The 144,179-nt window shown below is 41.4% G+C and overlaps 1 protein-coding gene and 1 long non-coding RNA gene across 4 annotated transcripts; one reads left to right on the plus strand and one right to left on the minus strand.

Annotated features, from left to right (window-relative positions):
• Positions 1-15,396: 15,396 nt before the first annotated feature.
• Positions 15,397-30,496, minus strand: LOC142057093 (uncharacterized). Of its 3 annotated transcripts, none has more exons than XR_012660535.1 (3): positions 30,432-30,496; positions 23,063-23,220; positions 15,397-15,883 (listed from the first exon to the last, which is right to left on the minus strand). It is a non-coding gene; the product is annotated as an uncharacterized LOC142057093 (long non-coding RNA). The 3 variants fall into 3 exon arrangements; XR_012660534.1 differs by lacking the exon at positions 15,397-15,883 and adding an exon at positions 15,885-19,043; XR_012660533.1 differs by lacking the exon at positions 15,397-15,883 and adding an exon at positions 15,885-19,083.
• A 1,987-nt stretch (positions 30,497-32,483) lies between these two features.
• UBE2E3 (ubiquitin conjugating enzyme E2 E3) lies at positions 32,484-89,864 on the plus strand. Its single transcript, XM_075093644.1, has 6 exons — positions 32,484-32,649; positions 33,861-34,063; positions 36,222-36,272; positions 85,651-85,783; positions 87,984-88,131; positions 89,227-89,864. The coding sequence occupies exons 2-6, from the start codon at positions 33,870-33,872 to the stop codon at positions 89,322-89,324; spliced, it is 624 nt and encodes a 207-aa protein (XP_074949745.1). The 5' UTR covers positions 32,484-32,649; positions 33,861-33,869; the 3' UTR covers positions 89,325-89,864.
• Positions 89,865-144,179: the final 54,315 nt, after the last annotated feature.

Genomic DNA, 144,179 nt, shown 5'->3' on the forward strand with positions numbered 1-144,179 from the left:
AAGCCAGATTTCTTGTACTTTTAGTGAGTGCTGAATATCACTCTTTCTGTGGTCCTTGTTGTCAAACAGCAGTGTGGTTAAAAGACCATTACAAAATGCAGTTATGTATCCCCATTGTATTTGCACTACTACCACCTACCTACCCTTCCAGTTAAGCTTAGGAACTTGTTTACAGAATAAACCTAATAAAAAAATGCCATAAGTTGTATTCTAATAAAAGATTAAAACTTTGTTGTTGTTGTAAATAAAATACAGCATCTGAAAGGATATTTCTCTGAGTGACTGCTGAAAATCCATTTTCTGTAATGTGTGCAGCAGAAATTACACATTTATGCTCATCATGGCATTAGGGGCCTGAGAAGAATCTATTCAGTTCAGTGACCTATTATCCATGCTATTTGATTAGATGCAGCCAACGCTTTTTTATTTGGGTTAAACACAGCTTAAAACATTTTTAAAATTTCTTTATCCTTTTAAGGAAAATATGAAAGATATATTGCACCACAGTTGTTTATCATCCTAAAATGGCATAGTGTGAATCATTCAAGCTGAATTGAAAAAAAAAAATCTGTTCACTATACATGAGGAGAATCAGTACTTAAGAATTAGAATTGTGAAATAATGGAACTTGCAAAGTACTTTAACACCTGAAACGGAAACTTTAAGGGCCACAGTTTTGAGACATAGCGGCACCTGAAGATACAGAAAGGCATATTGTGGAATTTCAAAAGTCCCCATGCATGCATTCAACCCACATTTCTGTCAGTATGGATGTTGTCTTGGACACATCTGTCTGCATCTTTGCATTTTGGCCCCCTATTCCTTTTTTTCTGACATAATATATCTGCATAGAAATAGCCAATATAGAAAACAGGGATACTTTTTACAGCCTCTTACTCTGCAGCTTCTGCAGCCTTTCTTCATGAAGCCAGTGGTTTGCCTGGATCTGAGCAGGCTCAGCCATGGGCTGCTTTGGAGGCGCAGAGGGCCAGCGGTGCAAAGCACTCTCGGTTTGGCAGTGTTATTTGCTCAGTTGTGTACAGCAGCAGCTCATACCCTGACAGCTACCAGCTCTGCAGGTTTTGTTGACTGTGGCTGCAGGGAGAAAAATCACCTCAAACAGTGGATGTTTTGGCTGCAGTCATACTGGAAGGAGCCCATTTAGTTCTCTGCTCTCTCCCACTGAGACTGGTAACGTGCACCTTAGGAAGGTACTGTCCCTACACAATGGATGTGGGCTTATTAGTATTTATTATGCTGAATGCAGAATAAAATTTTGTTGGCAGTGTGCTGTATCGGATATGGATGAACTGCAGTGTAAGCAGTGAAATTGCCTTTGCTGCTGACTGCTTTCCATCGCGTAAGATAAGACTATTCACAGTTTAAAGCTGTTTCTTCAGCTGTCTTTGGGGGCCAGAATTATGGAGGCACTTATGCACCTACTAAAACCAAATGAGAATTACGCCTAAAATTTTTTCACAGTTGGGCTATTAATGACTCCAGTGCTCACATATTTTATTTTTAGTGCTTTATGTCAGTACATAACAATGAGATAAGGTTTGCACCCTCCACTTAGACTTTCAGTTTTTTAAGGCACAGTCCTCGGACCATACACCCCACAGATAAATTTGCCAGTGCTGGGAGCGTACTCAAGGAGAGATTAATAGGGGAAGAGGGAAAAACAGGTTGCAAAGGGATTCAAGGGAGGACAATTTCAACAGGGATACAGAACCATAGACACTTTTAAAATGTTAATAAAGGATATTAAGTACAGAAGTGCTCTAAGGAAGCAAGGCAGACACAAATACTAAGAACAAAGTAGCAGCTAACCTTCAAGTTTTGGATTAACACGTTACAATTCAACAAAGCCTGTGAAAGCACATCGACTCCAATCTCTGTTCTTTGCCTTTCTCCAGGTCCACATAGCATAGGACAATTTAATACTCAGGCTAAGAGGCTTAAGTATTGGCTTTTACACAATGTTACTGCTTTTCTGTCATCAGGGCTACAGCTATGACTATTCCTACTGCTGGTGAACGAATACAAGTTCAGATTTTGCTGAGCGCTTTGAAGTACTTAGGCAGACAATGCAGACAATTAAACAAAAAAATAATCATCAGTTTCTCCCAGGAAATATAACAGAAAGATTCTAATAAAATTCAGCAAAGGGCAACATTTTATAAACAGATTAACTAAGATTTGGTGGATATGACAGAAGAACAGACTGATAAAGTGGAAAGTGAGAAATGAGAACTATAGGATATCTTTGTTCAGTTAAAAAACAACTTCTGATGGGAACATAGGCAGTACAGTACTGGAATGGAATTATACTTATTTTTCCCCAAAGAGAAGAATAAACATTTTTCATGAAAGGTAAGTTCAAGCAAGAAAATAGCAAAATAATTGTTTTTACTGATGGAATTGGATGTTTTTTGTAACTAATTTTCAAAGCACTGTTTAGAGAGAGCTCATCACTATCATCTTCATTTTATAGACATGGAAATTGAGATAACATGATCAGAACAAGTAGATTACAAGAAAAAGTGTATCCAAGAAATTGCCAACACTGAAGAACAGATTGTGGAACCAGCAGGCAAATGGATATAAAGAAGAGAGATCATGCACATGTAAGCCATACTAAGCAGCCCACGTGGTTGCTATTCATCTATTATCCTCTGTACATGTAATGAACTCTCTCAGAGTGAAAAGTTAGCCATACAAATCTGTATCTGTTTCTCATATTGCACATAATTCTTTTCCTTTATTTGATAAAACAGATTTAAATTACTGCTGCATTGTCAGGTTATGCTTCTCTGGCCTATTTTATCAATTGCATTGGCTAAATCTGTGTCAAGCGACAATTTTGCCTGCTTGGATTTAATGTAACTGTCAGACATATAGGCCATTTCACCAGTGCATTCGTAAGTATGCAACACCATTTCAAATTCCCAAATAGCTGTCAAGTGCACAAAAGATATATTTTCAGTTCAGCAAACTCGCTACCATCACTTCTGCTTTTTGTTTATTATGCAAACCCAACAGCATTCAGTATTTTTGTACAGTTGATAATTGCTAATTATGGAAGGAAAAGTTAACTGATTGTCAACCATGGAATCAAATGAATTGAAAATATTCCATCAAGCATTTAACTAAAGTGTAGGAAAAAGACCAACTAAAAATAACAATGAACATGTTCTTTGCATTGAAAGATCATTGGCAGAAGTAAATCGCACAAAATTCAGATCCTTATTGTTCAATCATCTCACATTTCATTAGCCACAGCTGCCAATTGTCTTGTGCAATGTGAATTGCTTTTCATAACAAAAAAAACCCCAAAACCCCCAAAACAAAACAACAACAAAAAAAGAAATAAAGAGAAAGAAAAAAAAAGAAAAAATGTTTCTTAGGCTGGAAATCCTTTTCATTAAGATGCAGTGTTGGAATGCAAATATTCATTTCTGAATTAATTCATGACAGAGGGCTTGGCCAACCTGAGCTAATCACACCCTTGGGGTCCTCTAATCCTCTAAAGCTGATTATCTCATGATTGTCACACCCACTGGGAGTTCCCTTTGTCATTAGCAAATTCAAACTGTAGTTTAAAAAAAAATAAGATACTTGTTTTGATGCTAAGGTTGGGTAGTGAATAGCAGCTTCAGCTCTAATCCTTTGGCTGGCTGACAGGAGGAAATGCACTCTAGTATGTCTCATTGCTCCCTCAGAATTATTAGGATTCAGAGAGAACCAACAGCTAGCAAGTCAGGTGGCAAGAATCTATACCGATAAGACAGCTTTGTCCCTCCAAACTTAAAGCATTAATGCCATTAATAAATATATGCACTTCTCTTTATTCTTTGTTTAGTGTGTCTGTTTTGATGGCAAACCATCATCAAGTCATGAAGAAATCTGTGCAACATAAACTGCAAGTATGTTCTACAACACATGGTTCGTGATGTCCTCTTCAAAATCTGTCTTCTGCGAAGACTGTAGAAGCTGCAGGGGAAGCAAACAAGTTCACAGTGACACCCATCTCCAGCAGGTATTTCTTAATGCTATTTACTAGATTGTATCAATAGAGAACTAAAGTCAAAGTTTAAAGCCCACTGATGGGGCTATTACACATGCAAGCCCTGCAAAACACAGTTTGCACGTTCAGCCGCCTTGTGTAGAAATTCTCCATGTGAAATAATTTTAATTTATTGAATATAAGTTTTGTATGCTGTGAAACTTGTGTTGTACAGACACTATAAAATTTGAATTTGTGTCAAGCTGGAAAATTTTGCGGAAAAGCTTGCACTGAGGGTATGCTTTCAATTATTCATCACAGTTGTTGTTGAATTTTCATTGTTTGTTTGTTACAGGCATTTCCAAGCTGCTGGAATTTGCTTGATATGTTAGCTGTCTAACCACTGTATTTAAGTGTACCCTAGTGTCTTTCCACTTCCTAATCCAAACATGACTTGTCTGTCACGTGACCTGCTTAGATTTCCAATAATGACTCTGTATTTGTGGGAATTTTTTTTTTCTCTCTTTTTTTTGTTTTAAATCAATAAAATAATTGCAGGTAGGCAGGTGTGTGTGTGTGAGCGCATGCAGATATACGATGTGCAAGAATGTAAAATCTATTAACTTTTGCAGATAGTGTATGAGAAAATTGCTGGTACTTGTTTAATGTTCTTAGAAATACTAGTATGGCATGGTCTCATGTCATTTATTTTGAATGCATCCATACATGTAAGGTTTTGCTCAGCTGTAGAGTGTCCAATCTGTATTACAATATGCACCTTGTCTTGCTCAGTGAAATTCGTACTAATCCTCTGAAGTTTGTATTACGAGATCTAACACTTGTTCCACGTGAAAGCTTTTAAGATGCAATATAATGCGTATTTTGTGAAAACGGGTAATGTGATGTGGAATGTACATAACCTAGCTCATAATGTTCCAGTAATATAAAGAAGTGCAAGATCAGCTGTAAAAGTTTAATCATGTGTGGTTTGCAATTAATTTTGCATGAAACATGAAACTTACGCTACTAAATTTGTGTTCTTTCTTGAATGGGCTGAGACATTTTTATCAGGCAAGTTAAAATATATTACACTTTGCGTACTGAAAATCTGTTCTCTGTCTCTTGTGAAGCTGGTACTGCATGTGTGCTGCTATTCATGTGAATATTTGCATTTCCCTTAGGTGTGCTGTAGGGACTGTATTAAATGCTCCAAATCATATATGCATGCTGAGAAATCCAAGCTACGCAATGAGAAATTTGCACTGAGTTTACCATGAGCGTACCACTTAATCTCTCCCACAAGATATTAATAACGTGTATTCTATGAATACACGTTATTAACGTGTATATAGAATATATACATACAATAGAATATTCAGCAAACAAAGGTAGCGCTATAGCAAAATCATGTGCTCAGTACACAAACGCATACACACAGATGCACACACAGACAGTATAATCTTGAAGATATTGCAGACTTTACCAAAACTAACTACCAACAATAGTAGCAAGATTTTTTGACAAATCTTCATATGATTCTGCGTGAAATTCCATCTGGAAATGTAGTTTCACAGAAAAGGTTTTACACACTTTCTATGAGAAAATTTTTCTGGGCTTAAGAATCAAAACAAAAGATTTATAAATCAAGCTCATGCTGGAAATTTGTACTATGTGCATGCATGGTAAAAATTATAATCTCAAACCCAGTGCTGCCAATCCTCAACACTCACGAGTCTTAATATACATGGTATTTTCATACAGCCCCAGCTCCCTATAGCAAACACTCATGGATGACTTTAAACTTCTATTTAAACAAATTACTCATGTTAAAATTACAAAACAAGAATTAAAAATGCAAGGCTTTATGCACATGGACCAAATAAAAATCAGCCACCACTACAGAAAACTAATTTCTTTAAATCGCTTGACAATGACAGTAAAGCTTCTACACTCGAAATGATGGAGAAATCTGAAATAGTAAAGCCATGAGTTAACAGTCCTCTCCCTCAAGCAAGTTATCTGGCTATTCAAAATAATGATTTTAAGAGGCTGCTTTTCCCATTGAATTTAAAAGGTAGGTTAAGTTAAGCAGGAAAACCTAAACGTCTAGGATCATGTAAGAAATTGGTATCAGAGTGTATGAATAATAAGAATTAGAAACAATGTACATTTTACTTTAAGAAGCAGTCTGCTGGTTTTATTTGTTAAAAGTTACACATGCAAAGCAAATTATTTCTTATCGTATCCGTTAATACACTGTGAAAGTCCCATGGGGAACAATAACATCTAACCTAGTGTCCTTGTCCTGGTTTCAGCTGGGATAGAGTAAAATTTCTTCATAGTAGCTAGTATGAGACTATGTTTTGGATTTTTGCTGGAAACAGCGGTGATAACATGGAGATGTTTTAGTTGTTGCTAAGTAGTGCTTACACTGGTCAAGGACTATTTCAGCTCCCCGTGCTCTGCCAGGTGCACAAGGAGCGGGGAGGGGGCACAGCCGGGACAGCTGACCCCAGCTGACCAAAGGGATATTCCACACCATAGGACATCACGCTCAGTATATAAAGCGGGGGAAGAAGAAGGAAGGGGGGACGTTTGGAGTGACGGCGTTTGTCTTCCCAAGTAACCATTATGCCTGACAGAGCCCTGCTTTCCTGGAGGTGGCTGAGCACCTGCCTGCCCATGGGAAGCAGTGAGTTAATTCCTTGTTTCGCTTTGCTTCCACGTGCAGCTTTTGCTTTACCTATTCAACCGTCTTTATCTCAAACCATGAGTTGCCTCACTTTTACTCTTCCAATTCTCTCCCCCGTCCCACCAGGGGGGAGTGAGCGAGCGGCTGCGTGGTGCTTGGTTGCTAACTGGGGCTAAACCATGACAGTCCTACAACAGCAAAAACAACTGAGCTGGAGGAACTGAATTTACAATTGTATTGGTGAACCCACGTCTTACTGTGTACTTGCCAGTGTTCTAAGTCTTCAACTTTTATTGCCCAAATTGTTATTTCCCTGATTGCTTTAGAATCTAAATCTTCAAACTGTTTTGATCACTAAAGCTTGTAAATCACTTAAGAACTTTTAAAAACGTTATGATGCAAGCTTAATGTTCTGGAGTATAGATGCGCGTGTGTGCGTGCGCGTGTGTGCGAACATATTCTCCTCAGCGCATCACCAACAAAACGAACTGTTTGTCTTATGAAGTGTGACTGAGTTTGTGCCAATGTAACTACGGAGTAGAAAAGAAAAATGGGATTTTAAAATCCCTCTCACTTCTTTTGAAAAGTATGCATAAACCAATGATTTAGCATGGGGGAAGTAAATAATTTTGATGGATACAACAGATTTGGGCAAAACACGTTTTTTTTACAGATCTCTTGGAAAAACTTTGCTCAGCAACATTGTAGCGCACAGCAACACCTGTTTTGTATCCAAAACTACTGACCTGGAATCATCTCCAACCGTTCATGGGTGAGCATGAAGAGATGGATATGATGTTCAGCCACGACATGTCACATTTCCTCACAACACGCCTCATGTAGGGAAAAGTCATGTGATGAAACTGAAACATGTCAAAACTGTGGCAGACTGCATGATTCAAATGGAAATCAGGTTGTAAAAATGTCTTCTAAACCTGGGAATGTGCTAGTCATATTTACTTCTATTTATCATGGTAAAAGAGGCCTTACCAAAAATCAGGCTCGCTCTGTGTAAGGAACACGCTTTTTGACACCAAAGGAGAAGAAGAGCTTGATAGCTTATATTGCATATTCTATAGACAGTTATGTGGACCCTATTGGCTTCTGTAATATTTTGAAAATGCATTCACAATAATACTCTATTTCCACGCTAGTAATGTCAGTGGGAGTCCTGGTAGTATGCTATTTAGGCACATTGAGAAAATAATAGGATTTACAATAGCTGGCAATTTGTTTTCTACTGCCACAATGTCTGCTTTTGTTACAGTCTTCGTAGCTGTTAGAAATTTCTTTCTGGCTATTCTGTTCATCTTTTCCACAGAAACATTTCTTCAGTGTGAATCACTTCAGTATGAATCGGAGTGTTTTTGCTGCCATAAGTTTTCATTATTAGACCTAATATAAATAGTGCAAATGTTTTTCCAGGAATAGTCATTCACATTTTTAACATTTACTAGTTCTGTTTGTGGGCCTGATGGATGGTCTTACCAGAAGTACTAGCATACTATTTCAGAAGGCAGGGAATATTGCCAAATGCTGGTGGGAAGTTGTTGGGGTTTTTTAAATCTAAAAAAAAAAAATTAGATCTAAAGATCAGATTTTTTTCCTTTTTGGAGTAACGCTATCTGCGCTAGAATGTTTGTTCTGTGAAGTATGCTTATTCAGTCAGGGCAAGTGATCATGCAAGGAAGTTTGAGCCTTATCAAAACTAACCACCAAAAGTTCATATCAAGCACTGGCAATCACAAGTCAGTTGACTGCATCATTTGCAGAATTCAGTGAAAAAACATGTGCCAATAATGAAGATATTAAAGACACCTAACAAAACCTGACGTGTTAAAGACCTAGAAAATGTTGTCATCCAGTAAAATTGTTTATTCAAATTCAGTGTGACACCCCTGAGAAGGACAGCCTGGAGATCTGGGTTTGTCCGTCCAGTGTTTGTTGCACAGTTGTATGTTGTAAGCTGCGAAGAAGTAGATTTCCCTGCTGTTGTCAAGTTTGCCCATCATCACATAAGTATTCATGATTACTCTAAATGTTAAACTCACTTCAGATGCTCCAAACTCCAGTGTAAATACCATCAAGTCTGGGAAAATAATATGCTATGTGATACTGTAAGAATCCATAATAGAAAACCTGTGATTTTGCTGCACAGATGAAGTAGTCCGCATCCAATTTTGAAAAGAGAGATACAGACAAATAATTTAAAGCTGTTAATTCGGTGTGCAACACAGTTCTTAACTTTTCTACTTCAGACTTCTGATACTTAGACAGTAATGTCCCAGTGCAGTGTAATTATCTCATTCATATATAGCTATATGCTTGTGTTTATAATAAGTTAGTTAGGAATTGGTTATTATTTTTTTAAAACTTGACAAGAAGAGCATTGTCTAATGTTTGCTGTGTACCTGTGATCTAGTTCTTCCACCTGCTTCACACTGTTTTTCTGACAGGATTGTCACCTGCTGCATTGCCCCAGACATGTAAATACATGAAAATAAGAAGAACTTCACCAGTTAAGCTGCAATTTTGCTACTTTAACTTATCCAGTAAACATCTGGCAGATACAGAATGGCGATGGCTGTCTTTTCTTCCATATTCACTTCCAACTATGGGTGGGAGCCTAGCCTCCAGGTCTTCCTTCACCTGTTGCCAGACCATTTTGGGGATCTTTGTTTTTTGTATGTGTGATAAAAGATGGAGAGAGGGGACGGAAGAAATGGTATTCGTTTGTCACATATTAAATGGAGAATTATAGTCATAAACTTCTTTTTGAAAGCCCAAATCCCATAGCAAATTGAGTGTTGCTCTGGTCACCTACCACACAAGGATAATAGCAATTAACTGTTAATTGCTAACCTCTTTCTTCAGGTTACTCAGCTGGACATGTGTTCCCATACACGTACCCAGCAGAACTTAATCCAATGCTTGGATCCACAGACCTAGTCTCAAACTCAGATCTATCAATCTCCATCTACTGACCAAAAGACTCTTGCAGCTAGTGCCTGACTCACCAGCCCATTTTCCAGCTGGGTAGGGATGAATCTAGAAAAAGCCAAACAGCTAAGTGTAAGGCTAGATTCAGGGACAGTCTAGTTAGATGAAGTTTAGAAGCCACCTAACTGAGCTAGCACCCTGGGACACAGCATTCGGTTCCCCCAAGGCTGGGCTCCAGACAGTGGTCCCAAAGGCACAGTCTCAGTAGTACCCTCTGTGGACTAGGGTTAATGCACTTAAATATTCTGCCTTTCTATGTTCAAATCAGAAGATACAAACACACTTAGTAAAAAAATTATTATCAGAGGTTAATTCGCTGTAATTTTTTCTGCTAAATTACCAATTAATGTAGCTGGAAAGAAATATTTTACAGATCTATAATCAAGCCCAGAAAGAAATTGGAGCTTCAATTGGAGCCTCTAACTATTAATGTATTAAATTATCCTGATATATCTTCAGCTGATTATATCAAGCACTCTTCCAGAATTTGAGAAAGTAGTAATAAATTAAATGATAAATGACTATTGATTATTTTTAACTTGTTATCCTCCTCTAGATTTTGATATGGATATTGCCAACTGATGCTGAGACATGGTGAACACAGGCAGTGGTTTCAAACAAACACTTAACATCCGCATAATAATTGTGTATCAGGGTTGCATTTTTTCTCTATGCTGTATCACTAGGTAATGATGCACTAGGACTGTTCTCCTTAGGCATGTATGTATGCTTATGTACATCATAGCAAGTTCCCTTCAGATGCAGAAAGACTGCTAACTGAAATGGTTTTGTTCTTCTTTTAAGGATGTTCAGTGGGAGGTACGGAGGAGGAGGAGAAGGAGGAGGAGAAGGACGAGTACAAACTCACAGCTTTTCATGTCTCATTGCCACACCATGCCCCTTTTGAGCACCAGACCCTATGTAGCTATTGCCAGAGAAACCCTTTTAATTTTTGAAGATAATTAATGCTTAAATTAAAATTCTAAAAAAGGCACCATTTCTTACCTTCTCTTCCCTCCTCCTTGCCTTCTGACACCCACAGAAAAAGTAAGTCTAAGAGGCAGCAAGTATGTTCTTTCCCTTAGGTGGGAAGCACTTGCTTCAAATGTAGTTTCTAGGTCTGCCAGCTTCATTTAAAAAAAAAAAACAAAACAGCCGCATAGAATAAACATCGTGCTTGATCAACATACATGTTAAACAGAGCATGCCTGAGTACACAGTTATATAAGCACCACAGAACAACTGCAAGGACCGTTTTTGTCAACATTTATAGACCTGGAAGTCAGAAATGCCATTGCCAACACCTCTTGTAAAGTGTGATTGCAAAACAGTCCTGAAAATGCTACGGTTGGCATACAAGTCGTGGTGGTAATGTTATCCTACACAAAGAAATACTGTTCTAATCAGCAATTTTCTAGGTGCCAAGTACTTTTGGTTTCAAAAGCTTTTTGTTTATCTATGCAAAACTGCTACTGACAGTAGGTTTTCTTTAATGCAAAAAAATTACTACGATAGAGAATACCTTCTGTGATACCTAAAAAGTAATATTCATATTAGTATAGTAATTTTAATAAATATATAATTTCTTAATAATTTGTGGCACAATAAATTCAGCCATTTTACAGCATATAAGAGTGTTTTACTGGCCATTACAAAATTCCATTTCCTTCCAGATAGCTCTCTGCAGCTTTGTCTCCCAATTACAGAAATATCCTTGAATGTGTTTGTTTTTAGAGAGTCACAGGCCAAACTACATAAAAAGACAGCTGCAGACAGCTACCTGATTAAGTTTTCCTTAGCAAATTTGGCCTGGAAATGCAATCACAAACTGACGTCCGACAGGTTGGTGGAAAAATATCTTCACATCTTACTTGTCCCAGGCCGTCCACATAATCAACTTTTAACAGGGAGGGAGAAGCAGATGCAGAACTTTGCTCTCCCTTGAGAGATCTACATGGGTCCAGGTGGCCATGTGACATCAGAACACTTGTGCTGCAGTGGAGAGCAACTACAGTTGTCACACCAACAGCAAACAGATCCAGAGCCCTCCTACACAGACTGTACACTATTCTGCTGCCCTCAGCGCAGTCCAAGCGCACAGTTTTGGCTGCATTAACTCCTTGTATATAATCAGCTGGAGGATGTAGATGTGTTATGACTAGAAATGAAAATGCAGAGGATTCTGAAATAAAAGTGAATTAGTTAACTATATTAAAGGATAGGAATTACACATAGTGTGAGTGAAGAACAGGTAGGATGCAGCTGGACGAGCGGTCATTCAGTTAAAAGGGAAACAGTTTATGAAGGTTGAGCTCTAAAACAAAATCCATTTTGCTGTCTTTACAGGAAGCTGGAATGTTAAGTCTGACAATAGGGCTAAGCAATATCAACTGAAATTTGACCTCATGTATATTGGGTCAAATTACACGTTGCAAATAAGATTTACTATAGGTTTAGTGTTCATTAATCATTGCGAACAGATTTTCTTTATTCGTAGGCGTTCACCAAATTGCTTCTATGTAAGCATGCCACAATCTTCTGCATTGTTTGCGAACTGCTCGTATTGACTATTCATAGCATGTAATTGATCACTTAGCTTACAAGCCAAAATTTCCATTCTCGAGCGATGACATAGAATGTCCAAATAAAACAGATGAGATGACAAAGAAAAATACACTTTGGATATGTTCGTCCAGATGAATACTTTTATCTTTGGAAATTTGTGAAATTTTAGTAAATATTCAGAAACTGTGCAAATATAATGACTGGACAAAAAGTGAAAGTGGATACACTAGTGTTCAGTTCATGGGTTAAGTCAATAATTAAGGACTGGTTTTTAGCTCTAATTCTAAGAATTTCACAGAAAAATCATGTAGAAGTATTAAAACTTACCCAAAGGAAGGAAAAATATAGCATTGAATATAATGAGTAGCCTTTGGATTAAAAAATAATTGAAATATTACTTAATTCAATGGAGAAAACAGCATAATAAAAAAAGCTTCAGGAAAAAAAATTGAAAATACACAAGGCAGCAGAATGCAACTTTGAAAAACTTAGGCAAATCAAGAGAAAATTACGTCACCGCAAGCTAAAATAATTTAGGCTCATACTTCATAGAAATGAAGCTGTAATCTGCATCTTTTATGAAAAAGGCCAGCCTACTACAGAAAAACTACTATTCGAGAAAGAGGTTGCAGAAAAACAACTGAACAATGATCTAAGAAAACCTGAAAGCAATTCCCTGAGCACAAGGAACTTTATCTGAACCAGAATCTACTGATAATCTGGGAATGTTTGATTTGGAGAAAGGTTTTATGGCAAATCTAATGAATAAGTGTCAAAAATTACCATAAAAGAAGCTTAGTTTTTGCCAGATGGAAATCCTTCTTTCTTCCCCTTATCAGTCCTTAACTTGAAAGCCATGAAAATGGACACAATTATTCTACATACCAGCACAGGTTTTTTGGTAACGTGAAAATGTTCTGACCAGAAGAGGAAAAACATTAAGCTAAATGAAAAATGATTAAATAAAAACATTCAGAAAAGTTGTGGAGTGATTTTACTATAAAATTAAAAGAATGACAGTGTTTAAGAAGTCTGATCAGTTGGGCATTCCTGAAAAGGTGTCCTATTCTACATAAGTGATTTACATATCTTCTGGTTAATGTGTAAAATCTTGTGAGACCAAATTAAAAACATTTATCTTATTCAGTACTTGTTAACTTTTAAAAAAATAATTGGATTCAATACGACTATTATCAACACTGTATTCTGACTGCCTGTTTTCAGTACAGAAAAAGAAAAATATATTTCGCTTTACCAGAGAGCTTTATGAATTTGGATAAATCAGTGAGTCATGACACCAGTTCTGGTCATTTCTTCCTATTTTTTCATGTTTGCTTTACTCTCTTACTGGTGAAACACTGAGTATGAATCAAGGAAGTAATGAAAATCATGAAAAAGTAGCGTGGCTCACAAAATATTATATTCTAATGTTCACAACAGCAAAATTCAAGATTGCAATAGCTCCTGCGAGTAACAGCCTTGTGGATGATGGAGTTAACTCTTTCTAAGGGCTCTGGACAAACTGTTTTTCTGGTCACAGTGGCCTTTTTCCTTCCTAAAGGACATGACCTCAAAGCAGTGGTAGACATTCAAAAGGTTTTTGTGAAGAGCATGAAAAATGTATTAACTTGCCATACAGTGTGACATCTTGCCTGCTGTTATTCATTATTATATTCAGTAACAGGAATAGGAAATGCTACAGAAAAAAAACCCTGAATAGATCCTTCAGCCAAAGTTAGTGGAATACTGTTGTGTTCGATGGTTTGGTTTAATTCAATTCCAGGGATTTATATAGCCGCTAACACACTGGGAGGGATAAGAATCAAAAGAAGAAAAAAATGGCACTCGGCATAAAGGTAACAGACCATTTTGCAGTTGACTTTCTAACGGGGGGATGACATAGCCAGGCACCATTTAAAGCAACAAAACTATTTAGGGAACCCTGTTCACAGAAGAGGATGTACAGAGCTGGGAACGTAGCTGATACATGTAAATAGGAACTGAAGGTAGAAACAGCCTTTTCTGATACTTACAAAACTTAGATAACCATTTTGCTTAGATAAAGCAAAACAGTTAGATAAAACCTGGATGCTCCATCTTGGCTTAAGGCAGCCCAAAACAAAGGGCCTACTGTGTTCAGAGTCCTAAGCTTGTTACCAGCACTGACATTAAAAATTATTGCATAAATTTGCACAGGTTTTTAAGGCATATTTAGGTAGTTCTCTATTAATATGGCACTATTATAACATTGCTATAGCAACTCTAGAGTTATGGTTGAAAAGACATTTTCTAAGTCTTTCTACCCAGGTGCTTCTAACTTTTAAAGCTTTTGAAAATGCTTTAAAATGGTCACCGGTTCAGCTTAAATATTTCAAGTCTATTGTTAACTTAATAGCAAACACTTCAGAAAAGTTTTTTTTGGATAGGAAATGTCATGCTTGACAAATCAGCGCATATAAATATTATACTTCTTGCATTAAGAAGTATGTTCAGAAGATGAGGCAGCATTCAATGAAAATGAAATGAAAGGCAGAAGATGTTGATATGATGAGTATGGCTGTAAGTTTACAAAAACTTAAGTCAGTAAATTAAAAATTATATCCCCAACACCTGTAATGCTGCCCTGAGCAGAGAGATCAACATACTAAGCAGTGCACACATTAAACAATCAGAGTAAGCAGCATACACAGCAATACCAAGCACCATGTAAGCACAAATTAAGGTTATTTTGGGAAACAATTTCTCCACTTGTGAGTACAAAACCTTATGCTAACATAAGACTAGATCTACTCTTTGGCAGAATTGCAGCAGGGATGAGAAGAAAGCCCATTTCAGCTTGTTCCCGCTGAAAAGTAACAACAATTTTCTCCTACAGACCTATATGCAGGGCTATGGAGCAGCTCTGTAGCTCTTCTTGGCCACCAAGTGAAGCAGGTCTACTTTGGCTCTCTACCATTCAAGACCTGGACTGCTCTTGGAGGAAGCTAGACCTGTGCGGGGATTTCTTCTATTCCTCCAACTACGAAAGGAGCCTCTAGGCAAGGTGAAGTACTCTAGGAATCCCAGTATTTTTCCTTTCTGTAAGTGTCGCCTGAAGGCTGTGAGACAAATTAGACATTCTCTCAGCTGACATGTTTTTATTTCTGGTTAAAAGAAGAAAATAAAATTTTCTCACAGAAGGCAAATGCTTAATTTTTTTCATTTTTTGAGCCAATGCTAAATCATGCTGTTCTGGTCACAATGACACAATCATGACTGGAATCACAGGAATATACCTCCCTATTCCAGAACAGGATTAAGCTATTTCTGATGGAGATTTCCCTCTAACACCTTCTTAGAAATCCTCAGTGATTCCACAGTCTCACAAGACAACCTCCCCTATTTTTGAACCACACTTAGAGCTAGGAAGTTTTTCTTAATGTCTAACATAAATTTCTTTTCCTGCAGTTATGTTGAATTTATCTCTTGACAATAAAGCACTATGCTCAGCAGGAGATGATGTGTGAATGATGATGCGGTGACTTGTGAAGCTACATCATCACTCCTCAATGTGCTATTCTTACAGGGCAGGTGGCTTACGTTTTCACTAGAGGTCACTTAGTTGAAAGAGACACATTCACCTGGGGGAAATAAAAAGGTCCAAATTTTAATGAAATCTAATTTGCTACTACTAATTTTTTTCAGTTTTACACAGGATACAAGACACAATATTGTATACAATACAATACAAATATACAATCTCGTGAAGGGTTTTTGCATGGGTTGTTTTGTTTTTGCATATAGTATAAATTAGATCTTGATGGAAAATTTGAAACACTTTTTTATTTTTGCATTTCAAAACTTTTTTTCCATAAGTGCTGAACAGCCTACAGAAAAAGTCCCTTATAGGTAGTATATACATACTAATAGACACTGAAGACCAGAACATTTTCAAATGTCTGAAAAATTCACGTGCCACAAGTTCCTTGATTCCTGCAGAACACACCTAGCACAGACACTGCTTTCACAGCATTTGTTGACAGAAAATTATGGTTTCCTGTTTTAGGTAAGTTAGAGATTTTACATTTCCTAAGGTACAGGTTCCTAAACACAGCTGTTTCTGGCATAATCAGAGAAAAAATACATATAGAAAAGACACCAACTGAAAGATTATGCTTCTTCCCTGCTAATTGAGTAGATTATCAAAATATCTGATTTTTTGTCTTCAGGAAGAGATGACAACATTTAATTGGTCAAATGCTTTTTGTACAGCTCTTACTTGCTGTATTTTATACCTCTGGATACTCATTAAACATGACAAAGAATGGATGAGAAATGTAGGGAAGAATATACAGGCCAGCACTGCTCACTGGTGGACCAGAAAAGATTTTAAACTTAAAGGACAGAAGGGGACTCAGACTGAAGTAAGTCTTTACATCAGAAAGAGTGAATTCAATTTGCACATCAGTCCTCAAAGTAAAGAATAACGTAGGTTTGGCTGGGATACAGAGGATGTGATCAAAAACATCAACGTAGGCTGAATGTAGGACGTAGTGATCACAATCTCATTTTTAATAAGGGTATTGAGGTTGCTGTTGTTGAAGGTCTAAATTCATTCATGGTCTCAGCAGACCAAAGGAATGATAACAGCATGCAACACTGTTAATACAGTTAAGAAAAATAAAGAAGCTGCAACATCCCAGAAACAGCTACATCTCTGCATTGTGGCAAACTGGCAATTCAGTGACACCAAAAGCTGATGAAGCAGGACAGGCAGCTCACACACACACTGCCACAGAGAACCCTTGGCAGTACAACTGCTCCTGGCAGGGAACTTGTACCCAGACCCAGACCTGCTACAGTTGGTCTAAGTGCTATCAACAGCACGTCAAGATGACAGGTAGTTACAGCCACTTTGGGATTCTTAACAGTTCTGTGTTGCTCATGGAGGTGCTGAATTGGTGACAGCATCATCATTACTTTTGTTTCCTGGTTAAAATGAAAAGTGCTAGGGATTCAGCTCTCACTGTAGTCTACCAGGAACTCCATAAAACAGTAACATACTGTTATGTAACATTAGATTAACATTGTAGTGTTACAATAACCCATATTAAAATATGGGTTAATTTTCCACATGGAACATTTCACACAGCTCAAAGGAAAAGCAATCTATGGACTGAAGATGGGGGCTGACAATGTGGTGGGTGTGCACAGACAAACTGCTTATATTTGTAAACATCTATATTAACCACTCAGTTAACACTGATTCAGAATACATTGTGCTTTCCCCCTCTTAGGATCTAGTCAGGCCTTTTTCCCTGCAAAATTGTCCATGAAATTCTATGGTGTCCAAGAATGTTGCAAAGTCAGACAATAGTTAGCAATCAAATTTGATAACTAGTCACTTATTGTGAAGAAGGTTATATAGAAATATGTTTGCTGTCAAAAGTGCTCATTTATCACTTATATGCCACCTAAGGGACATAAGTATGCTGAAGCGTGAAAACTGTGCTGGAGTTAAAACATTTTTGTTTCTTCCTCTTCACACCTTAAAGTAAGATATATGATGTTGCTATTGAAAACCTATTCATACTTGAAACCAAGTCAGGTCTGAAACATGTTTAACATATTCTAGGTGGGGGTAAAGATAATAAGTACATAAGGAAAGCCATTTATATACCAACCCCCTGCAGCTACTGTATTATTTATCCCAATGCAAAATGTTACCAAATAAGAATTGTGACATTCCATACAGGTGTAAATGATTAATTACACACAGGACAGAGTGTACAGCAGACTGCACAGGATGCAAAAATTTTCCCATTTTTACTCAGATTCATTTTTAACTGTCACTAAATCCACCTAAGTAGACTTTTCAATTTTTTTCACGTCTTTGGTTTTGGTTTCTTTTTTGTGTGTGTGTGTGAAAATATCTCTCTGTTCTCATTAGTCTTATGTAATTCAGGATAATATAGGGTGAGCTACACAGGTACACCAAGACTCCTCCAAGAATAATTGCATAAAAATAACTTTACAAAAAACAGATTTTTTTCATGTTTTCTGATGTTGTCTGATTAGGTATTTCTGGCCAGGAGATATCCCCTGCCATTTTTGTAGGACCTGGGCTTGCTTACTGCAACTTGAGTTCATTCCGCTGTAGACCACAGTCACTTCTCATTATATGCTGCACAGCTACTTTACTGTAATTCATCTCTTTTCAAATGATTTAGCTATTTTCTGCTTTGATTTCAACTGGGATGCTATTACTTATCTTTGCTCATTATTTCTTACAACATGTTTCACACTTGTAAGTTCTGTATTTCTGAGAAACGCCTGTATTAAGAATTCCATAGTACCAAGTTAAGACTGAAATATTCCAAGCATGTGATAAGGCAGCTTCAACTTAGCACTGTCAAAAGGCAGCGCAACTGAAAGCTGTGTTTTCTTTAATCTTCCTAAAACATACTTAATATATAGACATGTTTAAAAACTATGGGAACCATTTTTCTAACTATACCATTGCTTACTATTCCAATGCAATACAGTGGTTAAAAAATCAGGTATTATCCCTATCCCAAATATTTATGATCTAAAAAATACACATACTATAGATTAAGAAAAAGGTATCAGAAAATAGTAGTTCTGTGAATACCAGAATCCATGAGGTCTTCTTTCCATCGGAGTTGTACCTCGTGATCAACAGGTTTTAGTTACTGAATAATATTAATGATATACCGTGAGTTCCCTTGTTATTGGACAGCAAAGAATACACACAGGAGAGAAATAATTTGCTGGCTGCAGCTGTGGGAAAAGCCAAAATCAGAGTTTGCATCTGGAGAGTCTACAGAGGAGAGAAACCCAGACTGAAGCTCTAGCAATATAATCTCTAATAACGTTAATACCTAATACAATGAGAATCCCACAGTCCTCTCTGTGGTTTTCTATTATCTGGTAAGAAGGAGCTCAAACTGCATTCTTTCTTTTCAGAGGAACACAAATTTTTTCTTCTGCGTGGCCATCTTCTTTGACAAAACTTTAGTGTTTTAAAGACACTTTAAATCCCTCTATTCCTTTTCCAAGTTTTGCCAAAGGCTTAATACTTTATTCACAGTAAAGGGCAAGTATATGCATTTATACAGTATAATCAGAGAAATTTTTTTTCCTCAAGAAACTAGGCCTAAAACCTGCACTAACAAGGAGCAGTTATTTCATTACGGTGACAGGTGACAATGCTGGACAAGCAGGCATTCAAATGATCTAGAATGAAAGGTCAAGTGAGGCAGTGAGGTGGGTGGCCAACCTGCCAAATGTGAATTTAAGGGGACGAAAACAGAGAAATGCAAGGAGAGAGAAAGATGAGAGAGAAAATCAGAGAAGAGAGGGAAGAATAAATGGAGGGGAACAGGAGAATGGATGAGAATATGGAGAGTAAAAACTGGCTTGTTGGGGAGAAAAGATTGACACTGCTAAACAACTAGCCCCTCTGGAGGACATAGTTTCAGATTATTTGTGAGCACAGATTAATTCATCTTCATGCAAATTATGCAGGGAAAAAGAGGAGGGCATCTCAGACGAGATGATATCTACTCAGTCCTTCTACTTCTCTGAGGAAACAGCTTCTGCTCACCCCTTCCAAGGCAAGGCATTGAAAACTAGCTTCATGTAACAGCTGCAGATGTAGACTGCCAAGAAGTCAAAGTAGTTCATGGCTCTTTCGAAAGTCTAAAAATTCACAGCTCCTGTGATCCACTGGAAGCTTGTTGGGAGCTGTAACAAACAGTTTGAAGAACTCTCCTGTGGAGAGTATCAGTTCTGGGAGCACAGAGGAATGATGCAAGCAATGCAACATCTGTGTATTTCAGGTGACATAAGAGATGGGAATGATCAGAGGCTGTGGATGTCATTGAAATGCTCCAAGATGGAGCAGAGGGAGCAAAAAAAAGAATGTTGCATACTGCAACTACAAGAATGAGAAGCTGTTCAGCATAGGTATTTGAATGATGTTTGAAAATAAACTTCAGTAAAATAAGGCTCATGCTCCAGGATTACCGTGGGAAAGAGGTCACGGTGAGAGAAGTTAGAGAGCTCTGTGACAGCTAATGAGCAACTAATAATGAGTAACTGTAAGTAGCCGCTGACTCTCTAACTGGTTTGGAAATGTTATAAAAATGGGAATAATTTTAAAGATTAAAATTAACCTGATTTGAGGATGAAAAGGTCTTCGGTTTTATTTAGCAATTTATTGTGGGCTTAATGTTAATTTAAAATGTAGAAATGCAACTGGATTATTTTAATCCTTTCTTGACATTGGCTTAATGAGGGCCAGACCACCTCATCAGTTCTGGTCCTCTCCTTGCTAATAGCAGCACCATGGTGGGTAGTGCTGAAGATGATGTAAAAAGGCAACCCCCTCCATAACTGCCCATGCCCACCATGCTCTTCAGAACCACGACACTGCTGCAAATCATCTCCTGCAATAATATGAACAGGCAGACATCAAGAGTGGAGCACAAGGGCTACAGTTTTGTTTGCATCACCTACCCCTACAGAGGTGAGGCCTCTCCACTTCTCCATTGCTCCTTCTCCAGAAAAACAAATGCCATGGTTTGACCTTCCTTATGACAGCAGCTGTTGAACAGTCCTCTTTTTTTGGTGGCAAGAAAAGTACATGGTATGGAGGGAAGAGGCAAGGTTGGCATTTTATTTTCAGCTCTTGTAAAGAAATTATCTCTTGCCTTCAAAAGAAAACATCAATTTTGTTTCCAGAGAATGGTTCCATGAGGAGCCTAAGCAGTCTCCAAGACTTCACTGTGCTTGATGGGAATGGGGAGATGGGGACAAGCACCAGAGCAGACAGGAGAGTGCCTTAGCAACGCTCCTCTGCTTTAAAATTAGACATGTATTTCACAACAACCCTTCCTTCTTCCCATTTTTAAAGTGGATTATTTTCCAGTAAACTTTGAACTGATAGCACCTGTTTTTTAAATTAATTTGGCTAGGATATAGAGGGATGGAAAAGACAGCCCGGAAGACATAGGTTATTCTGGTGGTCTCAATGAGCCTTAATAATAAGCACCTATTAATGCTTCTGATGACCCTGAAATGCAAGCAAGAACAATTCTCATTTTACAGATGAAGAAACTCAGACACAGAACAGTTCTGTGACTGCTGGGGTCAGAGGGTAGCAATGCTATCTATCTCATCTATCAATCTCTGCTGCCCTTTCCCACAGTATATGATCTTCTTGAGAGAATTAATAACCAATATTACAACAGGCCAAAAGCCTAAACTCGCCCCTTTCGTTTCCCCAGGCAGGGTTTATCTAACTTATTTCCTCTTCTCACTCTCCATTCTGACCTTTTCTGCTTTCCTCTTTTCTTCATTGCTGCTTTAAGCTGTGTACATGGTGGGGACAGCAGGGCTAAAATAACATGTTATACTTTACCCTGAAGACTGTGAAAGTTGTGATCATTCTCATCTGTTTCAGCAAGGGGTTTGAAAGTCTCCTATGTCTTCTACTGTCATGAGACTTACCCTTGAGGTTAGGAGAAACGCTGTTCCTAAAGTAAAGTAGATGGCAGGAGAGAACATTATCTGAAAATAAGATGCTCTAGGTAGTACTTGGAAAACAAAGCTTTTAAATTTAATAATGATATTCTGAAACTGACCCAAATTCTGCAGAGGGCCAGACTACAGGGGGAAGCAAACCTCTTAGATTCCAGGCAGCAGAGTAGCTATTAGTGAACAGGTACACCTGAAGACAGAATAGAAATCTCCCTTTTCCAGTGGTTGGCAGAAAAAGACTATTTGTTAGTATGAAGTTCTGTTGTATGTGGAAATGACAGGAAAAGTGGTCTAACTTGAGCACAGTGCTGAACAAGGTACATGTTTGCTTCTTCAGATAGGATCTTGACAATCTTGCAGCTCCTTTGCCAGGTGCTGAAGCATCCTGCAACAAGGGTAGAGAGGCACCACCCAAAATCACAAGTAGGCTCACTGTACGTTTCTAGGGAGCGCCCTTTCCCAGAGACCTGCCAGCATCTTTGCACGGTATTAAGTCCTGTGCCTGCTGCGTGATTACTGACCACCAAAGAAGGTTGACCTGTTTTGGTAAGTATGCTCACGTCTCCTTACAGTGCAGTCCTTCCACAGTTCACTGTGTTCAGTCCAGTGTGAGAAATTAATCCACAGCCTCAAGACACTACAGAAAGCAGAATTTCAGACTCTGGAAACCTCAGTGACAGAGTTTACCTGCAAGTTTATCTGAAAGTATTACAGGACCTACAAACTATATCACAAATAGAATTTGCTTTACTCCTGTTATATCTGACAACACTGTTAAGAAAATGAAGCAAGAGACAGGAAGAAAAGTGAAATATTTTTACAAGTGGTGTTCACCTGCAGGAGGCCCACATTCTCCAAGAAAAATGGATTATTTTTTTCTTTAGTGGATGCTTTAAAGTACCTGAGCTGAAAGATTTTCAGTCTGAGGGCAGACGCACCAGGGTAGGTAAGCAACTTTAATTTTCAGGACACACCTATGTTTGTAATTGAATTTGTGATATGACCAACATGTGCCAAGATGGCTACCTGAATGACAATCACGTGACTGATGGGAGAGATGATTTGGGAATGTCTGAGTACAGTGCGTGCAAATACGAAAGTGCCTTAGGAACTGAGCTTCACCAGCATGTAAAACCTACAAGCATCAATCTTGGGAAGACTCTCTTGTGGGGAGATCTGAGAGCTGGCTTGAAGATAAATATATTCAAATGATACTACAACCATTTTAGCATTTGTGGCTGAACAATACAGCATACCTTCTCTCCTTGCTGTTTTGAACAGCCCGGTGGACTGACTTTGGCTAGTTGGCACCATCTGATCTGGTTTTGTTAATGAAGGTCAGGGTGGAGCTATGGATCAGCTCTGAGGTCGAAACTGGACCGTTCTGGATCTTGCACTTGACAGCATGAGTATTCTGTTAATAAAGTACAAAACCAAACAGACATAATCAATTCACCTATAATTATTCAAGAGAATGGTGCATTTATTCTCCTCTTTAGGGTGGGGTTTTTTTGCATCGATGTGTAGTAAAGGACTATGATAATGGAGATCTCTATATCTGAAAAACGTGGAGTGGTAGATAGGTGCTTTCTCCCACTTGTTTCTCATTTTCCTTTTTTTTCTAGGAGCAGAACCACAGCGTATCACCTGTAAGCCCCGAGCCTCAGCACAAAAACTCTCCCTATTCTGCTGGACATCACTATGTATGAACTGAGCATTTTGATAGTTCAGAATGACACCATCAATAGCATATTAACTGCTAAGAATTCATGCAAGGAAAATAAGTTGATTTGCACTTTCAGAACTCTTTTTTCATGTACACTTCTACTTCTTATGTAGGATTCTGTAATTTGGGAACATAAAGGCTAACTTCGCTGCTTCCTTGCAACAAAAAAAAACCAACAAAAAATAATGTATCATTAAAATGATTTTTGTTTCCTTCAGGATTTCACACATTCTGATTCACTTATCAACGACACCAAAGTTTAATAGCTATTAATTTGACAAAATTAATGTCACTGTATTTCTTCATTGAAAGAGATATCAAACAAGTGTTTCACCCAGAATTATATAAGCACCATACTTTTCAAAGTTAAGCTTGAGAAAGATAATTAAATAGGAAAAATGGACTCTGGAGACTTAAAATGCACACTGCAAAATGTCCGTTATTAAACGGATATGCTTTAACCAATTCCAATTAATGGAACCATTTGGCTCTACATCTTCTTTATCCTTGGTTTGATGCTGAGACAGGAAAGTACAACACCAGCATGTCAGATATCTATACTGGATATTAGAAGATATCATATGTAAAATATTGATAGGAGTTACTAGCTTTTTTCCAAACAATCTGGGCCACCTGTTTATGTGCTGGCATTTAAACACAACTTTAAAAACCTGTATCCCAGTTCAGCACTGAATTAGGTGAATTTGATTCCATTGACCAAGACATTCTCTAGCTTAAAAATTCCATTAGTAGGATTAATACAACCTACTAGCAAGAACATTACTATTTAAAATCATGATCAGCCTGACAGCAAAGGCCAAAAGTTCATACCCACACACAGTTGAAACAGGGACAAAAATAAGCAGACCTCAGGAATTATGATCTCCATTTAGCAAATTAATTAAAACAACGTAAGGTAACTTAGGAATAAGAATACCCCTGAGAGATTTTTTTCATAGCTTTCAAGATCATGGATACAGTACAAAGTAAAGTAATCTTTTGATGTTAGATGAGTGGAAGCAGCCTCACTGGCATATTTTTTCTGCTGTTTTGAAGTTAGCACCATGTTCTTATTTGTTCTGGCATAGTAGAGTCTCCTTTATTTTTATTTAACCAAAAAGCGCTCTTAAAAACATTGGATGTTAATATGCACATTAAATATTAGTGAGAACATAGTAAAGCAGTAGTAAAAGATAACTGTTAGAAATTCAAGTATAAATAGGCAATGCTACAGTTAAGACCGATCCAAGCAGAGCTGGCATGAATTAAGCTTGCCTTTCCTAGTCTTCCTCACCAGTGTTGTGCAGAACACAGGAGCATCATTTCAGCTTAACTCCAGTTGGAAACACTAAAACACTTCAAACTTAGGCTTTAACTGACACTTTCATTGTGCTAGTTATATTTCAAACTTCCACCTCAAGCTCCTGCCCCTCCACACTGTGCCATCCTCATGAACAGCATATTCAGCAATATACAAGCGCAGTCATACAACTCCCCTACCTGAAGAGATAGAGCAGATTAATTAACATATTTATTAACCATTGTAAGTAGAAGCATGCACTGCAGTGCCACATTGCATGGTGAAAGAAGGCTCCAGCAGCAGCTGGGATTACTGCACTGGAAAACACGCAACAGCCAGTCTGTTGACGTACATGTGAATAAAGGTAGGGAAATGACACAATGGGTATTTAAGACAAAAGCAACTTGAGGGATAACTGCACTCAGCAGTGCAGCTGTGCTCTGCAGGGGCACAGAGAACATCCTTGATCTCTCATTGTCTGCTGGGAGTGCTGTAGGGACAGCACACGTGGCTGGCCAGGAAGGACGCTCATCCATCAGCTGCTACCCAGCCAGCCTAGTGGTAATGAGGGACTCCAGAGGGAGCCAGGCTCAGTTCTCACTTGGAAGGAGGATGTTGCTCAAAAGTGTAAAATGGAAATGCTCATTATAAAAAGAATCAAAAGCTGAAAGGAGAGTTTATTGTGAAACCATGGGACAAGACTAAAATCAGACTGGTTTCACACCTGCTAATCATAACTTCTTTCCTGTGCAAAGATTTCAGGCTGGTGATACTAAAAGAGCTACCTGAAGACAGTCACATCTTGACATCACACAGATGGGGCTGATAAAAATGACTGTAAAACACTAAGAGCAGTTCATTTTTAAGTCTGCACCACTTCACCAGTCAAATACTTCAGAGAAACCTTTCAACAAGCTCAATGACAAACATAAACCCTCCACCTTCCCTGCAGGATTCAATCCATTCTTGCCCTTGAGTTTTCCCGCTGTATCTCCAGGGCCTGACTTTCCATCTCAGATGGCTTTATCTACAGTTCTTTAAGGCAGCACCACCCACGCTCTCCACCTGGATGTGACTGCTCCGGCAGGGGAGCTAACAGAGCAAATACGTGGAAGCTCTTCAGCCAGGGCTGTCCTTCCCTCTCAGCCTTCACCACCACTGTGGAGACCCATTCCTGATACACGTTTGCTCCTGCTGCAGCTGCTATGGGAACAAATCCCACTGAGCAGGGTACAAGAGAGACTGCTGAGAGTTGCAACACCTACTTCTATTGCAAAGACTGCCCAGCAAGCTCAGGAGTCCAGGCTGTAGGAAATCAGCCCTGCCTGGTTATTTGCAGTGGTGATTTATCACAATCAGGCCCTGACCCGTCTTTCTTGTCTCTTTGTGGGAGGTTAGGGCTCCTACAGCAGGATGGGAGTGGATAAATACAGACAGTAACATTCCTGGTCAAAAAGCAAGATGCCACAAAGCTAATCCACAGGAGTCTTTGGTAATCCTGATCTTTATAGGCTAAAAAAAAGGTATTACTTCTTTATTGTAGGACAGGTGATCAGCCAAGCTGGCCTTTTATCCAGTGCAGACATGATAATGGGAAACGTGTATGGGCCTTACCCTATAATTAGGGTGCATTCAGAAGTGTCAGAGGCTTTCCAGGCAGGCAAATGTAAAGCACCGTGACTCATCACTAAAGGGTGCGACTGCTCTCAGGGATTTGTAAGATTTTCTCTAAATGCTGGTCAGTTCCTCCCTCTTCTGTGGGATGTCAGAAACCAGAATTTGACACATTGGAGGCCAATGTGTCAAACTGCTGATACACCAGACAAGGCTGTTTGTGCCAATTGTTGCCAGCCCTAAGGGTGATGAAGGAAATCTTTTACCCACCTTACCCCAGGGAAATAGGTCAGCCAGACTGAAGCAGTAAGGAGACGTCCAGGATCCTTTCTTTTTAATAACACCCCCAGGATGGGCCAATTTAGTAATGTAAATTTATTTTTTCTTTAAAACATCATTCAGCTTATGAATAATGCCTGCCCCATGTGTACGTTTCTTTCTGACCTCAACTCGGTCAAGCGAGTTTGACTTTATAATTATCTTGCCGCCTTCTGGCTGGCATGAATGAGGGTATTAGCTCTATTAGTACCATCCTATTAACTTTTTGCTTTCCCTCAAACTTTGGTCTTTTGGCGCCAAAGGTTTCCAGACTAAGCAGTCTGTAGATAGCACTAGGATATATGTTTGCATATATACCTACAGATAATTTAATCTGAGATGGTTCAGAGGTGGAATATCTCTATTTGTAACAGACAAATGAGAAGCTTACTAGGCCTTCAACATTATTCACTACAACAGCTACTACCTTCATAGTAGAATATCGCACACTGAGAATGAGAGTGTTATTTTACTACACCCTGTGTGCAGAAAAGGGGCAGATTATCACACTGAAATATTTCTGAGAATTCTGGTCTGCCAGGGTTGTATCTGTAAAGCCAAGTTCTCCCTAACATATGATTTACACACTACAGCGTCGAATATACACCACAAAATTGTCTTACAGAGTTTACGAAGTTTATTATAGACCTATTGTTCTCACACTTTGCTACAGGCAAAAGTCTGCCAATATTTGCATTTTACTCTACTGTAGTCAAACATTCATGATACTGTACTGAAAATTAAGCCTGTGTTAAAGCAAGCTGAAACTACCTATATATATACACATCAAGGATATTTTTTCAAATAAAATTTTGAGAAAAAAAAATTTCTCTTTATGACATTGCTTGCAGATGGGTACTCACTGAAATAATGCTCATTTATAGAGGGAAATACCCTTACAAAGTACAAATTACTACTGTCCAGTAGACAGACCAATCCCACATGAATTTTCTCTATTTAATTTTTCTCACTTTTCTTACAGCTTTCCAAGGAAAATGAAAATTATAGAGGTTAAAACTGGCTAATACAAGCTGCTTTCAACAAAAAAGTATGGATTTTTTTAAAGGACTAATACTCGTTTGACATGCAGAGAACCTGGATTCACCTGAATGACTATAGGAACTCCAAAGGAGCCGTTATGGTTTTTTTTTCTTGCATCAATAATCCACACACAAGGAAAGAACTTACACAATAGAATTGAAGGAGTCCATGAGAATACTGAAATAAAAATATTTCCACATGACTTTGTGCTTCAAAACCGTGGATTTACCTGTTATGTTTTTTAAGTGCTTAATGCTAATCTGCTCATTAAAAACTAGTACCCAACTGACCATTTAGTCTTTTAGTGTGTAAAAAACCGTCAAATACAATGTAAACCATACAGTAGAAGTTACTATCTACTTCATAAGATTACAATGAAGATTAAATAATATCTGTAGTGCTTTAATGTTTGTTAAGTATTTTTCTATGGATTTAGATACAGCAGTGTTCAACACTATAAAGAACCCTGGCTAACTAGCTAACTCCTGTGTTAAAATACAGTTGGTAAAAATCTCCTTCTGGCTTTATTCAAGCACATAAGGATCCAGAGAAAGTAAAGATATCCTGAAAACTCCTCTAAGCATCCCAAGTTCCCAGCCTCATGACAGTCTGCGTTAGAGCAAACTCAGGACTATTGCTGAGTTACAACAAACAGCCTCCAAAAAGTCATTCTTCAAACAGGAATAACTGAAGCACAGCAGTGTTCTGGCTCTTGTCTTCACCTCTTTCCCCCACCCCCCTCTCCCCTTTCTCCACCATATTCCCGTGCCAGGATTTGTAAGGTGGCAATACAAAACCAACAGATGGGCTAAACACTAGCTGACAAAGGGACCGAGAAGTGGTTTCCTAATGGCTGGTTCCTGCCCACTGAAACACTTACTTCACTTCTCGGTTTGAGGACAAAACATTTACCTCTGCTTTTCTTGTAAATTCTTGAGGATAAAAATTAATTGAAACATAGTAGGATCGTTGTTCTTTACGGGCTTATTTTTCATTCATAAACCCAAATGAACCTATAGCATCACAATGTAAAAATAATCCTGCTTATGGTAGTGATTGTAAGTTCCAGGCACAACAGGATGAGCTGCAATTACTGACTCTGTAGCAGGCTTCCTGCACTCACTTCTGTAAGTCACTACATCTCTTCCTGGCCCAAGGTTTTTGCCTAATCTACTTTCCTAGCTCTCTCTGTTAAAGTTGTTAATTATCTTGGAAAAAGAGAGGTTGGATATTTGTACAGGGTCTACCTTAAAAGGAGCACTAGCTGCTGCTACACTAATTACTAATAAAAACACAATCTGAATTTTACCCCTTCTAGTTTAAAAACAATTATTTTGTTCATTTCCTGGTTCTGCAGTTTGTGCCCATCCAGCTGTGGCATTGTAGCAGAGCTCCAACAGGTGCTTCAACAACACAGCCTGGTATGGGAACACACAGAGAACAGAAAGAAGCATTGCTAGGTGGAGATGTATTTACTGTCAGGAAACAATGATTTTGTGATAAAGAAGATGGAGTACATGACTGTAAACGTTAAGTAGTATTTTCAATTGAGCTGCTCTTAATCATGAAAAATGTATACTGGCCTTATTTTGCCATCTGTACAACCTTAAAATGGTAGGGGCAAGGAGATCAAGCAATGATTTTTTCCATCCCTTGTAGTTTTCTCGTGAGAAGCGGAAAATGCCTTTCACCCTGGTTCTGGTGCCAGGCATTGGGTTGTTTGCTACCACAGAATTTCATGTCAGATGGAGGAGACTGAACTGTGAATTCCTAATCCTAGAAAAATATTTTCAGATGTGTGTGCAGCCCAAAGCAGCTGTTAAACCTCCACATGCTGACAGTAACTTCATACCTGTGCTCTGACAGAACAGGGATGGAGATGTACCCAAAAAGATATTGGGCTTCTGAAAAAACATCAACCACCTTTGCGAGTAGGGCTTGTAAAACAAAACAGAACAAAACGAAACAACAAAAACCCAACAAAACATAAACAACAAAGGCAGCTGATTGGGGAAAAAATGCAGGCCTCACACACTCCTGAGTGTCCAGGACCGTTCAGACAAGTCTGAACGTCCCTTAGGAAGGCTCTGCACTTCACAGTACCAGCTGCACTTTCACAGTTCAAGTACCCAACAAACCGGCAGAGAAAAAGCATTCATGATGGGTGCATCAGTTAAAATTGCACTGATGTCAAATCACAAGGGACATGAAAAGACAGAGAGATCGTGATACGTAGCTTTGTAACAACAGCTACTAAAATCAGCATTTCTCCCTCTCCTTCAAACTGTACCGTACCTCTCAGTGCAGTACTTCTTCTATGGTTGACAACATAACAAGCATGCCCAAGCAAAATACAATCTTGTAAGAAGAAAGTGTCATCCTTTGAGACCTCATGTCAAATGAATGAATATTCATTCAAATAAACATCTGTTATATCCACATATTGCTGTAGTAAATCTGTTTTAATACAGTACAAAAGGCTGGGAAAAAAAAAATCTAGGCTGGCTTTTCAATTAGTCTCTGTTAAATGGGCTTGCTTTATTTTCACTTTGTATCCTGAAAGCCACAGAAGCCACACAACATGTAGTAGCTGATGTGGTGTGCAACCCTTGGCCAACCTACTTACTTTCATTCTGTAGATGCACGCTCTTCTAGTACCTTTTTTTGGACAACTGTGTTAATTTTGACCTGAAAAAAAAAAAAAATTTAAACAGTTAATCCTGACTTTCGAAGCTCCAGCAAGCCTCATCTTACGCATCATTAAGAGAAGGGGGGGGGGGGGGGAAGGCTCTCAGTGCTGACTGATAGATTTTTGATATTGCCATGTTTCCCTTTTACTAATTATGCCCCAACTGCTCATCATGCCAGATACTGTTTATGCTAGGAATTTTCTACAGCATACCTCAGGGGCAAATTGCCTGTAGTGGTGATCTGGGAATTCTCTATAGCCTACTTTAACAAACAAACCTCCAGTATTCCTCCACATCACATCATTCAACTCTCTCGCCAAATCTTCAGCATACTTTTCAACTGAGCTAACCTCAGCTACCCGGAGAAGGGTATTCCCTGACACACCGATTGTTTATTCCCTCTGGAGCACAATATACGCTCTCTGACCCCTTGATCCTGCACAAGCTAAGAAAACACAGTAGTTTTAAGTCATTAGGCTGTTGATAATGAAAGCCCTTGAGGTAAAAGCCATCGAAGCGAAAGCCCTTGTGCTGGACAGCAACGTTAGCCTGAGATTTCATGTAAATTGCACAAACATTTACAGTAATTGTTAATTCTTCTCTGCTGAAGCCAGTTATCCACAACCGCATCTACTTTACACAGACAGAATAAATCTTCTTTTACAAGTGGATTTTATTACCAGTATGATCAGGCTCCAAGTTTGGAATATTTACTTCATTTCATTTGGCGGATTGCTTTTACCACACGGCGTACTCTAGGCGTACGGTGTGAAAAGCTGTTCAAGCACACACCAGAACAGCACATTCATGACAGGCCAGAAAAGAAACTAAATCTCCATCAGTACCATCTTCCTGTGACACCTACTGCAACTGCTATCAATTATCCCCTCTCCTCTTTAAAACATTCAGGATTTGGCATGCTGGCCGCTCACAGAACAACTCCTAATTCTGCTTTTAATCCTGAATACTCCGATTAGGAGGGGCGAGGCTGCAGAGTGGCACTCCTGCTGTGGCGGGGCTGCAGTACTGTGCTGGCGAGGCCGGCTCCCCTGGCACGTTGGGTCTCCTCAGCCCCGCACAGGGCTCAGCTGGCAGGACAGGGCCGCCGCTGTGCCGCTCAGGCTCCTGCGGAGACACCGTGCCAGGCACCGGAGCTTCTCTGGTTGCCTTGGGTGAAGGTGTGCCAAGAGTGGCAAATTTTTTGGAGGATAATGCGTGAGGGAGGTAATGGCGGGGTGAGAAACCCACCAGTGGTCCCACTCCTGCCCCGGCGGCCAGCCTCTGCCCCGGCCCTGGCCCCTGCTCTGACAGCAGGTGCGAGGCACGAGGCGAGGTGTGAAGCCAGGGCGGAGAAGGAGGAGGCCGCAGAGGACGGGGGTCGCGAAGGCCCCCACGAGGGAGCAGCCGTCGGTGGGCACCGGCCTGGCGAAGCCCGCGGTGGTGCCCCACAGCTGCCAGCGGGCTAGAGGCGGGAGCCCATCGGGGCCGAGCTCAGCCGGCAGTGGAAGGGAGGGAGGAGAAGGCGGCGGCGAGTCGAGCCCAGCCGAGCCGAGCCGGCCCGGGCCGCCGTCGAGGGCCGTCCCCCCTCCCCAAGCGCGCCGCCGCTTTGTCCTTGCCTGGCCCGGAGCACGCGCACCCTCGGCCGCGGCGGGAGAGCGCCTGCGCGCACCCCGGCCCGGAGGGGGGCGCGCTCCGCTCGGCTCCGCTCCGGCGGCTGCAGGCGGGAGCGAGCGCCCCCTCTCCGCTCCCCTCCCCCCGCTCGCCGGGAGCTCCGCCGGCGGCGGCCGCGGGCGGGGGCGGGCGGCCGGAGGCGGCCGGAGGAGGAGGCCGGCGCCCCGTCCTCCGTCCCCCGCCCCCCCCGCCGGCGCGCTCCCGCCCGCCGCCCCCCGCCCCGGCCCCCCGGCCCGCCGCGGGAGCCCGCGCCGCAGAGCGGGGCCCGCCAGCGCCACCCGCCGGCCGTGGGGCCGCACCGCGCCTCCCCCCGTCCCCCCCTGCTCCGGCTCTCAATGTTCCACACTGCCCGGCCACAGAGCCGCCGCCGCCGCCGTATAGCCCCCCGGCCGCCTCCGTCCCCTCCTCGGGCGCCGCGGGCCCGGCCCGGCCCCCCGCCATCCCGCCCCTCCGACCCAGCAGCGGGACAGGACGCCGGCGAAGGTAAGGGAGAGGCGGGCGAGGCGGCTGCCGCGGCGGCTGGGCGAGCGCGGTGGGGGGAGGCGGGGAGGAGGCGGGGGGGCTGGTAGAGGAGCTTTGTTCTTGTTTTCGGCGCTCGCTGCCTGGCGGCGGCCGGGGGCGCGGAGCCGGCCCGAGTTCACGCCTCACTTGGTGCACACGCACGGTGCGGTGCGGTGCGGGGCCGGGCGAGCCGCCGCCGCCCGCCGCGCCGAGCCGAGCCCAGCCGAGCCGAGCCCAGCCGCGCCGCGCCGGGCTCTCCCCACAAAGCGCGGCCGGGCGGCCGCCTCCAGCCCTGCCGCAGCTCCCCGCCGCGCTCCTCCTCGGCCCCCCCCGGCCGCCGGGGCAGCCCCCTCCTCCCCCCGCCCCGGTCGGCGGAAAAATGTCGGTCTGCCTGGTGGAGCTGCGCGGGGAGCGGCGGCGGGGAGAGCCGTGCAGAAGGTGCAGTTTGAATTATGCTTCTTCCCCCTCCGGCAGCTCGGTGGTGGCCGAATGCAGTTCTCGCTGCTGGCCATGTAAATAACCGGGGCTGCTGCTGCTGCCCCAGTTGCTTTAAATGCATCTTGGGGTTTTTCCCTTTTTTTAAAAAAAAAAAAGACCAATACAAAAAAACCCCAACAACAAGAAGAAGCCCCTCGTTCCCCCCTCCCTCCCCAGCCCAGCCCTTTAAATGCGCAGAGCAAGTGTACGTTTCCATCTGAAATCAACCCAAGTGTTATTGGCAATATATTTTCTCAGAGAGAGGGGGAGAGGGGGGATCTGGCGTTTGGACCCAATAAACTGCTCTGCTCCAGTGTAAATATTTACAGGGCATTAGTGACTTTTTAAAAAACATTTTCAGTGAGGTCTGTTATTTACAATGTGTCATAAGTTATTAATGTTCATTGCCTAAGTACCCTGCTAAATGTGTCTCATGCCTTAGAACGAAGTCGACAATTGGCATATTGTTTAAAGTATGAAAAAAATGCAAGTGGGTTTAAAAATTGGAAATACCTGTATTTTCAGAAGTGTAAATATTGCTTCGCAGCTGTCAAACTGCAGCCCTTGTGGATGAGGCAAAGAAGTATATTTTGGTTAATTTTATGGTGAAACAGAGTTGTCACCAATTCAGGCATTCTCTGGAACTTGGGGAATGGCAAGAGAGAGTCCTGCCTGTTGTATTAACTCTGCTTCTTTCCTTCTCCTTCCCCAAAAAGTTCCCCACGATGTCCAGTGATAGGCAGAGGTCAGACGATGAAAGTCCAAGTACCAGCAGCGGTAGTTCAGATGCCGATCAGAGGGATCCACCTGCACCTGAACCCGAAGAGCAAGAAGAGCGAAAACCCTCTGCCACGCAGCAGAAGAAGAACACCAAACTATCCAGCAAAACTACTGCTAAGCTATCTACGAGTGCTAAAAGGTAAAGGGATCAGTGAAGCATTCTGTAGTATTTTTGCAGGGTGTTTTGAGTCGTGGTGCTTGCATTGCACTTTTCAAGGCAGAGGGGTTCTTCTTGTAAAGCTATATGGAAAAGAGTGAGGTACCGGCTTCTGTAGTACAGGAGCCTGCCAGGTGGTATCTTCGTTAATCCAAGTTTTATTGGGCTAATAATTACACAGACTTGTCATATGTCTTTTGAAGAGTTGTTTGAGAACTCGGTAACTTCAGGGGGGCGGGGGGTGGGGTGGGGGCACCTAAACACATTTCGTATTTGTAAAAATGCGAGAGAGAATGTCAGCTTCGGCTATCTTTTTCAGTTAGGTTTCCATGCCTGATTGGTAGAGGGTGGAGTCCTCCTGGTGTATTTTATTGTGGTCTGTAGGCTGATGACAAGCCATGCTCTTTAATTTAAGAAGTGCAAAACCCCAGTGGCTTCTGTGGGCCTTATGACTACCTCTCCATGTCAGTGCACGGGAGAGCCTTACGCACCTTGAAGTAATGGGTTCATTCTGTGGTTCTTTCAGGAGAAACTTAGGCAAGTTTTCTCCCTTAGGATCTGCAGATTCAAACCATGGGGTTCTACAGGTAGCCTTTACTTTCCAATATCAAAATCTTCAGAAACTTTGTTTAGTTATCTTTTGCATTTTTATTTGCACATAAGGTTACTGGCAGTCCATATCTTGAGACACGCACTCTGATAATTTTCTGTAAGTTCAGCTGAGTGAAATAAGCTTTAAATCCCTTGATTCCAGTGGTCTTGGGAGAAGAAACATAACTTTCCAGTCCTTCCCCTGGAGTTGCTTTTCTTTACAAATGTTTACAAATATCCTGTAGCAAGAAAAGCTGTAGAGTAGCTGTAGTAGCTTCAAGTTCCGCCTATTCAGCATGAATACTCTAGTTCTAACTTTTAGGAATGGTTTAGTGATTTTGTGTTGGACTCAAATTCAGTATATACTTTTTGAAATGTATTAAAATTGCTGCAGAATATGACTGGGTGGCTTTGATGACTTCTGAGCTTGTTAAAGAAACCCTTTGAAATAAGGCTGGCTAAAGAAAGAAAAGTTCTAGAACTACTATGTAGGCTTTGTCATTTGTTATTACCTACCTTTTTTGGAAAGCCTGAGATGCAGGCTTTCGAGTCTGAGTTGTCCCCTCTTGCCTTCACTTAATTGTTGCAAGTCTAATTCCATACATCTCAAATAGTTCAGCAGTCTGGCTGAACTTATTGGTACTAGTGCAAGGGCGTGCAGACAGTTTCTGTTAGCTCCTATTTTAACACTTGCTATTTACATGAAATTCATGATCTTGCTTGCATCAGTCCTTTTCTGAAGAGAAGCCTTACTTGATATTTTTAAGAGGAATTTACCATGCATCTTTTGAAATTACACCTCTTATGTGCCTGAATAAACTACTAAATTGACAAAAAGTTTTTGGTGTTCCCCTTCTGGATCTTAACACCTTGGGAATGGTTGTAATAGTGTAAAGCTAAGCACAGATTATTTCAAGTTATTATATCACTTTTTATCACGGAAATACAGCTACTGTATAAGGCTGGGGGAGGAAAGGCAGCAGAAGGTATAGAGAGAAGCAAAGTTGATCCAGAGAGATTATTCCAGTGACAGAGTCAGCCTGGCAGATCTGCAAATCCACTTCTTAAACACACTGCAAAGTAGTAGGTAAAATATTGTGAAAAGAGTGTGTCTGCTGCCAGCACCGTTCACTTCTTCAGCCTCAGTCACAGGTCTGGAGCGCTGGTTTAAAGTCATTGTCAAATTTGCCTGTGCAGCCCCCCCCCTTGCCTCATTTGCATATTAGCTTGAAAAGAAAATCTCCCTGGTAAAAAGTGCTCAGATGTGAAAAAGAGTTACTTTTCTGAATACTTGTGGGAAATTTCTACCCAGCTCAGCTGTAAGTGTTCTGTTTACACGCAGCGTGGAGCAGGAAAAAAGCTGCAAAGTTTCTCAGCTGTGGGATTTGGGTTATGCCTCTGAGAACAAAGAGGAAGCAGCCATGTTAGCATTACTGAAGGCAAAGCCAATCTTGCATTTAACTGCATGGTGGTAGAGGGCAGTGTAATTCCCTGATTTATTCTATAGACTATCTCAAATGCTTTGTGTCTGTTCTCATTTCACCAACAGAATCCAGAAGGAGCTAGCTGAAATAACCCTTGATCCTCCTCCTAACTGCAGGTATGTAACGGCTTCTTAAATTGTGGACGGTGGTAGGAGATTAATGTGCTCAGACTAACAAACGGGAAACTTAGTGTTTATGACCGGTGACTGCTAGACAAAAATTGCATACAGCAGATTGAACAAGCACAGGGAATGTTTGATATTGAAGTTTGCTATTTTGTCTGCATGTTGGAGGCGTAGTCAGGGTGATTGATGTACATAGTAAAGCATATTCAGTTTGTTTTTCGTAGCTGGTCACTGCCTTTGTGAAACGTTGATTATATGAACTTCAAAATACTCCGAAGCTTTCAACTTCATGTCTGCATGTAGTTTGAACTGGCTTTTTGAGTGCCAGGTTTATAGAGTTATCACTTCATTCTGAAGTAAAAGTAAAAAACCATATGTGATTTTTTATATGCTTTCTCTTAGTGTGTTTCTTAACAGTTAGATAAGCTGAAGCATTGCCTCTAAATTTCTGTGTCTGTTGGTCAAAGTTATAGTCTCTCGATAGAGAATATTTTTAAGGAAGTTCCCAACTTGGGAGACACTTCTGTTAGGTTTTAGAAAATGAAATTGTAAGCTTGGAAGATTGAGTGATTTAGTCTGAGATAAAGTGATGTTAACTGGAGAATTTGATCTGTAGGGAAGTTAAATAGTAGCATAGCTAGCTAATTTCTTTAGATCTTTTGCATGTTTTCCTTTTGTTTAAAGGATGCATAAAAATTCTCATTAGCTGTGAGCATCCAGTGTTCAGATTTGCAGTAAAGCTACATTTAAATAATGTTGCTTTCATTTGATGCATCTCAGTAAGATTTCTGACTGCAAGGTATCTTCAGATTAATAGCTCATGTGTAACAGCGAGCCTTGTACGTGTTTAAAATAATGCTGTAAGTGCTTTCTGATTTTATGTTGGAATTGTTTGGCTTTCTGAATAGTTGGAAAGGTTTGGTGCAGGTCTTGTGAATTCAGCAGAATGTGAGTTGTTCCCACAGTCTGACCAGTCTGTGAGAGCAGGGACGGACCAGAGCTGCATTTTACTGAATTTGTGGTGAAGGTGTCTTACCCTGTGGACTGTGCTGTCGATTGCCTGTGGCAGTCTGATGTGTTTGCATGCGGGGTCGGTGGCTGTCCCTCTTTGATAGAGACACGTTCTGTCAAGAGAGCAAATGTCTGTTGGGTTTGGGCTTGGTTTTTTCTTTTTTTTTTTTTCTTTTGTGGGAGTGGGTGGTGTTTTAATTTTGTTTTGCTTTTAAATAAGTGTTTTAAAGAACTTTTAATAAATCACTGGGATCTAGTTGTGTGTTGGTCACGCACTTTATACTTGGACCCTCAAAGGGGGCATGGTAGGAGAGAAAGAATTGAAATGAAATGGAACACCGACACTTTGCCTTATAGTTTCTAAAAAGATAATTGCAGCTGTTTTGGCTACAGCAAGTTACAGCTTGGCTTTTACAAAGAGAAGCCTTCTGCCTTGCAGTCTCCAATACCCTCTGATACTTAGCTCCTTGGGAAAGCATGTTCCTCTCTTATTAGCACAAGAGTAATGCAGAGGGTTTTTCTTGTGGCTGGTGCTACCAGATGCCCAGGAATGCTGTTGAGAACGATGAAAACCTTCAATGTGCCTAAAATTATTCAAGTTTCTCTCCTACAGAGCGTAGGGGAAAAGATTATTTTTTTTGCAAGTGAGGAAGTCAGTGCTTCTGTTCCCATAAGTATTTTTTAAGTGGAATTTAACCCTTTTACTCAACTGCAACTGTATGATGAGTGCATTTTTACTTTTTACAAAATAAAAAATATTCACAAGAGATGTTGTTTTCTGTAACAGAAATTCTGAGTTTTCAGGATGAACAGTTTGAACAGAGTTTCAGTGCCCAATGGGTTACTGTTACATTGGAACTGACTTGTTAGGAGGAGCCTTTCTGGTACCAGGAGGTGAATGCAGCTGTGTGTTAGGCGCAGGGCAGTTGAAGCTTTTAACATGCTTTCTCATAGGGTGTAGTAGCACAGATTAGGAAACAGACTGACGCAGCAGGCATATGACACCTCTTCATTGCTCGTCACACAACAAGCTATGTATTACATTCCTTGTAAAACAGAAAGAATTTGTAAAAAAATTTAAAAGCCTGTATAACTTGGGCTTATTCTCATGTGCTTTAAAAACAAAAACCCTTGTATCATAAGTTCTCCCAAGGAGATTTCTTCATGCAGAGTTGTTTCACCTCCAGTTTTAGAGCACACCCTTATCATTTGCAATCCACACGTTGCAGGCTTCACAAGAATACAACTCCCAACCGATGCTCTTGGGCATTGATGGTCCTCCTGGCTACTCAGCTACATAAGTGATAAAAAACTTAGCAGTTTTTTAAATATGGTAATGGCACATATAAAACATTAAATGTTTCTTTAACAGGATACAGTACAAATATTGAAGAGTAGGTTGAACTCTCCTGTATCGTGTTAAACACTGATGGCTGCTGCCACTTCTCACCTGCTGGTGTAACTGCACGTGGAATCTCTCCGTTGGAGTGCTCTGAGGCTGATTTAGCTACTTTAAAATGACGCCGACTGGTTGCACTGTGATTCTCATGCAAAAGAGGTGTTGATTTCCTCAGCAGTTGAATCTCCCACAGTCACATCTATTGCTATAACATCTGTTTTATAAAAATGCCAGAGCCCCAGGAGAGCCCCGTTCCTTGGTGTGCTGAGCAGGCCTGGGCTGCACATTAACTTCTATTTTAGGCACAGGGATAACAGAATGGCAGGCACAGTAAAAATATCTAAATAGCAATTTTTTGCTTGCTTGTCTCAACATTAGAGATTGATTTCTGATTCTGCTAATTGACAACGAACTGTTAGAAAAATCGTGTTGTCATGTTTGTGAGCAGTGAACGTGAACTGCATCCTGGGGGTACCAAGTGTAAAATGTAGTATCTTTATGCAGATAGCTTTCCTCTTTAACATAAAATAATACTCTAAATTCTAGTGATTTTGATGTGATTTCCAAGAGAGTTAGAACATTAAAAACAATAAAATAAGATTTAGTCTTAAGCCACTGAAAGAGGTTGGAGGGAAATTAAGTACTGCTTTCTCCTCATGTTTTCTCCTGTCCAACAGAAGAGCCTGAAACAAGTCAGTTACTGTCCAACACGCACCGTAGCACTAGAACAGATAGGTAAACTGAGGACACAGGTATCTGGTCCTGTTTTTTCTTGCTTTTGCTAGCTTAACTCAAAGCTGTGCTACTTGGTGCAGTGTGCTGTATTTAATTTCTTTTGTGCTTTTAATAGCATAAAGCAAAGCTAAAAAGGTCTTGGCCCTTTTGCTCCTAGGCAGCTCAATTTCAAACCACGGCCAGGCGCTTATCCATACTTCAAGGTATGGAAGTGTGCCAAACCCCACCATTATACATTCTCAGGAAAATGCTGCAAAGAACTTGCACATAATGCATGGTAAACCTGGGCTGCAGAGATGCTCTTAAGTAGGTTTGACATATCTGGAATAACTATTTTCAGTTCATGGCATAAAACTGTTTAGATCAGAGGTCACTGCTCTGTAGTTAAGGTTATATCTGAGGCTGCTGTCCTGACCTGCCCAAGTTGGAGGCTGCAGCTCAGGTGGAGCCGGGCTCATTGTACTTCCTGGATTTTAGGGCTGGCACAAGTGAGGCCGTTCCCAGGGGTGCTGTGATTTATAGCAGCTTCCTTTAGCTGTTCCTGCCTGCCCTGCTGATCCACAATAGAAAAATATGTACTGCCTGTCTTCTCTCCTCACTCCTCCTCATTTCCATTCCAGAATTAATCATTGTTCATCTTCATGGGAAAGTTTTTGAAGTTCGACTCAGTATTAAGTAAATTTAGTAACCCCCGTGCCAGCTTAGTTTATAGTTTACAACCCATTTTACAACAAAACCAGTTTGGTATAAACTTTGTAGGAAATGAAAGCAAACACCAAAATCAGTGTATCCACTCAGAGCTTAATTCATACGGTTTAAAAAGAGGTGAGTTACGATACTGCATCTTTCCCATGCAAGTGGGAGAATTTAATGGGAGAATTTAAGCATTTTATAGTCTGTTCTGTCAGTTGGCTTTCATCTCTTCTCTTTGTTCAATTAAAGATCAGACATCTGAAAGCAAGTGGGGAAAAAAAAAAAAAAGGCCAGACAAAACACGTGCCTTAGAGCACTGGTCAGAGAGACAACTTTCCTCTTTTGTGGCTGCTGGGAAATGGGAATTCTTACCAAGGGAGAGCTGCTTGGATCGTCCCAAAGGCACCCTGCTCCATCTCATCCTCTAGCTAGTGAATGCCTGACCTGATAGGTCTGTTGAAAAGATTTTCCTTAATAGAGATTACTATCTTGATTACTGTTTGTTTCCAGGCCTTGTGTGCTAATATACACCGATGTGATTTCTTGAGCAATACTACAAAAGGTAGCAGTTGATGATTTTGCTGTTTGTAGCCTCTCCTAGGCTTGCAAGTAGGTTGATAATTTATGTGTAGGTCATTTTAAAATTACTTATTTTAAAATAACAATCCAAAGTATGTGTACTGAGCACAATGGGAGCAAGACATGTAGGGGTTTTGTTTTAATACAGGATTCTTCGGCTTCCGAAGGACTGCATTTGTCCCTTTCATTACTGCCACATCTTGGGCTAATTCTATGCTGCAGAGCTCTGCCAACCCAACCCCACAGTCTGGAGTCTGACACAAAGAAAAATGCCTGCAAAAGCCTGGCAGACGAATGCTATTACTTGTTTAGTTATGGACCCATGAATCCAGATGTTGGTAACTGTCTCACTGTGGTTATTACCCCATCAGTGGGGAAGCATTGCAGTATGTATTTAAAGAAATATTGTGAAGGTATTCTTCAGACCAGCAATTTAAGCTCTTTCAATTGAGCTGTCTGAATGAGGAGCAATGAACAATTGTGCTGGTGGTGCAGGCTCTTCCACGTGCAGAGGTAGTGCTGGATTTGAGCTAACGCAACCTTGTGTTAGCGAGGAAGGTGCCACAGCTAAGCTGGTAGAAGCCTTCCTTTTGTTAACGTACTCTATCTACAGTAAGGTTATAGGCAAATGTTTACTCTGCAAACAGTTGTGCCTGTTGAAGATGTTACTGCACAGCTGTGGTTTGCTCCAGTTCTGCCATGGAGGTGACTGCTCCAGTCAGTAAGTGAAGCACATTCATGTGATTGCTCCATAGTGCTCCCCAGGGAGGGGGGGGGAAAAAGTCATCCAAGTTTGCTTAAACGGTTTAAATAGGTGATTCAAACTAACTCTGCTGGATTTTTCCTCCCTCCCTTCAGAGTAGGCATTGTTCACACACAGCATTTTGTCAGACACACCAGGATATGAATAAGTCAATCCATTCCTTTGTCTCTCAAATGTAATAAGTTTCCATCTTTCCTTTGTCAAAGCCAGGCGTTAGTTCTGTTGCTTTTTTGAAATCAGTATGAGGAAGAATATTTTGAATGCAGACAAATATCGGGCCCCTATACAGTAGCACAAATGTGTGCCCAAGTCTTCACTTACTCTTTTTTTTCTCCCAGTCAAGCTGTGGACTTTTCAGATTAATGGCAGTCCCCCAGTTTTGTGTTTGTTCTGTTAATTTCTTATTGGGCAAAGGTCTTCATATTGCTAAATATTGAGTCTCACTGAGGAAAAAAAGATGTCAGTTTTGCTTGTTGTCACCTCTACAGTGAAACCCCCAGCTGTGAACACTAAACAGTTCCTTACTGAAGGAGGAGTTGATTAAGGTATGTAAGAGACAGTATATTAGAAGTATGTGCAGAAATGCCTGTGCTGAAGCCGAGTGAGCAAAGTTTAAAAAACATCATCCAAACTCTACTTGATAATGTGTCTTCTGATAGTTACATTATACTTTTTATTGCTTCGCCCTGCCCAGCACTTTCTCACCACCAGGTACAATAAATGCCTGCTGCAAGAAAAGAAAGCTGAAGTTTGCAGGACAGTTCTGAGAACATAAACCCACATGATTATTTCTAACACTTCCTTCCCTTTACAGAAGTTTGCAGTTGCAGTTACAAAAATACAGTGAAGAGGGTTCACAACTCCTGTAAGCACATATTTAAAGTAGCTCTCGAATATTGAAATAGTACTTCTTAGTGTTGTCCAGCTCTGAACATAGTCCTGCAGTTCCTTCTGACACAGTTCCTTCCTTGTTAGTTGCTGGACGTAAACCAGTGGCTCGCCGTGATTTAAAGGTACGTTTATCTAGTGATAGCCTTGATTTATCTAGAGTTATTTCTACTAAGTGTTTTCTTCTATTCTCTTTCTTCCCTCCCTCTTTCTTACCAGAAGAGTATCGCCTACGTCAGAATAGGAAGGAGTGGTATAATTTAGCACAGCAATCAGAAGTCTGGTATTTTTGTATTTCTGTCCATTTGTAGTAACAGTCTGATTCTGCCATCTTTACATGTGCAGAGTGGCTTTTACCTTATTTGCCAGTAGTCAGTGAAAGTGCTTAAGGAGTAGGGATGAAACAAATTTAGAAAGGCATTTCAGTAAAACATTTAAGTGTTAAGTAGAGCTCGAGTGCACTGTTATTTAACATGCTTTTATTAAAAAATGCAACAGTGGAAGACTGTAACTCCTGAATGTTTTGAATTGTGAGAATATTTAAATTACTTTCTTTTCAGTTGAGAGTAGGTGACAGATCCACTAACTCAAAATGCCTCAAGTTTTTTTTTTTTCCGCTGTGCTAGTATTGACCTCTTGCAAGCTATAAACCAAGGTTTTTTACCAACCCCCCCCAGTGCATTTCTCATGCAAGTAATCTCAGTGGCATAATTAAGACAGGGTTATGCAACACAAATCAACATCTACTCACGGGAGTAAGTTTTCTTGCCTACAGATTTGCAGGCTAGGCACTTGTGTAAGCAGTGTCCACAGTGCTGTCGTACATGCTCTTAAATGTCTGTGTGTTAGTCAAAAGGTCCTATAAATCTTTTACCAGTTTTCATTAGCATTACTGTCAAAATGAAAAAAAAAAAAAAAACATGGCTGCCTACCTACTCTAGAGTTGTAGAAATAATTCGAACACTTTTCACTCAGCAGCTGGTGTTAGAGAACTGACCCTCATAATGTCCAAGTTTTATCTGGGAACAATAGAAGAGCTTAACCCAGACCAGTGTTTTAAACAATTCTTTAAGCTTTGTTGTGTAAAAATTTGTAAAAACCACAAAGTGATGTGTTCTTAGACTTAAGGACAAATCTGCTCTCCAAATATCTATTTGTATAACTGTACAAAAGCCCTTCAGGCTCTGATTAAAATATGCCATGTAGATATATGTATCTCTATTTCTTTTTACACTCAAACTGTGCCTTGCTCACCACTGCCAGCCTGTCATATTTAGTTTGTGATAAATGGTATGTATGGCAAGGTCCTGGCACGCTGAATGCTTCCCCATCAGACTGATTTGTCTGTATGTATCAGTTGCTCTTCTTTGATTTGATCTATACTTTTACAGGCTTGGGACACCTAATTTTAATTCAAATTAACAAAGTGCAAATAAAAGAGAATCGGCTAAACTACATTGTCTTTCATTTAAAATGAGTTGACTGCTTCATATAAAACTGATATGTGGAGATTTCCTGGAGCTGGTGTAGCTAGGATTTGCATAGATGTGGAACATTTCGAAACAGGTAATACAGACATCATGAAAAACACCTTGAGCATGTTTTCTGAGTTCAGGGCTAAGTAGGCAGGAGCAAAGATATCCAGCTGCCATCTAGGACAGGAGCATGCATACCATTAAGCTAGCCAGGAACTATGCTGTAACTTTAAATCGATGCCTGCCTTTGAGCCAGTAACTGCTAGGGATAAACGAATCCTAGCGTGCTTGCATTAATTTGGATTAATTTTCCCTGTGCAGAGAGTGCACTACACTCAGCTAGTTCAGAATTTTTATAGCATTTACTGTAAAACAGACTGGCCAGATCTTTTAGGAACTCTGATACAGATTTAGTTGACAAGTGTGGAAACTACTGTTTAAACATTACCTTCAGAAACAAATGAGGGAAGAGATCAAACACCAGGGTGACCTGTAGTTACCAGTGAGTCACTTTCAGGTTGGAAGGATTTGTAAAGAGGGTCTGTAGAGGACCATCCTGCGGTCATTAGTAATTGATGTTTTCATTATTGAGGTAGGCACTGGACTAGAGCATATAAATATTGCATTTGCAGGTAACAGCAGGGAGGAAAGGGTTGTAGGCACATTGGAGGATGGGACTAGAATGCAAAGTGATGTGGGCAAGTATAGGAAGTGACCTTAAAAATAGCATGTAATTTAATAATGAGAACTGCAAGGCACAGCACTTTAGTAGGCTTAATCAGCTGCACAAATCCATGGGGAAAAAAAGACTGGATGAGGAGCCGTTCTTCAGAAATGATGTAGCCATTCTGAGCATCATGTGCTTTTCAGGAATCAACAATATGAGGCCACAGCAAGATAAATAAATAGAACAGCAGTCACAATAGGGGGATGTATCTAAAAAAAGAAAAAAAAAGTGTTGGAGATGTGGCATATAAAGCCATCCCATTCAGTTCAGCACTAGTACGGGCCAGCTGGAGAAGTACCTTATCCAGTTTGAAGCACAACGCTGCAAAGTGCTGTGGGCTAGCTGGAAATAATACAAGATAGAGGAAAGAAAGAATGAATAATCTGTGGATATAGAAGAAAGTTGCTGCAAAGGAAATACGGCAGTTGTTGCTAGTCCTGTCTGGTGGTTATGGAGAGCAACTTAAATTGCCATAATGAAGACCTAATTTAGATGTGAGCAGTGCCTAGCTATGAAGACAGTATGCGTAAGGAGGTGGTGGGTCTGCATCACCAGAGGTTTTTAAGAACAAAGTTGAGACAAATGACCAGCAGGAGCAGTTTAGATACAGTTGATTCTATCTTAAACCAGGAAATGGACTAAGGGACCTCTTGAGACCAGTTTGACCAAGCTCATCTGTGACATCGGATTTAAATGACAATGTTAAATGAAAGCTCATCAGGAAGTGATTTTCCCCTTGGTTAAAAACTGTATTTTAATCAGGGTTTTTTAGTATAATCATCCTGGAAAATATACAGGTTCTGTGATTTCAAGCGGCAACAGCAGTTATTAAAAAAGTCACTGGAAGTGCACAGTTTTTGTCCTTGTTGTCAATAAAAAAAGCAAATGTCTAGTGATTTTTCTACTGGTTTATTTTTTTTCCCCTCCTATTTTGGCTTCGTTTTAATTTTGGGTCCAATCCTACTTTCCTTGCACAAAGTTGTCATGCTCTGCTAACTAGAAATAACCTAGGTGCATGTCATAAATTCTCTAAAGGTCTATCACCTCTGTGAGAAACTACTAGAACTGATTGTGCAGTACATCTTGATTTTTGATACTTTATGTGTTCTGTGCTTTGATTCTCTGCCTTTGTTCTCAGGCACATAAGTACCTCTAACACTGACATAAAAAAAAACCAAGGGACAGTTTTTTCCCTGCTTCATAGAGGCTGTTTGCAGTAGATATGCAAGCCCTAATGTATCTGTGCACAACGGCCCAAATGGATCCAAGCACATCAGACAACAGTTGTATAGCGTACTGCCCCTGACCACGGATCCTATCTCTAAGCACCCTCTGGAGTCAGGGCTCAGAAGATTGTAGTGAAAATGTAGGCAGCCTGGCAGGTTTCCCGCTGATGAGTTAATGCTGCTATAAACTTCAGTAGTTCCTCTCTGAGGCATGTAGAAGGGTGCAGGCGCTGGGAAGGTAGCCAATGAAGGCAAAGAGCAGACGGCAAAGCTAAAGGCCAGCCTCAAGGGTTCACAACGCAATTGTCTTTGAGTTGGGTTCCTCCCCTGCCAGAAACCCTTCATGTAGCTTCAGTGGCAGGGCTGGAAATCAGTAGGCAAATTAAGGTAGCATTCAGTGCAAAGCCAGCCTGGCTTGTGGATGCTTGATTAGCATAGCTTGAGCAAAGGGAGCTCTGCCCAGCACTCGAGCCACACCATGACTGGATTAGCAGTATAAGGTGCTGCAGAAAGCTGGGGGTTCTCAATCATGCCGGGTCAGTTCATTGAGCTTGAAGCTGCGGTGAGGCAGTTTAGGTTTGACCTCAGGTTATCACTTCACTCTGAAGCCTAGACATGGAAGTCATCAAGATATTGAAGGCAGAGTAAATCAGGAGAGCATCAGCAGGTCAGATTCCATGGGACGAATGGAAAACAAATGGCAAAGAGAAACATTGGTGTTTTCCTTTCTGTAAGGGAAGATTAGCAGCAGAAAGCTGTTTTTGTCTGCAATTTAAGTAAAGCATTTAGACTGTAAATGCATTGAGCAGAGTGAGTTTGGGGGACAAAAAAGGGGTTTCAATAGATTAGTATGCAATAAGAGATATGTTCAGCTGATAGCGATTCATGCTGTGAAGCCACAGCTATTGTAGCAGACAACGGACAGCCAGATTCCTCCCCGCACGCAGGCACCTTTTCTAACAAAGGACTTGTCTCCTGTGCAGTCACTGCCTGAGGTATGCTTGTACTTCAGCTTCTTTCCTTCCCCCTGGTATCTCAACAACAGAGACCTCATCCAGGCTGGAGGATCCACGGGACAAGCGAAGTGGTACTGGGATGGTTAGTTGACATTGAGCTCTGTGTTATCATTGTACATCGGTACTCATCCTAACTTGTTCATAAATACCCAGGGCACATCTGTATCTACTTCATTAATATCGATGGCAGAAGCTGTAGTGGGACATTACAGCTGTAATAGGATATTACAGATTTGGAGCCACCTACCTCAACAGACACCTTAAGGGCCCAGTGAACCAAACCCATTATGCCAAAGACCAGTTTTGCGTTTAGAGTTTCGGACTTCAATATCTTGGGGGAAAAAAAAAAGGGTTTAGTTTTAATTTCTAGCCTATAAAGGTAAAGCAAAGAGAACCTTAAGAGACTAAAATCAACTTGTAATGAGCGCTGTAACAAACACTATATTCCTGTGATTTAAGTTACACAGCACAAACCGCTGCATATTAAGCATAGTCTGAGTGATTAAACAAACTTCTTATGCAAAAGTTAGAAATACTGTACAACCTGAAATTCTACAGGCATGATTAACCAGTAATTAAATCTGAGAAGGGTGATCTTCATATGATAAACTATTTGAAGCACTGTCTATGGCCGCAAAAGTGTTTTCTTGTCTGGAGCAGATATTTTGTATGATACCCATATAAATTTTATACAGCCAGGTAGTGCCTAGCTCCACGTTCCTCCACAGAGTTCTGGGATTGCTGGGGTAGTGTGAAGAGTTGAAATAACAACCTGGCTACCTCATTTTCTGAGTTTGGTTTGCCTTTTTTTTTTATATATATATTAAAGTAACTGAAAGCCAGAATTACAGCTGGTGTGCTTATTTATACCAGAGCAAACACACCATAACTCATTTGCTTTAAAAAAGAAACAAGGTACTAAAGTAAAAGGGACATCACCAAAATAGAGCAGTAACAGAGCAGTGATTTGTTTAATAATATACAGCACCAAACTTTAATAGATCAATACATGGAGAAATCAATTACTTTCTAGATTCTCTGAGAACAAATACGGTGAAAGCATTTTCTTTAAAGTATTTTGGTTGACTGTTTATTTTCTATGGTAATACTGCAGGCTAGCATTATTTCAAGTCTTTGTTTTTTGTTTAGCCTGCTTGGGTTTTTTGTCTTAGGCATAGAAGAAACAACATAATTTCTGATCGGTTAGACAGCAAGCTAACAGTAGCGGTTGTCGATACTAAAACAGCTATTGTAGGCTGAGCACTGTGTGGTTCTAGATATAAAGGGCATTCTGGGCAAAGTTCCTGTACAACGACAAGTGTGCCTTACTAGAAATTAGTGATGGTGGGGTCAGGGATAGAGGAAGTAGAGGGATGTGAGCTGTACTAGTCAGATTAATGGTTTGTTATCACTTTTATTTTCTTTCTGTACAGAAAGCAAGCTCTGTAAGAATGTGCCTTCAGTTAGTCTTCAGTAATTCTGATCTGGGGAGAAGGGACTGGGAGCTGTTGTTTCCTGTGATTGCACTTGTTTGTCTTCTGTGTGATTCTTCTATGCTTTACATACAATGTGTAAATAAAGCTCGAAAAAATTATTTGCTAAAGGTCTAATAAATTTTATTTGGCCTGGCATTGTGCAACAGTGATCCTTACTGTTCTCTGTAGCATTTTAATGGAGGTGAAAAGGAGGAGCGGGTTCTGCAAGTTGATGCCAGGGTATAGAAGCACCTGTGAGATGTTTTGAGCTTTTTCTGTGGAAACATGAGTTTATAGCACTGAAGCTGTAGCTACCAAATACATAAGCTGTTTTCAGTAATAGATTCTTTGAAATGGTATTAGAATGTTGAGGGGGAAAAAAACCCAAAGCTTGGGTTTTTTTCCTTTGTAACAGTTAAAAGCGTTGCTACTTTAGGCACTATCCATTGGGGAATTGTTGGCTGGAGAGATGGAGAAGGTTTCTTCTGCTTTGGCTAACCTTCTTCACCTTTAGTCTTCTGCCCCTTCAGACACAACCAGTGAGAAATCACATTACTTTTGGCTTGCCAATGCAGTTATCAGGTGTTTTCATATTCTTCTCGAAGTTCCTTTCTATACCTTTCCTAAGGGGAATTGGTGGTCACAACAAACTATCTCTTTTTTGGGTTCTGAAGGGTTTCTGGCTCAGTGCTTTGTTTCAGGCAGTGGGTGCAAGAGGCCCTGCAAAGCATATCGGTGCTGGGCCCTGCACCAGCCACGTCCCAGTCTCTGTGGCCAGGAGTGTCACTGTGCTCCAGCCTAATTCAAATGCTGGAGAAGCTGATGCAGAATTTTATATATTTTTAAAAAATCTGCACAGTAGCACCTTCTGCTTCACTTGGGGTGAGGTTAATTTTGTACCTTGTATGCTCATATCTGGATTGGCCCTTGATGAGAAAAGTTGAAGCATGTGAAGGATTGAGATAGGCGGGGCGGGGGGTCATGTAGAATGGGTCAAGCATGTTTGCTGGCTGCTTCTGTTAGGTGATGACTAGTAAAACAGTTACTTGCTGACATTTTATTAGAAAATTTCAAATTCCCCAGCTCCTTATCCCATTTAAGCATGAGGGAGAATTCTGTAGTCTGAGGCAGACAAAGCTTTGCTAGCCTAGAGATCGTAAGCCAAAATTAAACTGTCCTTGCAAATACCTAGGCTGTACGTATCATTGGAAGAATAAATCTTTGAACTTGGGACCCAGCTTTCTGGATTTCTTGCCTGCCTGGTTCACGTGGCAGTGGGCACATCGCATCATTGAGCACCCTGGTACAGCGCTGCTGACTGAAGTAGCCTGAGTCCTGGCAGGGTGGTGGGGCTGTGTGCTGGCAGGGCGATCCTCTCTAACGCATACTTGTACCTTCCGCTGCCTGCTCAAATACAGGATTGTGCCATTCAGTGAATGAATGTGACTCCTCATCCTGCTGGATGCTGTTTAGGCCATTTGCATCGCCTCTGAATTGCTCTGTGTGCTGCTCTGCAGTGTTAGCTGAGGAGCAGGCCGTGCTTGATATTTGTGCTGTAAATGGCTACTGCCTACTTTTCGCTTGGCCAGGACTGTAAGACTCAGCTGTGCTTGCATTCTTTTTGTTTTTGAACATGGGAGTAAGGAGACAGGGGTGACAGCGTACCTCTTCCTACACCTGATATAAGCTGGATACCTCACTTCTAAAATCCTCCATCCAGGCTGGGCAACTTTCCAGTAAAGGTGATGCGCGCCCACCAATGTGATAGCAGCAGTTTCAGGCAGAAGTGTCCCAGATTTGTTAACTTTGAAAGACCCATTGACTTTTGAAGTCTGAAGGAAAAAAATGGCAGCACTGGATTGTGCGGTAAGCAGTTCATGCAGTGCGCTGAATGTTATTTCTGAAAGTAATTCTGTTGATCTTTTTCTGAAGTTGGTTGCTGATCACAAAACAGAGGGGTCAGTTCTGGGTAGTTTTGCAGTAGCAGTCATTAGCAATGAATGCTTGACGAGCAGCGCCTGTGAGATGCTGTGCTCCAGGTGCTTGTGCTTTCCATATGCATCATCTCTGTTCGGTACAAAGTCAGCTGGCAGAGTGCAAAGCACCATGAGTCATTCTGGCACTGCTGGAGTGTATAACTACAGTCTCTAAGCTCGGTGCAAGCCAAACCCTGGCTTTTATCCGGTCTGTATGCAGAACAGGAGAGAGAAACACACCTTTGCGCTCTCCTGTCCTAGAGCGGGTATATAAACTGCAGTATCTTGGGTGCTGTTTGAAACTGCACCAGCTGCATGTGGTCCCAAGAGGCTGAAACCTCCCGTTCAGAGCAAACATATTTCTGGGGTGCCCCAGCTCTGCTCCAGAGCCAGCAGCATGGCGCCAGCCAAGGCAACCTCTCTTTCCCAGCAAGGAACAGCGTTGGCCCAGTGTGCTAATGGTGTAGATATGCTCTGCTTGTAGCGTGACTCAAAATGACTGTGCTAATGGGTATTGTGCCTCTCAATCTTGTCAGGTAGTAGTTTCTCTGATTTTTTTTTTTTCTGGCCTCTAAAGTTTTAGTGTTGGAGCCTGGATCACCACTGGAATATGAATTTGGGGAAAAAACTCTTCCTAAGTGAAGTTTGAAAGACAGAGGCTTTACTATGAAACCTTTCTGTTCTACTTTTTGGTATCTGCAATAATTTGTTCCCGGTATTATTAATTCTTCCGGCAGGTGGAGTTAATTTATTTGTGTATTAGTCTTCATGCTTCTGGATGAATTATAGATTTAATTATGGTCCAGGTGCTCAGAGCTTTGCTGTTCTTCTAAATGTGAAATATAAAGAAAAAATAAGTCTGAGTAATTTTTTGGCTTGTTGAACAAATGTAAACATCAGGAAACTGTGCCAGGGTATAAATAAGGAGAAGATTTACTTTGCAGAGAATGTTATTATCTACTCCAGAGTATTCTACTTGGTGGGGAGGATTAGTGCTCTGCATTATACTGGGACACACCTTTTTACAGCTACTACTCTATGCAGCAGAAGATTAAAAACTTTTACCTATAATTCCTTGTATTTTCAGACGAAGTTTCTTTTGCAATTACAACTAATTATTAGTGGCCAAAGGTTGAATGGAGTTAACATAGTTGTAACAAGAAACACTCCCTGATTCCCTGTTAGGTGTAAATAAACTACCTACTACTTGTAGTATTCCTCTTCATCTGTGTCAGTCAGTTTTTTCTTTTCTGCCTGGCACAGTTATTTTCACAGTCCTCGAATGTTCTCGTACTGCAAAGGTACATACTTGTGTTCGTTTGTTTCTTGTCCTAAAACAGTTTTCCATCCCTTAATTCCCTTAATTTCTATGAAAATTTACTTTTTGGATCACATTTAATTCCATGATTATTTAAAAATTAAATAGTAATGAAAATTACAATTTCCTCTTTTCATAACTGGCTGCGCACAGTCAGGCCGGAATACAAAATCCGTGAAAAAATCTTTTTAAACTGAGATGTCATAGGATATTTGGGCAAGGGGCAAGTGTATGAGTTATCTTAATTAGCTGGGAATTACTTCTTTTCACTCCTTTTGTTTCTACCTTTTTAACGACTGCCTTTCTGATTTGTGGCCCTGAGTCAGAAAAAGCACACCATACCTAACTCGTGTGTGCGTGTGTGCGCACAATAGTACGAAATTTTCAGATGAAGATCCACTGATTTATTCTTGCAGTTGTCCTCCTATGCTCTTTTTCAATTGGGGGTCAGAAAAATTTCTATCGTGATTTCATTTTTCTTTTTGGGGCTGCATAGCAGCTACCTTGAGGAGTCCGCTGTTCCTCAGACATAACAGATTTGATGCATCTACTGAGGAAGCAGCCAAATGTCCATGTTCTGACCTCATCCTTAAGCTTTTTAATTTCCTTTACTGACACTTAATGAAGTTACTATCACAGCCATTATAGACAATTTTCTAAAAGTAGATTATGTAATTATTACAGTTTCTTGTACTGTTTTTAGTACGAAGTCAGGTATTGGTGCTGATTCTTCATTTTGGCCAAGTACGGCAATGCCAGTTTGCTCTGGTTGTTAGATATTAATTGTGTGTTGGGCATTTGAGATGAGATGGGTGAGGAGTTTGTTTTGGGGAAATCCGTGTGTTTTAGAACACCTTGATATTTTTATTTGAGGTAAGAAGTAAGGTTAACTTGAACGGACCCTTTCTTAATATCTCTGTATTTTCCCCTTTTTCTTTGATGCTCAGTGCAGGCGATCATTTCCAGAAGTTTTGCTGGCATCACTGGGCTCTATTCTGGGTCATTGGTATTGATGTTATGAAGAGGTGCACAACTGTCTTCTTGATATCACTGGTGCTAGTGGACCTAAAAGTGGATTCTTAACATTTTTTTAAGCTCTCTTGATTCCCTGCAACTTTCGGTTATGGAAGGTACACATGCAATTTCTTTATTTCAATACATCTTTAATGTGGTTAAGTTTATAAAAGGATGAGGAAGTAAATTCTTCATAGGGATTTTCCTACTACAAAGCCTAAATTTAGCTTCTCTTTTATATAAGTGTAATTTTAGATCATGAACTACCTACACTTTGTGGGATGTTAGTGAATGAATGGACTGGGGGATGACAATGTATAGGCTTTCAAGTCCTTTACTTGAGAAGGAAATGCAATTGATGTCAGCGTGTTAATTTGATGGAGTGCATTTATAGGAGGCTTTACATAGCTGTTGGGTGTTAACTTAAAACCGTGTCTTCATTTGGTACATTTGTTCGTTTGCTGTGTCCTCAGGTTATTTAATAAAACATGCAGTGAAAGACTAGAAAAGTTCCTGGACTTTCTCTTCCAAACGGCTATTGCTGTCAGTGTTAAGGTTCTTCATGCCTTAAACAACACAGTCATTCTTCTTTACAGTAATAGTGTGATTCTGAAGAGTGAGTTACTCTTCATGTTGTACTATGTCTTATTTTAAAACTGAATTATATAGATCGGGGCTTTTCCCAGTTTTGGAAGTCAAATCAAGTGCACTGTAATTTCCGGAGATAAGAATGCTACTGTATAAAATCCTTATTAGTATAAAAAATTATGCAGAGAAACAATTCAAGACAGTGCCACACACTACTCAGATTCCCATTGTTTCTAATACCAACAGCCTTTGTGGGCTTCACATGTGTATTTTTGTGTCTGGTTGTATATAACTGCTTACAGTGGTGCAGTGCATTAAACAAGGTTGGCTTTGCACCACTGAATTGTAATCAGTCCGATCTCAGTAATACTCCTAAATCTTGGTTCGCTGTAAGCATGCTGTAGATGCTTCCTGTTTAGCGCTCAGGAACTCTTTCCTTGGAAATTGTGTGCCTTTTTAAATGTGTCATGGCTCAATTATCACATTCGGTTTGGGCTGCCAAAATAACCATATATATATTGTCTAGCAAGTGACAGCCTGGGCCTTTATCTCCTCCTGGCTGTTTGCCAGCTGTTTAATTGCAGCCCTGTGTTTGCTGTGTGTCACATCTTATGGTGGTCTATTATACCCAGCTAAAACAATATTTTGAAAATGTTTCAAATGTAAACTAATTCTGTGAGACTTCACGTCCTGTTATTTACATGATCTGCTGAGGATGTAATAGTAGGTCATTTTTCCCCCTACAAATATGAACATTTGTACCTCTGATCATCTCTAGAATTTCCAGGACAGAGAGAAGACAAGATGGGGACACAAAAATGCTATCTCGTCCCCTTGAAAGATGTAATTAAAGCTGTACACCTTTCATTTAATTTTTCAGCTTTAGTTTCTGAGGCATTTTAAAAGCCAAATATTCTCTTTGTTCTGCCCTTTAGAAAAGAGCAAGCATACAGAAACTGAGCTGAGATCTCAACAGGAGTAGCAAAGCCTATGGGCCATATTTCTGCTCAAACAACTACTTTGGGTGAAGACAACATTGGGCTTTAAGTGAATGGTGTCTTAGAGAGGCAGAGCATGATGCAGGTGCTGTACGCCACACATTCAGTTTGGCAGCTGCCTGCTTTCCATCAGGAAAGGCTTAAGGGCTCATGTTACTCATGGCAGAGCTGAACTACTGATTTGTGTCCTACAGCCCCACACTGCCTGGGGGATGGAGCCATGCAGTGTCAAACCAGGATATCAGAGGGCTAAGCACTCCACAGTGCTTAAGTGTGCGGGGAATCCTTGGACTAAGTATGAATCCAGTTTTCCCTGCTCCTCTCTGTACAGCTGTTAATCTCTTGCTCGCCCTCTCTCTGAAGAGCATATGTCTTGGAGAGTTTCAGCTCCTGTGCGAGATTCCTATCTGGTGCAAACTGCTTCAGCATTGAAAGCAATGAATGTACATTAGCTAACATTCTTGGCTATGTAGATTTCTTGGCAGAAACTTTGCTTTTCCACTGCTTAAAGAAGAAAACAGGATTTGCTCTATTGCTTGTTTAATAAGAAGAATGAAGAATAACTGTTTAACAAGACAGACATGATAAAAGTCTTGGGAAACAGCTTTGCAATTTTAGGTCAGAGGAATGCAGAGCAGAAGAGAGCTTAAGAAAGATCCCATTTTTGTGCAAAATACCAGATTTATAATTAAGTAGTAAGTGTTGGCTTTTTAAAAAGGAAAGAAAAAGATAGCCTGTAGGCAGGATTAGATCTACAGAATTTTTTCTTCTTAATTGGAGGGGAAAAGATCCCATGTAACTAAAGCCTTCTAGCACACTGGAAGAGGTTTCATATTAAAATGGGCTTTTTTAAAAGGAAGTAAAGTTGTTAGTGTGCTCTTAAACCTGCTCTCTGAAAAGTGTAATATTGTGTGTAATATACTAGAGTGTGTGCGCGCATGGTTTTTCTGGTTAATCTGCTAGGAGAGTTCTGGTAAATAACCCTCCCCCACAGCTTTTTCAGAAGCTGACCTGTTTAAGTACTGTTACAAAGCGAGTATTAAAAGATATTTAGCAGAGAGTTGTGCATATATGGGGCAGCTGGAGTGTGAGTGTTTGTGGCAGTTCTGCTGTGCTGTCACTGCGTGTCTTTTCAGGAAATGCATCAAAACAGACCCTAGCATCACTTTGTTGTACCAGGATCTACATAATTCCTGTAGTTTACAATGTAACCAGTCGAAATCTAGTGTCAAAAAAAAGGCCATGCTTGAGTTTCTGCTTGACTAAACTCTTCCCTGTTCCATTAAGCTTTTGTGTAAGTGCTGTATTTAGTGTATTTTGCATGTGAGTATATATCCCGAATCCCATTACTTTCTAGTGAGTCTGAAGGCATCATCAACCAAGTTTTGTCGTATACAGATAAAGGGGGTGCTGAGAGGTAGCCTGACAGAAATCCTTACTGTCTACATGCCGCCTGGTTTGATAAGGTGGGTGTGCATGTGTGCCATCGACATGGAGACTTCAGGCAGCCCCTGACGTAGATTTTTACATGATTTGTTAAGAAGTTGTTATCACCCAGTAATAGATACCATCTCATTGAAAACAATTGCTTACTTGTTAGACATGTTCACTGCAAATTAATGGTGGCCTTGGGGAAGTGTTTCTTTACCGTTCTAGGTCTTCAGGTAGCCCCGTGGTTAGATACAAGGAAGTTATATCCCAGCAAGACTTACACAAAGCCCAGAGCTGGCAAAGCAATGCCGCCACTTACTCGTCACAGATGAATGTTCCATATCTGCTTGACAAAGTTTATATGAAGGAGTACAAGGTCAGGACAGGTCACAACAATGCACAGCCCACATGCCACTACAGGCTAATGGAGCCCTGCATGTTGAAATAATGAAGTATTGATCAAACGCAGAAAACTGGGGGAATGCAGGATGTGCAGCAGAGCAGGGTGAGAGCAGGGTCCTGTGCAGCAGTTGCTGTGGTATGGTTGAAAGGTGCGGTATGGTGCAGCCAAAATACAGAACTGTCATGAGCCCATGGCCTTTGGAGTGGGTGTGAACTGGCTGTAGTACTGGTGTTGAGGGGTTTGCTTGGCTTCCTATGCACCAGGCTCTGCTTTCTATTGCAAGTCCTGTTACATGTGCTGCCTTTATTCTCAGTTTCTGACTTTTCGCATCTTGTCCCTCCCTCTCCCACCTTCACAGCTGTGAAGTGAAAATAATTGGGGCTGAACACTGGCTTTTTCGGAGGAATATTTGTTGTATATCTGTAGTTACTTTCTACGGGATTTCAAAAAAATGAAAATCCTCCAGGAACATGCAGCGTGTTCAGGGTTAAAGCAGGCCATGAAAAGGGACACTTCCCTTTCTTGTCAAATTGGCTTTGGTTTCTTAGATCCATCACGCTGGAATGCAGCCCTGAAATGCCAATTTTCTTGTAAGGAGGAAGCAGAGCCAATTGATTTAAACTTCTAGTTGCGTCTGCTGGCAATTTCCACCAGAAGCTAATTACAGCTAGCAGCTATCGCCAGCAGATGACTGAGTGGTTTCACCTCTTGAAGAAGAGACTTTAAACCTGCACAGGGTTTCTTTTCCCTTGATCCTGTAAGGCTGGGGTAAAATCTTTCAAGCAGATATTTTACACACACCAAGAGAAATCTTAAAAAATTAGGTAAATTATTTTATCACAGAAACATTATCTGTAGCTATTCCCAAAACTGGAAGGTAATTTATTGGGCTTTGCACTGTATTGCTGTATCATTTCAAGACAACATGGCGTGCTTGTTTAAATTCTGATGTGATTCACCCAGCTCGCTTTACGTGTTGTCCGTTCTGTAAATTACTTCAGAGTAAATAAACTGGTTCAGACCTTTCTGCTAAATTAACACTGTAGGTTTGAAAATGCTTTTAGGTACTGAAAATTTTGCACCTCTTGAAACTGTAGTTCCACTAAAAAGGATTTTGCAAGAGTGAACCTTTTTAATAAAGGATGTAGCATGATTTTTTTCAACTAGCATCACTAGATGGCATTGCCTAGTAGTCTAACAGTTGAGCGTTAGTTTGAAAATAGCTGAAATTGGTGTAAATTGATAGAGTAATGAAAAAATATTTAAATCTTCCAGTGCGTATGTCTTAGGGTTTTCTGCTTTTGAATCATGCTTCTAATTGTTCAAGAGAGGGCGTCTCATTTAAGTGTTACTTTTGCATGTAGAGCTCTTAGGCAAGCAGTCTGCTATAGTTTCTACTGTGGTTCTGCTTTCTTCCTTGGCTTGCTTGAAAACTTCTTGAAGTCACTTGCTGAGGGACTGAGGCTCAGCCAGACCCCATGCTGCTGTTTCGTGCATGGTTCTCGCTATACGCAATTAGCCTCTTCTAATTGTATGCTGAAATATTAGCGGAAGGACTGTTGGGAGGATGCTACATCAGACACAACACAACAACAAAAAGCCACGCCAGTACTACTTTATGGAAAGCTCCTGGAATGGCATATTTTTCTAAAGTATGGTGCCCATTGTTATTACAGGGAATGTGAAATCAACAAAAGTGTTGTTTGGGGGTTTTATTCTGTTTGTTTATTCTGTGTTTTAGACACCATGCCTTTTTCTTCTGGCCAGTTTCCTCTGTTTTGTTAGTGGTCAGTCATGATCCTGGCTGCAGCACTGGCTGCTTGTGCTTTTTCCCAGGCAAGGCAAGAGGAAGTCTGCCTTTCATGTCAGCAGCACATTTAGCTGAAAGCAGAAAGACATTGGGTAGGTGGGTTTATCCAGGCAGGATGGTATGGAGAAATTATGAACCCAAGCAGCTTTTGTCCAGTGCTTTCAGTTCAACTCCATCATCTGCCTCTTTTAAATCTAAGTGCAAAATTTGGCATAACCTACTCCCTTTTCTTGGTTCACCAGCACTTTTAATTTAAAAGATCTCCTGCTTAAATTTATAGTTATTTTAAAATTCTTTCTTAACGCATTGCAGATGTCTGTATCAGTCTACTAGAAACTAAAGAACTGTCATTGGCAGGAATTGATATAACTTACTTATTTGGTTTCTTAGTTTAAATAATGGTTCTTGTTAATGTAAATTAATTTGCCTGAAATTCTACATTTAGATGTAGAGAGTGTGGACGCCTCTTTTTGCTGTAACACTTGTATTTACAAAACAGTATTTTAAAGTTTTTATAGTAGAGTTTTAGTTGTAGGATAGTGTTGCTAATTTACATTAACAGCTTAGACACCTATAAAGCAGTATCAGATTTCACAAAAGAATGAGAAGTATAAAAGCCAAATTAAAGAAACCAAGTAAGCATGTACCAGAATGTATTTTGATAACAGTAGGTCACCAAAGCTACCGTTTACTTAAGAGATTTGCAGCTACGTGCTAGACCTTATTTGAACAATTTTCTGGACATCACAGCAGTGTATTTCTGTAGGTTAATGTAGTTTTTTGTGAAGCCTCACTTTAGAGAAATGGCAAATAAGAATCAGGGGGAGAGCAAGGTTGTTTGGCAACTGCAACATGATGCTTAAGCCTCCTCTTGTGTGCCAGGGAGTGGTATAAGAATACCGTGACAGAAAATCCCTTAATCTTCTTTTTCATGTCCATATGATTTTAAGTCAGAATAAATGGGAGTAGCTATGAAGTAATCAAATCACTTATGGTCTAATCTTTCATCACTTTATACAGGGTAATTGATAATAAAGCTACACAATTTGGTACAGAAGAGCACTGGTGGGAGAGGTCTACATTCATTTAAACACCCCAGTCAGTAAAGTATGTGCTTATCTCCTGTTGAAGTCAGTGGGTTTTAATGACATGCAGAAACACTTTCCTGAGCTGAATCTGAGGGAGGGGAGTCAGTTAAGTGGGGCCAAACACAGAAGGAAGAGGGGAAAGTAGTGTGGTGATTGCGAGTCAGAAATAGCTATTGCGTTCAATATTTTACAGGAGGAAGCTCTACCTGTAGCCATGCAATGCACGGCTGAGGTTTTTAAAAGATCTCAAAGCCTCATCTTCAAAGATCTGTAACCCACCAGTGGCTCTTCATGGGGTTTAGCCCAGTGTCAGGTCAGTGCGTTTGGAAAGCTTAGCCTTTTGTGCCTGACCAGGGTGAGGAGAGAGAAAGCGGGGGAAGTGGGACATGCCTACTGTCCCCTTGCCTTTGTCAGCTTTCTTGTGGCAGTTTCAGGAATATGCCATTCAAAGGAATAATATTTCTGCCACACCTCTGTCCTAGTGTGATGTCTACAAGCAGCACGAGGTGGAAATGTGAGGCCAGTAGTTGTGAGGAACTGCTCACTACGTTGCTTTTAGGAAGCACTCTGTTTCATGAGCATAAAATCAAAGTACACATTCAGTGCCAGGGTTTTTTTGCCTAATTTTTACATGAGGGCTGAATGCTCATCTAATCCTGTTTATTTGGGGGCATTCAGCACATAATACTAAATGTGCTTGATTTTTTTTTATTTGCAGGTCACCTTTTAATGGAGCTGTAAAAGTAAGTGTAAACTGCACCTTCTTTTGTCATCAGTAAGTGCTGAAGGGAGTAATGCTCAGGGCAGGAGTGTCTCTGGGCTCACATGTGGGAGAAGGGTGGGCAACCCCTAGTGTTATCCAGTAAGTAAAGAGGGTTGAAAGGTAACATGGGCTCTTGTTCATTTGCACTGTCTGTTTGTACAGGCCTCCTCAACACCGCAAATACCTCCTTTTCTTTTTTTCTTGGGATGCTTCTCAGGGGACCCTGTTGTATTAATTCTAACAAACATGTTCAGGAGGACAATTTTTTCTCTGAAGAGTCTATCTGCTGTAGTTAATTGTTCTCCTGCATAGTTGAAAAAGAGGACTGGATGGCTTGTCTTGGTGACCTCCAGGTCAGACATGATTAGGAAACAGAGCTCAGGCTGTTACCTCACATAGGAAGGTAGCACTTACCCCTTTCAGAGTGTCTCACAGAGGATCTTGGTCCTCGGTAGAAGTTGAATAAGTACATTTCCCACACAATGTGGGCAATTCATGTGGTCCCTATCTACAGAGAAGAAAGTGTGATCTGGATGCACTTTGCACATATGCCAGAAATGCAGGTGTAAGCCAGATGAAGCAGTATAGATCTCAAAACTCATTTTCCCCTGCCTGATTGAATTCATGTTGAATTCATTGGCAGTGTACATAACTGGGCACTGACCCAAATAGGGGGGAGCAGCACCCTGCAAAGGCTTTGGGCTGTAATCTGGGTGGGTGGTGGGATAAAGAGTCAGATCAGGAGTCCGAGTGTATTTCTGAGCTGTCCTCTTCTGTCACAAGAGCAGTTTATAATCCCTAGCAACTGCTGCTGCAGATCCTCCTCATTCACTCCCTTCCTTGGAAGCTCCTGTCTGAATAGGCGATGTCTGCATATGATTATCCTCGGTGATATTGCATATCTTTGGTGACGGGAGGAGATGCGTCTTAGGGCACTTCACCACAGAAAATCAGTCCCTTTCAGGCACCAGGCAGGAACGGGCAGCATCCACAGGTGGCTGCCCAGCTGCCAGTGCTCCGTGTGTCTGTCTGCCTGTCCATGGCTGAGATGCCTGGCTTGGTTGCTGAGCAGTGCTATTCCTTTAGCTGTTGTGGAATTGGGATTAAGTTCTCATTTTCAAAAGAAACTTTCTGTGTTTATTTTAAGTCACAACTTTTTGGAAAAAAAACCAGCTGTTTAACCGTGGCGTTTCCAGGAGGGTAGGAAAAATGCCAAATGGTAGCAAGTGCAGTTTTTAGTGGTTGTGAGAAGCAGGTTTGAAGATCTGTGTTAGAAGTGGCTGCCATCACTGCAGTAGTTGTCTTCCTCTATGCAGAGCAGAGCTGCCCAGTGTAATGTCCGCATTGCAGGAGATCATCTGAAGCAGATCTGATGTCCTACCTCAGTGCCACGCTTGTGAATTTCTCTGTTTGTTTTGAGTCAGTTGCAATTAAAAAAAAAAAAAAAATTGGCTTGCCCTCAGCAACTGAAACACACCTTTATGAGATTGCAGGTAATTTCATCCCACTGCTGCTGTTTTGGAGCAAAACAGCTTGGATGATATATGTTGGGTCTGTTCTGTGAACGTGGAAGAAAGTCGTGCAAAGTGCCAGAAGCTGTGAGCTCAGCAAGGCCTCAGCTGTTTTGCAGGCAGGACTGTGGTGTGGGGCACCGTAGTGTCAGCGAGCTCTTATGTGGAGTTGTGTGCGTATTTGAAAAGTGCAGACCAGGCTTGTGGGCAGCTGCCAGAGGGTCTGTCTTGATTTGCTGTCTCCTCTGAGAGCTGCTCCCTCTGTGAACTGGGGTGTGTGGCTGCCTGCATTAGGAAACGCAGAGGTGGTGGCAGTGGCGCGCTCCCCTTCCTGTGCTGCTGGGAGGATGATGAAGAGCGTGAAGTGCAGGTGGGCTGCCAGGTCTGACAATACATGCTGCAGAGACTGCCAACAGGCAGAGCTTCACAGAGGGATGAATACTGTAAGGGAAAACCAGCTGGACCAACTTCATCTCAAAGGCTGCCTGCTCAGTACAGAAACATCACCGGATGCTGCGAGGAGCTGTATTCACACACCAGAGACCAACGCAACCAAGCAAGTCAGCCCTTGAGAGAGACTCTCGCCATGTCCTGCACTTGTGTGGAGAAGACAACAGGAGCAGCCTGGAGTGGGAAGACTAGCAGAGCATTTCTCAGGAGAATCTCTTCCCTTGCCTTGTATTTTTTAGTGCTCCAGGAAAACAGTGACACTGAAGTAAAAATAAACTTTTTTTTTTTCCCCAGAAAAACCAAGTGTTAGAAAAACAGAAGGTTTGACTGAATCTTGCTGGGAAGAAACACTCATGATCGATGTAGGGACAGAGTGGTTGGTGTGGGACTTTTTTGTGTAGGGCTGTGTAATGAGGCTTGTATGAGAGGCTCTCCTCTGCCTGTCCCCCAGCTCAGAGGCATGGTGGCGTAGCTTTATTTTTTTCAGACACTGTGTGAATCAACTCAGGAGCAGGAGGTTGAGGCAGCAAGACAGCTGTTATCCTCTCCTTGGAGACTAGGAAGTATCAACATGCCACCAGACCTGCTTATATTACATGTACTAAACACACTTGGTTCCTTTCTTCTGCCTGTTTTTCATCAAAAGGTTAGAGGACAGGCTAAAAGAGGAGGGACTTTGAAGAGCAGGGCCCCCTGCCTAATTATGCATTAGGCACCTTATAATAAACAAATGAGCTGGAGACTCTCCTAAGTGGTCTAATTCCTGTTGTACAAACCCACAAAGGGAGTAGAGGTGTTCAGTTCCTGCTTTCTCTTGATGTTCCTGAGTGCCTTCTCTACCTGGAAGCCTGTTCTCTGGCCAGGGAGATACTGTCTTACCCTGTTGGATGTGAGAGGAGGGGGAGGATTGCTGTTTCCAGGGAAAGTACATCTCCTTGGCAGTGAGTGTGTACCTGGGGGAGCCAGGAACAAGCTTGAGTGCCTGCCAGTCCATTCCAGAGCTGTGATTTGGCAAACACGGGGCAGTACGAAGGAGGGCACCCAGCAATGTGGAGAAGCACACCTAAAATTCCCTGGGAGTACCTTGGGCTAGCTGGGGCCCAAGCACTTCTTTTCACCTGCTAATGATGCTATAAGAGCAGCAGTCTACTGAGAAGGGAAGAGCAGATTTGCAGCCTTCTCCCTGTTTGGTCCTTGGCAAGATGTGTGCTTTCAGGAGTGAGCCTGGAGAAATGCTTCCTTAGCAGTAGGCTTGACAGCTATTTCAATGGCCGATCAGGACCAAATGAGCCTGCTTTCACTTCCAGCTTGGTATGGTGAAAGGCAGCCCACCTCTCCAACAGTCTCATCTTCTACACATGCTTTCTGGCAGCTTCCACCATGGTACCTCTTTGTCTTGAAATGAATCTTGCAATGCGGCTTTTGGCCAGGCGGCGGTAAAAGCAGGCTGGTGTGGGCAGCATGGCTCTGCTCTGTGGTTAGCTGCGATTGCTGGCCGTGTCCGAGAATGGCCTGTGCTTCAACTCGTTTCCTGACCCATTCTCCAGACAGTTCACTTTTCTGCATCATCCCAGCGTTTCTGGGATCTCTCTTATAACCCCTGGCTTTTAGCTGGAGGCTTCAGAATTATTTTTTCTTTTATAGCTTTCCAAATTGTCTAGAGGTACTGCTGGCATTCTTGCCTGGCTTCCAGGTCAGGCATGAAAATGAGCTGAAATCTCCACTCTCTTCCTTTTGCTGCTGGACAATCAGATTGTTGCCTGCCTGAAACTCACTTCCCCAGAGAGACCCAGGGGATGCAGGGAAAGGGCCAAGCAAGGGCCTCTGTGTAAGTAGAACAGGAGATGGAAGCGTCCACCCAGCTGATAGTGGTGACAAACGTTGCAGGAGAAGCACCGTCTCTGTGTGTTTGAATACAAAGGACAAGGAGGCATTTACAGAGAGAGAAAAGAAAGCACAGTTTAACCGTATTTAATATGTATTTGAGTTTAAAAGCACATAAATGTTTACAATCAAATAGAATTCAAGCTTACTAAAGTATAACTTCAACAACAAAATGTTGCAAGCTAAGGGGTTTGTGATTGCTTTGTTGATGGAGGATGGACTTCGGTGAGGCTATTACAGTATTGACTTGAAGAGGATGGATTTGCTAACAGGGTGGGTGATCCTGTCTAGTCTCAGTCAAGGAAAAAAACAAAAATGAGGGAAGTTTAAGAAACTAGTGCCAGCTTGTGGCATTGGATGAGTAATCACAAACAGTTGTACTGATCTTGTAGCTTTAAAGTTATATAAATATATGAGGGTGAAAAGGAGGATTTCATTCAGTAGACAGGATAGTGGCAGCCAAGAGAATTAGTTTACATTTTTATTAGGCATTCTCATTAAGGGAATGGGAGAGCAGGATTTATACTCTTCCTGTCTCATAGGCTTATATGGGACGTTTCAGTACTGGAATGCTTCAGCATCTCAAACTAATGAAAAGATCATTTCAGGGCTCTTGAACTGCTTTATAGCTTGTGATAACAGAAAAGACATGTTTATTTCGGGAATGATTGTTTAACTGGTAGAGAAATGTGTGCTTGAGCCCTGCTAGAGCAATATGCCAGCGGTTGGCACATGCATATGGAACACAGTAGCTGCATCTGTGGATCTAATCTGTTCACCTAGAAACCCAAATAGTAAGGTTGTGGTTTTTGCCTTTGCTGAACAGTGAAATAACCTGAAGAGACTTTGTATCTTATGCTAAGAGATAGTATCTTATTCTGAGAGATTTTGTATCTTATTTGGAGACATTGTAGGGGTTCTGAGAGATTTTCCCCACTCACTGCAGGGGGGTTGGACTAGATGACCTCGAAAGAACCCTTGCGACCTAAACCATTCCATGATTCTATGATTTTTCTGTAAAACAAATATTAAATTTGAGGAAATTACAAATCAATTTTTATCTAAAGCACTGGAGGTCTGTTTCATTTTCTGTTTTATTGCCTCTTTTTATGCTGTTTATTTATTCATTAGCTATACTAATTCATTAGCTATACATTATTAATTTTCATTATTGTTAATTGTTAAATGTTAATTATTAATGTTAACTCATTAGCTATACATTAAAGTGTTCTTTTTACTTTTACTGTACATTTATAGGTAAAAGCACAAGTTGCTGTCTTTTTATCAATTTGGATTAAGCTAATTAACTCTTACTAGTGTTTCTTAGTGTCTAAGATACAATATTGTGTTGGTATAAAGCAACTCCATTAACCTGAGTGACATTAGTCAAGCCTCAGACGAGGCTAACCGAGAACAGCATCCGGTCAAAGGGACTGAATACATGTAGTCGTTGTAATAATGCTCTGCATAGCTAATGCCAGCAAAATATTTCTATGCCAACTAAATATACTAACCAGCATATACCCTGCATATGTCCTGTGAAAACCTACAGATTAAAACAGCTTGGCTGAAATCTTTTCTACCTCTTCCATTAAATTTGGGGAAACATCTATCCAGAAAGCATTTAAACAGAAAAATGTCCAGAGTTTGGTGTTTTCATTGGTCTTTGTTGCCTCACTCTCTCCTGACGTGTTGCACATTTCTTGGATTTGCAGCTAAAAGCCATTAAGAGCTCAGGAGCTAAGCCTGCTCATCAGTCCAACAAAGGCAGTGGCTAGTTGTGAGAAGCCAACTTGACCCACGAGATTCCCCGCTCCCAGTTCCCTGAGAGCTAGTCGAGGTCCCTGGTAAATCTTTAGGAAAGGGGAAAATAGAAAATCCTCCTGTAGTATGTCCTGCATGGGATGTTTCTAAAATTATTCCAGCCAACGTAAACTCTATCTCTGTAAGAATAGAAGGTAACACTGTGTATTACGCTGATCTCATTTATCATTTTAAGGCTCCTTTTAGTTGACCCCTCGCTGCTGACATATGTAACATTTCCCAGATAATAAAACTAAGCTGCTGTCTGACTTTCCATAACCACTGGGAAAGTGGTCCTCTCTTCTCCACTGACCCACGGCTGACAGCTCCCCAGCAGTCATATGAATTCCCTCTCCAAGTTTGGACCTGAGAACGCGGCTTTTAGTTCATTTTTGGACATGCTTTTGAACACTGCTCTCCTAAGTAAGAATCAAGATTACATCCAGCTGCTCCAGACTATTTAAATTTTTCTGAATATGTGTTTGTTCTGGAACAGCCCCACTGAAACGAACAGAGGAGTGGGACGTGCCAAGTGTATCCTTGGCGGCTCTGAACAAATCCCTGCCTGATAACATGTTTCGGTTTGTTGTTCAACAGTGGAGTGAGTTTATTGAAATTTCAATGATCATAATTAGGCTTCAAAAGTTAACGTTGCGTCAGCATGCAGAAGTTGAATGTTGTCTTGGAGTCAAATTTCAGACTTGGTATCACTTGTTGCTGTGTGCACAGTACTTCTGCCAGCACAAAGACATCTGTAATGCCTCCTCCGACAGGTATTCCACTCTAAGACCACTAACAGGTCTAGTATAGGGCACCTTCTCTGCCCTTTTGGTGCAGGACATATGGGGGCAGGCCCCCAGGGCTGAGGGAACCGTTCCAACCCCTTTCCAGCTAGATTTCTCTTTCTTAAAAATCCTATGCATGCACTTTCATTTGGTTACAATTCCTTGGGATGCAGTGCATCTGCTGCTGACATAGTCTGGTTTACTTCATCAAATAAGCAAATTACTCCCTACCTCAGCAGAGTTTATTTTTGGTGTTTCTGAGGAAACCAACCACACAGAGGTTGGGGGTTTAGTTTTTGGGGGTTGGGTATTTCTGGTTTGGTGTTGTTGGGTTTTTGTAGTTACAGCACCTGTGGGATCCATTGAAGTCTGGAGGTGGTGTTTGACTTTGAAAACTCCTCTCAGTTAGGGAGTATGGGACAGCCCAGGCACTGTCTAGCTGGTAGAGGCCTCAATCAATAAACACCATGTAGATAGCTTTAATTTCTCCTCAGCATTACCTGTCTTACACCAGGCGGGGAAATGGATTGATGCTGCACTCAGATGCGAGCTGGCTTGTTTCCAGACTTCATTCGTGGAGTCATCACAGGCATGACCAGCTCGTGCCTCCCTCAGCCTCTGGCATGGCATATATTCTCAGAGCAGAGCAGCTTGGTGGCACTGAGGTGAGTTTTGGGAAAAGCAACCTTAATATTCATCCATATTATTTATGTGCACCACGCGCTGGTAGAGCTTTTCTGCTGCCCTTGCTTCTTACGAGTTGCTTGTTTCTACTGCTGGAGCCTGATCGTTCCTTAAGGATTAGGTCATGATTCAGTAGCTGTGCAGAAACCCCTGAGAAGCTTTTATAGGTTTTAAATGGGTTTTGGGTGCTTTTGCCAATGTGTCCTCTGTGGGTGTTTCTGTGCTGCGAGACTGGGATATCCAGCCTCAGGCTGATGAACTTTCTTTGTCCATCAGGGAGAGACGGTTTAGGATTAGACTTGCTGCTGCTAGCATCATTTTTTGTCTTCTTCAGTAATACAGATACATTTTGAATCTGGGTCCTCAGCGAAAGTAAAAATAAAGTGTTTGAGAAAACTAAATCCAAAGAAAGTTTATGTTGTTTATGTGTTCCAAATGAAAAATGAAAAAAACAAAGGACAGTTTTATTTATTGAGATAGAGGGAAGATGAGATGGTTTCTTTACAGATGAAAGTCATTCTCACTCCTGGGGTCTGCAGAATAAATTATTCCATCCTACCTCTTTTTTGTGGATATTTGAGTATTTACATGTATTGTCTCAAGCTCTGATTCACCTACAAGTTGCAGAAAAGTAACAGCAGTATCATGTAGCTAAAAGAAAGGAGGAGGCAGGAAAAGAGTCTTGTGCTTGACAAGTGTATAAAGTGCCATGGTCAGGGGACGGAGAGTGAGCGAGCAAGCAAACTCTCAGAGTGCTTGGCTGAGAATTTACTGTGAAGAAGTCAGAAGGGTTTTTTATGCCTTACCATTTTTCAGCTTTCTTACAAAAACCAAGGATTCAGAGTGCAAAGCTCAGAAGGAATGCAGCTGCTGCTGCTGCTTGGATAACTTTACAAATGCCCAAGTGCAACACAATTGCAAATCTGAATGTTTATACGTACGCATTTTTCATGTTAAGCAGATTTCTTGCAGTATCTCTAAAATTGTACATACAACTGTCCTATACTGTACAGTCACTTTAAATTACTGTTGGTTTCTCAAATTAATGGTGCTGGTTTTGCCTACATTTTCATACACGCTTGATACATCCTGTAATATTTCCTTTCCTGTATATTTGCATCATTCTTATGTTATAACACTGGCATTAGTTTGATATCTTTTCTAGAGGAAAACCACTATTCTCCAAGATTTTTTTTTTCCTATAAAGGTTAATAATCATATAACATAATTCACTTTAGCACTGGAACTCTCTTCCAGGTGGTTGTTTCAGGAGATGCATTGGTGAACTTGGCTCAGCATATGAGCCATAGGCGTTCTCTGGAATTTTGGTATTTTTGACTGGCAGGAAGCTGGGTATAGTCAATTTGCTCTATAGGTTATAGATACAAAATATTTGCCTTACTAAAAGGTGTTGTCTCTAAAGTTGTGTAAAATTATTTAAGATTAAGTGTATAGTGGGGTGGTTAAAGCGAACTTCAGGAACTTGTAGGAGAGTTTAGAATTAAGGCCGCCATGTGTAACTTCACATTTAGGATTTCCTAGTTTATGAATATTTAATCAATCTCCTCTAATATTTCCTTGTCATTTTCCTTTTCTATTTCTGTTCTTCACTATTGAAATATTTCTAGACTGAAAAGAAAGATTTTTAAGGAGAAATAAATGCTGACAGTAGAAATATAAGCACTGTTAACAGATCAAAGTATTTCAGGTAACTACAGCAGATTTGCATTGATATAGTTGTTTGAGATTAACACGCAAACAGCTACAGGCAGTGTATCATCCTCTTTAGTTTATAGTAAAAACATGATAGATTGTTACTATGTTGTTATGCAACAGGCATAAAACAATTAAGAAGTATTTTAGCATGTACAAAGAGGATCATTGCATTCATTTGACTAGCAATCCAGAAAGAAAAAATACTTCTGTTTTCAGTAGTTTCTGGTTGTTATGTGGTTATCTCAGGCAAGCTCAGAGTAAAAGTTTTATAAACAAGACTTCTTCAGTTTGAATATGAGTCTAAGGTGAATAATTCAACCTGTGTTGGAATCAGTGATGGTGCTAGGTATTGCTGTCTGTCTGTCTGATGAATATTTTCAGTAGATATGAAGCAGATAAATACGCCATTTATAGTTAGTATTTCTTCCTTGAGTCTGTTAGGTTGTCAAAGAAAAGGAATTTTGTCTTCATGAGATGCAGATTGTCTTCATTGTAAGAAGAGTAACAGTTTGAAGGAGTACTAGGGGAGTATTCAAGGGAAGAGGAAGATCTCTGAGACTGGATGGGAGGCGTTCAGCTGAGCCAGATGGAAGGAGAGAGGTAGAGCGAATGTAGGCACATTCTGGCAGAACCATGGTCGATCTCTGCGGGCTGAGATTTTAGCAGAAGACATGTACTTGCCTTGTATTTCTGAAGGGAGGTTGAGGAGGATGTGAATGGAGTGGGAAGGTGTAGAAGAGCTTGAAAATTTGCACTATGAGGAGGCTGGAAATGTACAGTCTGCAAAAGTAGTACATTCATTTTCTGGACCTAACTTGTAAAAATTAATCAAAGAGAAAGTAGATAAAGGTGGGGGGACTTCAGGGTTTGAAAGTTGGGATTTATTTTTCTGCTGGATGCTATCTGATGCCAAATAGACAGCTATGGGCTTGGCATATTGAATGTACCATGTTGTTTTGAATGCGGCCCTTATCTGTACCTGCTTCACTTTGTGCCTTGACTCCATGACACACTGCTTGGAGCTGTGCCTAGAGACCATTCAGAAGCTAAAATCCAGCCTGTGCCTGTTTGTTAGGCAGCACTTTGTTGGGAGTGCCAACAAAATTGCCTCCTGGCTTTTAGATGGATTTGCGGCGGAGCCTGACCTTCAGAGCATTAAAGGTTTTCAAGGCCCAAGTATTTGAGAGGTGGCTCTTCTCTGCTCCATACCTGCTGTCTGGGGGAGGATGCTCGGGTTTCTGAGGTGCATCCCAATGGCTCCTGCTCCCCAGAGCCCAGTGAGTTCACCCTTTTCTGTGCTCCACAAAGTTCTCCCCCCATCAGACTGCAGGTCTGGTCAGGGTTTGTAACCGCAATATAATTTAGCTGAGTGGATTAGTTTATGAGTGTGTAGGCAATTGATGTTTAAGTGACTAATGTAATTCTTGTTTGTAGGAAGGCTTGGCATAGCCACTTAGTTGATCCGAGAAGCACAGAAATGCCAATCTGCAGAGTATATATAAAGCTTTAAAAATGGAAAGAAGAAGACTAAGAAGCATCATCAAGAATATATCATCATGATATGCTCCACTTCATATTGCTAATCACTGTCTTTATACCTTCAATGGTTTAGTGCCTTGTATTAAAGGTGGATTGCTGCTTCTTCCGCGGCTCAGATGAGTCAGTGGTTAATGAGGTCATGCCAGGTCCTGGAGGTCTCTCCAGGGCAGATCTTTAAAGGGAGGTGCCTGCTCTGAAGTGTTTGAGAGGTGCCTGGAAGTGTTGTAGATTGACTGTTTCAGAGCATGTTAGGAGATTTATCTTTTCACAAAGCCATGCTCGTAAAACTGCAGTAATAATGACTGAAATTTGTTAACGTTTAAATAAAAGAAGCGTTCATAAGTGTTTAAGGCATTCAGGATAGCATGAGGAGCAAAGTGCCGTGGAGGAAATCAGTGTAAATCTTTTTTTTTTATCTTTAATACACAAAAACTTAGGGTGGGATCCTTAAAACTGGCAAGAGTGACCATTCCCACTGAGTGAAAGCAAAGCATATGGAAAAGGTCAGATAGAAATTACTGGTGTCGTCACTTCGGCATCGACTCTCAGCAGAACAGTACCAGATTTTGCAGTACTTCCCTTCCTAGAATATATTTTAAACAGTTTATTGCTTTTAGCCTGATTGGAAAAAGCCACTGTTGCTGTCTTAGCATTATGCTTTTGGCTCCCATATGGCATACCCACGTGGGCCTCTGGTTCATCACGGTCATCTAGTTCAGGAGCAGCACTGCAGTTCAGGTACTGCAGTTGCACTTCTGTAAATGGAGGTAGCTTTTTTACCCTGTTGTCCTGAATTCTTCTTCTGAATGAGTCCTCTTGCTTCCTTTCTTCTGAAAGCACAAGGGGCGTAACGTTTGGTAGAAGGGTCTGGTTCTCTCTCATGGAGTTTTGCTGCTTGAGAGCTGCGGCTGTATCGGTGATGGAGGGATTATGTCATTCTGCACCTGCCAAAGCAGGAGCTTTGTGTAACCATATCCTCCTGGATAGTTGTCCACTTTTGAACACAGCCACTAATTCTATGTTTGCAGCTTTTTCTTTTTAGCAACAGAGGCTTTGTACTTAGTAATAGTGTTTGCTTGCAACAGCAGCTCAAATGAAGATTGTGATTTTAGTGTCACTTGGTCTGGGGCATAGCTGCTCCTTCTGTAGTGGCAGTTCCTATAAACGTGATGTTTCCTGAGTGCTTTTGTGAAAATAAGCTGCTGAGAACAATGTGTTAGGTACTTAAGTTAGTATTTTTGCAGGGATGGAGGGGGGAAGATGCTACTTGTAGCAGATGATCTTCAGCTACCAAGAAGTACAGTGTCTTTTAGGCTTAATAAGCCTAAATGGTCCAAATAATAATAAGCCTAAGATCCAAAATGCATGTGTCTAAATATATTTAATACTGAGTGCTGAAAAGGGTTATTTATTTTTATACCACATAATCTGCAGCATCCACAGGGTAGATTTTGTACAAAATAAAAGCAAAGGCACTGCTTCCAGTTTTAGTCACGACAGAGTCTTTCCAGAGCAGGTGGCATCCAGCAGCCTGGGTGTTTTGCCCGAGGTGAAAGTTCTTACTTTGTTTCTTTCTGCCAAAGAGGTTTAAATAATGCAACTTTGGTGTTAGACAGGGCACTCCCACTCTACAGCTAGCCAAACGCTTTATGTCACCCATTCCTCTTGGCTCTGGGCATAGGACCCATTTCCTTGGTAGTTCAGAGTCCTCTTCCCTCCCATAGCACAGTCAGAACATGGTCAGGCATTCGTTTTGCCATCAGCTGCACCTACGGAGATGTTACCAGCCTTCTGTGGTGGTTCAAACCCCTCCCAACTCCTCCAGCTGGAGGATTCATGTGAGTGGGGGACTATATTCCTGCTTCATACTAAATCCATACACTGAAATAGGTTAGGGAGAACTGACAGTCTCCTGTGTCAGCAGTACTGCAGGAGCAGAAATACTCAACCAGCTAACTCTTCCCTCTTCATCTTTTTCACTATATCCCCCAAGAGGACGCAATCGAAAATCATTTCCATTCATGTAAATTGTAGGCTCAGCGCTCTGGAGAATACCTCTGCATCACCACTAGCAGTTTTTTGGAGTAAAATTTTGCAGACAGAACAGTTGCATCTGAGCAAACGTCTGACTTGGTCCAGTTCTCTTTTAGCCCCCTTTAAGATTTTCATTTAGGTTGTCCTCAATGAGCGCAGCATTTGAGTGGCCATCTGTTTGGCAAAGCGCATAAATAATTTACAACCATGGTTTATATTCATTTTTGTAGTTCTAAGGTTATTTTAAAGAAACAGCCCAAAGCACTTTTTCCAAAATTAATAAATTTTCATGTAAATCTGGAAATGCCTGTACTTCTACTCAGATCTCCAGAAAAGTGCATTTAGTTCATTAGTTTCATGCTGAACTGTTAACATTTTAGGTTGTTTTATTAGGAGAGAACAAAGAACTCCTGGCTTGTTGAAAATTTGTTTTACAAAAATAAGGATGAAAAGGTTCCAAAAGAGCTGATGTTAAGCACTGCAAACTGGATGAAGTTGTGCAGATTGGAAAGATTTACAAGACATCTGGTAATTAGCTTCCAGCTCCGATGGAGTCCTGCCCTGTGAAAGCTGCTGCTGCTTGCACTGGAGGGGGAGCAGGAGGGAGATGAAGCATAACCCTGAAAAGCTGGATCTTTGTGTTCACAAATTATCAGCGGGCTATTGAAGAGTCTCCGGACACCTCTTTGGAAAACAACCTCCTACAAAAGACATGCCCAGCATCCCTTCCTTTGCAGGATTGTCTCCTCTGCTGGCATTTGCTCGGTGCAGTGGGGGAGTGGGAACAAGCTATCAAAGAGCTGTTTATGACTTTCCCTGCCTGAGCCAATCTGCTAGTCTACCCCACACCAGCTTGCTGCGCTCCCCGGGGACTGCGCGGCAGCTGGGAATTACTGGAGTGCGGCTGGCTGAAGTTACCTCTCTCTGCCCAGCCCAAAATGCCGGTGATGCTTGGGACTGCTGCTAGAGCTGGGCACCTGGTGAGTAACCTTCTCCAGGGAGGTACGGCAGCACACTCGGGTGCAAGGGACCCAGAGCCAGGCCGCAGAGTTTGATCCTTTCATTTATTATTATTATCATTATTGTTGTTATAATTATTACTGTTACTACTACTACCGCTGCTGTTATTTTCCAGGACTATTTTTAAAATTTCATTAAGTAAGATTTAAACAAAAAAGAAAACTTTCCATTTGGATTTGTTTTGTAAGTTGTCTCTTGGGAGCACTTACCCTCACCCTGGTTATAGGATAAGGTGTGTTTGTCTGGTTTCTGAAGTTCAGGCTTATATTGAATGGGAATCGCTGAGATGTGGTGCTTTGGTTACTTGTCAGAGACTTGGGAGACTTTGCTTCTGTATCCTGTTCTGTCCCTTACCTGTACAGTCACTTTTAGCAAGTCATTGCCCTGTCATGTTTGTTAGTCTCTCTGTAAAACAGAATGTTGATCTTGCCTAAGACACCTGCTGTAAAAAAGATTAAGAACAAAATTATATATTTACTATTAATATTTTTTTTGTTACAAATATTTAATCATATAAAAATGGGTAATCAATCCCAGCAGGCTAACTGCTAGTAAAAAAGTTTATCCTCTCAGCTCTGAATCTGTTAAGTACAATAAGCAGGCAGCCTGTCTTAAGTTAATTTTTCTAGCAGTGCTGTGTTTCAAAATTAGACATTTGCAGCAAAGAAAGAGCTTTATTGATATTAGTTATCAGAAAGAACATTATTTTTCCTAGATTGCAAATGTAAGCAAATGTGTGGTTAATGATGTTCACTAAATTATAACTGACTGAGAAAATGAAGGAAGTCGAGTTATGTATCAATATATAGTATTAGGGCATGTTGGAAGAGATTATACTTAATTTGTATATAACCCGATGAATTTTGCTACTGTAGTCATTAAGCATATTCTTTCCACTGATAAATCATGCTTATAGAATCAAATAAAAACCATACACAGTCTGAGCCTTTTCTTCTTGAGATTACAGCCATTCTGAGTCCATGTTGTAGCGGTATGTAATTCTTGAATGCAGTGCAACTGGTGCTGCAACCTGATCTGTTGGAAAGAAGGGTCTAGCACCCAGGAGGACATTGGTGCTGTCCATGTGCTTTTGCTTTGCCCAAGGTCTGAGTTGCTGTATCCTACTGCAGGCAGTAAACTGCCACTTTCCTAACAGCTGCCTTGAATCTGGGCTGTGGGGGAAATTAAATTTCTTTTGAATCATAGTTCTGAACAGATGTTTAAAAAGGTGGAATGAAGCTGCAGCGTATCTTAGTCCACTGGTACCAGTGGTCCAAGCTCTACAGCAAAGCTCTGTGTGGGTCACAAATTTCTTAGCTCATCCTTTAGTGGTGGCAGCTGTCTTAGAGGAGGGGGACAAAGCCCTGTTCCCAAGGCTAACCCAAACAAGTTGTGCTCCATACGCTACAGCTGTCTCCACAGAGAGTGTTCATTCGGAAGAGTTACTCATTAAATTAACATCGTTAGAGGGAGCAATAGTTGGGCTGGAGCTGGCTTTTCAATAAACAGATTTTACTGAGTGAGACTTGTTTTGCTTAGATGTTTATTGACTTTTTTTTCCCCTGGAATGATTATTATTTTCACATTTTTCTTCAGTGTAGTATACTTTTGTGGAGTGAAATGAACTCATATCAGACATTGATTTCTGTCTATTTGTATGCATGATGCTTTCTCCATTCCTTTGAATTGCTGTGTTTTTGGAACTAAAGCTGGTATTCACACGGTTTTTTAATGCTTTTAATACACAAGCTACATTTATATCTACTCTGTACCAAGTGTTGCTTCAGCTGTCTCCAGTTCTGCATTATAGAAAACAGATTCCTACCCTCAGTTGCTTTTGTTTTGAAGCTCTCCAAATATACATATTCGGCCAGTGAAGTGTACATTGTTGGGCTAATGTTTTAGCACCTGAATCAGGTCTGCCTTATGCTCGGTGCAGGTCTGTTACTGCTCATAATGTTGGGTCACTCTGTAGCTTATATACTGGCTGGACAGAGTGGAATGGTGAAGAGAGATGATCCTGAGCCTATATGGTGATAAATAGGACACTGCAGATCCAGAATTGCATATGCAGAGTGTAATTCCAGCATGTTTTAAGCCAATTTGGGTTGAGCTGCTGCAGCCCCCCACTTCTGCCCTTGTGCCGGTCTGCAGCCAGCTGCTGCTTCCAGGAGCCCAGGCGGCCTGACAGCAATCCTCCATTACTTCTCAATCCACTCAGCACCACAGAGCAATTCAGTACGTGATTTCACAAGCACCACTACAGGTGTCAAGGGAGGGGAAGGAGGAAGAGGAGGCACGGAGCTGGTTTTGCTGGGATTAATTGGTTGTGGGACAGCACCGGCTACCTTGCACTCAGTTCTACTGGAATGTGTTATACCCCAGAGGTTTGGTTTATGTATTCAGGTTGGCAAAAGCTTATTTGCAGAATTGTTTAGTTAAAAGTACAAAGGTAAAAAATCTAATATCAAGTAATAGATTAACTATATCAAATTTGTCAATAAGGGTAAACTCATGCCCTGCGTTGAATGTGAAGCTTGTCATCATTTTGCTTTAAGCAGAGTTAAAGCCCATAGCCAGAGCTCCAATGATCATTTCAGACCATGAATCTTGTGAAGAAGTGAAATTTTGTTAACCAGTGTGGGAACAGGACTGAAGACCCACGTTCTAAACATTAGACCATTGTGTTGAACAGGGTTCTTGGGTTTTGGCTCACCAGACTCATGCCCCTTCCAAACAGCTAACTTGTTTCAATTCAGATGAAGTAGCTAGTGACAAAAGCCACGTAGTGACCCAGCCATGTTCAGAAAGCAGCCGGACTTGAGAAGTCATCCTTACTGTGCTGAAGGTGGGGAAGGTCTTTGTGTATGAACTGGGAAGGGTCGATTTTATTTTTGAGAAATACAGCCTTTTACTAGTTACAGTGATTTCCACTAGACTTTTATGGCTTCGAGTTAGGCATCTGGCACAGGGAGCTGTGGCATGGCATTTTCTGTTTTGTTAGGCTGTACAGCATGATGTGGAAATGGATGGAGACAAGAGGGAGAAAGCGTTTAAAAGTAATAATAGAATTACGTTTGGAAGAAAGCCTATGCTAGAAGGTTAGGAAGACTGAATCAAGAACTGTATTAGATGATGACAATACAGACTTCTTGTGAGAGAAAATATTCAGTGCTTGCTACAGGGCAACATTCAGGAAGTTTGTATGAAACAACTGAAAGTATGAAACTAATATGCATGTATTAAAGATCATTAAATCCCTAAGTAGGTGCTTCTTATTCAGAGTGTTAATGTGTTTTAATGGAAGCGGCTATCTGAGAGTGGTTTTGTCTTTTCTCCACCTCTGTGTGGGCAAGCTGTAACTTTGCTGCTGAAGTTGAAAGCTGATTTTTTAGATGGGGGTGGGGAAAGGTAACCTCTAGTTATATTGCTATGAAGTGGTGGAGGAGCCCAATGCTGGATAACCTGGAGGAAGAGGTTCCACTGGGGTAGCACCAGGCACGTTGGGTGTTCATCTTCTTGACTGGTGGATACACCTGCATTTCAGTGAAGGTGACTTCCCAACAATTCTTTCTTTCTTCGTCCTGGATGAAGTCCCTGAATAAACCATGTTCACTAAATTCCACGGTCGCCTTTTACGATATTAGAAGAAAGTTTTTCCAGAAAATTAACACCATTCACAAGTTTAATTATGGAGTCTGCCTCTAGGCTTGAATTGTCAGGCTGTGGTGATTCTCTAATTCACTGATGTGCTTTCTGCCTTGAAAAGCACTGTTCATAGGTAAGAGTTCCTTTCAATTTTTGGCTGAAGATATGTTCCTTAAAACATAAAACAAAACCCACAGAGCAGTGGAAGATTTTATAAAACGTCAGTCAGTATTTGAAATTGCCTAATGTTAAGTTATTTTGGGTGTATTGATAGCTGGGGACTTCACTGGAACAGCTCTAGTTGACTTGCAGGCTCAGTCTGTTGAAAATTGCCCAGTAATTGTTCCTAGGCATGAAACTTTCTAAGTTTACTACAGTTAAAGCCTGTTGTATTTTTAGATTAATTAGATCCTGTAGTGAAATTAATTGTTTTAACCATTCTCTCTTCCTCCATCTGAAGTGTGTAACGGATGCTGAGAATAATAGATTTTCTTTGTTGACTTTAAGAGAGTCATTGAAAATATTGGTGGAAAATCCTAACCTGGATTTCTCAGTGACACTTAGCTTTTTGACATGAAGATTTTGCAGTGAATGATGGAGCTGACTGATGTCTAAAACACGTGGATGCCACAGAACTATTGAATGAGCTACTAATAGTGTAATCTCAGTCCAGTGGGTAAAGTGATGGCCTGGAATTTGGGAGATTTACATTGCAGTCATACTCCACAGCACGCATTTTCTGGATGAGATTAGGGGAATGATCCTGTGTGTGAGTGCCTCCATTTTGTATATTTGTGGGCAGACACCTTAAACAAGTCTGCACGATTTCTTAGGTACAATGTGATTCTTTCAGTATGGATTTCTAGCATCAGTATGGAGGCTATAACATACCAAAGAATAAAATACACGTGTATGCCAAATGAGTTTTGTTTGTGTTAGGAGGTTGAGAAGGATCCTCTTTCATGAGAGAAAAGCAAAATTTGCCATGTTTGCTAAGTACAGGTTCATCAGTGATTTTGAGAGGAAGGAAAATGGGAACTGTATATGTGGTAGACAAATTTCTTTGACAAAGTGATTTGCCTTGATACAAGTTATGCTTTATACCAACAGCAAGAAAATAGCACATGTTTTGCCACTGGTACTACTAGTGTTTCAACACTGATGACAGGGAGCTGGTCTTTTATTTTATGCTAAATTACAGCTTTGTTATTATGAACACATGATGAAGTAGCAGGAAATGTTCCCTTTTACTGACTGTCCTCTCTGTGTTTTAATAGGGAGTATGGATAATTTCTCTAGTGTAGGCATGTGAGAGGGGCCTCTATGCAGATTTCAAGGTACTTAAGATAAACCAAATGTTCAGCACAGACTTTCTTCATGCCTGTGAATCCTGTGATTTCTCTGTTTTCAGAAACAACTCATGTTTGGTTCAGCTTTTATGTATTGCCTGGGTAGTATGTATTTACAACTCCTCTGTCAAGACATAGGCAGAAACAATCTGATATGTTTTATTACCTGGTTTAAATTCATTATTTCTTTTGTAATTTAGCTAACTACATTCTGGGGTTAGTTATTTTTCAGAAGAAAAATTACAGGAATTCTGCCTCCATAATTGGCTACAGTTGTTCTGGAAGATGGAGAGAACCTGATCAGACTTCTAACAGCCGCAAGAAAGGTCCTAGGAACTAGCAGGAATACAAAGAGGAAAGTAAAGTTGAGCTATTGTAGCAGTGAACTAATTTAATGGGGCTTTTGGCAGTGGAAAAACTATCAGCTTTCCAAAATACATTACTTGGGTTATCTACATGTTACAGCTTTGATGGGATTATCAAATGATTTGTTACTCAGCGTCATTCAGTAACAACAGTGTGTATTCTTCTCCTAATAGCAAGTTTAGAGCTGGAGGTTTTAATCGTCTAAAACACTACAGTCTGGTACCTTTCTCTTTAGGGTGATTAATAGCAGATCTGCACTCAGTTAGATTCCCCTGATGGTACAACTTGACGTGAACCAAATAGGGCCACATGATTACATTTCTAAGCCGGACCGTGCACTCTAAAGTTTATGCCCTCTTTATGCTGGCTGCAGGAGGACAAATGATACCTGATTAAGCATAAAGCCTGGCGTTACAAAGCTAATCCGTTGACATTTTTGGAATGGATACGGTTTGGCCAAGCTAGTGTACGTTGGATCAGCACTTTGCTTTGAGTAGCCACGCTGCTTTTGATCTGGTAGGAGGAGCTCTCAAGTTGGATTTACTGTCACATCAAACCATGGCCTCAGGCACAAGTCCTGCACTGCTTTACAACCAGCTGAATTAGCAGGCGATCCATGAGTTAAAAATAGACTACTTTTTTTTTTTCAGCAGCAATTTCTACATTTCAGTCTTAAGGGCATGATAGATTTTAAGGAAGTGACAGAAACAAAGCTTTGTACAGTGAACTAGACTCCATGTATCCTCAGTTACACAGAGCCTCTGTGGATCTGCTAGAAGCAATAAATAACCTTTTTCAGCAAACAGATGTAGCAGATAGTTCAGTGGCAGGTAAAATAAGAACAGTTGTAGCTATATAAAGAACACAATAGACTGAAACTTTTTCTTTGTAAGAATTGCACACAACCTGGAAACCTTAGTAAAAGTTGAGTACCTTATCAAAAAGCATTTTCAACACAGATGTGATATATTGCTCTAGACAGCCCACATGTGTCCAACCCCAGAAGAATGCTGTAATCCAAAAATTAGGGCTATACGTGAGACTCTTGCCAGTGAAACCACTATGCTTTCTGTGTATAGAAGATGTACTAACCAGGGTCTGTAAGTAGAGGTGCTTAGGCACTGGTGCTGATAATGTGAATGCTGAGAATAAGTAGTCCAGAAAGCCCTGTAAACAAGGCAGTGAAAAATAAAGAAAATGGAAATTGCTGTCCATGCTTGTTAGTTTTTAAAGGTTACATGACTGAAATCTACAAATGTATGTATTTTAATTAAATGTTCATTTCATTTCCTGTGCTCTGTAACCAAAAATGCACAAGCACCTCCACAATTGGGAAAAGAGGATTAAGAAAAAAAGGTAATGGATAAATTTTATTCAAAATGTTGAAAATATCAAAGCATCATGGCAGTGTGTATTTGTACCTAGATGAAAAGCCAGTGTGCTACAAGGTAGCATGTGATTACAGAGCTAGACAACCCTTTCTCACTGCATAGAGGGTGAGGAGGATTTTCTAAAGTATTGAGTTTAGAGGCTCGGATTAGGAGCCAAGCTCCCCATGCAGTCAATGAAAAGTAGGTGTTACCGGGGGAGATGGAGAACCTTGGTATTAGGGAGTATTTAGATGCTCCTTGTGCTGCAGAGAGTCACTGATCTCTCTACCCTGATTGTCTGGGAAGTCTGGGGTGCAAACATCAGCATCCTTACTAGACACCCTACATGGTAGGCGTGAGTCTCCACCTCTGCGATGACTTGAAGTTACGTGAGCCTGGGCTTTCTCCTCCCACTGGAGAAGAATTCATCAAGCTCAGAAGCTCAGATGGTGAGGCAGGCAGACTCAGTACAGATGGGATCCGTGTATTTGCCTGAATTGTGTATGCTGGTAGGATCTGTTACAACCCTGTTAGGCTCTAGTGGCACGGTGCTGAACTAGAACATCATCCAACAGCTTTAGCTGAGACGTTGCTGTCCAAAACAAAGCCTTTCATGCTGATAACATGCCGAGTGCTTTTCCTACTGTAGGATTTGTAAAACTCAATTTCTGAAGCTGTGTTGTGGATTTTGCAAAACTCACTATATAGCTTTATGAAGTGCATTTTTCAAGCAGAGGGTTGTGGAACATACTTGAGAGCATTCATTCTTCCTTTCCTTAGTAGCTTCAGCTGAATTAAGAAAAATCAGAAAAGATATCTTACTCCTTTCTTAAAGCACTGTCCTCACTTACATTGCTGTAAAAATTATGATTATACCATTGTGACAGAGTCACTGTGGTTGAGGAGTCTGTGAAAAGCTTTGGGAGTTTTACTTTTGCTGAATCTCATCTTGACATAAAAGTTTAGGGAGGATGGAGGGGGCTCTTTCCTTCCCTAGTTGTGACCCCAGGTACCCTGTTTGGTTGTTAGCTGCTGCCTTTGGGGATACCTGCCTGACTATCAGACCTAAAGGTGGGGCCTTTGAAAGGAGAATGTAGGAAAATATTCCACCAGGTAGATCTGTGCTATGTAGGCACCCCCGATGGGCATCTGGGATATAGACTGGTACCTTTAGTTGTATGGTAGCAATTACATTTCTCATAAGACTGTTTTAGAGTCTGACAGACTTCACAGTCAGGAAGCTTCCTGAAAAACAGGTTTGTTATTTTTTTATTTTCCCCTCAGTTGTATCCTGTTACAGACTCAAATTGTTTCTCATAATAAAGCTTAACACAGTTAACATCAAATTTAGCTAAATTACATTTTCCTTCATGGTTTTTCTTCTTAATTATCAGACTCAGTACTATGAAGTTGCATTCTGTCACCAAATTCAGAGCCCTGTGTGTCAGAGGAGTGCTGTTGACAGGAGAAGCACATTCAGCAAGTGCAGAAAGCATCACACTCCTAGCATAATGTAGATTGGAAAGTTCTTGTCCCAGTTTCTCATCGTGCAGCTAGTTCCATACGGGGGGCTTTAATGCATTTTGATTTAGTGAATTGTAACAAATGTGGAATTCTGATTTCTGTAATCACTGCGTCAGGACTCTTAACAGACTTCTTGCTGGTGTGAATGCTGCTGCATCCGTGTGAATGCTCATTACGCTGTGCTGGAAAAGCTGTACTTCATCCCGTGCAACCTGAGAGCCAGGGTTCAGCAGAGTTAGGTTTAAAGGAGCTGGTGTGACCCCATGGGCCCCTACAGTTTAACTTCAGGTCTTCTCAAATTCAACATCTGAAGTCACACTTGTAAATTAAATCTGTTCAGCGGATTAATGTGGTTATAAATCCTTTGTCTTATCTGGATCAGATATATATCCCTCAGTGAAGTGGTATAATGAATATTTACTTAGGAAGCAGATGTAGCCAGTGAACTTTATTCTGTCGATTTATCTAATTCATTAACAAAAAATCAACCCAACTTTTATGTATGAAGTAAAAACCCCTTAATTTTGCAAAGAATATTTTGTCATTTCAATTAATTTGCTTTGTTATTTTGTCTGAGATTTTTTTTAGCCCATATTTTTAAAAGTTAATCTTTTTAAAATAAAAAGCAGTCCTTTATTGAGAATATACTGGTGGTGCCTTTACTGAATTTGTGATGTTCTGTAAGCTAATTTAGAAGGGCAGCAAGCTGGTAGCAATGAACTGCACATGTATGCTGTGTAGCCAAAACACTGAAGTTGTCATCAGATCCGTTGCTCCATCAGGATTTTGTGTTTTAAAGGACAGAATAGAGGAGCATTTTGTGTCCATTTGGATTCCATGGGAGAAGGAGTTGGGTCTTTCAGTGATGAAAAAAGGAAAGGGAAGAAAACCACAGAAATCCCTCGCTGTAGCACTCTGCCTGGGTTATTCTGTCCAGTGTGGCAGACAGTGAGTGAGATTCTGAGGCTGTCACTCACCACAGCTGTCAAGGTTTAAGGGGAGATGCTTGAAGCCTATGCTTCAATAGCAGGGCAACTTCTGGAAATCAAGAGCTCAAGTGCAGCCCCTGGAAGCACCTCCCATGCCAGCATCCCTAGTGCCCAACAGGAGGAGGAGAGTATTTCTTCTGGGTGTATCAATGAAATGGGAAATTGTGGACAGAGTAAAGCTTCCTTATTGCCAGTTTTCAGCCCGGGGTTTTTGCTGTCCTCTGTGGGAGCGGAGAAGTTGGATTTGCACCAGGGAGTGGCCGTTCTCTCCTTGTGGCTTTCTGCAGCACCGGGACAATGCTCTGCGGTGATGGAGAGTTGAAAGCAGTGACTCCAGCGGGGCTCGGTACACAGCGGAGCTGTTGCCGGAGGCAGGACTGTGCTTTCTGCTCTTCTCTGCGGTTGCCCAAGTGGGTGTAACCCCACTGTCCTGTCCTTGTGGAAATCAGTGCCGAGGCTGAGGCTGCCCTGAATAAGCCTGGCATGTTTTGCTGAGTGTAGGTTTGTTTACTTCCAGAAAACATTACCTTGGTATGTATACAAAAGACAAAGTAGGGTATGGCTGGCTGAGGATGATCCCCAGTGGAAATATACAGGTGGTAGAAGCCAAGTGTGGTGTCTCATCTCTGCTCTTTAATCTTGTGTCTCCTCACACCAATAATGTAGTAATTGCAGGGATTTTCAGGTTGCTAATGAAGCAGGGGTATCTTTTACTTCAGCTATTAAATAGAAATGTCACAAACCTCAATCAGATGTAATGAAATTGTTCAATTTAACAATTTTGTCCTTTATCTGAGTGCGGTTATTGTTACAGCTTTGTGTCACTTTTGACATTGCAGCAATCTTTTCTCAGCAGTAGGAGGGGTTTCAAATACAGCGTTTTCTTCCTCCTACAAGGTGAGGAGTTCCCCTTCTCACATTATAGCCCGATCCTTTCATGTATTGCTAGCGGTAGCATAGAAGAGGTTAGCAGATAGTAATAGGCAGAGAGTTATTGCACTTAGCTTCTGGCTACTAGCTGATAGATGCCCTTGCTCTGACTTGGTGAGTGATTACCAGATAGTTTGGCACTGGAGTGGTGCCACACTTAATTGTGACTGATTCATTGGGCTGAATTATGTCACTAATCTAATTCAGCTATTTCATTAATCTTATTGAATTGCATCCAGCTGTTAGAGGTGTATGAAAGAAAGGTAGCTGACACACGAGGCAAGAGCAGTAACCCCTGCATTAAACTATAAAACAGTCATTAGGACATCTAATGCTGAAATTGAATTGCTCCATAGAAATTTGGTTTCCAAGCACAATACTAATTAGCTGTAAGCTTGATGAATGTCAAGAATTAATTAAAGCATTTCAGTGGCCTGTGTGGGTTTTAAATATTGTCATTATTGCCCCAATATTTTCAGTTCTTACACTAATTGCTTTTTAGAGAGCATGAATGGAATTATCTTCTGGAGTGACTGAGGGTACAAATGGTTCATTACATCATCGAAAATGGACCTCCTTGCCTCTGGATTTCCCTTTTTTTCCCTAAAATTTATCTATTGTTTTTTCTTCCATCTTTGTGCATGTATTGCAAATAGAAAGGTAAGATCGGTGATTTTTAGACCCAAACTTTATTTTGACAGCACTTCTAGTTTTTCTTTCTCAGCTGTACTCTGGAGGCCAGCACGCCGTTGTTGCCTACTTTTATTTTGGCAACCGGAACATAGCTACAGCTCCATCAAATAATTTTTTGTTTTTAATTAAATAGGATGTCAGCCAAAATCCATGATTATTTTGTCCTGTTAATGAAAGGCCTGCAATAGTTTAAACATTTGGTACATGAAATGTCCACAAGATAAAAAGCGTTTTGGGAAATTATTAATTGAAAGGGAATTAATTTTCGTTGTTTCTTGAATATGATCTTAATGTAAAAATAGCTAAATTTTTGGTGTGGGAATTGCAGATGCATAGTGCAGACTGCTCATATTCCTTGTCTCTGATGAGTGTCTCCACATGCTTGGCTACATAGTAAGGATGAATATCCAACATGCCATGTTACAGACTGCAGACATATATATGACAAACACAGAGGGTGACATGACATGAGAAGAACCTTAACACTTGGAGGGCTTGCAGGGAGGTTCCTCTGAGTGTCGAGCAATGCCAGAAACCACAAACTCCCAGGCTACAGCTTGGTGCCATGGCCTGTTGCTTGCTTCATGTGCAATCACATATGACAGTCCTAGCGCCTGTTCCTTGGGACCACGGAGGGAGAAGGATGGCGATGCTTCACCACATGTCTGTGAGATGTAGGTGGTGCCTGGGAGGCTGCCGAGGTGGGGAGGATCAAAAGGATCTTTTACAGTGCCATGTTATTGACTTGTCTGCATAGATGTGATGAGTCCACCGTGCCTGCGTGAGCTCAGTGGTGTTGTTTTCCGTAGCGGTCAGTTTGGATCTCAGCAGTTCAGATTCAGGTCATTTTGTGGAAGGTTAGGTTAGTTTTTACCATGAGCCTTGCTTACATAAATAAGATTGTGCTTTGTTTGTTTTTGTGAGGAGGTTGGATGGTTAGCGTGTGATAATAGCATTCAGTATGGTGTCTCAGAAGTTGAGAAAATGCTTGTTCTTTATCCCCTCTTTCAAAGCTTTAATAATTAATTACACAATAACCCTTCCACTAGTGAGAGATGTGTTCAGTATTGAACTTCTTAAAATAAACTGGTTTTGGCTAGAAGTCTCAATGCTGATTGCCTGGAGGCATAACACAAATATATCCTGAAGAAAACCGTTATTTGGATTAACAGCGCTGTAAGAAGCTCAGTTCCAGGTTACTTGATTCTCTCCCTCCCCTGTTTTCCTGCCCAGCAGTGTAACATTTCACGCTAGCCTGTGAAACAAGTGGTAATAAATGTCTATCAATATATGTGTAAGTCACATTTTTTATGAAGGCATGATCCATTTAATGCCTGAAGAAAATTAATATGGTCAAAAAATACAACACCTTTTGTGTCTGGATGTGATGTCATTAAAAGGGCATGATATAGAAGCTCAGAGCAATCACATACTCGAGAAAGCAGATCTGGGGGTGTGTTTCAGGCAGTGACAGTCCAGATCTGTTTCATTGCTGTATCTCCAAAGGGACAGCAGAGTGCCCAGATTTCGTGCCTGTTTGAAATACTGAGCCCACTGAAATAAGTTGAAAATTAGGCAGATGTTAAAGATAGGCAAGTGGTTTGTATTAAAAAAAATGAATGTAGAATGAAGTTAATAAAATGCCTCTCTCAAAGATACACCTGACTCTTTTGTGCTCTCTCCTCTTTTTTTACACAGTGCCGGTCCTAAAGGGGATAACATTTATGAATGGAGATCTACTATACTTGGACCTCCAGGTTCTGTATACGAAGGAGGCGTTTTTTTCCTGGATATCACATTTTCATCTGACTATCCATTCAAGCCACCAAAGGTAAGGGTAAGGTTTTTATTGTGTTTATACTTTTTTTCACATGTGAGAAGAATGTAAATTGCAGTGAGTGAGTGCTCATTGCTTTCTCAATATCAACTTTTGTTTATGGTCTCTTGAAAACTACTAGGTCCAAAATCTTGGCTTGCAATTTCAGAAAAATCCTCTGTCTATTTTCTGATTACCATAGCCAATACTGATTTCCAAGCTTTATCAAGCGATAAATGAGATGATAATTCTGATCAGTAGCTAAAATTCAAGAAATTTTAAAAGAAGATAGCGTAAGACCTTCTTATGCTTCCATCTTCTCATTCCAGCTACTAAAATATATGTATAATAAACTTTTTTCTGTTATGAATCAGATTCTGTACTATATATTTTTGTATAATTTTTAGCAAAATAACAGAAAGCTAAAATAACTTTAAGTAGACAACTAGAGTGTTATAATGTGACTTCAAATTGGGTAAGTTACTCTGATGACTTCACAGAATCACAGAATGGTAGGGGTTGGAAGGGACCTCTGGAGGTCGTCTTGTCCAACCCCCCTGCTTGAGCAGGCACACCCAGAGCAGGGGCACAGGAACGCATCCAGGTGGGGTTTGAATGTCTCCAGGGAAGGAGACTCCACACCCTCCCTGGGCAGCCTGTGCCACTGCTCTGTCACCCTCACAGTAAAGAAGTTTCTTCTCATGTTTAGGTGGAACTTCCTGAGTTCCAACATGTGCCCATTGCCCCTTGTCCTGTCATTGGACACCACTGAAGAGAGTCCTGCCCCATCACCCTGACACCCACCCTTTATATATTTATAGGTATTGATAAGATCCCCTCCCTCAGTCTTCTCTTCTCCAGGCTGAACAAACCCAAGTCTCTCAGCCTTTCCTCATAAGGGAGATGCTCCAGTCAATAATTTCCATTATTGTAAAATGTCAGTCTATTGACTACTGGCAAGATCAGCAACATTGATAATATTTTTAAGCAAAAGCTCTTTTTATTAATGAAACTAATCTTAACTTAAACTTTCATTTCCTTGCTCAGAAATAGTATGAACACTTAAGAAATCATAATCTATTAATGGATATCAAAGAATTTAAAGGTTGTTCCACTCTCCTCTCCCTCAATGTCAAATTAGAGCTCTTGACCAAGTCACCAGAAAGGAGACTGCTGACATTCGCAAAGACTAAGTGCATTCTACCACACGATGTTTCTACAACTTACGGCTCTTGTGGCTACAGCATTGTTATTATAAATCAGATACCATTTTTCATTCCTAGAAGGACTACAGCATAAAGAATAATATACCCTCTATGTATTTTGTGCTTCTCCAAAATCCACAAAATCTAATAGTCCGTGAGCTAAGATTGTTATAAGGAAGTGATGCAGAGTTTTAGACAAATGCCTCGTGAAAATCCTGTGGATTTTTTTAAGAGCCTGATCATTTTTCAATTTTCAATAGTTTCAGAAAACATCGTGGATTTTCCCCCCTGCATCAGTATGAAAAAGAAAATTTTCATCATCTTCTTGTGCTTTATGTAGTTAAAGCACTGAAATATTTCTAACTTCTTATTTGTGCAGAATAATGCTTACATGCTCTACTGATATTAGTATGAAATAATTTAAAAACAAGGATGGTGTTAGTTAGTGTGATAGCATTGTTTTGGATGATTATTATGTCCTGCCTAATGAAGGGTAAGGCAAAGATTTCATTGCTAATTTGAGCAAGAATAATACCACAGTCCAATTTTAAACATTAATTTTCATGGTCTATATTTAGGCTTTTAAAGAAAGGAAAGGATTGACTAATACTGCACATGCAGCCAAATTCTGACTACTTCTTCACCTTCAGAAACCACAGTAAAGTTATGTTTGAGATTAGATTATTCTTGGTGTGCAGTATGTTCATTAAATAGCATACAGTATGACAAAGCAGGTCCTAATTTTTGTGGGTACCAGACAGAGGGCCTGTGTGAAAGCAGTTTGTGCACCAAAGATCTCCATGGTAGGTTTCCTGAAGGTAGCCATGACTACAGTAAATACACTCTCTTCTGAAAATAATTGTGTTTTAGAAAATGAGCAGTGAGGAGCTGCCTCCACAGCAGCTCTGCAGAACTGGGAGCACCCAGGCACTGCTGCTGCTCAGAGACAAGGGGCAGCATCCCTGGGCGACACTGGATGACACTCTCTCTCTCTTACGCTGTGATTCTAGGTTACTTTCCGTACCAGAATTTATCACTGCAACATCAACAGTCAGGGAGTCATCTGTCTGGATATCCTGAAAGACAACTGGAGCCCTGCTTTGACTATTTCAAAGGTTCTGCTGTCTATTTGTTCTCTTCTGACAGACTGCAACCCGGGTAAGGAGCTGATAGTTTACTGAGCGTCGGCTCTTAGTTGTTGGACTTATTTGCCATGGAATGTAATTTGCATCTTTGATTGTGTGCAGATAAAATAAAAATTAATGTTTTTAAAGTTGGGGATGAAACACTCCTGCTTGGATGCGGTCCCACATTTAATGGTACTTTTCACTCCTGTGGCACAACAGAAATTAAATAGCTTTAAGCCCCTTTTTTCCCAAGGTGGAAAAAATAAGCGGATGTCATTGAGGTCTGTATTGCAGGAGCTGCAGCAAGTGAGTGGGCCAGGAAAACAACAAGGTTCTCTGGAGTTATAAACTCATAAATCCTGCAGGTTGGAAGGGGCCACAGCCACAGGAAGTCCCTTCTCTTAAGACAGCAATTGAAACGTTTAATCTTGCAAATGTGTGGGGGGGGTGATGTTCAGAGAGATTTTTACCTTTTCTAAGAGAGTTCCTTGTTCCTGTTGGGAGGGGAAGAGCTCCACTGGAAGCAGTACAGTTCCTCAGCAACAACTGCGTGACCAGTGTCATTAGTCAATGAATGCTAATTGCCCGCGGTCAGGGCAGGAACTGAGCAGTAATGCTAAGATGAGAGTTCATTTGCAGAAGACTCGTAATGATCAGGGAGAAATGGATTAACCTCTTTGATATAAAAGTTTGATGACTCCTGAAACAGACTGGATCCCCTCGGTGTGTGCCCATCATCCTGAAACCCTGATGTACGCTAATCTTGTCCCGGAACTGTGACAGGATTGCGCCAGGCTGCACCCACTGAGTGCTCCCTGCGCTCATCGGCCCTTCCAAAGGGGTGAAAGCAGAGCACTTGGCTGGGGCAAGGTTCATTAATATGCAGATAACCACAACAGATTTTTCTGTTTTCTTTTTCTGTTCATCGTGACTTGTGTATTTTCTCTTGTTAATGTCTTGTATGGTAAGGGTCCCGCTATATCTCACAGCATTTTCTGGCCTAACAAAGACTGTATTTTGGAATAGAATCTGTATTTTAAATCGTGTATGTTTTGGTGGGGTTTTTTTTCTTTTCTTTTTTTAATTGTGAAATGGTTTCTAACGCATCTTCTCCTGCCTTTCACAGCTGACCCTCTGGTTGGAAGCATAGCCACTCAGTACCTGACCAACAGAGCAGAACATGACAGGATAGCCAGACAGTGGACCAAGAGATATGCAACATAAATGACAAACTACTTGTGCAGTGTGAAGGTGCAGAAGGCAACTTTGCAGTGTGCAACAAATCTTTATAGCCTTTACAATACGGACTTCTGTGTATATGTTATACTGATTCTACTCTGCTTTTATCCTTTTGAAGACTGGGATACTGCCCCCCAAAAAGGTAAATGCTATCAAGAGTAGAAATTTGTAGCTGTAGATTAGTTATGTTTAAAATGCCTACTTGCAAGTCTTGCTTCTTTGGGATATCAAAATGTATTTTGTGATGTACTAAGGATACTGTTCCTGAAGTCAACCAAATATTATAGTGCATTTTAGCCTAATTCATTATCTGTATGAAGTTATTAAAGGTAGCTGTAGATTACTAGGAATTATGTCATTTGTATTAAACCCAGATCTATTTCCAATATGTGGTACATGCTGTTGTGAAAACTGTTTTAACTTTTACCTTTGTCAGTTTGTAATGAAAGGATTTCCTTTTTCCCTTTGTAGCTCAGAGAGCACCCAGTGTATCATCTCAAACACAATAAACATGTTCCCCAAGGAGTAGTTTCTTTGTTTTCCTATTTTAAATTAATATTTGAATAAACTTAATTATAGTAACAAGGCAGGGCTAATATATCACAGATCCCTGTGGATAATCTTTAAATTAATATACGTAAGCAAAGGCTTGCTCTTAAATGTTTAATGCACACCTGTGGATTGCTTAGTTTTCCCTGTTTTGATTTTTGCAGAACAAATGTCATTTCCACAGTTTCCTTAAATTTAATACTGTTCAGCTCTTTCTCAAGTTGGAATGAGAGCATTGCATACGCTTACTCCAGAGCTTAATGTAGCTGGTTGCTTCAGGGCCAGTCCTGCTCTCATAACAGACTGCCTGAGTCTTGCCACAGATTTTTTTATTTTTGCAGGACAAGGGCCAAGTTAGAGATAGTCTGGTGCTTTTGTTTCTGAGTAAAGCAAGTTGGACTTGCTGATCTAGAGAACGACAGTTACCCATTGAAAATGGTCTTCCAAAGCACGACTGAACACTATATCCTCTGTCCAGAAAAGAAAGTAGTAGAATAAATTTAATCAGATTTTTATGACATAAAAACAGTTGTGGGGGGAAGGAACCTGTGTTAGTAAAAATGGAATCTGTAAAACTTCTAGAATATGTTTCCCCCCCTTCACTTTCTGGCTTGGAAATTTTGTAACATCTGTAAGTAACAGAGATATACAGCTTTATAGTACATACAGTTTAAAAAGTAGTCACTAATAGTTTTATAATTTAAGCTTTTATAGGTTGCCAGTCACAATATTGATTATAAAAAAAAGAGACTTGATCCCTTTAAATGATTTTTAAAATTACACTTAATTTTAAACTTTGCAATCTCCCTTACTACCTGGTGTTTTTGGAGATAATGTAGCACTTCCATCAATAAGATGCTCTGCTCATTTAATATATGAAAACTGAATGTTAAGTTTAAATATTAAAGCAATAGAAAAAATGTTAAAGATTTAGCTCTAAAGTTAGCCATCACTGTATAAGTCCCTGTTTTTTGTATCACATAACCTTTGACCATGAATTGTCCACCCTACTTTAAATATTTCTACAGATTCCTGAAGGTGGCTTGAGGAACTGTGTATCCCAAATATCTCAACCTAGAAGCCAGTCTCTCAGTAGCTACAAGATAGCTTTAGAGTTCAGGTTATAAAGTGCAAAAGGGAATGAGAAACGGGATCTGGCAGGTGAATATGCCTAAGTCAGGTAACAGACTAATGCCAGGAGATGAAGTGCTGGAAATCACTGCTGAAGGTGACCAGAGTTTCTCATTATGTCATTGGACATGTGAGAAATAGCACAGATTGGCAAAGAAACAAGGGGCTATCACATCTGGGCTGGACATCTAAAGTCTGCTCACTGCTGACCGTTAGCACACTCGTGGGTGACACGGTGCTCGTACACCACTCCAGTGACTTTCCAGTGAAGAGAAAACTATGTATTTCACACATTAACTGTGTTGCCTACAGAATTTACGGATATTTGTATCATAAAATATTATGGTATAACAATACAGGTTTTAATCCTAATTTTAATGTATTTTGGTTTTGTATTGAACCTACAACTTCAGATACCTAGGTGTACAAGTGGGATGCCTTGTTAGTGTTGCCCCATCTTGCCTTCCTTGCAATTGGATCCTTTACACTGAATTCCCATCCTTTTTTTTTTTTGTTCGTTTGTCATGATTCTGTTCTTTTTTAATGTAGTTTTTTTGTGTGTAAATTTTATATTTACTGAAGTAAAGGTTGTTTTTGTGTAAACATTTAAACTTTAAAAAAAGAAAAGAAGCTAATTTTGTTTCTCAAGTTCTCTCTGCTAAACCATGCAGTAGAAAGAAATTTGTATTGTTAAATAAATCAATTAGTTGTTAAATGAGAATGCGTGTCTATTTTCATGGGGAGGGGAGAAATCCCGACTGAAAATACATCCAAAATGCCAGTTGCAAAGAGCATCTGGTGTTTTCAAACTATTTCCTTCTTGGCTGTGCTGGGGTGAATACCGGACGCTGCCAAAGCACAGCACTGATCCTAGTTTACTGTTTTAATTTCCAGTTCCATCTTCTTATCACCAGTTGCTGGGCTCTGTATTTGGGAAAAGGTGAATTGCAACGACAGTTTTGTGAAGAGACCAGCTAAGGATATCACACATCCCCTCTTCCTCTCCATATTGGTTGGGCTTTTCTTGTTTTGTTGTCTTTGGGATTTGAGTGGGGAACACACGAAGCTGGCTGGGAGGGTGCCCAAACCGGGCTCCATGATCTCGCGGCACAAGGGGCACTCGTGTGGGAGCTGGCTCTCCTAGCCTTGGAGCTGTGACACTGCTGAGGAACAGAGGGCCGAATCAAACAGGCGAACACAGTCACATCTCTGCTTTTCAGCTGAGGTGGTTCAGGTGGTTGAGGTGGTTCAGAGCAAATACTTCATCATATAAAATGAGAAGGGATGAGTGAATAGAAACATATTAAATATAAATATTCAATACAATGGAAAGGCAAATATATATCAAACTTATCATTTCTCTACTAGCATGTTCTTGGTGAGCTGCTTCATACTCTGGCAGCGTGTGGGGTGCCTTACTATCAGTGTTGACTAGTGATCATTCAAAGTCCATAGCCGGGAATGGAAGGGAGTCATGGGCACTAGAAAGCAAGACTGCGGGGTAGCCTGAGCCATGGACCAGGCTTGCACAGCCTCATAAGGCAGGAACTGAACCAGGTCTGGTTCATACTCTGCCCCCTCCCTCCCTATTGTGGGGGGAAAGGAAACTCTGCCACACCTTACTACATGCCAATTCCTGCTCTGTTACAGCTTATTTGTGGCCATGGGTGTTGCAGAAAGTCCGTTTCTTTACCTTCCTGCGTGGAAACCAGATTTGTGGCCTTGCAGCAGTATCCTCGCTTGCCAGCACCATGATGGGAAATCTGTAGGGCTCAGGCCGAGGGGCTTTACGCCAGCTGGGTGCAGCTCTGAGCCACAGGGCAGCCCCAGCTGCCCCTCTGCCGCTGCTGCCACAGCTTCCCCGCAGCCATGCCCAGGTCACCACAGCGCTGTAGGGGAGGAAGCTGGAGACTGCAGCAGCTTGTACATTGATCTTGTGGTCTTCTGCCCCTGTGGTTTCGTCTGTGTGGGCACAGGTGGCAAAGGAAGGACTCCTGACTCCAGGCTGAAGAGTGAATTTTATCTTTTCTGCATTTTCTTCAGCAAAACTCAGCCCTGGATATTTGTGTGAAAGAAGGAAGGCCTGTGCAGGCATCCTGAACTAAAACAGCTTCAAAGGACAGTAACAGTAGCATGACTAAAACGAGACTTGATTCAACCATAAACCAACATTGTATTTCTGCAGCCCATGCTATGGCCAGGGAAACATGCATTTGAGAACTTTGTGCTGCTTTGTGTACAGTACCCCTTCATCCCATCATGCATGGTGGCACCGCTTGCATTTCCATCGCATGGTAACTTCCCAGTCTGAACCGCTGCTCCCTTTCCCTCACTAACCACCCTGAATGAGAGTGGCTGGAGAGGATCCCAAGACAACAGGAGAGAACATGTAATAGAGCACGTGTTTTAAAGGGAGAAGTGAGACATCTGCGTGGCTGCTTGTACTGCTGCCTGACCTTGCTGATGTCGATGATGTCGATGATAATTAGACACGTTCAACTGTAGCTTAGGTGGGAAAGCAGATAATGTTCTTGGAAGATAATTGTTGGGACGTTTGCTTTTTTATCCTTAAAGAGGGAAACCTGCTTCAGCTTGTCTCCCCTCACTTCTCTGGGTGCATGTCTCTCTGGAGTGTGGTTATGACTACCTCTGCTGCTGGGCAGATCAGAAAGCATCCAACACACTAGCAACAATGTGGGGGATCCTTAAAAATAAAAAGTGCTAAGAATAGATAGAACAAGAAGCACAGTATGAAAAATTTACATATCTCATCCCCTCATGGTGACTACATCTGAGCACAGGCTCTGCAGCTATAGGCATGTAAGATGCGGTGAGACCACATGCATGGATAACAATTGCATATAGTTGTCTCTCTTTCATAGTTGTTGCTATGGGTCTTCTGCAGGTAAGGTGTGGACAGCCCTATCTGCTTATGTAGTGTTTCCAAGTATTGGGAAGCATTTTGCCACTTTGTTGTCCAAGATAAATATCGCTTTGAACTGTCCTAAACTGTTGCCCTTCACAACAGCTTCTGACAGTGAATGCTACAGTTAATTACAGACTCCATGAAAAAAATACTTTGTTTGTTATGTGGTTATTTCATGTAACATGCTATGTGAACACTTCATTTTATGTCTTCTAGTTTTGTACTGTGAGAAATAATGAATAATTGCATCTGTTCTCCTCCTTGATTCCATTTCTGATTTTATGTACCATCATTATTATCAGCCCCTAGTAACCGCCCTTTCCAGGCTGGAAAGTCCTCATTTATTTAATCTCTCCCTGTGAGGAAGACACTCTGATTATTCTGGTCACCCTCATCTGTATATTTTGTAATTCTGCTCCAGCTAATTTAAAGGAATGAGAGCTGTGCACTGTATCCAAAAGGTGAACTCACAATTCATCTGGAACAACGTTTTCTGGTTTGGTCTGCTTGCCTAGTAATTTGTAATACTAGGCCTTTTTGGCCATTGCTTGTTGCTTCGCTAATGTCTTCATTAAGCTGTGTTCAGAGATGCTGGAATCTCTTTTCTCAGCAATAGCTAATTTAACCTTTTATGTAAGTTCAACAAATTTGTCTTTCCCCGTATCTGCTACCTTGTATTTATCATCACCAAATTCATCGGTGATCTTATCTCCCAGTTCTCAGTATCACAAAATCCTTTATGGCTCCTGGCAGTCACTTTTAGTTCAGGCTGTCTTGGATATTGACTCTGTGTGTGCTGCACGCACCAGGGGTGGGAGGCAAGAGCAGAAGCAACAGCAAAGTGCACCGGACAGGTCTGTCTGCCAAGAAGTGATGGGTCCCCAAGGACAAATTATCATCTGGCTTCTGAATGGCACAAATGAAAGCAGCTGCCAACTGTTCTCATCAGTCTGGGCTTTGTCTCCCTCTACAGAACAAATGTCAGGTCATTATTTAAAGAGGAGCTCAGCGTGGGTAAATTTTCTGGAGTGCTGAATGAGCTGTCATCCTGGAGATTTGTTTTCTGGGGTATCATATAGGTAGACAGGGGTGACTCACAAATCCTGTGGGAGACTGTTCCTCTGAACGTAGCAAATGGATGTGTCTCTGAAGGCTATGGTTGTGTTAGAAATCCGCAGTCTAGTGTTCATTCACGAAGCCAGGCAGCACAAGTGGGGCTGGAAATGCAGAGGCGATAAATGGAAGGGGAATGAAGCTGTTAAAGTACAACGGTGCGTGATGGCATTTCTTATACTGAGGCAGGCAGCTGCTCACAAACGTAGAAGGCCATGGTTGTTTTTATGTATTCCAGCATTTTAAATCTGCGTACATTTGTGAGAATTTGAAGCAAGCTGGGACTCTCTTGACTGCATGCTAAATAAAGAGGTTACCAGGACTTACGGTTCCTAATTTATAGGCAGTGCAGTTAAAGTGACAAATTATTTTAAACTTGTTGTCAGTTGCTGAAGGGAAATATTAATACACCCTATGCTTTTCTGCCATTGCCAGGGTTTCCCTGTTAGCTGCGAAGCTAATGTGCTGTCTTTTCACTGCTGGAATGATTAGTTATTACATACAAGCAACATTTTTCATTCTATTCACTTCTGAGTGTTGCTGTTTCCAGCCAATTTTTTTTTTCCTCATAATTATGGATTTAATGAAGAACTAAAAACATTAAGATATCACTTAAGCTTCATTCACTGATTTAGTTGATATTTTACTGTAAAATGACCTTAATTATCTTCCCTAAACTCAGAGGAGAGTAAGAATTAAATTACACAGTAGTTCTTCTGGAAGATTATGCTGTTTATTAGCAGGTCTGTTACCTTGTTTGGTACATTATATGGGTAAATCACGGACTTTACTACAATTTTCCTTTGCCTCCTGCATAATATTTGATCCAAGCATTTATACACCAGCAGATGGAATAAATGAAAAAGATGAAGTGCTGTGGAGTTTTGTGGTAGTGCAGGAGAAGGAAAATAGAAACTGTCACGTATTTAAAAAGCATTAAATGTCTGAACTTTACACTGAAGAAAAACTAAAGTTAGGACAAATCAAACCAAACACTGGCCTTTCTGGCTCAGCTGATTTCCTGCATTTCCACGGGGAAATGCAGGAAATAAAATAAATAACCAAATAAATACCAAGCCAAGGAAACAGCCAAATAAAACGTTTGAGAAGTTTTCACTTGAGCGGGCTTTTACAAACCCAGCGGCAGCGGTTCCTACTGAGCCACGCACAGCTCTGCAGGTGCCCGTTATTTGGCAGGGCGCAGCACCTCAGGCTTAGCTGCTTCTGCAGCTCCTCCGAAGCGTCCCCGGCGGAGCGGCTGGGGCGCCCGTGCCCCCGCAGCCGGGCGGCGGGGCGGGGAGCGCCGTGCCCGCAGCCTTCCCGCGGTGCGGACCCCCGCTCCCCCCGCCGTCGGGCCAGGAGCGGCTCGGCCGCCTCCTCTCGGCCCTCGCCTGCGCGGGGCGGGCCCGGCCTGCGGCGGCAGGTGGCCGGAGGGCGGCAGAGGGATCTGAAACGAGGCCAGCCGCGGAGTTTCGGCGGGGCGGCGGGAGCGGCGGGCGGCGCCCCGGCCCCGCCGCTGCGGGGCGCGCTGTCCCCGCTAGGTGTCGCTGCCGCACCGGGGACCGCCGGGCTCCGGCCCCGGCCGGGGCGGGGGAGGGGGCGGGGCGGGACGGGACGGGTGGGGTGGCGGGACACCGGGACCCCGGCCCTCACCGGGGTGTTGCGGCCGCCTTCGGCTGGGAGTGCGGGCAATCTCCGGCTGCCCCGCGAGACGGGGGACTCCGGACATGGAAACCCCGGAGCTGGGGCTCGCTCGGCGGCGGTGCGGGGCCCCGGTGTGCGGGGCCCCGGTGTGCGGGCCCTCGCCCGGCGGAGCGGCGGGGCCGCAGCGAGCGCGCAGCGCCGCCCGCCCCTGCGGGACGGGAGGGCCCTGCTCCCGGGGCTGCCCGCGGGACGGCTTCCCGCCTTGCGCTACCCAACAGCCGCTACGCTGCACTCTAAGGACGGGCAACTCGCTTTAAAGCGTGCTTTTACCCCCAGCCCCCCCCCCCCCCCCCCCAGATTGTTCGATAATAGGAAGCTGCAACAGATCATCTGAAATAGCTGCTGCCAGCCCGGTACTCGATCCCTCCCGAGTTCATTAAGCTACCTTAAGCTCCACAAAATTAAATATCACTTACATAAGCCCAACAGCCCGAGAGGGAGGTGAAGCGTTGGTGTACTGGTCAGTGCCTCTCAGCCTGCTGGTTCGTCCCCTCTGAGCGCCTCTTTTTTTCTCAGAAAGAGAGACCATAGGCTTTGAACAGTCGTGCTGCACTTAGATGCCGCTGCTTCCAAAGAAGAGGCAGTTAAAGAAACTAAATCTGCAAGTTTAGAAGAGAGGTTTTCGACTATCTTTCAAAGTTAAATCTTTGCAGATGGGTGGATCTAGTCCAGATGGACTGAAATATCATGTTCAGTTTCTATTTTCTTTATTAGATTAAATATTAGGCTCTGGCTTCAGAAAGTCCTTTTTCCTCTTTCTATAAGTCATATTCATTCATAAGTCCCACCCTGAAAACTTGGCCCCGCAGACAGCTGGTTTTGTTTCCATAACAAAGGGTTCTGAGGGCGCTGCTTTCGCTTTCCCCTTTGCCCAGGCTGCTCTGCTCCTCAGGTCTCAGAGGAGCTTACCCAAACCCGTGGCAGCTGGGGGGGACTACAGCTCTGTAAGCCAGCAAGACTCATCCTGGCCCTTGACTTGTATTTTGCCACTCGAAGGGTGACCTCCGCTAAACACTGTAAATCAGGTGAAGCTGACAGAGGTGACTCGTGCCTTTCTCAGCCTTTCAGCTTCGATCATGCACTTGGCTACTCAGCCACAGTGCACTGATGCTGCTCCTTTTACCCCTCCAGCAGCAGTTCCCTGGAGTAACAAATGGAGTTGTGCTGGTCTGGCACTGTCTGCTTAAAAATGATGTATGGATAAATATTTTAAATTTGCCGAATTGCTAATGATTTCCAAAGGCTTTAATTCAGTGATTAAAGCTGCCATTGATTTTTCAAGCCTCAACCTATGCTGTAATTCAGACACTCCGCAAAGGAAGTCACGCACAATCAGATTTAGCCATCGGTCAAAGTGAGGCCTGTGCAATTATCATGACAAACATCAGGTATTGTATTTGCCTTATTAACTTACATTAGGAACCTGTAGTGAAGCTGTGAAATAGCAGTCATCTTAAGACGTTTCCGGTGGCAGGGTTTTTATTGAAGACATTTACAGAGCCATAAACTGCAAAGGGGGATGGTTCATGCAAATTGCTGAGATTTATGCTTTGAATGTGTTGTAGGCCTGCAAACATGCTGGAAATCCTAAAAAACTACTGCCAAGTCCCACAGACTGCATTGGAAGGAACCAATACTTCCTGGCTGCAGACTTTTTAAACATTTAACAATTTAAACAGTCAGCAGCGGCGCTTGGAAAGCTGGTTAAAAATTACCAGACTTTTTCCAATCAAGCCAGGTTGGGAGTTTGCCACAGGGCAGCATCATGGGGAGCTCCCATGGCACTAAGCCCCCACCCCAGGCACTTCATGACCCATCTGCCCCATTCATCACAGTGATGCTCCCTATAGGCAGTTACTACTTCATTAGGGACCTTCTGGCTCACTCCCCTGGAGTGGTGGACCTTCTAGCTGCAGTTCAGTCCAGCTGGCCTTTGGGAACCTTCAAACTTCCAGTTAGAGGGAAAACTACAAGAGAGGATGCACATTTCATGACCTAACCCAATTTATTTCTATAACATCCAGGCATCAAGAGCTGAGGGACATTTGCCACACAGTAAAATAAAAACACTCACAGAAGAACCAAGAAGCTTATTTAAAAGCAGTTTGGAAGCGTAGCAGCGAGGTAGTAGCTAGTCCTTAGTATTCAACCCCCAGGTCTTCAGAAGAAGGGAGGGGATGAGGCCTTTGCAGTGCCTTGAGACTCTAGCATTTGGGGAACATGACTCTCTGGAGAAGGGAAGGTTTAAAGGTCTGCTGGATACTACGTGCTCCGACCTGCTAGAGCTGACTTTTATTGTGAGAATCTGGCTGCCTTTTGAAATGTAAGATTCAAGATTCTTTTGTTTTCATTGCAGATAGCTGAGGGAGCCGACTCAGCTCTTCTCAGGTCTTGTCCCCATTTTATTTTTCTGCCTTAAGTTTACAGTAGTTTTGCTTTCCTGCTTTTGTTGCCATACAACTGACTCTGCTGTTCCTGGCCATTGTTAGGGACACATTGGGAAAGCGGCTTTGGGAGCTGCTTCTGCTAGTTTAAGAATGACCAAGTTACTGTGGCAAGTGCCAAGCAGGCTGCAAGCACCAGATGAGTACACCTTCCTTGTGGTGTTTATACTGTGCACCAGTAAAAAAGATTTTTCTCCCAAGACCATCCTTCCAAACCTTGCTACTGATTTCTTTTCCTTCCACTTTAAGGGTTTTGAAAGCTGAGGTAATCTCCTTCAATTTGTTATTATGAAAAACAGACTAATGTGAATCTAGGGGTTCAGTCTTGAATTAATATAAGGTTAACACTCATGGCAGCTGAGTGATGGGGAAGCAGAAGTGGCTCTGGCTTACGCTGGCTTGCAGAAGGTCCCTGGAGGACATCACACTGGCAAGAATTATTGCCTGAAGGGCAATTACATTGGCAAGCATCAGCTGGAGCACCGTGCACCCTACTTTCTCACCTCATCATGCCAATTCATGCCGCCAGCTTTGTTCTGACACCCATCCTCTATCACAGGAGCAGGTGGCAAGGATCCAGCTACGCTCAGCGTGAGGTCTCTGCTCCTTGGAGAGCCAGCAACCGAGGGCCAGTGCAGCCTGCTACTGTGGCTGCAAAAATCCAACACAATGCAAAGGGCAGAAATAAAGCCTGACTGAATAAAACCCAAAACCTTGGACCAGTCTGAAGGACTTCTCTGGTAAACAAGGGGACCAAGACAGTGGGAGTAAAGAAAATAAAACTGGTGTGCTGGAGCTAGGCCTGACTGGTGGCAAATGAACAGATGGGCGGCTCTACTCATCCTCCTCCTAGGGACAGGGATGGTAATTCGACTGTGAGACAAAAGATGTGGACCGGAAGGTGCAGATTTCCCCATCCCGGCTGCTGTGCCTGCTGCCTTCTGAGACAGCTATGATCCCACTGGGCCTTCGTTGCTCTTATCCCATTAGGGTTAGGGATGGGGCTGGGAGACAGACAAAGCCTGGCGCTGGGTTGGTGTGCTCCTGGATGGAGGCCACGGAGGGACAGGCTGCACTGCCCAAAGACTCGTCCCAGATAAGCTTATCCCCTGGGTCGTGGCTGGGGGTCCCATGTTCAGCCCCAGACAAGGATGAGGGTTAGGGATGAAGCTGGTTCTGGAACTGTAGGACTATTGCATTTTTTATTTAATAAAATAGTAAATGATGGGAAGACTGGAAGCCCACGACTGAGCAGCTACAGAAAGCACGCATAAAAGAAAAAGAGAAGCAGCCCTACTCATTGCAGACAAAATGCTACTTTTGCAGAGCTACCCTGTAATAGGGCCCAAAATATACTTCTGTTCAGCATCCTTACTGGTGCTCCAGAAACCAAGACATATTTGCAAAAAGAAAATTCAAAAAATAACTACATGAAAATGTAGAAGCCTGTTAACAGTACACTAAGAGTACATTCAAAGGAGTAAAATCATTATGAGCAGACTGGAAAGTGTCCAAAGAAACCTGTTTCTGTTGATAAAGCTTATAGGGTCTCTAAGTGAAGCTCTTATCGGGAAAATTTTTTTAAAATATGAAAACAGAAGCTAGCTACAGGATAAGGGAAGCTATTAAAAGCAAGCAAGCAATAGAGGGCTGAATACTAAGGGGAAAAAGTTTGCAGCTGATTTATAATTACTCAAAGCGGTTAAGATGAGAGCCGTCTGTGAAGAACTATCAAAATAACTTACAGTGACCAGGATTTAATACAGCCAATAAAATCCAATATGTTTAAATGTGAAGTGATATGCAGGAGGAAAAGAGTGTGACTTCACGTACATGATGGTATCTGAGCTGCTGCTTGCCATCCAAGAGTGGTGCCTGGGACTGATTGCTCACAGTCTCTTCCAATGCCAGGATGAAGCAAGGACAGCCCAGTTTCAAAACGAACTAAAGACAATAAATATTCCTCAAAGCATTGAGCAAGCATGTTAGGAAACACCTTTCCTCAAGGGTGGTGTTGGGAATGCTGGCAGTCTACGTGGGATTAGAAAAGCTAAAAGAACAACAACAAAATATTCCCTGAGACCTATCTCTGGTTATACCAGCTCTGAAGCAGAGCTTGGGTTGGTTTTTTTTCAGTAAAAGTATTCATGTGAGCTGTGGTTACCCACCTGACTTTTCCTTGTAGTTAAGGCTGGGCAGCTGCCATTGGCTGCTGCCATATGCCCCCCCAGTTTAGCTCAGCGCAAAACTTACAGGTGGAGCAGTGACAGATTGGACCCAAGACCCAAGAGTCATGTCACTTAGGCTTTTATTACAAGTCTGGGAATTACAGTTCTTCATTTATTTCTCTGATTTCCTCAAAAGAATGCAACCAAGAGAGAAGGATTTTGAATCCTGTTAATTGTCTCCTATCTATTGAAGGGAAGGGTGGGCCTTAGCCTGTACATTAACATCAACAAGATGGTCTTTGAAATCAAGTCATATGCTGATAATAGATTGACATCACAAACTTTTGGAATATAAATTTGGCGATCTTGGCTTAAATATTCTCCTTCACATTTTCCCAAATGTCCTATAGGTGGATCCATATTGTTACGTTATGCTAACATCAGTGTGTACTTCAATCAGTCAGTCCCTCATTTTCATCTTCTACAAAGCCATAATCACATTCAACCCTCTTACAAATCCACGCCAATGCTATACCTCAGGCGATATTGAAACCAGTGCTCCAAGGTACTGATTTGTATATCCTCCACTTGAGTATTTCCCATCAGTTGCAGAAAAAAAGACACAGTGGAGAACAAGAAATAGATTACATGGTGGGCTGATTTAAAAGGCGGCTTAAGTGTCCTCAAGGACAGGAACTGTTGCATAGGTGGGAATGACACTAACAAAGAAATCAAGTTAATAATGGTGTTCCTCAACACCAGAGACTCTCATTGTCTATGTAGAGAGCACTCTTGGCTCCCCACAAATTAGGGACAGCAGTGGTTTTTTTTCTTCTCCATCTTACAGTGAAACCCAGGTCCTGTCTTTTGCCTGAATTCAATTACACACTCCTCCTCCTCCTTCTTTCCATGCTGGAGAACATCCTGCACTGTGACTCAAGTTACACACTGCCATGTGTCAAAAAACTCACAAAACGAAGACACCCCATCCCTCATAAGTTGCCAGGTTGGTCTTTGTGCTAATTTGAGCTGCTGGTGCTTCCAGGAACTACTTATGTCAGGTACTACCTATCCTTTCCTAGTGCAACAGTTGACAATGACCGGCATGAAAAGCAGAGAAAAGATTATTTCCTGGGAGAAGAGCTGCCAGCAGAGAAAAAAGTCTCCTGAAACCTGTGAATTTCCAGAACATGCCTCAAGACTTTTTCTAGTAGCTGAAATCAGGGGGTTGCAATAGCAATTAAAAATGAACAAATAACAAGATAATTAGCCAAATCCGTGGAGTCTCAAACTGGCAAAGAAATGCTCAGTTTAATGAACACACAATGCATAGTTTCATACTGAATGTAAAAACTAATGAATACAGTGATATCATTTGGAATTGAAGAGATGTGTATTTCCGAAGTTGGATGTGGTAGGGGTGTAAATCAGAAACATCTGCTGCTAGGCAAGAAAAGTAAAGACAAAGGCCTCAGTAAAGACCATCTCCCCAAATGCAAAGTCAGCATGATAGATGTGAAGTTGTGATTCCCAGCACTCAGCTCCGGGCAGGGCTGTTTTGCCCTGCCTCTGAAAAGGGAAATAAAAAAAAAAGAAAAGATCTTTCAGTGGGGGAAGTTGCCAGCAGTTGCAGGCTAATGCAGAGAGTGACTCAGAGGCAGAGGTTGCAGCAAGCAGGCTCTGGTTCCCAAAAAAACTGAGTTCCCAAGAAGGCGAGAGCTGCGAAGTATGTCATGGCTTCAATGGCCCTGTGGGAAACACAAAAAGCAGAGCGGCACACTGCTCAAACGTTTCTCTTCTCTGCACAAGAGGGTGCAGACAGCCCCAGACTCGCTGTGCCTGGCCTCAGGACCAGCTGGAGCTCACCAGCCCCAGTGCAGGCACCACATGGCGAGGTGGGCTCACTCAGAGACGGGTAGGGATGAACAAGCCCTGCTCGGGCACTAACCACACGAAGTGGAGCTGCTCGATGGTCCTGGACAGTTTCTCATTACACACTGCAGTATGGTGGTAGCTTTGACTCAGGTCTCTTTTCTTTCTTTCTTCCTTTCTTCCTTTCTTCCTTCCTTTCTTCCTTTCTTTCTTTCTTTCTTTCTTTCTTTCTTTCTTTCTTTCTTTCTTTCTTTCTTTTTCTTTCTTTCTTTCTTTCTTTCTTTCTTTCTTTCTTTCTTTCTTTCTTTCTTTCTTTCTTTCTTTCTTTCTTTCTTTCTTTCTTTCTTCCTTTCTTCCTTTCTTTCTTTCTTTCTTTCTTTCTTTCTTTCTTTCTTTCTTTCTTCTTTCTTTCTTTCTTTCTTTCTTTCTTTCTTTCTTTCTTTCTTTTTCTTTCTTCCTTCTTCCTTTCTTTCTTTCTTTCTTCCTTTCTTCCTTTCTTCCTTTCTTCCTTCCTTTCTTCCTTTCTTCCTTCCTTCCTTTCTTTCTTCCTTTCTTTCTTCCTTCCTTCCTTTCTTCCTTCCTTCCTTTCTTCCTTCCTTCCTTCCTTTCTTCCTTTCTTCCTTCCTTCCTTTCTTTCTTTCTTCCTTTCTTTCTTTCTTTCTTCCTTCCTTTCTTTCTTCCTTCCTTCCTTTCTTTCTTCCTTTCTTTCTTTCTTTCTTTCTTTCCTTCTTTCTTTCTTTCTTTCTTTCTTTCTTTCTTTCTTTCTTTCTTTCTTTCTTTCTTTCTTTCTTTCTTTCTTTCTTTCTTTCTTTCTTTTCTTTCTTTCTTTCTTTCTTCCTTCCTTTCTTTCTTCCTTTCTTTCTTTCTTTCTTTCTTTCCTTCTTTCTTTCTTTCTTTCTTTCTTTCTTTCTTTCTTTCTTTCTTTCTTTCTTTCTTTCTTTCTTTCTTTCTTTCTTTTCTTTCTTTCTTTCTTTCTTCCTTTCTTTCTTTCTTCCTTTCTTCCTTTCTTCCTTCCTTCCTTCCTTTCTTCCTTCCTTCCTTTCTTCTTTTCTTTCTTTCTTCCTTCCTTTCTTCCTTCCTTTCTTTCTTCCTTTCTTTCTTTCTTTCTTCCTTTCTTTCTTCCTTTCTTTCTTTCTTTCTTTCTTTCTTTCTTTCTTTCTTTCTTTCTTTCTTTCTTTCTTTCTTTCTTTCTTTCTTCCTTTCTTTCTTTCTTTCTTTCTTCCTTTCTTCCTTCCTTTCTTCCTTCCTTTCTTCCTTCCTTTCTTCCTTCCTTTCTTCCTTCCTTTCTTTCTTCCTTCCTTTCTTTCTTCCTTCCTTTCTTTCTTCCTTTCTTTCTTCCTTTCTTTCTTCCTTTCTTCCTTTCTTCCTTCCTTTCTTCCTTCCTTTCTTCCTTCTTTTCTTTCTTCCTTTCTTTCTTCCTTTCTCTTTTCCTTTCTCTTTTCCTTTTTCTTTTCCTTTTTCTTTTTCTTCCTCCCTCCCTCTCTTCCTCCCTCCCTTCCTCCTGTTTAGTGCCCCTGCGTTTTCAGATAACAAGGATATGTGTTCTTCAAGTTTTCCATTCCATCTGTGTTCTCCCCATGGCTATTGGCTGTCATCATAGCATCCCATGCTTTATTTCCCTTTCATCATCTCTTACTTCTGAACTGCACTTTATCCTTCCAGGCAGGAGTACTTTGCAGTGCCAGTATCAGGCTTTTGTCTGAGGAAACTAGTTATTACAGTATGTGATAGGTGAAAAATGTGTCAGGAGACTAATTTTGCACTTTGCTTCTTGACAGAAGAGGCAATGCCCCAATTTTAACCAGATTTGAAATCCTTTATGTGGGCAAAACTTCTGTCAACATCAGCAGATGCTGCTCAAGTCATGCTTCCCAAATAAGGCTCTTTTTTATGGTGATTTATCAATACCACAGTTTAGCCTGCATCTGTAAATGTTGACACGACACTTACTGGCAATTCGCTTGCTCTCTACATCTTTTCTAAATTACTTCAGCATTAAGAAATGAATGCTTTTTTTTGGAGGAACTCAACCTTTGCTGGAATCATAGAGAAAAAAAGTGAAGAACAGAAAAAGAGAGGGGTTTGATTTTACAAATGTGTAAAATGAATAGCCCAGGTGTCTTCCACGAATGATTCAGATATCACCGCCTAATTTTGCTGTTGGCCCTGTGCCAGCTGCACTGAAACATTCGTGCAAAATATGTCAGGAATCACACTATTAAATCACTCTAAGAAGCCCCACCAGCCCCGCTCTGCCCCATACATCAGGATGGTTACTACCACATGCTGAGGACTAAGGACTGTACCTACCGGGAGCTATAATTTCCAGCCCTCTAACAGCTGAGAAATTAACTATAGGAAAAAAAAATAAAATCTAGTTTTGTGCACCTGCATTACACTACATCAACTCAGTTTGGGGTCAAACAGGTGCCAGAGCCCAGGCATGGGTAAGACTGCACAGCCATGAGCAGGGGCAGAGGTGCAGAGACAGGGAGGAGGGGAAGATGTCTGCCCCTCTCATTGGCAGCAAAATGAGATGCCCTCTCCCCGCAAACTGCTTAACTACTTACTTAAATCTAAATCAGTCCTAAATTAGGGCCTGTAAGCTCCTTGGGTTGGAGACTCTATCTTCAGATTTGAAGATGCTCTGCACTTAACAATAAATTGCAGGACACTTCTTTCCCTTTTACATTGCTTTCAAGTGACATTCAGTTGCATTCAATTACAAATAACCTTGGAAATCTGGCACAGGTAGATCTTCCCGAGTAGTTATCAGGAATGTCATATTAAATGTTACATTATCTCCACTGCCTTAACAGATAAGTCCATTATCTCCTGTCAGTGGCTGGTCAATTTTCCTCTCTATTGAATCCTTCCGTTTCATGATAGAGCAACACACACCAGACTGGGCATTTCTAGAGCTTTATTTATTACCTGTCTGCAGTGCTTGAACTCTCTCATCATTTAGACTACGTGACTCATAAATGCACTCAAGATACATACTGAAATAAGCTGTTTCTCTCTCCAAATACAAATCCCGTTATATTTCATTATTTCCATATTCACAGTGTTTAGTATTTGTTCTTACTTAGAATGATGCCAGCAGTGCTTACTACTGACTGCAGAAATCATGTGCATTTTTCTTTCCGGTCTTTAGTGGACTTATATGAAAACACAGCTTCATTTTTCTTTAGGCTGTGAACTGCGTATTCTTTGACAGCATCAAACATTATCCTGTCTTATACCTATAGCCTAGAGAATGACTAGCAGCCCTGTCTCCCATCTATTTTAACTCCATTTATGTCTCCATTGCTTAAAAGTGGATTTGAACATGTACATGCAGTACATGTACAGGCATGAGTTCTCACTTATGTTGACTGGTGGATGGAAAGTATTTTCAGTGTCCATTTGCCTCATCACTTCTAGGTACTGGGTAGCAAGTTCCAGTGGCCAGAGGTCAGTAGTACATGCTACAGCTACCTTTGGTTCCCATGTTCACCTTTTTTTCCCTATTTGCCTGGGGACCACAGTGCCAGGCACTCCAGCCTGCAGTACACCCTGCCAGGTACAGTACTGACATACACAGAGATGCTCAGCACCGGGATATGAGAGACAAGGTTTCCTCTGAACATGTTATTACAATTTACTTAGGCTTTTCACAAAAACTCATGTTCAGGTCCTGTGTGTTCAGTTTGGGAAGGAGAGAGCTGAGGAGATGGGAATGGGAGCACACAGAAATTAGCAGCCATTAAGGACTGCACAAATAGATGACAGTGTGGTTTCAGATTCTGGGAGGACCTGAGGACTAAGTAACATGGGTAAGAAACCTCAAATAATAAAGTACCATCTGGGCCCTTGCCTAGGATTCTGAGTATGTGTGTTCCCAAAGTTCACATTAATATGTGGTTTGGTTTTTTTTCTCAGTTCTGCATAACCTAGCTCCAAACGATCCACTTTATGTGAGATCCTGCTCCAGCCTATTTTTTCAGGTCTGTTCACACCAGCTAGTTTGTGGAATGGTCTGGTCAGTTTGGATTTTTGAAATCAAACCTCTGAAAATCCTCCTGAGCATGCCTTCTACCCCAGAGCCAACTCATTGCTAATTAGCACAAATCACAGGGACATAACCTTTGGAAAATACCGCTGATGCACGTGCATTTCAAAACAGTATTCAGCATTACGATGTGGTGTGTAGAGAACATTGTTATGAATATTCTTTTGTACAAGAGAAGCATGGCTAAGCAGAAAACCTTTTTTAATCCTGTTTTATGACACATGCCATATTAAATATATCAACTGCTATCATGAATGATCCAGATGTAAACATGCTGTTGGCTTTAACCATATACTAATTTTATATACAAACATAAACACTATGGCAGAAATGCCTTTTCAGTTGTCTCTTCCTCATGCTGGATTAACACATCAACAGCTGTGAAAGAATGTTTTCAACTGTGCCACACCATCTTAGTATTAAAAAACTGTCCAGACATAATGTCCATCAGAGGAGAATTTTATGCCTTGATTGCTCCCTGCCTCTGCTGTACCAACATGAGCAAACATGAAGCTTAACATTTCAGAATTTCTTTTCATCCCAAGACAGAATAAGGAGTTGAAATTTTGAAAGTCGTGGAATGGAGAAAACCGTGCACTTTGGGAATACCAAAGGGAATTTATTCAGGCATTCTGCTGAGATAAGATCAAAGTGCTTCCTTTTGATGTTACCATTTGCATGTGTGCAGTCCAGAGCACCACTATCAGCATCCGAAGGAGCAGCCAGAAAAAAGTGGCTTTACCTGACCAAAAGTACAGAGGGGATTTCTCAATTTCCATGAAAGATAATATTGATGAACATGCAAAACTTTTGACTACATCCAGCCTATATTTTCTTGATGAGGAAACAAGAATTAAGGTTTCCTCAGAAAGATAAGACAGGGATCGGTTCATTGTGCAGGGACGGTTAGAGGCAAAAGGTTTTGCAGATCTTGCATACAATGCTAACTTAGACCCATAAAACCCACAGCGCTACTAATATTTTCAGTAAATGCCTGTATCACCTTGTAGGGCGTTTTCCTTCACCACTGTTTTGTTCTCATCCACACCTACATGAAACTAGAGCCACTTCCCCCAAACTGTTCTGCTTTAGGTATTTTCATTTTTCTGTGTGTGAATTTCTGTTTTCCTCTCTTTACATTTTGCATTTATTTAATTCTTTAATTCTACTTAGAGAGTACTCCTTTCAGCCCTGCTTCAGTTGCACTGGAGATTTTCACATCCTGCTATTTCAATGAAAAGGAAAATGCCCTTCTCTTACTCCGTTGCACTATTAATGTTGAATTTACAGTTATGCTTTGGAGTAAGATGCTTTTCATGGTTCTTTTTAGCTGAAAGGGAGAATATAATTTCAAACAGTAAGCAGGAGCAGGCCCTGGTCTGCTGCTCATTTGAGGGACCATTAAGTTTGCTGAAGGAAAAAGACCTCCCCATCTCTATCAAGTCAAATATGCAAAAGTGTTTTCTTCTTTTTGTAGGCTTTTTATGTCCACCCCACATCTTCACTCATCAGATGATGACTCGTGCTGCAGTGACCTGTCAGGGTCTCTGCTCTGCCATTCCTTACCAGGTAGAGCACAGCCCCAGCAAACAGCTCCAGGCCATCTTCCGAGCATCCTGTGCATGAAGCTCCCTGGGGAGATCCACAAGCACCCATCACCCTTCAGCTGAGCATTTACCAACATGCTGCTGCCTACAAGGCACTAAGGAGTGCATGTAGAGTTAATAGCTGCCTCTTCTCTACTTTGTGCTCTTGCCTTGGTTCCTCTTTTCATGGTGCAGCTCCTATTTTCAATATAAGCTCTTTTAGCTTTTGAGGACAGCTTTTTGGGAGAGGTGCTTTTTTAAAACCATATGTATGAATAAAATTTAGGACAGCTGCATTCTGGGCCCTGGAGAAGACAAATCCTACAATTAAAAGATAATCACCTCCCTCATCTTTGCTATCTTTGTCTGTCTGAAAAAATGCAGCTCTGAACCAGTGAAAACGCTGTCACATCTCCCTTCAGATTCAAGTTTTCAGTATCTCTAGCTATGCCAGTGACAATGATTCTCAAAATATCCTATTCCCACTCGATTCCACAGGAAATAAAGGTGTACAGCCCTTTGCAGGTAAGGTCTTGTGCCATTCACTGACCTACTTCTTTAACTCCTCTCTTTCCACGATGGCAGCACTGTGGCTGTTTGTACCTACGCAAAAGTCCTGTCCCAATCTAGAGGAAAATCGATGCAGCCTGCAAAGTCACACTATTGACAGCAACACCTTCAAAAATAAAGCATTCTTGGCTCTGTGCATAGGCTTATATATCACCATTCCTCCCCACTGTAGTGAGCAGAGATATTTCCTACCTACTAAGTATTTAGGGCTGAAGCCCACTGGTGTTTACGACAGTCATCAGTGTACCATCAAGAGACTTTATGTACTGTCTTAACCAGTATGGATATATAGACTTTGGAAAACAAACATTCTAAAGTATATGAAGCAAGAGTGGTATGGTTTGAAGAGCAGACTCTAGTCAGCAATTGCTGTCTCTGAATTTGCTGTTTGGACTAGGCTGAAAAAAGGAAGTACAGAAATGCTCCTCCTGAAGACCCATGTGGTCTTGAGATTTGCTTCAGGGCGAAGCAATCCAGATTTCTCTGTAGCCCTCCAAGCCCTTTTCCCTTGCCGTTCTTAGGTTTACAGCTAGTCCCCCAAAAAGGAAAAATGTAACTCTGCTAAGTTATGCGTAGGGTCTCCCTCCCACCCGCACCTCAGGCACCTGGACTCTCACTAGGCCTTCCCAGAGCAGGAAGAAAGAAAAGCCCCCTCCTCGCCTCGACCCCCCTCCCCTCGCCGGCAGCACCCCGGTGCGATCCTGGCCGGGACCCTCTCGCCCGTGGCTGCTGCGCTCCCCCGCCACCGTGGGGAGGGCTGCCCCTGCCGTGGGGAAGGAGGACTCCGCCGCGGGGAGCGCTGCCCCTGCCGTGGGGAGGGAGGACTCCGCCGTGGGGAGGGCTGCCCCACAGAGCATCCAGGCGGGGAGCACCAGGGAAGCCTCACTTAAAGGCTGCGGGTTTGCACCAAAGCCGGCCGGTGCTGCGGGCCCGCTGCGGCGCTGCCGAGCACCCGCAGCGGCGCCGGGAAGGCTCTGGGGTATGCTTCTCCCCTGCGGTTATTAAAGGCAGGCCCCCGGCGCAGGGGGCGGCCCGGGGTCGGGCCGGGGCCGGAGCCCCCTCTCTGGGGAGGCACAAGGGCCCCCCCGCGGGCAGGTCCCGCGGCCGGCGGAGGGGCCGCGGCTGCTGGGGCGCTCCCCGCGCACTGGCAGCAGAAGTCACCCCCTTTCCGTGCTGGGTAGTTTGCTTTCAGTCAGAAGTCAAAGAATCGAAAACGATCCTGCTCTTTCAGGTCTTGATATTGCTTGCCTGTATTTACATATCTTCCTATGTGTTAAAACTACATCCCTGTAATCGGGCAGAGAATGTGACGTTCTTTTTAGACTGGTTTTGGCTTTCTTTTGGAATTGGTTTGTCGACGGATGATAATTTTTAGTCGCCGGTAATTTGAATAGACTCATAGAATGGCTGGGGCTGGAAGGGGCCTCCAGAGCCGGTCCAGGCCCATGCCTGGCCCCAGCCAGGTCTCCCCACCGCCCACCCGGGCAGGCTTCGGGTATCTCCAGGGCTGGCGACTCCACAACCTCCCTGGGCAACCTGTGCCAGTGTTTGACCACCCTCACAGTGTGAAGCGTTTCTCTTATGCTTCAGGGGAATTTCTTGTGTTTAAGTATTTTAGATAATGTTCTGAAACACGTTGCTTTCAAATGTCAGAAGAGCGTCAGATGGAAGAGGACGCTCACACCCTGAAAAGCACAGTCGTGATTCACTCAGTGATACTGAACGATGCATAAAAGCTGTACTACTGAGAGCTTAATTTTACTTTTTGATCCGACACCATTTTAACTCAGGGGTATCTGTTCCTGATTTACACCAGCAGCCCAACAGGAGGATCAGACCCACTAATTCCACAAGAGCGGCTGTGCCATAGCTGCCCTAACGCACAGAGTCAAGTGCATCTGATTTCTTTGTTTTACTGGACAGGGTAATAAAGCTTGCCTGAACAGCAGTATTTAAAGCAAGTGAACTATGCGAAATCTCTCCCCTCAACTGCCATTACACAGCTTGCAACCTTTCGTTCAGGAGATTAAGTTTGCATCTCTTTGCATTATCTCTTCGTAATTGGAAAACTTTCGTTTTGACAGAGACAATGTGGCAGCCTCCCTGCGAGCCTCGCTACGAGCCAGTGCTGAGTGCCATCTGGAGAACCGATGCTGAAGTCAAGCAACAACATCCTGTCATATTTTATCTGGAACTTTGTGACAGAACAACTAATAACATCTTAAGCTTCATTTGTCTGGCACTCTCATGCTCTTGGCAGAGGTCATAACCAGTAGTGGCTTTGCTGATTTGCTGCATCAAAACTAATTAGGTTACAGTGCTCACTGACAGACCCTCTCATAATGGCGTAAAAGCTTCCGGCTTTAAATTTACTCATTATGTCATAGTAAAGTTTAAAACTCATAAAACTTGCACCTGTATCAGCTTCCCAGTCGTAAACTTTAACATCTATTAATGGTGTTTATTCAGCTTGATGGAGCTATCAGTCCCTTATCTTCATTTTTGCCTTTCTTCTTTAAAAGCGCTGCTGGTGAGGAGTGGGGCTTGTGGCATGAAAACGCGTGCCTGATGTTTCAGATGCAGATTTCCAAGTCCAGCCTCTTTGCTTTTTGCATTCTTTGCAGCGACAAGAATGCCCCAAACTGTCTCGGTGTGGTTTGTAAGTGAATGCACTTAAGCTACCTCCCGCCTGCCTCTCAAGAAAACTTGGCATAGGTGACCTTTTTACCGTGTTTATTGGAAATTGTTCTTTTACCAGACACTTTCAGTTTGTCTTACTGAATGAGTCAGTTTTAGAAATCTGAGTAAAGTTAAGATAACCGTTGCACAAGGTTAAAATTAGGGCAATGCTCAGGGTAAAAGCCAGGGCAGATCTTAACGGCTCTTACTTCAAGTGAGAAACCAGCAGGAAAGAAGATATCTGGTGCACAGAGGGGAAAAAGGAGAAGTAAGGTTTAACAGTTTCCTGCTTAAATGTTGTAAAACATGTCAGCAGGGAGCTGTGGCAGTAAGAAGAATTGTGCTTTCTCACAGCAGGAAAGTGGCACTTCACTAGACTGGCTACGTTGATTATCAAGATGAGGCTGTCTTAAAGAGCAAGCACAGCTCTTAAATGTATTATAATGTGTGGAAGAATCATGATTAAAAAAAGCAGCACTGTGTATCTGCTCTAGGACTTTCCACCTACTGCTGCTTGCAGGGGCTACAGCAGGGGTGAGAGCTCATGCAACTTTCTTTTTCGCTCTTGTCTGATAAAAACATCAGCCAAGTCATGGGGATGGCTGTCAGTTTTGCACTGCACTTTGTAGTGAGCCTCGGTTTTCTTGGACATTAATGTCAGATCATCTCTATTTGAGAAAAACATTAGAAGTGTGTAAGAATGAGGTTAAATAAGTATGTATTTATTTATTTAATTCTTCCTATGCTCAAAGTGATTCCCCTGCCATTATTGAATATTCCTGCACTTGCTATTTATTTATTTATTTATTTATTTATTCCGTATGCTTTTTTGCATAAGGAAAATACCACGAAAATCTGGAACTTCTAGTGCTCCTATTTGAGACAAAGACTTTGAATTACATTAAATTGCAAATTCCAGTTTAGAGCATTTATAGATAACTCTCTGCTCTACCCAGTCGTCTGATTCTTTCTGTCTTATTTAATGTATTTCACGTATTATAAAAAAGTATGGAAGATTTTTGAGCAATGCACATCCATTCCAGTGTCATCAAATGGAACATATGCTGTTCACCCCCAGGAGCCCTTCCAGTTGGGAGCTGTATCTTTCTGAACATGGATGTACATCAATGGTTGTGACAAGCCGTGTGAATGAGTCTTAGATGATAATGGACAGATGTGAAGAACTCAGACCTGGAATATCATGTTCGTATTGGGATACTTAATTAGCTGAAGAGACTGATATTTAACAGGGAGAAGTTACTGCGTGATTAATGGTCTGGATGGATTGCTTTTGGAAAGGAGACTAACCTAGGCAAAATATGTAGATTGACAATGCAGCGTTAAAGGAGATTAGAGCTGTCTGAGTCAACAGATATTAGAGGAGGGTCAGATCCCCAACACACTATGCATGTATCCACATTTATTGCTTTACTACCCTCATTTCAGAGTCCATGTCATAAAAAAGTTAATCATGTGCATAAATATGTGCAGGACTACCGCCTCATGATGGAGAGAAATTAGTTAGCATGTCATACACTACTCCAATTAAGAAGTAGAAATTAAAGGAAAGAAAATCAAGACTGAAAATCAGGAGAGCCCTTGTCACAGAAGATGTCAGGCTATGGACTGTTTCCATCGCTGATGAGTGAAGTTTAATTGTTTGGGTCTTAAAACCAAAACAAAGCAACCAAATTATTAATAAAAACAGAACAGCAACCAACACGCCCTAAATGGGTTAGGCATTCGCTGACCTCTGCATCCCCATGTGTGTATCCAGCCTGATGTTTTGCATCAATCAGAACAAAAGCAATATCTTATTATATGTGCTTGATAGGAACTACAGTTACAGATCATTTAGTCTCTTGGGAATATACACGTGGTGTTATGTGGCTACAGGGTTGCACAGCAGATAGTACTTCTGATTTGGGAACTTAGCATGAGCTAGTCATACTCACCGTCCCTAGCTTGAAGTAATTTTTTTATTATTATTTGATTTAGGAAACTTAAAATTCTGAGACTGCTCTTTTGGGACAGAAAAATGAGCTGAGAGAGAGCACCATGGACAAATAAATATACCCTTATTTGCATACATGCAGTAATATCATTGAGGAGTCATCAAAAGAAAAAAAAAAAAAAGACTGGGCTGTTGTATACTTACTTTGCGGATTTTTTAAGACAGAGTTTTAAACAGGAATGATGCAACATAAACCAAAAATGCATACAGCTCAAATTTTGAAAATACGCTTTCAGAAGATACATGTATTTCATCACATTGCTCAGATGAAATATGAGCTTTAAAACTGCTTACCTCAGGGAAAAGGGTGTTGCCTAAATTTTCTTACCACATTAGAGGGCTTTGTTGTGACAAAACATAACGGAAGCTGGGTGAGACTACTGCCCATCGCTCACTCTCGCTTCCAGTGCAGGAGTGCTGTGAGGACCGTGTGTTACAGCTGCTTTGTCCTGTGAGGTAGCTTAAAGAGGGACATAATCCAGCTATAAATTCACAACAAAGAATCTCCTGCTGTAGAGTAACGCTGCTGGATAGAAATGTGCTACAGTCAATCTGTGCAGAGGCATAAAAGCGCACTGGAAAAGAGGGAGAAGGACTGAGGCTCAGTGGGATTATGCTGAGCTTTGTCTCCACTGCTGTGTGGGCACCAGGGTGCTCCTGCTGCCAGTGCACGTGGGGCTGCACCCTAATACATCCCGCTCAGAGCTGCCTTCCGCTCTCCAGTGAGGACAAAAGTGACAGTGTGAGGGGACAGCCTTCTGAAAGACAACGGTCTGGAAACTGAGAGGCTCCTACTCCACCTGCCTTTTCCCTTGAGTTCTCATGTCACGCAGGAACAACTCTTCCCATCATTTATGCAGTATATGTCAATGATGTGTGCCAAAACTTGCCTCTTTCAGTAATGTCTTTGTAAGTCCAAGGTTTTCAGTAGCATGAACAGGGAAATTGGTTTAAGCCCTGTAAATATGTAGCAAAGCTGAGTTCTTCAGATCATTGTCCTCCATGCTGGAGGCTTAGATATTGATTCAGTTCTGATATACATCTTTAGATTAAGAGAACAAATAAAACATTAAGCAGGTGACAGTGGTTACAGTTTGGATACCACAAAGTGGATCCAGAGAGTGTAGCTGTTGCTGATAGAATAGCAAAGGGCGATTGAAAGGGAACCAACAAGTGGAGCTGTGGTTTAGACTTCAGGGTTTGAGGATGAAGATCATCAGGTTCCCTCTGAGACACCTTAAGCCGCCTTCTGTTTCTTGTTTTGCTAAGTTGCTTCTCTGCAGTCGGAGATGGGTGCTGAAGAGACGTCACCAGTACCCAGCCTCTCTGTCAAAAGTGGAACTGTCGTTAGTGTTGTTCAAAATTGATTTGGCCTCTGAGCATGCTAAACCATGTTTGTTCTATGTTGATAATTTTCAGTGTATTTATCTGCCTTCTAAAGTCTATGGGGATTGCATTTTGTTGAAAGATATCTCTGAAAGTGGGAGTGACAGGGAATTACTGGGCAATACAGGGTTCAGTGCTAGAGCAAGAGAGGCCCTCATTCCCTCTGAGTTCACAGCATGCTCATACAAGCTAGATTAATACTGGAGTTTCATGCTTCTTATAGGACTTAGTTCTGACAGCAGTGAGTTTTCTAAGCCCACTCAGCTCACACCATCGTGCACTGAAGAACATACTAACAATCTATTTAAATGCAACACATTTTGTTCGCGAATGTATTTGTTCCATAGTCTGCTGACATGGTTTAGCACCTTGTCAGCAGTGTTCAGGGTTCAGTATTTCCCCATGCTCATCGAGCACAAGCTTTTCCTTCAGCTATCATGTTGCAGAGGTACGCTCTGTTAAAAACAGGACAACGCTCCCACAGCCTGAGTAAGGAGAAGCAGTTCAGATTGCTAACAGTGCCAGAAATACAGAGATATATCTGCTGCATATCTTCTCCTGTAGCATTTTAAAGAGATCTGAAATAAGCATCAGCTAAGCCAGCCTATCTCTGTTGCTTTGAGGGAATGTGATGTCTCCATCTGTATTTATGTTCCAAACGGAGAGTGCTGCAGCCCATAAGACTTATCTGACTCAGGTCCTGTGGCTGAAATAGGAGAGCCAAGTGCTTGGTGAAGGGAGGCATTTTTTAGCTCCTGGCATTTCTGATAAAGACCCAATTATTTCAAAACCTCTGGCAGGGGTTTTGTCTTTGGAGGAGAATTTTTCTTTACCTCTGCTCTAGGTTAGCTGCCAGCCAGCTTCTAGACCTGTGAAGAGGCAGAGGTCAGTTGGGCTCTTCATAATATGGGAAGTCATTGGCAAGGTAGTGGCACCAAGGATCCTGCTGGGAGCTGGGGCACAGCATCCTTCTCTGCCCATATAACCAACGGTCACTCTTATCGGGTGGAAGCATTAGTTCCTATATTTTGCAGGGCAATATGCTACATTCACTGAGGCCTTCCTCTGAGCAGCTGGAGGGAGAAGGAAAGGGCTTCTCTTTGCTTCTGCCTCCTGATTAATTTAAAAAGTAGCTTGCATCCTTTTTTAATCTTCAGTTCCTTTTAGCTGCTCTCCCTCTCTGGAATTAGTTGGCAAGTCCTAGAAGTAAAAGCCACTGTGACTATTGCTGGTGTTTTTTTTGCCTGCACAAAAGGAGGCAGGAGAGAGAGGCAGGTCTGAAATTTTCACTGTTTCTCCTTTAATTTTCTCTTGCACTGAGGAAGAAGATTCAGGAGACCAAACTGAATTAATCTGTCTTAGGGGTACATTGAGGCACTATATCATAGGTAAATACATGCTGGACCCACTTAAATGCCCTTTATGGTGAGAAATAAAGCTGCAGCCTGCTGCTTAAAGCTTTATCTGCAATTGCCTTCGTTCCCCTTGTGTGTCCCTCTAACACAAGAGCAGGCTGAAAAAAATATGGAAGGAAGCCACATATTTTGCCTTCAAAAGGCAAGTGTAAATGTTGTCATAGTAACACAGGAAAGCAGAATGCTACTCTATAAAGGTAGGGTGGGGAAATGAGGGAGGGAAGGAGAATTAGGGGTTTACAGAACACATGAAAAATGACAGTTCTAGGATGAGTAAATGAACAGAAATTTGCCATGTGACATCTTTAGCTAGTTGCAGGAAAGTTTGTGTCTAAACCACAAGCAATTCCAGTGAACTAGGTCACAGCTAAATAAATTAGAATCTTTTCACCTTCTTTGTCTTATGTGACAGAAATCATGATAAACCAGGGGTCAGACAGACCCTGAGCTTATCCAGGCCTATTACCAGAAAAAGAGACTGATGACTCACAGTATCTTTCTTTTTTATAAGCAGTTTGTGACATGCCATAGCATCATCAGGGTTTGAAAGATTCCACTGAAACTGCTAAATATTAGATATTAAAAAGAGAGAGAGCTCAGGGCGGCAGATGTTAGCATGTCTATCTCACACTAGACCCTTTTGTTGTGAAGGCTTTCTTTTGATTATGTCTTCTCTGGTGATGTAAAAGATGGCTGATTCTGGTGTCCTGAAGGCTGAGTTTTTAGTAGTTACATCAGGGAACTTTCAGTAAGAGAACGGAAAACCAGGAAGGAAGAATAAAATAAATACACTTGTAATGACATTTAAAACATTCCTCAACAATTTTGTTCTCACCCATTAAGAAAAAGTTGTGTCTATTTCCAAACACAGTTCAAATTATCCTACTGCTTTAAATGCTTTGTGTATATCTGTTTGTGTAGGTGGTGCATCAGGGTGCTGCGGACTTGAGAAGCTGCCGTCATCAAAGCCAAGGAGACAGGAAAGAGCCCACAGCCTTTTGGTGATCGGCAGATTCAGTCACTTAAATGCTGAGCCCAAAGCTGAAGCCTGAGCAGGGTCTGCTTCACAGAACTACGTGAGTGCCATCGGAAACTTTTTTCATTTTAGCTTGTCATTTAAAGATGCCTACCATCTGAGGAGGATTCATTCCCAGGACTTTATATAACACGCAAAGTACTGTGAAAGGAATATTTTTAATGTATCTGCAGTTTGCTTTAGTATCACAGAGTGAGAAGAATGTCTTAATTAACTTGCTTTCCCCCATTCCTGTAGCCTGTACTATAGGTACAGATACTACTATTCAAGAGGGAACAGAAGGTTGCATTTTCATTTGGAGTTGGCAAGTGGCACATCATTTCCTGATGTATGAAGGTGAAAAGCTGTATAAAAATAGAAAAATGTCTATCTGCCATATTTACAAGAATAAAATGCTGTTGCTAAATGCCTTGAAAACAAAGAGAAAGAAATGTAAAGAATGTCTATGTAAAGAAATCTTTCGGGCAGCTTTTTTGTCCGCCAGTATTTCTGTCTTTCTGATGGATTTCTGCAGGTCTCTCCTTTTAAAACAACAGCTGTAAGAGGATCTGAAAGACCCACAAGAATCTCTCCAGACACTCCTCTTGTCCTCTACAAAGGCCAGTCTCCCCATAAGTAACAGATAACCATAAAAGCAGGGAAACAAAGTTGCCAGCAGCCAGGGTACTGCAGGTGTTCGTCTCTCGGTTTACAAGTATTGGCTTACGGTGGTGATGGCTGGAGATCAAAGAAGTATTACGGAAGCAAAACTAACACAATGAAAGTCAAGTGCAAAAAGTATTAGTACAGGAGTCTTCTCAGTCCCTTTCACGAATGTGATGGTGGTTGTAAAACCACACATGGTGTAAGAAGTCAGGAGCTCTGTTCTCCTAGCAGAAAAGAACCATTACCAGGTTCCCAACAAAACCAAGAATTTACTGTCTCCCCCTTTTTGCCTATATAAACAAATCAATTTTTCACTAGCAGTAACACAGATCAAAGGAATTAATTGTTGCTTAATTATTGCCTAGTGTGGCCAGATACCAGTTTTCAATCCTGTCCTGGATCATAAACACAAAATAGGCATTCGTATCATTCACCCACCACAAGTCTAGGCACTGCACCCTTTGGAGTGCCTTATTTGTTACGTTCAGTGGTACTGGATGCAAACAAGCTCTTGTTTCCCAGGGAGCATGCAGACCTAGTGACGGGACAGGCCCTGCAGCTCTAAGCCAGTTTTTATAGCAAAGTACAACCCTAGAAAGCCTTTCTCTCCCAAGTCACCCTATGACAACAATGTTGGTGGGTGTTCAGGTCGATCCTAACTGAATTCCTGTACACATAAATAAACTGTAACCAGTGTGCTCTCTCGCTCACCAGGACATTCCTGCTTCTGAACTCCTGATTTGTGGTTCTTTCTAATGAAAAAACTTGCTTGCATTTTAAACGGTTGCCAGCCCCTTTGGGTATGTGCAGGCCTGGAGCATCTTGCTGTTGGTCAGGGAAATTAGAAACGATGCCTCATGGCCACAGGGGAAGGCTTTCTGACACTTTCACAGGTAGAAAGAGCAAAAAAAAAAGAAAAAAAAAAGAAAACACAACAAGGAGAAGTGAAAAACAAAACAACCCTCTGCTGCTCCCTCACCCTCTGCTGCTCCCTCTGCTCTAGCCTCAGATTGTCCCACTTGGTTGCCATTTAAATATTGAGCAAGGTTGTGAGTAAGTTGTTTAATATGAACTATTTAGTCCCCCAGATTGTACAGTTTTGAACTTTGGAATTACAAATTTCAAACAGGGTTTTTATCAGTTTATTCTTAATTCTGAATCTTGTGCAAGAAAGTAGATTATTTTAAAAGCTCTTTAAAACAAAGAAAGGGTTTTTTTTAAGAGCACTGGAAGTGGAATCACAGCAAACTAAGGGTTTTTTTAAGAATGTCATCTTGGGTTCCCAACCTACAGCCACATGCATAGGGGAATCTGTGGCAGGTAGGTAAGGGTGGCTATCAGAAATCATAGCTGTATCCATGTATGTTTATGACTTTGGAAACATGATCGTGTGGAAGGAATGTGTCTTTTCAAGAAATACAGGTTAAAAATATTTCTAAAATTGTGAAAGAAACTAGTCTTAGAACCATAATTGCAAGGCTGAAGCAGAGAAAGAAAAGCAAGACTGTGACATACAGAACCCTATGGAGGAGGAAATTCCTCGGCAGTGTAAAGCAAACACATTTTAAGGCTGCTCCTTGCTTGTAGCAAATGAGTGCTCTGGCCACTCGAGCAGACTGTGCTGTCTGTACTCCTAGTTGCCATGTGGTCCCACAGTCCATCTGGAGTACCAGCACAGAGTGGCACAAAACCATTGGGAGTCTTGTATGCAGTGAAAGGACAGAGCACTGGAGGAACTACAGAAGTGTTTGGAGCTCAGCAGCTCCTGCAGTCCCAAGCCAGCCTCGCTGGACAGAATAAGCGAGAGAAAATCCACTCCTGCCCCATTAGCTACATGAGTCTTAACTGCTTTCTCTTGTAGAGGTATGAAATATCTTTGTAAAAAAAGCAAGTTCAGATTGCTACATATAAACATATATGTGATACCTTTATGAAATATTCAAAATATGATGCGCTGGTCTATGGTCTGATCTGTGTGTGTATTTGAAAGCCTTTTCCATGCTTTGGTTCGGGTACTGAACATTTCTGACAGTTTGTTTGAGGTAAACAGAGCCAATCTGTCAGCATGATTCACTACCAGCACATCTGATAAGTATGACTTAACTTGCAGCAGGCTTGTATGTTTTTAAAGCACTTGCCTGCTTTGCAGTTAGCAAATTGTGGGGCAAAGCAAACACAAAAAGAGATAACAAAAGGAATGATGGATCTGATCACATTACAAAGGAAGCGGGATGATGAAGAGATTGCTTTACCTAGCTCAGACACCTGGAAAGCAGAGCGTGGGTCTCAGCTGCATCAGAAGTGTGATCCAGAAGCCCCATGCTGTGCACAGGCACTGTAACAAGAGGCTGTCATCACATACTGTCCCACATTCCCTTTTATATGGATTTCCCTGATTAAGTTTCTGTTTTGACAGCTTTTGAACAGTAACAGCTTTCTCTTTTTCCCTCTGAATTTCCTCCTTCGAAAGGTGCAAATTGCGGTTTTTCTGTGGCCCGTTAGAGGTGCAAATAAGCACAACGTAGCCAAATTAGGATGGTCTTGAAGCAGTAAAATATCAGGGCTGAATCCTGTTGAAAGATAATATCTATATATTGATGAGCTGGGGCTAAATGGTGGGAAATATATGTGTGAATTTTTTGGGGTAGATCTGCATTTGCATGGCCTGGGACCTTGGCAAAGTCAAGGACAGGGAAGGCACAAGCAACCTAAAGATGGTTAAATTCTGGGAATGAAATAGCTTTTGGTGGCAATTGCTACAAGAAAATAATGTTTGTGTCCTTGCTTCACTTGGAGAGGGCCAAGTCAATGCCTCGCAGCGTAAAAGGTAACAGGTGTAACTCTACTTGCTTCTGAACTTACTTTGACTTCTCATTCTTACTATTAGAGATTCTGTGCCTGATTCAAGCACCACAACACGTACCTGCTGTTACATGGAACAGAAAACCACTTCCTTGACTACAATTTATTGCTGTTTATCACAAGCACACATAAAACTATCATTACTGTATTACAATGTCTTGGTGCTGAAGGCAGAAAAAAGAAGCAGAACCACATTTTCTTCTGTATTTTCTTTAAAGACTATCATGGAAATAGGCTAAAATAAATTTATGAGTTTGTGCATCTTTGTTTCTATTCCTTCACATCACCAAAATGAAATCAATACTGGTTAGAATTTCATAAGAACGCGTGTATTCTGATCTGCACTAGTTTAGAGACAAATAGTCCAACACAACACATCCAGCTACATGCTATACATGCTATTTTCACTTGCATGAAGGCAGAAAAAAATCACCTTTCAGGGTGAAAGTCTTGTTGTTTAGCTGCAAATAGAAGAGAACATTTGTTTTTGACTGAAAGGAACACCTTCTTTTCCATTTCCATAGCAAGAAGAGCAAGAGTTTCTTTTGTTACACAGTTAAAAAGGGCTGTTTTGCCCACACCTTGAAAAAAACAGAGCCTTTCTGTAGTATGCCTGCTGACAGAACTGAAGGAAGCCTGATCGAAAAGTAAGTCAACTGATTTTTTGTGTTTTTCAAATCACTGCCATATTCATTTTGCCTTGATTTTATTGGAAAGTTTACCATCTTATTAGGACACCTGAAAGAATTGTAAAAACTGTATGAAAATGGACAAAATTGCAGGCACATGAACCCTTCTTTAGGTTCGTTTTAACCTCATGCTGGTGTGCGTGAACATAGGTCATTTTCGCTTGCTATTTTTAGTTGGTCTAACAAGAGATACTGGCTCTGCCTGCGAACAAACCCTGCTTCTCCTGAATTAGCAGACTATCATGGCTGATTGTAACCCCATTACTACTATGGGAATTTTATTACAGGGCTGTAAAGTCCTTTCTGTGGCATCGAGGTGCCCCTTTTTCCCTACTCAGAGTGGGAAGCCAACGGGGCTGAGGCTGGACTAATTGTATGCAGGAGCCTGTTAAGTTTCCAGTGTAAACACATAGGAGAGTTTTTGCAAGCAAAAGCTGCTGCTTGCAGCTTAGCAAAATAAAGCTGTGAGAGGAGAAAAAAGAAATCCACGTCATGTATTTTAAGAGTTCCTTCCCATTTCTAGTTCTTACATGATATACAAGATATAGTAGGCTTTGTTTTAGAAGAGGGCTGTATTTTTACCATTTACAGTCACAGATATAACCTAGCGACAATATATTACTATTTACCTCAGTCATTTCATTCAGCCTTTTGCAACAGTTCTGGCTACTCCCATATCCTCTTATTTCAGTGAGCTGTGGACTTCAGTGGTTAACTGGGACCCTTTAGGTATTTTTAACATTCACACTTCTCTTTCCTTTCAAAATGCTGAATGGAAAAACGAGCACTGGGCTATGTTTAAAATTAAGTTTTAAAATCCAAATAATGTAAAGTAAATGAAATTAAAAGTTACCATTTACCAGTGTGTATTTGATTGCATCATTTTAACATTACTGTAGCAGAAGTGAAGTACAAAAGAGGAACTCCCTCTGCAGAAACGTGCCCTTATACATGCATGATGCACCCAAATGGTTTGTAGTAGAAAGCCTCAAATACACCAAATCTTTTGAATTAACAAAGGATTTCTTCTGTTTGATTGTTTTTCTTTTCCCTCCCTGGCTTAAAAAACTTCAGCTCATCACTTTGTAGAGATTAGATACAAGTGGGGCAAAATGTTGGTTTTGCTAAGGGTGCTTTTCTGTGAGCAGAGATGTCCCAGCTGACATAATTTCATAGACAAGAGAGGAAATTCTGCTGGGTCCGCTGGCTTGGAAACTGTTATTTAATTTTTGTCTTTTGTTCATTTTAAGTCTGTCTTGGGTAATCCAGTTCTGCAGCCTGACACAAACTTCCAGTGCCACCAGGTTACAGAGCGTCACGTGACATAATACATTTTGACACATCCAGATGTAATGCGATGCACATGTCACAAGAAATAAAGCAAAGTAGAGGCATTTAACTTTTGTTCTCCTCGATGGACTTGTAAATAACTACAGGTGGGTGAGTCTTTCCTCATACATGCCCCCATTCCTGCTAAGGGAATAGAGGAGCTGCAGGTAGCCATGAGCAGTGGCAGGCTGTAGGACATCCTGCATGACTGCTATGTTTTTACAGCAATAACTTTCATACAGCCCAGCAAGCCCTGTCACACGTATTTAACTGGGTGCCACACAACTGTGTGCATTGTATTAGACTGAGGTTGAGTCTGATGAGTTCTCCTCCTTTGTGTTCTTTACAGCGAAGTCAGACAGGACATGACCAGACTGATTTTAACTCCCCTCTGTAGACAGCTGTGACTGCAGTATGGCCAAGCAGGCACGGCGATAGCCAGCACCCAGCAGACGAGTTGCTGCTGCCCTTGCTGGATGCAGCAACACCTTTGGGCATGTCTCTAGCTCAGCTGGAGGTGTCCTGGGGGTTGCTGGGGCGGGGGGAGGAAGGGAGGCATGGGGCAGGCACACTTTAGTTGCTCTCTAGTCGATGCTGCCCCAAGCAATAAATAAGTAGTTTCAGCACTCTGTGTTGCTTCCTGCCATGTAGCAAAACCAACAGGAGAGTATTAAGATGGGAAAACTTCTAAACATTTTTTTTCTTCAGGTAAGAAGCATTACTCAAGGTTGAGAGCCAGAGATGAGAACGGCCAGATAGGTGCACTGCAGTATTATTCTCTTTAGTAGAAAAAGTGAGGCAAAATAAACCTTTGGCAGCATTTGAAACTTATTACTGACCTTACAAGTGCTGACAATATAAAAAAAAATATACTGTAAAGGGTGAATTTGCTATATTTGTTGCTTACTGAACAAACCAACATTTGTGGGGCGGGAGGAGCTTTTTCTTTAGCTTTGAAGGCAGATAGCACAACCAACAGCATGACTGGTAGTCAAATGATTTAATCCACTTTCCTTCCCCCGTCTGGGTACTGAGATATAAAGCTGAATCTATCAGTAAGTGAAGCTGACAATTTCTGTTCTTAGGTGGCTGCACTGAAGCAGAACTCTGTGGGAAAGTGGTCCCTGCCGCAGCTCTGTGCCTCCTCCAGGGCTCTCCGGTAATTTCGGCAGTCTTCTTCCACACAAACTGACAACTGTCACACTTTCAACTTAAGTATGTATAGGTGCAATGAGAAAGACCATTACTTTTTCAGACTGAAGGTTTACCTGCTAATGCTACCTGAGCAATGCCATTCTACAGTTTCCTCCTGCTGGTGCAAGCAGACAGTGCTGCATAGACAGACACCAAGACAGTTTCATTCATAAGACTGATACCACGCCTGAATCATATGGAAATTATCTATTTTAGGTGGTGGTTTTGTTGTTTGCTTTGTTTTAAAAGCAGAAAAAGGCAAGCATATTAATTGCTGTACAATGAATGACGTTTTCTCAACTGTGCAGATGTAGGGAGGATTTTTTAATTGCAAAAAGTGATACTTCAGTGCTGTATCCTGCATCAATCTGATATTAAATTTTACAGTTTATCCTTCAGCAATAAGTCAGTCACTTAAACTGAAGAAAAAGGGTAAGATTTTCACTGGGACTGAGATTCTGAGTTGTTGTGATTCCAGGTTCAGAGCTGAGAGTTGTACGTTACTTCATGTCAAGCACCTTAGGGATTTTGAAAGTTTTTTGAAGAGTCTTTTCTCTCTTTTATTCTGCATAGAAAATCTTGTTCTTTGTTTGAATGACTTTTTTAAAGCACTGTTTTCCTGGGACCTCCTGCATGTCTGATTTTCAGTTAACTTTGCTTTTAACTAGGTTTTTTAACCAACATCTTAAGCCATTACTTTAGAGATGTTATACTACAGTGACTCAGAACAGAAGATAGCTAGTTACCCTAACCATTTCTCTCAAACAGGTTTTGATATTTTTCTTGGAAACATAAATCACTTGATCTGGTTGGTCTTTGTACATTTGGGGAAAAAATATGCATAAATACACGTGCATATATATACATGTATTTGCATAAGCAAACCCTCTGCCCCCTGTGTTTTCCCGTTCCTGAGCAAAGGACATTGTCCTGAGGTCAATGGACTCCGAGTCTTTCCCTCAGATGTTATCAGCTCCACATCGGGTATTTGAGTTGCAGGGAAGAGATGTGATGCTCTTCTCTCAGAAGAGAGCTCAGACAGTAGATCTGCTTCTCACCAGCCCTGCTGGTTTGTGGTGCCAAGCTTATCTATACAGGTAAACTCATCTGTATGGGCACAGGGAGGGTATGGAACAGCCACTTTTGAATGCATACACACATATGCATGTACTCACAGAATAAGCCCTAACCTTTAACAAAAGGCATAGGGAATCTTCATCAGTCTTTTCCGTATTCTGCCTCTAGTCTGCTGTTGATCTGAGCTAGGTAACCAGTTTTATTCTATATGATTAAATGTTTTGATGATACTGTAGGGGAATGAATTAAAAAATTATATGTTTTGAAGATAATTTTTGTAATAAATTCAAACCAGCCTAACTAATTCCACTGAAGAAAGAAAACTTGTCAACAGAAATGCAATGATCAGTATGAAAGCCTGATGAATGACCCGTAGGCCCAGGAAAAATTACCTAACTGTATATAAAACTTTGGAAACAAGGTTTTTGGAAAAACCCAGGAGAAGGACAATTCCTGTAGAAAGGATTTTATTTTTACACAGGAAGTAACATTAGCCTGTAAATCTCAGCTCTGCTCTCAGAAATGTTTCCCATATGGATCCGAAGACATTTTAATTTCCATATGTCCTGAGATAATTCCTCAGCCTCTGATCCCGCAGCAATCCAGGATATCAGATACAGCACAGCCAAATGTTAGATGGGATTTTTATACATTTCTGTCTTGTGAAATGCTTCAAGGGAACTTCTATCTAACAATTCCAATGTATTCCTTTGCTCCAAATGCATTTCCATTTAATTTAGAGTACCAACTTATTTCTGGATTGAAGTCGTTCCTACGTTACTCAAGGAAGCATTTCAAAGCTCATAGATGAAATTTTATTAAACTTGTGCTTTCAAAAGTATATCGTCCTTTGAGGTTTTGGCAGGAAATTGATAAGCTTAAATAATCTTAGAACCTTTTTGTAGAAAACTATGTTTTGAATGATGAAACATGAACACCAATGCTACAACTTTCATTTATAAGGAAGATGATCTTCACAGGATTTTAAATGAAATCAATGCCTGTCAAAATTCACCATGCTTAACCTATAGAATATGAATTACTAAATTATTTTGAATAAACCTGCAAAACTGCTCATTAAAAATGTAAACATAGAAAGATGTGCAGTTCAGTTCATAAAATGATAAATATATTCTCTTCTTTCAAAAAGATGTTCTGGGCTGATATCAGATTTGCTAATTTGGTAACAGATCTGAGTTATTCCTGGAACTCTCTTTTAGGAAGAGAGGTTTATATTTTGATGGACAGTGTCACAGCTGTTGAGATAAAAAATTGAAAATCTGCCAGACCCAGCTTTGGCAGTTTGTACAATGTGAATCAGGGTAGAGTTCAAACAATCTTAGGATATGTGCCATAACCATAATCTGAGACCTCTTGATAGTCATACGAGAGAATGAGTTAGCAGAGGATACTGGGGAAAAGGTGGCATTTAAACAAATGGAGATGAACGGTGATAGTTTCCCATTAGGCAGCTGTAGAAGTCTAGCAGCCGGCACATGGTGTAAAAAGATGAATTTGTATTTTGAACATCCAAAATCAAAGCAAACTCAAAGGTAAGAGTTAACATTAGACAGCTATACAGCACAGGTGTTTTTCAGCACTGAAATCTGGAGCAAGTTCTTAGTTTCACCAGAGCTCTTTTCAAGAATGTGAGAACCATCCTCATGTAATAAGGCATTCAAACCCATAAAGAAATCAGCACAAAACCTAGTAATTAATGGACATAATTCATTGAAACCAAACAGTGATAAAATTCTCCACTAAACAAGGAGTGACTTTCTTGCCAGTCTGTGCTCTTTTGGAAGGAATCGGAGCATGTCCAAATGTTTCCTGGAACCTTTGCCTGCTTCATCTGCTGCTTTGTAGTTTGAGAGGAGCCTGTTGTCTCTTTTGCCTTTTTATTTATCTAGTCATTGAGAAAATGAGAGCAGTAACTCCAGAAACAATAATTTCATTTTTCAGTCATTGATGTGTTTATTCATCTATTTTCTGCTCTTGAACTCAAGATGTCTTTTAATAATATGTGTTTTTTAAAAGTGGAATGCTTCAGGTATATTGTCCCCAGTGCAGATTCCTCTCCAAGCAGAGAGAAGCCTCAGGGGTGTAAACAGCAAAGACTTCTCCTGTACATAGAAGCATCTGGTTTCTCCACAGGTTCCCAAGGCAGTTCTGTTCATGGCCCTGGATGTGCCCTTGGGCCTGTTGTGTGATTAAGCCACAGATGGTTGTCTGGGCTCCTTTAGCCTCCTGGTTACAATTTCTGTTAGAGTATCCTGGATTCTGAGGAATTTATATACTTTGGAAAAGAAGATATGGTTCAATTTGCTTTCAGGGTATCTATTTTGTTAAAATAAATATATACACTAAAGGGTGCAGTTATAGTCTTCTTAACAGGCCTTCAGGAGCTGACCCACTGCGGCCAAAGGATGTACAGCTACATTTAGCACATGGAAGAGATGACGTCAACAGGGAGAGTTAAACCATGTTCATGTTCAGCTTCTGTGTGTTTCTCTTTGGGTCAGATATGTGATATGGCCTGTCCAAACTGTGCTGTGCAGAAGAGTTAGGGTACTCTTTGCTCACGCATAGTAGTCAGTTGTACCTCTGCAATTCCAGGGTCTTTGTCTTCATCAAGACTGCGGTAAAGGCTGAAGAAAAGGGGCAGGTCAGCTTGATGAAAGACAGCTGGACTTTTTCAAAACCTCAGGAAATGTTTGCTTGAGTTTTTTGTCATGCTTCAAGTTGCAGCCTTAGGGTGGCTGATCAAAAAGGAGCTCAACACATTCATTATACCGTTGTGCACTCTGCTGATAAATATGCAGAGAAATGCTATCTGTTTAATCTATGTGGGCATTCGAACCTTGTGTAATATTTGGAATAAATAAGTGGGCTGCATAAAGATTAATTATTGGTACTGCAGGAAAATAAAGCAATTCTCACAGCAGCTGTTGTAATCTTGGTAGTAAAAGCAGGAGAGTTTGTGCAGATGCTCCAGGCTTGGGAGCCATAGAGGCAGATGTATCAGGAAATACCGATACATGGTTTTGCATATTATCTTCTCACTAATCACAGCTGCAGTAGCACCTAATTTTCTGTCCATCACCCTTTTCTTTCACCACTGTTTCCTGTAGGGCGTCAACACCACCCAGCTTCTCCTTTCTATTAGCTGACAACACCGTACAGTAATGTAGCAGTGCTAACATACATCCACGTCTTTTCAAAAAGAGAATTTTTCTAATTAATCCTTCTTCCTGTGAATAGGACACCAGCAGTCCCCCTATCTTCTGTATTGGGTTCATATCTCAGCTAAAGAAATAAGTTGGGGGTGCTGGTTGTGGTTTGCCAGGGCAAGCAGGACAGAAGCAGCTTGGAACAGAATCTCCTCTGAATTACATAGATTGCATTTGTTTCACAGGTCTGGACAAAGATATCAGTATCAAGAACTTCCAAATGGTGGCATGTGTTGGTCTGGAAATGTATGTATGAGTGGCTACTAATTTCTTTAACTTAGGAAGTTAATATATTATTATTACTATTATTATGATGATGATCATCATCATCATCATTATATTCCTGTAAGCAGACAGGGGCAATTAAATAATCAACAAAATATAATTCCCTATTGGAACAATACTCAACTAATTATTATTTTCCTTACCAACACTAACTGATAACTCATTAAAAGTGTCTCTTGTCAGACATATTCTGCCCTCTTATGCTGATAGAACTTCTCATGATTTCCCATTTGAAAGCGTCTCAGAAAAAGTGTATTTCAAGAGAAAATATTTGGAGATGATGGTCTAAATTAACTCTAATCTCAGGAGAGGGAGGAATTGTAAAAACAAGAAGCATATGGAAGGATTCACAACAAGAGAACAGTAGGAGAGTAGGAAGTGGGGTAGGAAGAGCAGAAGGAGGAAGACTAAGAGGAGGGAGGACAGCTGATCCCTGCCATTGGGTAGAAGTGATTGCCATGCTCTCATCTTGCTCCAAGTTCCCATTTCATTCCTGTGATGACTTCTCACACACTCTGTGTTTTATTCACACATTCTGTAAATAGAAACAGTGTTTAACTCACTTATGGGAAAACATTGAAGAAAAAATGTCTGATCCCCATTTCGTTTTTCTGAGGTGAATTTTCAGAACAGATTATACAAGTTTTAACACCAATGCCTGCCACTACAGTATACAGAAAAGTTAGAGTAAGTAGTGTACTAAGCGACATGACTAATATCTACCACATGCTGTTCATTTTTTCCCTAATGGAAAAAATGAGTACTTGGGAGTTCTTTTTTTCTTTTTTCTTTTTAAATAAACCAGGTCTGTCCTACTGCATCTGTATGAGAGGAGACAGGCCACAGAGCTGCACTTTTCACTTGAGGGGAGGGCAGGGATGTCTGCAGTGACTGTTCCGCTTGGCACAGATTTGTTCTCTAATCTGGGATTACTCCAGAGCAGCTCTGTCTTCTGCATAGGTGAACTTTTGCCCTATGGTAGGGATTTCTGCTGTCAGCCTCAAACCTCTTCCTGAGTTTTACAGAGAGGAAGGGAAGGTGGAGCGAGGGTGATGGGCTCACTGGGAGATGAGTGGTTAGGGAACTACACTCCTCTGCTCTTTATTAATGTTTCCTAAAGACTCATAGTTTCATGGCCAGATGTGTTGCTATTTACCATGCAGCTAGAGAAGACACATATCCAAGATGAGGCCACCATGGGACACACACCCCTGCCAGTCAGAGACAGCAGAAAGTTTTACTTGAATGACTTCTGCAATGATGGATTTAACCACTTACTTATACACATGTATCATTAAAAGATGACGACTGCACCACATCTGCAAAGTCTTCAAGTATTTCCTTCACAATCAGCATCATCTCTCTTTCTGAGGTTCATTTTCAAGCAGCCATTTTTTTTGTTCATTATGTGATCTCGACCAAACACTGAGACTCACTGGGATTGTTGGTATATGAGTATATGATACCTTTTTGCCAAACTGTGTTTACAGGAATATTGCCGGTGTTTGCTGCCATGGCACCTCATGAGCTGCCTTAGGGGCTGCTTGAAGATGTTGATTCAGACTGGAGATCACACTGATCATTGTAGAACTTTTTAAAAATACTCATATGACTAGAGTTAGTGGCAGGTGAGCAGTATACTGAACAAAGCAGCACCTAAGTCACCTGCAGTCACCTAAAATTGGTTTGCTGATTGCTCAGATCTAGTTAAAAGATTATTGAGAGCGAAATGGAGCATAGAACATAACCTTGGAAACCTGGTAACTGTAAAGTATTTTAGAAACTTGAATGCTACTAAGTGAAAGGCAGTTACATTCCTGAAAATGTAATTTTGGTTTTCCTTGTAATCTAAGGATCAGCTATGTCAATGGCTTTGAAAATCAAATTAATGAAAAACAATTTTTAGTTAACTCAGATCTTACCACCTCTGCATGTTGATCCATGTTGACTCCAAGATGCTACTGAGATAGTCTGTAGTGTTGTCATTTGCTGTCTTTCAAGCAAGATAAGTATTAACCTCCCTTGGTTAGTTTGCAAAAATTGCATTTTTGCTGTGTTGTCCTGGATGGTTTTTGCTTACTCTCTGCCTAAATTAGAAACACCATAGGGCATTCAGCAAAGATTCAGCTGGCACCCTCTTCTATCCTAGCACCTTTCGTTGGTGAGTCTTCATGTTGCGGGTTATAGAAACACACATATGTCTTCATGTTTGTCATCTAGCCTAATTGCTTCTCTTAGTAAGGAGTTCAGGTGCTAACTAGGAAGTGGGAGAGTTCTGAGGGCTCTTCCATATCTTTGACATGTCTTCTCACATGGTTTTGGTGAGTGGGAGGATTTTCTCAGCAAAAGGAGGGAGGTTTTGCCTGAAAACTGGTGAGATCTGTGACATTCTATGCAGAAGACCCTTACAGTCACTCAGAGTTAGTCTGCCACGGTCAGATTAGCCCAGGGCCAGACTCTAGCAATCATCTCTATTTGAAAGTTTTTACAGGATAGTTAACAAACTCTAGGCTGATTTAACCTTGCTCAAAATTTTCTGCAGGTTTCATGGGGAAAAATAATTTCACCCTCCTTGATTTCAGTCCTGGCTTATATTCTTTTCATTTGGGAGATCCCTAGATCTCCCCAACAGGGAAGCAGTAAGGCAGCAGAGGTGAGTGGGTTGGAAAGCACTCTTTTCATGTGTGTCTCCACTGTATAAACCTGCCTGATATAATTATTTCCTCATAAGAAATTCTATTCACCATGTTGAAATTAGCTCTTAAACAAAATTACTCACAATAAGCAATTCCTAGATATTTTTTCTCAGGTATTATCATACTGCTCAGCACTAAATCTACAGGAGAGAGCACAGGCCACACCTGAACTGCTACATCATTACCTGAAATGACTTCCAGAAATCAGTGCCTCCAGGAAAAAGATTAACCAAAGTGCCATTTTTTCAGCTCTTTGGATCCATGCTGTTGTCTGTGATGTGTTGGCTAGTCAATGGCTGAAGAGTAGTACTACAAAAACTACATGCCTTTGGAAGATAGCCCATTAAAAAGGCTTTTTATTTTATCAGAAAAGATTGTACTTTTTCTTCTATTCTTTTCAAATGCTTTCTTAAATAAGGATCCTGTAATTAGGTAAATTAATGTAATGCAATGTAGTGGAATACAAAGCCTTAAGTGATGGTCTCAGACTCACAGCCGAAGTCTAAAGTCAGAGACTATATCAGTTTTTATTTCAGAAATTACTAACAGATCAGTTCATGTCTTTCCCAGCTGTAGCTGTGCAGCTGAATGGGGAAAAAACAGATGTTCATAATATGAAAACTTCCTCTGATAGTTCATGAACTCACAAATGTGTATAGTAGGAGAGTAGTCTGTTTCTGTCACAAATGGGAAATACCGCTGTGAAATACAGCTTGAGATCCAGGCCAGAAATTGTTTTACTGCAGAAGAGTTCTAGGGGCACTTCCCAGGACACAGCCAAATCCCAAGATATATGATTGTATATTTTCATTGAGATTGAAGCTGGTATGATTTTGGTTTACAAAAATGTATGTGTAAATGCCAGTTCTCATACCCGCAACACTAAAATGTCTGTGACAGGTTTCTTTAAAAATTCAGTTAGATTATACAATTATTATAGTTGCTGTTATTATGCTTTACCTAAATGTTTCCCCACATTAAGAGGGTCTCATTTTATTTCCAACTTCCAGCTTTCCTGTCCTGAAGGCTTTAATGCAGGTTACAATCACATGATGACAGTGACTGCAGGTCCAACAAATCCTTGCCTGAAGAGAGACTAAAGAATATAGACATGTTAAGCTCCCAGCAGACCTGCGAGGTGATTCAAAGCCTTTCTGTACTTGTTCTGTGAGTTTAGTTTTTCAGGAAAGTTGAGTGAAAGCTGTTGGCTTTTTTTTTTCATAATACTTTTTCCAGGTTTGTTCTAAGTGGTTTGGAATCTCTTTGCTTTTGCAGAAACTACCTCAAGTTACTTCAGTCTCAAAACTTTGTATATGATGGAGGAGGTTCATGTGTTTAAGGCACTGACCCAGAGTCTATCCAGTTCTAGTCTCCTCTCACCTGCTATTGCTCCTTGTCATGGGAAAGGCAGGGCAGAATTGCTCAAAGTATGTCCAACCTACTGGATATTTTTCAGTCAAGCATATGAAACTTCCTGCTTGTTTGTGTCTCTTTAATTATTATTCACCACATCTGCCATCCTCACCAATTTGAGCATTATCAACACTTTAATGATCTATATCTAACAGGGAATGTTCTTGCTACAGTGAAACCGGTATTTTTACAGCTTTAGATTGTATAACATGGAAACATGTATAACATGGAAAAAAGATCAACATGTTAATAACATTCTTGCATACTCAGTTCAAGAAGCACCATCTGTGAAGATTACTCTGACCTCACACATCAGTAAGTCATCTCCAAATTCTAGATACATTCCCATCCCTCCAAATCATAGGATTAGAATCAGAGAGTTATTAAGGTTGGAAAAGACCTCTAGGATCATCAAGTCCAACCATCAATCCAACACCACCATGTCTCCTAAACCTTGTCACAAAGTGCCACGTCTACATGTTTTCTGAACACCTCCCAGGATGGTGACTCCACCACCTCTCTGGGCAGCCTGTGCCAATGCCTAAACACTCTTTCAGTGAAGACATTTTTCTTAATATCCAATCTAAACCTCCCCTGATGCAGCTTGAGGCCATTTCCTCCGGTCCTATCACTGGTAACTTGGGAGAAGAGACCAACACCCACCTCACTACAACCTCCTTTCAGGTAGTTGTAGAGAGCGATAAAGTCTCCCCGAGCCTCCTTTTCTCCAGTTCCCTCAGCTGCTCCTCGTAAAACTTGTTCTCCAGCTTCGTTGCCTTTCTCTGGACATGGTCCAGAACCTCAGTGTCCCTCTTGTAGTGAGGGGCCCAAACCTGATTACAATATTCAAGGTGTGGCCTCACCAGTGCTACGTACAGGGGCATGATCACTTCCCTAGTCCTGCTGGCCACACTATTCCTGATACAAGCCAGGATGCTGTTGGCCTTCTTGGCCACCTGGGCACACTGCTGGTTCATGTTCAGGCGGCTGTCAACCAGCACCCCCAGGTCCTTCTCTGCCAGGCAGCCCTCCAGCCACTCTTCCCCAAGCCTGTGATGTCACACGGAGTTGCTGTCCCAAGTGCAAGACCCGGCACTTGGCCTTGTTAAACCTCATACAGTTGACCTCAGCCCATTGATCCAGCCTGTCCAGATCCCTCTGCAGAACCTTCCTACCCTCGAGCAGATCAACGCTCCTGCCCAGTTTGGTGTCATCTGCAAACTTACTGAGGGTGCATTCAATCCTCTCATCCAGATCATTGATAAAGATATTAAGCAAGACTGGCCCCAACACTGACCCCTGGGAAACCCCGCTTGTGACCGGCCACCGACTGGATTTAGCTCCATTCACCACAACTCTCTGGGCTCGGGTGTCCAGTCAGTTTTTTACCCAGTGAAGAGTACACTTGTCTAAGCCAGGAGCCACCAGCTTCTCTAGGAAGGTGCTGTGGGAGACAGCGTCAAAGGCTTTACTAAAGTCCAGGTAGACAACATCCACAGCCTTTCCCTCATCCACTAGGCGGGTCACCCTGTCATAGATGAGGTTGGTCAGGTAGGACCTGCGTTTCATGAAGCCATGCTGGCTGGGCCTGATGCCCTGGTTGTCCTGCACATGCCTGGTGAGCTCACTCAAGATGTATCACTCCATAATCTTCCCTGGTACCAAGGTCAGGCTGACAGGCCTGTGGTTCCCCAGACCTTCCTTCTGACCCTTCTTGTAGCTGGGTGTCACATCGGCAAGCCTTCAATCGTCTGGGACCTCCCCTGTTACCAGGACTGCTGATAAATCCTAGAATCATGGAATCATAGAATAATAAAGGGTAGAAAAGACCTCTAGGATCATCAAGTCCAACCGTCAACCCAACACTACCATACTTCCTAAACCATGTCGCAAAGTGTCACATCTACATGTCTTTTAAATACCTCCAGGGATGGTGACTCTACCACCTCTCTTGGAAGCCTTGAGGTGCCCAGAGCTGCTCTCTGGGCAGCCTAGAGGTGATGGAGAGTGGCTTGGCAAGCTCTTCTGACAGCTCCCTCACTATTCTCAGGTGGATCACATGTGGCCCCATAGACTTGTGAGTGTCCAGGTGGAGCAGCAGGTCGTAAACTGCTTCCTCCTGGATTATGGGGGTTTATTCTCCTCCCCATCCCTGCCTTCCAGCTCAGAGGGATGAATACCCTGGAGATAACCGGTCTGACAGTTAAAGACTTAGGCAAAGAAGGCATTAAGTACCTCAGCCTTTTCTTCATCCTTGGTGGCAATGCCGTCGTCTTCCCCCCCATCCAATGAAGGATGGAGATTCTTCTTGGCTCTCTTTTTGTTGTTAATGCATTTGTAAAAACATTTTTTGTTAACCCTTACAACAGTGGCCAGGTTGAGTTCTAGCTGGGCTTTTACCTTTTTAATTTTCTCTGTGTGACCTAATGAGATCTCTGTACTCTTCTTGAGTTGCCTGCCCCTTCTTCCAAAAGTGGTAAATTCTTCTTTTTTTCCTGAGTCCCAGCAAAAGCTCCCTGTTCAGCCAGGCCGGTTGTCTTCCCCGCTGGTTCGTCTTGTGGCACTTGGGGACAGCCTGCTCCTGCGCCTTTAAGACTTCCTTCTTGAAGAGTGCCCAGCCTTCCTGGACCCCTTTGCCCTTCAGGATTTCCTCCCAAGGGACTCTCTCAACCAGTGCCCTGAACAGGCCAAAGTCTGCCCTCTGGAAGTCCATAGTAGTGGTTCTACTAAACCCCTTCTGACTTCACCAAGAATTGAGAACTCAGTCATATCATGGTCACTAAGCCCAATACAGCCTCCGACCAGTACATCTCCCACCATTCCTTCTCTGTTTGTTGGTTGAAAGTTACATTTCACAATGGCATCAGCTAGTAAGATGAATTTACGTTAGTGTAAAACTAGAATGAACTTAAAAATAAATGGACAAAATAAGAATACAGTTTTCATCCCAAACTAACATCTGTTACTGTTTAATATTATGAAAGGAAACTGATCCAGCCAGGTTTTAAACTTATGTTTTGCACATGCACAAAGCACTGCTTTTAGATAAATTTTGATTAGGAACAGCAGGAGTTCTGGTTCCATAATTGCATGTCTGACTAGACTTGTGGTCTATTGTATACTTAATATCGGTCTCCAAAATTTTTCTAATCAGGTAATTGCTAGTTTATCATGTAGACAATGGATCCATAAAAGGGTTGTAATTGCATCATTATCATCCACAGTGGGCTATAAAAGAGCTATTATGGAATGAATAGTCAGTGTTTCGACCCAAGTATCTATGGATGCTCCTTTATTTACAGAGAACAAAAGGAAAAACCAGAAGTTCTAATGTTTATTTGCTCTCTGGCAGCCTAAAGAAGATTTAAGTGGGTGTCAGTTTAAAAGAAACTCAGGAGATAGGGCATTAGTTTCCCTGCATGTGTAGCTTTTTAATTCCTGGAGGTTTTCTGTGGAAATAGGAGAAACAGGGTCTTGTTCTGCTCCCACATGATATTAGTAACTGTCAGAACTAGTTTTGCAAATTAAAGCAACAAAAGCCTAAAACAAAACAAAACTCCAACAAAAGCTTAGTAAATCACATAATGAAACCTTCCAAATTATGAGGCTTGAATTTTATGTCCACTTATAAAATCATTCCCTGTTTAATCTCACAATGAACGTCCCTTCATCTCCTTCTTAAATTGAAAGTCCAAAGGTTAGAACCTTAATACAGAGGAGAATAACCTTGGGAAATTCCTAGTTAAGAGAGTAATACTGACTGACTTGGTATACAGCTATTTGGGTTTACCTTATTTGTACACTGCAAATACGGTTTCAAGTACAGAGTAAAAATCTCAACAGTGTCTGATCTAATCATTGTGGATTATATAGTAGGCGATACTAGTTGATTTCTGTTAAATAAATAGTATCTTTAAAAGGTTTTATTATTTAATCAGCTTAGTAATTTATTGTATCTTCATTCAGATGTGAATGTTTATGAGGTTTACTTATTTATTTTAAAAGATATTTTAATGTTACTCTTTTACTATTTGTGGCTAGAACTGAAATTTTCAGAAGAACGTGGGAACAAATGATCTTGTTGGGTTTCCTGCATATCCCAAGCCAAGGTACATTGAGATCTATGTGCACATGTGTATATGCTGTCTTACATCTGAGGAAAGCAAGAAAAAAGAGAAATATTTATTCCAAGAAAAAGAAAATACAGCATTTTTTTTTCATTGGGAGAATTGAAGATATATTTTAAAAGAGGCAATTTTAAAAAAGTTCATAGAGTATGAAAACAATATAAGAAACTAGAAAACTAGCAAGATGGAAAATGTTAAAAGTAGCAGAAACAAGAATAATCTTAGGAGCTTTCTCACATTACTCAAAGCAAGCAGGAAAACCTAGTAACAGTGATTCAGGAAAGTCAGAGCTTGACAAATCATTCTGTTCTGTATTAGGAAACAGGTAGATATAGCCCTTCTATAGCTAAGGGAAATTTAGACACAAATATTTTGAAACCAGCCAGTCTAAATAACCTTTGGGAAAGGGGTTTTTCCAGGCAGGTGTTTAGCTGCCCACGTCTCTGAGGTGGCTGGTGGGCATGAGCTGCATTGCTCATTCTGGCTCTGGAGGACTCAGGAATGCAGCCTGAGAGCATGGGGTACCTCTGATACCTGGTGGACACTGAGGGAAGTCCCACGCCTGTTCTTCCTACCCTGCTACTCTCCTCCTCTGCCTCTGCTCCTGCCTCTCAGCTCTGTACAGCCCCCCAACGCTCACATCCTTCTACAAGCCACTTCCAGCAGTACGGCAGAAAACTGTCTGCTTTGCCCTTTTGCTAATTTAGTTTTGTGCTGGATTAGTGAGCTGCTGCATGTCATGGCAATTCAGAATAATATCGTAGATGGCACCATGTAACTAATGAATGCAGGCAGATGGGATTGTGCAGCAAAAGGATTTGGAGGGGGGAGACTGAGACTACTGTCTTTCAGCAATGGTAACCAGTTGGAATCCAGTGATGCTCCCTCTCCTCCTTCTCATGCAGCTTCATCCTTGTTGAGAAGCACTCACGTATATGCTGGGCTACCCATGAGACACTGCTGCAGGGGATGGACTGTGGCATGTGGGTTGTACATCTCTCACCTGTCTTGCAGACACTGATTTTCAAGAATTGCTCAGCCAGCATCACTAGAGGAATAAATTGAGCAATTAATCAGGATGAAGCTCCACAGAAAAGGATCCCAGACAATGTTCGTATAAGCCTGCACTTGGTCATAGACTGTGCTCTTCAGGCACTGCTTTCACTGAAAGAGAGTCAGACACTGTAGCAAGGAAGAGAGGGGACTTGGGTGAGTGAAACAGTTTGCAGACCTGTATTGGGCTTCCCATTCTTTGCCTTTTTGCTCATTATATTTAACCAAGGCTTATTGATTAAATCCACTCAAACAGACATTTACCGATGCTGATTAAACTCAGTAAGTGTTAGCAAACATGTGAGTCAGTCATGCTGTCTCCTACCGAAGGATGTTCTGTTCTTCCTTTTCTCTCCTGCCTTCTCTGATCTGACAGCTAACCTTTGCACATGGCTTTTTCTCATGATTTATACAGGGAATCTTTTCAGTTACAGTGACTCACTAATTTCAGAGCAGCTTTAAGAGTGAAATGTTGGAAGCACGTAGCCAGGAGCAGCAAGGAGCATTACAATAGTCACAGGCAGAGGCTCAAAGCAAAAAGAGAGCCTTCTTCAGCTTTCTGGAAATTTTTCATATTGTTCCATTACTTCAAAAGCCTGATTTCGGTCCCTGAAAAACTTTGAAACGCGGTTGGTAAAAGTAACTACATAATGTAATAAGCTTCATTCAGACATTTGGCATATTGTTCCTATTGACAGCTATTTGTTTAGATTCGTCTATTAAAACCATCTAATATAGATTTATTGATACAGTGTAGCATTAACTTTTCAGCTGGGACTTAAGCAGGAGGTAGGAGGTTTTACACAGGCTTTGCAAAGATTTGCAACCATTCCTACCAGTACTGAATATTCATATCAACGAACTGGAAAGTACACATAGAATCATGGCAAATAAAGTATACAGATGACCCAAAGATGGGCAGAGCGGTGACTCTCAACAAAGACAGGCTAGGCTAGTTGAAGCAAAGTGTATTCAGATAGAGCTAAGTGCAAATTATGTCTAGGGACAATGAATGCGAACCATGTGCCCAGCATAAGGGACTATATCTTGGAGAACAGTGACTTTCAAGAAGAATTAGGGTCAAAAATGGACAACTAAACAAACCCTTATGCTATCACTAAATACATACACCTAGGGTGAAAATGAGAGAGAAACCATTTTCACTTAGAATCTTTCATTGACATGATAAGGACATTGATATGATATGGATGATATGGAAACAATTTATTCCATTCTAGTATCTACAATTTAAAGGGGTATTGAAAGTGAAAAAAAAAAAAAAGAAGCCACACGGGTGGATGCAGAAAAAGAATGTTTTTGAATGACAGAGGCAAAGAATTCAGTCTGTTCACTGGAAAGGGGTGCTTAGACTACCATGCACAATTAACCGCTGCAGAAGAAATATATATTGCAGATTCTTTAACCTAGTGGAAAAAGCCATAACAAGAACCAGTGCTTAGAAGCTGAAGCCAGACAAATTTAAATGATGCATGCTAGATGAACCTTAGATGAATATTACATGTTATTAGATGAACCACTAGAATGAGTTGCTTTTGGAGGTCATGTACTTATAGTCACTCATTTCCTTCAAGAAAAGAATCAGTGATCTTCCGTAGGATAGGCTCTAATTAAACACAAGTCATATATTAGTGATTCCCAAAATATGGGGTTAACAGGTGTTTAGCAAGTCACAAGACAGCAGTATCTGATGGTCCTTTCTGCTTTAAACTGCATGAATACATGCAAAATGTTGAACACAGAGGCTTGCTTTTTAAAGTCTACTTTCTAATGATTTTTACCTGCTTCATTTTAAAGAGTTAACTGAGTTGGCCAAATATCTTTGAAAATAATACTGTAGTATGCAGAAACCCAAATATGTAACAAATGTGTAAGCACAGGAAAAAAATCTTGCATGTCTCAAGATCCTGACTTCATTAGAAGATCTTTACAGAAGGAATGCCACTCTGTAGTCATTAATTCTCTATTTTTCTGGCTTGCTACACATACGGCAACTACGTCTGGAAAGTAAGGAACTCTCACTGATTCATTCTAGACTCAGGTTGCAGCCCTTATCTGCATATACATATTATTTCTGAAAGGAAAAAAAATACGGAGCTATGAATTTTAACAGAAGATTTACTGCATTCAATACTTGTTCTTACGAAATGGCATGATTTGTGTGTGCACTTGCTTGTGAGGAATAGCAGAAGTGGCAAAGGGGCAATGCTGCAGCCTCTTTCCAGCACCAGAAAAATGGCTTGTTTCCTTCCCTCCGGGTAGTGCTGCCCACTCAGGCTCGCAGTGGCAACCTCACCTGTTCCCACTTTGTCCAAAATATCTGCAAGCATTCACAGGCTCCTCTTTCACGTGAGTTCTGAGTTCCTGATCAGAGGGTCACTGTTCTTTCCTAATCTATTCTGTCTGCATTTCGATACAAGATGACTCACACTCTCGTATTTGAAATCAGTGTTCTGCCATGACCATCTGCTTCAATATTACTTTCTTCTGCTTCATAAATATGAAAGAGAAAAAATAACTCTAAATGCAAAAGGAGAGATTGCCCTGAAATTATTCTATAGGATTGATCACGACATACTTACTTAAAGTAGAAATTTAGGGCCACTCTGATTCATTTTATCCAACCAACAGTTTTCAGGACAGTGCTTTAACATAACTGGCAATTGAATATGAACTGACTTATATTAATTCAGATTAGCAATTGATTCAAATATATTTTGAGATGCAGCTTACTGCCTTGCTATGCTATACTCTCTATAATCTTGATAAGTATAGGCTTTCTGTTCCCTAGGTGCACGTTAATGCTAACATGGTTAGCAGCACACTTGTGTTATCACCGTGTCTCAGGGGGATGTATCTGTTTGGGGTCATTGATTTCCTCAGGGCCAGGATCTCACTCAATGTTAATGAGAGCTTCACATCTGGCATTGCTGTTGAACATGGTTTCTGATGTGGAGGTTTCCCTGTCCCCTTATTTCTCGACAGGCAGCCTGGGGAAGGGCTCTGATGCCAGGAATCTCACGGGGAGTTTTCGGGCAGTACTAAACACTGCTAAACTGAAGAACAAATCTGTGGTCACAGAGTTGTGATACATGTGCAGTTTGTGAACCAAGAATTGAATTTCATGTGTTGCCATTCCTTGTCACTTCAAAATTAGACCGGCAAGGTAATAAATAAAAAAGCTAGTTAATAAATAAAACAGGTGAGAGTGCCATTCATAAGCCAGTTGTACACTCGTGAGAATTTACATGCAAGGCTCTCAGGGAACTTGCATTCAAATCTGTTACTCCCAAACTTACTTGCAAAACAACTCTGTTGTTGACAGTAGGAAACAGAAGAGCTTTTGCTTCGCTTTATTTATTCCTTACATCTGAGTACTGTTCATCCCTGAGATATCTTTTTCACAGTTTTTAGCACTACTAGTGAAAATCTGTATTTATTGGTAATTTCCCCCGATCTCAATGGGTCAGAACTTTATTTCATATTGTGCAAAGAAATATAGTTGTAAAGGATCGTTTTGCAAAAGTCTCAGTATATGCAGAACCACAAAACGAATTCATTTTTACTGAATGCCTAAATTCAGCAAACATAAAACAATCAGAAACGTCCATTTGGATATGTTGTCATGAAAATAGTGATGGAGAATAAGATAGTCCTGGCTCCCAATGAAACAAACGACCTCTCTTAGCAGAATCTGTCTCCATCCCTTTCCTTTGAGGAAAAGATTTCAGACTGTTCTTTACCAGAAAGAATCACAGAGTCATTGGGTTAGGTCTGCTTACCATGTGTGGGACTCTAATAGATGGATGGGTTACCTCTCTGCTCATGGTTTTGTATATTCATATACACTTATATGCAGTGTGTATACAAATATACAGCCACTGAGTTATATAAATAACAGGTGATCAGCCTCATTCGTGCCAAAAATTCCTGCTAAAAACCTCAGCCTCAGTCATCAGCTTTCTTTTGGGAGCTGCTCTGTTTGTTGAGAGAGATCTGTGTTTGTTGAGCTCTTTCGCTCTTGTTGTCTGTAAGTGTGTAAATTTAACATTACAGGCAGAAGAGAAGAGTCAGGGTTCTGTGCGCAGGAGTCCAGCTCTATCAGTTTCTCACTGATAGAGTTTCATTCGCACACACTTTCATTCACACATAGTCCTGTTCCTACAAATGAAATTCATTTTATTTATCCTATATACCCTCTAAAAGAGACACTTGTTCTCTTCGTGAGCACTGTGGAAATTGTCACTAGGGGATTCCTAATCATGTAGAAGAATCAGATTTTCTAATTATAAAAAAAGGAAAGCATCTGAGGATGGTCATATTACTGATTTCCAGGAGGCTCTGAAAGTATTTCTGTTCAGGATGGGAAAAGATTAAAATGCCATTTGCATGACTGATGTTAAACCTTCTATCTTGTAGTCTTGTAAATGAATTGCTGCCTCACAGGCACTTCATGTTATGAAAACATTTTACATTCAACAGGAATAATTGTGCATTTAACTTCAAAGTTACAACCTGCCTTGGGTATTAATTTGTCAGGTCCACACTGGAACCGTAGAAATGTCAAAAGAATTGGCTCAGGATAGAGCTGTCATACACTGCAAACTATTCAATTTTCTCTGCCATCTCTACTGCAGATATTGAATCAAAATTTCTCATAGTTCAGGTAAACTGAAATACTTGACAGTCATTGAGGAATGTTTAGTCCGCTTGAGTGAGACTTCTGGGTAGTATTATAAAATGAGGAACTATTATATCGTACCACTGCCAGCTTGCTCTATTGCTTTCAAATTGGTTTTGTATGCACAAATAGCTATGGAGCTAGGGTACGTTCCTCATACAGACAGTTATTTAATCTCTTTTAAATTAAAAGGAGGCTGTGAAGTTAGTTTTATTTTTGACTCACTGCAGTAATGAATGCTTGCAAAGGGATAACGGCTCTGGTAATACAAGCATGAGTAACGCCCAAGTGATTTAATTCACTGACTCTACAACGTTCCTGTCTGTTACGGAACCATTCGGTATTAAGATCGTAATTGCTTTATGGGATCTGCTGAGAAATGCAATAAAACACCTTAGAATTTATGCCAGCTTCAGATATTTGTGATTTCAAATCAGTAGGAAAGTTTTCACTATTTTCCACTTTTATTTTTTAATACCAGCGATAAGAATCAGATGATCATAGAATAGTTTAGGTTGGAAAGGACTTTTAAGATCATCAAGTCCAACTGTACACCTAACACTGCCAAGTCCACCACTAAACCATGTCCCTAAGCACCACGTCTACCCTTCTTTTAAATACCTCCAGGGATGGTGACTCAACCACTTCCCTGGGCAGCCTGTTCCAGTGCTTGACAACCATTTTGGTAGAGAAATATTTCCCACTAGCCAATTTAAACCTCTCCTGACGCAACTTGAGGCTGTTTCTTCTTGTCCTATCGCTTGTTACTATGGAGAAGAGTCCAACCCCCACCTCACTACCACCTCCTTTCAGTTGGTTGTAGAGAGTGATAAGGTCTCCCCTGAGCCTCTTTTTCTCCAGGCTAAACCACCTCAGTTCCCTCAGTTGCTCCTC

Source organism: Phalacrocorax aristotelis, chromosome 5 (assembly GCF_949628215.1).
Source record: "Phalacrocorax aristotelis chromosome 5, bGulAri2.1, whole genome shotgun sequence".
In the NCBI taxonomy this organism is placed as follows: domain Eukaryota; kingdom Metazoa; phylum Chordata; class Aves; order Suliformes; family Phalacrocoracidae; genus Phalacrocorax; species Phalacrocorax aristotelis.

What these genes read in the sequence shown, in the direction of transcription:
- UBE2E3 (XM_075093644.1), top strand. Translation starts at nt 33,870, where the DNA reads ATGTCCAGTGATAGGCAGAGGTCAGACGATGAAAGTCCAAGTACCAGC. An exon ending in CTATCTACGAGTGCTAAAAG is followed by an intron (nt 34,064 to 36,221) that starts GTAAAGGGATCA and finishes TTTCACCAACAG; the next exon opens with AATCCAGAAGGAGCTAGCTG. An exon ending in TCTGACAGACTGCAACCCGG is followed by an intron (nt 88,132 to 89,226) that starts GTAAGGAGCTGA and finishes TGCCTTTCACAG; the next exon opens with CTGACCCTCTGGTTGGAAGC.